The sequence below is a fragment of the Xenopus laevis genome, chromosome 9_10L (assembly GCF_017654675.1).
Source record: "Xenopus laevis strain J_2021 chromosome 9_10L, Xenopus_laevis_v10.1, whole genome shotgun sequence".
Classification (NCBI taxonomy): Eukaryota; Metazoa; Chordata; class Amphibia; order Anura; family Pipidae; genus Xenopus; species Xenopus laevis.
In genome coordinates, this window is record NC_054387.1 from 99,974,094 (window position 1) to 100,118,272 (window position 144,179).

The 144,179-nt window shown below is 37.1% G+C and overlaps 3 protein-coding genes across 4 annotated transcripts in view; 1 reads left to right on the plus strand and 2 right to left on the minus strand.

Annotated features, from left to right (window-relative positions):
* bfar.L (bifunctional apoptosis regulator L homeolog) overlaps positions 1–10,959 on the minus strand; it is a 17,729-nt gene extending 6,770 nt beyond the window's left edge. Inside the window, 4 exon segments of the mRNA NM_001094878.1 lie at positions 1,203–1,372; positions 3,979–4,180; positions 7,263–7,602; positions 10,842–10,959. Of these exon segments, the coding sequence (NP_001088347.1) occupies positions 1,203–1,372; positions 3,979–4,180; positions 7,263–7,516 (626 nt within the window). The 5' untranslated portion in view covers positions 7,517–7,602; positions 10,842–10,959.
* Positions 10,960–15,667: 4,708 nt separating this feature from the next.
* MGC68639 (uncharacterized protein) lies at positions 15,668–22,329 on the minus strand. 2 transcript variants are annotated; one of them, NM_001089707.1, is given in 6 exon segments: positions 15,668–17,661; positions 17,767–17,885; positions 17,963–18,076; positions 19,612–19,798; positions 21,441–21,508; positions 22,301–22,329. In NM_001089707.1, coding segments are annotated over 5 exon segments (1,320 nt in total). In that variant the 5' UTR covers positions 21,504–21,508; positions 22,301–22,329; the 3' UTR covers positions 15,668–16,824.
* A 1,569-nt stretch (positions 22,330–23,898) lies between these two features.
* Positions 23,899–99,167, plus strand: parn.L (poly(A)-specific ribonuclease L homeolog). The gene is given in 24 exon segments (NM_001087674.1): positions 23,899–23,928; positions 25,642–25,719; positions 27,420–27,499; positions 27,750–27,817; positions 27,900–27,981; positions 29,690–29,750; positions 31,529–31,694; positions 33,308–33,370; positions 34,485–34,523; positions 35,009–35,051; positions 35,362–35,442; positions 35,915–35,971; positions 36,256–36,333; positions 37,562–37,605; positions 38,510–38,552; positions 39,611–39,686; positions 42,167–42,277; positions 42,360–42,429; positions 48,773–48,828; positions 49,526–49,612; positions 58,837–58,911; positions 90,099–90,288; positions 95,819–95,994; positions 97,463–99,167. Coding segments are annotated over 24 exon segments (1,896 nt in total). The 5' UTR covers positions 23,899–23,909; the 3' UTR covers positions 97,516–99,167.
* Positions 99,168–144,179: the final 45,012 nt, after the last annotated feature.

Consider the following 144,179-nt stretch of genomic DNA (forward strand, 5'->3'; position numbering starts at 1 on the left):
AGTTATAAAAAGCTAAATAAGTGAGATGATGTGTATGTCATATTTAGCCCTGTAGTACAGACCATGTACAAATTATATATCCTAATAATTTCTTTCCTTTTTATCGTATTAATTCTATCATCCTCTCTGAGGGTATCTTATCATTTGGAACTTTATCCGATCTGTAATCAGTTATGTAGTAGAAGAAGCTTTGCCCATACCAGAGCACCTCTGCTCAATTAGACAGGCACCTATAATCATTTAAAGGGCACATCAACCCCAAATTAAAAATGTGCCTAATGAAAGAAAACATTATGCTAAGCAACTGTGCAATATACACTCATTACACATTTTTAATGGTTTTTAAGTTTATACATGCATTGCTATTGAAAGCAGGGTTTGTCCCTTTCTATTCTCTGCCCTGATGGTTCAGACTGCTGATACAATGTAAGATACAATGTAAGACAAGAGAGCTTATTAACATACCTGTTACTTGTCTTTGCTGGGGAACTAAGACTTTTGCAACATTGTTTAAAAAGTAACAAGCATGGGTTAAGCCAATGCTGATTTCAACAGCAACTGTGTTTACAAATAACTTTAAAAGCACTGAAAATGTATAATGAATGTATATTGGAAAGTTGCTTATAATTATTCTTTTATTAGGCATAGAAGACTGCATATGGAATTTACCTATATTTCATTTATCTAGATTTTTGTCAGTGTTTATTGTACAAGTAGTTTACTTTATTCCCAAAGTGTCTAATATTTTTATTTCTTTAAAGAGTTTCCAATTTCCAGGTATTTTGGTACAAGGACTGCAATGTAAAGCAGCTAATATGGTTTGTGTTTTATTTGGATAGGTGATGCACTGTCTTTGAGTTGATGACTGAGTAACACTACATACACATTTTTACAGCAAATTGTTGGGTTATACATGCACTGAACAATTTTTCTGTTGTCTGTTTTTTGTATTTGTTGATTGGTTTAAGCATATTTGAGTTGTCCCTTGTTAGCTATATTATATTTCCTATATATTTAATTGTAACTAGGCAGGATTTATGAAAGCGGATTCAAGTCCAAAAATTATTTTGTGCTTGTGACCACAATAAGGCACCTTTTTACCTTGCAGCTGGAGCATTTGTGAATACACCCATACTAGACTGCAACTGGAAATAAAAATTACAGTAATCTGTCTGCTAGGATTATAATGAATTCTTGCTCACCTTCCATTAACATTTCCAGATAAAAAATGTTCTTTGTAATGAGAGGCCCAGGGACCCAGTTGCTCCAACCAAAGGACTACTTCTTCTGCTGTCCATTTTGCAACTGGCTTATGTACCAAAAGGTCCTGTTCAGAATCCCTACTGCTCCAATGATATACAAGCAGGACCACCTGTAAGCAGGAGACAAATACTTCACGATAGGGATAACCTGTTCAAACCATGAATTTGATATTCATAGTGTCACAATCACTAGTAGGCAAAACAATCATTACTGGCATAACACGATCTGTATGAATACACAAAATGGAGCTAGACAGGAACCTATTAATAAAATAATAAATACTGAAGCTGAAAAGACATTTATAGAAAAGTGAAAGCCTAAAAAAAGAATATGACTAGAATTTCAGTATTTTATAGACTTGAGTAGATCATTTATATATACCCCACCAGAGGCTGTCTGAATCAACCCCCTCGCTCACCTTGCTAGTGAAGGTGATGCATTCTGGGAATCAAAGTTCCTTCTGCTTTTCTAAGGGGACTATGCACCACCACCTTCGCAAAGTTAATATTCAGTCTGACACTTTAAGATAAGAGCTGCTGGTGCCTTGCAGTCAATGAAGGGAAAGGGGTGGTGGGCATAGAGATTTGGTCTGTTCAAGACAGGTGCAGGCTATTTCTTACCTTACAGGTTTTCCTTTCAAACAGTGGAATAAATTATGTGTGTATTAAAAAAAAATGTATTCCTGGCAGTTTAGACATAAAGGATAAGAATGGTCAAAAACACCAGGGGTTTGTTAAAGGAGAAGTAAAGGCTTCATCAGAAAGGTCTATATACAGTGGTGTGAAAAACTATTTGCCCCCTTCCTGATTTCTTATTCTTTTGCATGTTTGTCACACAAAATGTTTCTGATCATCAAACACATTTAACTATTAATCAAAGATTAGTCAAAGATAACACAAGTAAACACAAATTGCAGTTTTTAAATGAGGGTTTTTATTATTTAGGGAGAAAAGAAATCCAAACCTGTGTGAAAAAGTAATTGCCCCCTGAACCTAATAACTGGTTGGGCCACCATTAGCAGCAATAACTGCAATCAAGCGTTTGCGATAACTTGCAGCGAGTCTTTTACAGCGCTCTGGAGGAATTTTGGCCCACTCATCTTTGCAGAATTGTTGTAATTCAGCTTTATTTGAGGGTTTTCTAGCATGAACCGCCTTTTTAAGGTCATGCCACAACATCTCAATAGGATTCAGGTCAGGACTTTGACTAGGCCACTCCAAAGTCTTCATTTTGTTTTTCTTCAGCCATTCAGAGGTGGATTTTCCCAAAAGTCTTGGCAATCATTGAGATGGTTTTTAGCAAAATTGAGACGAGCCTTAATGTTCTTTTTGCTTAAAAGTGGTTTGCGCCTTGGAAATCTGCCATGCAGGCTGTTTTTGCCCAGTCTCTTTCTTATGGTGGAGTCATGAACACTGACCTTAATTGAGGCAAGTGAGGCCTGCAGTTCTTTAGATGTTGTCCTGGGGTCTTTTGTGGCCTCTCGGATGAGTTTTCTCTGCGCTCTTGGGGTAATTTTGGTCGGCCGGCCACTCCTGGGAAGGTTCACCACTGTTCCATGTTTTTTGCCATTTGTGGATAATGGCTCTCACTGTGGTTCGCTGGAGTCCCAAAGCTTTAGAAATGGCTTTATAACCTTTGAAATTGAACTCAGGTGTGATAAACCACAGTTAAGTTATTTTTTAACAAGGGGGGGCAATCACTTTTTCACACAGGCCCATGTAGATTTGGAGTTTTTTTTCTCCCTTAATAACGTAAACCTTCATTTAAAAACTGCATTTTGTGTTCAATTATGTTATCTTTGACTAATAGTTAACGGTTTTTGATGAGCAGAAACATTTAAGTGTGACAAACATGCAAAAGAATAAGAAATCAGGAAGGGGGCAAATAGTTTTTCACACCACTGTAAATATGCCAGTAAACCCTCAAAGTAATGCTGTCCTCTGTCAAAAGAAACACAGAATTTCTTTCCTTCTATTGTGTATGGCAGCTGTACCCTAAACAAACAGAGAGAGCTGTTTACGCAGGTATGGTAAAGCACTCTACAGAATATAGTGTTATAGCAGGATTTGGTCGAATCCTTCTGCCCAGCCAAACCAAATCCAAATTTGCATATGCAAATTAGGGACAGGAGGGAAATCACATTACTTTTGTCACAAAACAAGTAAAAAATGTTTTCCCCTTCCCACCCATAATTTGCATATGCAAATTATGATTCCGTTTGGCATTCGTCCAAATCTTTCGAGAAGGATTCGGGGGTTCGGCCGAATCCAAAATAGTGGATTCGGTGCAACCCTAGTTCTTACCATAGATTTTTTTCCCCCCAAACATTCTACTCAATCCTAATACAGGTATTGGTCCTGTTATCCAGAAAGAGCGGGACCTAGGGTTTTCCGGATAACAGATCTTTCTGTAATTTGGATCTAAATACCTTAAGTCTATTAGAAAATCACGTTAACATGAAATAAAACCAATAGGCTGGTTTTGCTTCAAATAAGGATTAATTGTTAGATGGGATTAAGTACAAGCTACGGTTTTATTATTACAGAGAAAAAGGAAATGCATTTTAAAATTTGGATTATTTTGATAAAATGGAGTCTATGGGAGACTGTCTTTCTGTAATTCGGAGCTTTCTGGATAATGGGTTTCTGGATAATGGATCCCATACCTATAATATGATATCCAAAAAAACTACTGATAAAAGACATATGTACTCACTGCCACACTGGTTAAAGCTGTCAGAACACCTGAAAAGAAACCTCCTCCCCTTGGCTGGTTTCCTTGTGTGCCAGCTGAAGCCTGGTTCTGGTCACTACCGTATTTATTAAACGCCTGTAAAGCGTGTATGATTTCATGACTTCCCTCAACATCCTTATATTTCTGTTGGATTGCATCAGGGAAGAGTTTTTCTATGATGTCCCTAAAGGGAAAAATGATTAGTGTAAGGGAATAGATATTATCAAAAATCAATGAAAATACAATGATTGTTATTGCCCCAGAGGCTTAGAATATATTTTGCTTAAAGGGGAACTCCACAAAAACATAAGCTTTTTGAAAAGTAAACATAATTTCAAGCAACTTTGCTATATACAACAATTAGACGTTTCATGGTTTTTAACGGTTTCTGACAGTTCCCTAAGCTTAGCCCCCTGCTGATCTGTCCGACTACTTTGCTGAGCTGGCTGACTACTGTTACTTTGTATCAACAGCCATCTGTCCTTAGCCTGCAACCTCCAAACCCCACAATTCCCTGCACACATGATTTCAATAAGGAACGGAACATCACAATGCAGCACAATGCATTGTGGGTTATGTAGTTCCTGCATGCTGTCTGTAAGCTGTGGAGAAGTTGTCACAATTTGTAACATCAGGGTTTTAGTCCTTCCTTCTCTACCAGGATTTTAAATGATGCAGAAGGAGAAGAACTGTTAAACAGCTGGATTGCAGCATAGAAAATAGCATTTACTTTTGAAGAAACAGGTAACTGTGATGGGTATATTAGGGGTTTTTGTGTTATGCGGGCTTCTCTATCAAATTTTGGTTTGGAAGCCAGCGTTCCCTTAAATTATACCCCCAAGCATTGTGGGTCTCTTTAAAAAATATTGCATAAAAACAGCTCATATGTGAAACCCTGCTTCATACAAATAAACCATTTTCATACTTTTTTTTTTTAATAGTATGTGCCATTGGCTATTCTTAAAGGGGTCGTTCACCTTTGAGGTAACCTTTAGTATAATGTAGAGAGTGATATTCTGAGACAATCTGCACCTGATATTTTTATTTTATAATTATTTATGGTTTTTGAATTATTTAGGTTTTAATACAGCAGCTCTCCAGTTTGAAATTTCAGCAATCTTGTTGCTAGGGTCCAAATTACCCTAACAACCATGCACTGATTTGAATGAGAGACTGGAATATGAAAAGGAGAGGACCTGAATAGAAAGACGAGTAATAAAATGTAGCAATAACAAAAAATTTGTAGCCTTACAGAGCATTTGTTTTTACATGGGGTCAGTGACCTCCATTTGAAAGCTGGAAAGTGAATAATTAAAAAACAATAAAAAATAATCAATGGCAAAGTTGCTAGGAACAGAACATTCTATAACATACTAAAAGTGAACTTAAAGGTGAACCACCCTTTTAAATAGAAAACCGCCATTTTAAGTACTAAGGGCCGCCCCGGGATCATCTGATTTATATTGCACACAAACAAACCAAGGGCACACATAAATGTAAGGTCATATGAGCCAACTAATGGACAAAGATCTGTCTTTTACTCCAAAACTTCTTCCTATTACAGTTAGAGCTGCATTACTTCTGGTCAGGTGATCTCTGAGGCAGCACACAGGCCATTATAAAATGATGGTTTAAGGCAAAAGACGTAAGGGCAATATTTAATGGTATATATACACATGTTTTTGTATTAAAGAACTAAGTATTCCTGATCCTTTTCTTTACAGAGGGGAACAATTGCTGAAGAATGATTTAGGCCTAAGGTACATGGGGAATTCAGGAGTTTTTAGTTAACCCTCATTGCTGTCAAAGGCAATAGCAGGAATCTTTTTCCATGAATCTCAGGCATAGTCTATTTAACAGTGGGCTTCTCCCAAAAGAATTTAAAATGACAGACTACAGGTGTCTAAAGGATTACATTTGTATTCATTTTTACATTGATTCCACAGAAGAAGCTTAACCAGGACATGTTTAAGGCAATTTTTTATTATATCATAGAAAAAGAATCCAAACAAGTTTAACAATTTTTCAGAAATGTATTTCTTTGAAATTGGCACTTGTGAATTATAACATTGCCCTGCCAATCATGTACTTCCTGACAATATCAGTAATAACTCAAAGGACATCCAGCAAGTTTTATATCCTTTTTCCATTATAAACAATTATGATCATCATTAAAACTGGAACAAACATTATGAGACACTTGAAAATATAACTGAAATCTAAATACCTGCATACACCGTCTCTATAAATGTAATGAACCGTATTATCTTTAAAGGTTTTAATTCTAAATTACACTGTTAATATTGCAAATAATTCACTACTATTTTTTTTTACTATTCATTTTTATTCTTGAACCAACAAATATATGTTTTTTTAAGCTGTAATATTGATGTGGAGGCAGCTATTTCAGTGCATTGTGCCTGATCCTAAACTTTGAGAAAGAGCCAGAACTTCAGGATTGAACTGCTTTGAGACAGCTATTGTTTCTCCCCTTCCCATTGTTTTATACCAGCGCTATTAATTGGTGCGTTTTGAAAAAAAATGTTTTCCCACGACAGTATCCCTTTAAAGTGGAACTATGGTGAAAATGAATATTTAATATAAGCTTCAACATACTGAAAAAAGAAACTTTTGAAAATACAATCAATTAAATATTTTCAATTGTTTCTGAAATAATCAAGTTTATATTCACTATTCCTCTCTCAGCATCTTTCTCTTCATTCTGTTTTCATGCAGGAGTTGGGTGTCAGATATTCATTGACAGTTAGATCCATTATATCTAATAGGGGTTGCTTCCTTACCTAGCAGATGTATTAGAGCTTATTTAAATAACTGATTCCAGGCCAAACAAAATAACTGCCTTTTGCACAAATTCTGCATGTAGAGAGACATGATGTCTGGTGGTTTTAATAGAGAATGAAGAGAAACAGATGCTGAGGGAGGGATAGTGAATATAAACTGGATTATTTCAGAAACAGTACAGAATATTTTAATGATTGTATTTAAAAAGTTTCTAACTTCGGTATGCTGAAACTTATATAAAATTTTCATTTTCACGATAGTTCCCCTGCAAGCACAAATATTAAATGTAGATAAAGTTAAATGTTTAGTAAAACATTGCATAGGTTGGGTTAGTACCCAAGGGCAAATTAACCACTCAAAAAAAAAAAAAAAAAAAAAAAGAAATAGAAAGAATAGGGTTGCTTGACAGGACTTTTTAACTGAATGCCGTGAAAAAGATAAGGTAAATAAAACTTGCTGCTCACCTAAGTAGAATGTTAACCTTGGGGAATCCCTCCCATGTGTTTCTGCACTCAGGACATTCTGTTTTTTTCGAAGACACCCACCAGAGAGCCAGGCAATGCCTACAGAAGCTGTGGCCGCAATTCAGCGTAGTTGGATTTACTAGGATATCATAACAGCAGTGACAGGAGAATTCACTGACAGAAATCTTGCGATCTAATTTTGCTGTTGCAATACGTGTGCCTTCATTGCCATCTAACTTTACATCCTCCTCCATCACTGTAGCGCACAAGACATCTGCTCGAGTCAAATAGCCAGACTTCAGGGAGATGCTTGAAATCCTTAAGGGAATAATTAACCCAGCTGCAAAAACAGTAGAGATCATATTATGACTTATTCATAGCTTTTATAAGAAGATGCAATTACAAGATTTAATTCCCAAGACAAAGCAGATCATTTTATCAGTTTTATCACATTAAGCCTTATCTTTATTTAATATATAAAGACATTAGGTGGCGTGTTTATAAAGGTGTGTAAAATTGACACTGCAATATCCCCAAACATCTCCTTTTAATGCAGTGCAGTGCAATGTGAATTAATGCATTTTAATAAAGCGGTGTAATGATTTTATGCAAATGTGTAGTCCTGTGTACAATTCTAGTGTAAAAGTAGGTTTTAGCTGGAAAAATAAACTGACTGATTGCCACTGCTTTTTCAGAACGTTTTATTCACATCAATAATTCTTTGCTGCCTGAATTTCTCTTTAATTGTGTTACACCAGGTGTGGGGTCATGATTACCCTAGCAACCATACATTGATCTGAATAAGAGACTGGAATATGAATGGTAGAGAGCCCAGATGAGTAATCAAAAGTAGCAATAAAAATAAATTTGTAGCTTTAGGGTCTAGCCACACGGGCAGATTTGGGGGGAGATTAGTCGCCAGACGACAAATCTACTCTTCTTCGCAGCGACTAATCTCCCCGATCTGCCTTCCGCCGGCTAAAATGAAAATCGCCTGGTGGCAGGCACTCGGAGCGCTTCATTTTCCAAAGTCGCCCGAAGTTTCCCCGTGAGGCAATTACAGGCAACTTCGGAACACAAAGCGCTCCGAGTGCCTGCCACCAGGCGATTTTCATTTGAGCCGGTGGAAGGCAGATCGGGGAGATTAGTTGCGGCGAAGAAGAGGAGAATTGTCGTCTGGCGACTAATCTCCCTGAATCTGCCCGTGTGGCCAGACCCTTACAAAGCACTCGTTTCTTAGATGAGATCAGTGACCCCCATTTGAAAACTGGAAAGAATCAGCAGAAAAGGGCAACTAATTCAGAAACTATAAAATAATAAATAATGAAAGACCAGTTGAAAAGTTGCTTAGAATCGACTGAAAGTTGACTCAAAGGTGAACACCCCCTTTAAAGTAAAGGACGGATTACAACACCAAACCCTTAAACTAACATTGACTGTCACTCCATGCCAAGTCAGCAGCATATTGGTCTATGTGAATAGACTGACCAAGATCTGGACGGGATTGTCCAGATCTGTATCAGCCATGTTTAAAAAACCTGTTGGGCATCAGCAGCCCTAAACATGTGCAGCACTACAGATATGAATGGGTATGCTGAAGCCTCAGGAAGCAGCTAGAAAGGAGAGGAAAGGAAAGTATGTTCAAGACAAAACCCTTTGGTTTGGTAATGCAGACAAAAAGGATCCGTACAGATATTATTGATTTTGGATATTAATAGCTAAATCATTTCCTTTAGTTAAGAAACATTTTTGGCCATGTCTTCTTATGCTTTACAGTCTGCATAAGAAAAGACAATTCTTAAAGGGAACCTGTCATCCAGACATAAAACACTGTATAATAAAAGTCCTTTTTAAATACACATAACACAATTAAAAAAAAAAAAAATTATGGCTGCTAAGGTAATTTGGACCCTAGCAACCAGATTGCTGAAATTGCAAACTGCAAAAAGTAAATTGTCTCAGAATATCACTCTCTACATCATACTAAAAGTTAACTCAAAGGTGAACTTTAAGGTCTCTCCAAGGTGAAGTGCAGTAAACCATGGAAATCCTGTCTCCAACAGAAATGTGTGCGTCTCGGAGTCTAAAAGTTACTAATTTTATAGAGGAAGAAAGCAGATAATCTCATGATTACCAAAAATCCACATTGAAGCAGACCACGAGGGATTAAAGTTATTTTTCCAGCACCGCTTTATTTATCATCATACTCCAGTTGCAAATGCTGCTGTATAGAGGTATACAGATCACACAGTGTGCCATACAATCTGAACTGGAAGGTGCTTTGTCTTATTAGAGGAGGATAAAAGAGTAACACACATCTTTTTTGCCACAGTCCTCAGTAGGATGTACTAAAACGCTGAGACTTTTTTTTTTGCTTTCAACATATTCTTTAAGTTGTACCTTAACAATATCTTTCTGTTCATTTAAGTCATACTTTGGACACCATATCGGATACCTTTCTCTGCTTCTCCTTAGTTTGAAAGCAAGTACGGCGTAGGTGGGAAATGTTTAGGGAACATATAGGGTCAGAAACAAGGTGCTTTTATACCATGTGACCTGCCCATCAGTGCTTACTTAGGAGAAAGACAGAACTGAAGGAGTATGCACAAGTTAAAGCTAACATTCCATCTACAGCTGCTCAAAGGCAGGCGTTTGTTTATACTGAGCTCATTATGTTTCAAACATGTTTGATTTTTTAGAAGAATGGAATAAAACAATCAATTCATGCTTTATAACAGAAAAAGTAATATTTTTTACATAAGCATATTGCCAAAATACATTGTTCTATTTGCTATTTTTAAAAATTGCCTCTTTATTGGAGCTCCCTATAGATGTTCACTGGTCCCTGTCTGTGTTTTAAATGAGGGGTGGGCGTGTTCCTAACAGTACCTGCCAGAAGCACAGTAGGAGGGGGACAGCCAATCACAGCCCTGCAGTCACACAGACAGGTTTCAGTTCCCTATCAGGTCCTGCTAGCTGCTGATTGGTTCCTGTCCTACAGTGCAGTGAGCTGAGAGCCACCTGCTCCCCTGCACAGCCTGGGAATTCTGGGAGCAGGAAGTGGAAGAGAAGGGAGGGATTATTAGGGTTTTTGCAGAAATATTCAATAAATCAGCCTGAAACACTACTTTTTTTTTTAAGCACAATTCTTCTATATCTAAATGAGTATAATGCACTTGTTTTATACACAAAATGTCTCATTTAAATGTGTATATGGTACATACTGCCTTTTCAGTGGTCTGTGTTTTATCACACTAATAACTCCACTATACACAACTATGAAATGTAGCAGTTCACACAGAGAATAAACAGCCATGTGTACAAAGTGTAGCTGGAAATAGAAATACATTTACACAAGCCAACCCTCTACAGACAGGACTGGAAGGAGCCAAGGAATTTTACAACACACACATGCAGCTGTAATGGTTACACATATACAACACCCTCATTACAGGTAACGACCCTTAGACTGTGAGCTCTGCTATGGGTTTGTATTGCTCTGACTGACCAATGGTCACTTTAAAGCACCTGAGCATGATTCTACAGTCTACAGTGGTTTGGCCACACAATATTACTTACCATTCAATACTCCCGCTTTTCGCGGGACAATTCCGGTTTACATAACACAGGCCGCAGTCCGGAATCGTTGCTTAATTGTCCCGTAACGCCGTTTTCAAATGCTCAGCCCTTCCAGGCCAACTATTCCAAGAGCCATCAAAGCCACGCGAGACGAGACTATGACGTCGCGATTAATAAGCCTATAAGAGCGATGGACCGGACGCAGCAGCCTGGAGAGTGACGCATTGTGATAAAGCGTATAATTGTTGTACATGCGTAGTCCGCTGTCACTAGAGCTTCAGCTCCCAATGTTTGACTAAAACATAGAACAAAGGGGCTAACTAAATGGAATAGATTATAGTATGTAAACAATAGAGACTAGAAGAATAGAGGTTGAGTGAGGAGAAGAATAACAATAGTACTGAGAGTGGGCCCCTGGGCTATGGTTCTTTGGTGGGCCCCTGATGTCCCAGTCTGACAGGCAAGGTAAACCATGTTTTCCCTTGCGGTTGCCAAATATACCTGTTATAAACGCGTAAAAATCGTAGATCCAAAATAAAGAGAAAAAAGAAAATTATAAAATGGTCCCTCACCTGGACAACCCCTAGTTCAAGGGTTGCCAATCATTTTTTTCAATATACAGGATTCAAAATGGGGTAATACCCATTACTACTGCTTTACTAGTAATGGGTCTCATCCCATTTTGATTCCTGCATATTGAAAACATACCTGTTGTCACCAGAATGTCAGCACCCAATATTTGACCAAAAAGTACAATTCATTTTCTGCCAGGGAACAAAAAAAGCTGCCGAAACTATCAGTTACCCAGAGCCCCTCTGCTTTAAATGTGCTTCAAATTTGACCAAAGATGGACAGATTTTTAAAAATTATGGGATGATTTATAAACTTTATGAGGTTTTTTTTTCACCAAGGGATTGGAAGGTCTCAGTGTTTATGTCCAAACAAGAGCCAGATATTTCACAGTTCAGGTGTAGGGAGGGTTAATTTATACAAAAACAATAGGCTAAACTTAACCAAACACAATCTTGAGCTTTATTTATTTTTTTAATTTGGCATCATTTAGGGACAGAAAATGGGTAATTTAGAAGACAATGGGTGAAATTGTAAAAGTAATAATTTTTAGGGTCTTTATAATAGTATTGGAGGGTCCCAGTGTATTTTGTGTAAACGTAGGCTACATTTTTCACAAGACAGAGCAGATCAGAGTGTCTTGGCCTTTTCTCCACATGTGGAGAAAACATGTGAAACGTGTGACATAGCTCTTAGTGTACCAATATGCAGGTCTGGACCGGGAGTCAAAATAGGCCCTGGCATTCCAAGTACAAAGAGGTGCAAACAGGTCCCAGCAGCCCACTAAATAGTGACTTTCTATGGCACCTGATAGCAGCCCCTCTGACATTTGCCAGAACCCACAGATTGCCAATCCGGGCCTGCCAATATATCACCACAAGAAGTGCTTCCAAGTGGAACTTGGATGAACGCAAAAGCAACCTATTTACTATTTTTAAAAAAAAATTGTATTTGTGTAAAACAGTGAAAAGTGCATTTGATGAAATATTATTAATCATACGGCACATGGAATTATAGTTTGGCGATTTCTAGCCAGTTCCGGTACACAACCTCTGCTTGTTTTTATATATCACTCTAAGCAAACAACAGGCTGTACACGAGAGTTTGGAGATTTTTTAAAAAAAAAAAAAAAAACATTTACTAGGCATATGCACTTAAGCCATGAGCCTGGAGCGGTGTCTTGAACTGCTATTGTGGAAGTCATATTATTTAGAGGATATTTTAGCTATGTTGTTGTTAGGGTAAATTTTATGTCCGACTGTGGGTTCCTTGTACTTTAAAGCACTCTTGTTTAAAGTGATATCAAAAGGGTCCACAGCACTGACCAAAGAAATTGCATTTTATCTTCAATAAAGTATGCTAACTTTCAGAAAGTCCCTTTAGCAGGAAATAGAACAGTTTAGAAATTAAAAGACACAGTCCCACATTATCAGTTGTAGGCACCATAGAGCTCATCAATCATAAGGGTAGGGACACACTGGGCGATTTGGGGAGATTTAGTCGCCTGGCGACTAATCGCAGCGACTTTTCTCCCCGAATGCCTCCCCTCACTCTGCGCCTGGATCAAATGAAAAGTCGCCGGCGCTAATCACACAAGGCGATTTGTTTTCCGAAATCGCCCGAAGTTGCCTCACGAGGAAACTTCGGGCGACTTCTGAAAACAAATCGCCGCGTGTGATTAGCGCAGGCGATTTTTCATTTTATCCAGGCGCAGAGTGAGGGGAGGCATTCGGGGAAGATTGGTCGTGGAAAGTCGCGGCGATTAGTCGCCAGGCGACAAAATCTCCCCAAATCGCCCAGTGTGTCCCTACCCTAAGAAGGGTAGGCCATACCACTAGCAGCTACATCACTTTGACTTTGGATGTTCTTACTGATAAAATGTCCTCTCCAGCAACTCTGGCTTCCATGATATACTAGAACCTCCTTGTACAACCCTCTCTGTAGCAGTTTAATTAATTCAAAATCAAAACTATGAATTTGCCAGGATTGAAGCTAATCAAAAGAAGCATACAAAAATGAAAATATATTTAATATTATATATGAATATGAAAGACCAGCACTCTCTTTTAATGAAATGTGTGTCATTATTTCACATGAACACATATTTCACTAAAAGAGCGTGCTGATCTGTCATATACAACAATACTTTGATCGTGTTTCTAAGTTTTTACATTTTGGTTTTTCATAAATAAGCAAACATTCCAGTTGTGAGTTTATTCAAACTCACAAATGCGACCTTTGATAAATAACCTCATAATTGTTTCAGAGATCTTTATATATAGATCAGCTATGTGCAGGATGCCTGTACAAACACGTGTGTATTTTAATCAAACATGGGTTGAAATTGCTAACAGAACCATATCCTAGTAGCCTGTACATAAAAAGAACAAGTGGGCCCAATTAACAAATAGTTTTAGGAGAGATGCTGATGAGGTGTGGAATTAGAGAGCAGTATGGAAGCAAAGAAAAAAAAAAAAAAACCATGAATCAAACAATTAAATAAATGATTGCATTAAGGAAGAAAAATTCAAAGCAATTCTCCAATATAAATTATAATGTAGACACAATTGGGACAGCTGCTTGGCCATAGCTCTGACTGGGCTTTATGTTGTCTCCCTCAAGCCCTAGAGATATTTCAGCGTGGATGTCCTTCCCTCAATACTTCTGAGAAGGCCTAGCTGACTGTGGAAAAGTATTACGTGTAGCAGTGCTCTATCTTAGAGTAGCTGAAAAGCACAGACTATAATGAAACATGAGATATATACATTTTAGCACTATGAGTGCACACAAGTAGAGCTTGCATAAAAATATAAACTCAATAGCTACAGTACATTCACATTCAGAAGAAAAATACCTGGGTGCACAAATAATTAAACTAATACAAGTTTACATAAAGCAAGGCACTTAAGCGTCTTTCTAAAGTTAAAATAAGCGTCGCTTTATTTCTGAACCAACATTTTGGTCTTTTCTGAAACCTTTGTCAAGGTTATAATCACAAACTTTATACCCAGGTGTCCCCCAGAAAAAAAAAGCGGACATTAACAATTTTAAAGTTTGTTAAGTTGCTGCTTAACCCTAATTAGGTGTTCACTATGATAAACATGAGGAGGGCATCATTTGAAAATGACTAAATGGCTGATCTAATAGCACCAATGCCTGTGACACAACAATTGAAACTGTCTTTCAACACTGGTGCAGGTGGGTTTTGTGGTAAAAATGCAGCTATGAGCATTTTGAGCTCCAAAAGCTAATGTTGTATATTACCTATGAATTCACTTTTGGTGCAATGTAGTACATTATATTTAAAACAGGTATTAGTATAGTTTTTAAATTATTTAGCATCATTCCAGCTGGGAATCTGAACAGCTACCTGGTTACATGGCATGCTTGTAGCTAATTTTACTAGATCAGTCACACTTCCAGTGCCCCCCCCCCCACCTTTTAAAGCTGGACAAAAAGAGAAAAGAAATAAGACACACAATTTAAAAACTATACAAAATGAAGACCAATTAAAAGGTAGCCAAGAACAAAGCATTCTATACATTACATTCTCTAGAAAAGATGACAACTGTGGACTTCAAGAACCCAAAACCTTCAGATCGCAAAAGGCACCTGATTATTTCAGACACACTCAAGTGTTTAAGCAGAGAGGCACAATTGTTACAGGTTGTGGTTACAGTGGAGTGAATATAAATTTAGCACATTCCAGTGAATTTAGCAAAAGTATAAGCTGAAACTAAAGTGTTTTTGATTCCTGAGAACGTAATATTACAACCTAAGGCTGTATGATGGTCTTTTGGAGGTGCTGCTGGTCAGCTCACAAGGAGCTGAAATTTTAGAAGGTGTCACAAAGATACGGTAGTGTATTACACAGGAATTCATGACAGCTAAAAAGATGTGCTAAATATGTCCATGGAATAATAAGGGGGGGGGGGATTGTTTCTACAGTTATTCAGTATATCCAGTATCAGTTTTTGTACTTAAATAAGTATTTTTGATGTACACATCAAGCTATTGTACAGTGTTGAGGAACAACAACAATCTGCCTGATATGGAGAAACAGATTGTCGAGAGGTACGTACCGAGTTATAGATACAGTGTGTGCGTATATATAAATAAAATATACATACACACACACATCTGCATAATCAAAACATTGCAACCCTGTACATATAGTGGATAAATTGATGTGTAGAACAAACTTGAGACAATGAGGGAAAGTCCAAATTAAAATACAAACATACACCAACCACATCTAAGTTACCAAATGTAAGAGCTTTAATGGCACCAAACAAATGTTAGAACACAGATCGTGTTTAGTCAGCTAGCCCAGATACATAATGTGCAATACAGAATAATTAATGTTGGAACGAATACAATTAGCAATATCAGTTCTAAAAATTCATCACATGACTGCATTTTTGGACAATATGTTGTGTGGGAGCCACATTAATCTATCTAGACATTCTGTAATGGTTCCACTAAGGTATCAGACGATAAAGTGCTCCTTGTCAGAAAAATAAACAAAATGTAGCCAATATAAATACATGCACAATATAACAATTAAAACCTTCCCCCCACCCGAGATCCTGTAGTTTTTGGTTCTTAGGAATGGCTAAATGCAGCTGAGAGCCCACAAGATGATCACCCCAAATATAAAATCATAACTGTCTGTTAACAAGAAACTGTAAATGCATAACAGCTGGTATAAAACTTTGGAAGGAATAAAAGTTTTCAAACTTCAGGCTCTTTACTTTTTTTTTTACAGTACATATTTATATTTTGAAGTTTACCCTAGTCCAGAAAACCCATATCAACCCATTACATGTACATTTGAATTATTCTCACAGCAGGACACTGGTGAAAATAATTAGTTAGTTGCTATTGGGTACTAATCCAGGTCAGAATGTGTTACTCTTTATAACCTAAATTACATTACAGTGTAGGCACTTGTGAAATAAGCCAAATGTTGCAAATCTACTGTGATAAGTCTTGTTAAAATGTGCTCCTGAAATAGCTCAGCACTGGCTCATTTTCAGGAATATTTTAGTGCCATTGACTGGCCTGCTGGAGACACAGAAATGGATTCTGTTTTCAATATGTGAATGAACAAAGTCAAACAGTGCAAATACTAAAAGACCTTAGACGCAATTTCAGGATTTGCTCACCAGTTTCCTGTGTAGACACATAAAAACTTGCGACATTTGTACCATGGTGAGCAGCACTGAAGATATGCGAAAAGCTAAGCAGAGGTAGCTCATTTGCTTACGGGTACATTTTCTACGTACCCATAGTTGTTGACATGCAAAGTAAGTCTTGCATAGAAAATGAATTCAGTAGGGCTTCATACCTTATAGAATTTCTATTTGATGCATACAAATAATACATTTCAAAATATTTAGGAAGGTTTCAATCACGCAAAAAAATATTTGCTGTTATGTCTTGTTTTTCTAGTGCCATCATCATGTTGTCTGTGCTTCTGAATACTTGACAAAGCAGCCGTTTTCTCCAGGTCCAGTTCAGCATAGAACTCAGACTGCTGGCCAGTAGTAAATGATATAGCCATATCAGGGCTTTGTGGAGTCTGAGGATTTTCAGAATCACAGCCACTTTCCAGCTCGACCTGGATGTAGTTAAGTTTCTCTGTATTTTGCGATATTTGCTTCACATCAAAGTTAAAATATGTTGGGATACGGTCACTAAGATTTAATGATTCTTGCCCAAAAGAGCACCTCTTAAACAGGGTTTGTCTTGATGGGTTACATTCATATGAAAGCAATGGATTGTTCTGTTCTAAACTATACTTTTCCTCAAAGACTGATGGAGACGAGGGCTGGCTCTCATATCCACCTTCTGCTAATTTTATTGGAACACAGTTGGTATTGTGAGAATCTGAGCTGCTCACAGACGGCAGCAAGCTTCTAGATCTGAAACACTCCTTGGGAAGAGCAACAATATTCTCATACTCCCTTCTCTTAAAATAGCATCTCTCTTTGCGCTCATCACTGTCATAGCCTGTATCCCAGTTGGCATAGATGAAATCTCCATTAGTGTTAAGCATCTCCATAGCATCATTTTTAAACTGGCTTTTCAACAAGACAGATGCTTTTTGATAACGATTCCACTCCTCCACTTCAATGTTACTGTACCGAGAGGAAGCTTGGCTGTTTCCACCCTCTGAATTTTTTCTTTCCACAGATAAACATCTCTGCTGCATTCTGTTTTCCTTATACACAGATGTCATGTAGGACTAGGAGGAAAAACAGAATACATTTATGAAACGAGAGGATAAAGGTAAGACATTTAAATGGACAAAGAGTTACTAAGGAGAAAGAAGAAAATCTTGACTGCTCACTTGATCCAGAGAGGGGGTAACCGACAACCTCACAAAGTCTCCAAAAATGGGTTCAGGCCTCTGAGATGATGTAAAAACTGCTGAATAAGTCTCATATCGATAAGGCACATTATATGCACCTGTATTTTAAGACAAGGATGAGATATCAAAAGCAAACAGATATAGAAAAAGCTATTTTCACAAAACATCTGCTTACATGTAGGAAATTCAGAATCTGTATCAGAGATGATGCTTATTCTATTATTCTGCATGTTATTCTGGAGCATGTTAAACAAGTCTTCAGCACGCATGCACCTGAAGCCAAATATACCTAAAAATAAAAAAAATAAAAAGTACTAAATACAAAAAATGTTGTAGGTAAACACTTCAAAAGTCTGCAGCATTCTGACTTAGGATAGTTGTTCAGAGTTCCCCATCAAACTATTCAGATGCCACTTTCATAAAGAAAAAAGAAAACACACACAGCCCTGTGTTACACATAGTTAATTTCAGCTGAAATATAATACTAATGCAGCCAAATAACACAGATACTTAAATTGTGACAATTTCAATTCATTAACATCATGGGAGAAACCTTGAGAAAGATCTTAAGCCCCACAAATAACTCAGGATATTTAAGCCTTTACTTGGTGCTGCAGAGAGACTTGTGTTTCTCTGCAGACCAAGACCTGCCTTGTCTGCCCCTACCCTTAGGCCAAGTGCACATGGGGTCTGTTTGCATGCAGTCATTTGGAGCGGTGTGGAGGTTGGCCTGAAAATGTCTGCTTTCATGTATTTGGGGCGACTTCCGCTCTGCTGCATGTGACTGCAAGCAATAGGTTCCCAGGCAGAAGCGTATCAGATGAACAGAGCTGAGTCACGGAGCAGATCCATTTCTGTCAGCCTGAAAAAAAAAATTTAAAAAAAGCCTGAGAGCAGTGAAGGTAACACTCCATGTGCCCTGGGCCTTAGGTTTTAGTAAATAGCAATTTAATGAAAGCAGCCATACAGTACAACTGCATATACTGTAAGAACGGATGCCCCACAAAAATTTATTTACTTTTATAAATCTACTTTTTAGGCACCCCTTTTTTCTAGGCTACCCCCAATCGTAAAAATATAGGGTGCTTCTCCTGATTACTAATCACAAACTTGCAACAAACTAGGGTGAAATGTATCTAGACACATTTCCTAATGTTGTTACCAGCAAACCAGATCAGATAATGATTGTTACAAGTTTGCTAAAACTTAACCTATAAATTAAAGTTGCAATAAAACATGTTGCCCATAAACAGAGTCTTTGGGCGGCATAGGTGGACGGTGGCGAGCGTAGCTCCCACTGGTTCCCCACGTAGATAGGCAGGTTTGGCACATGTGGGAACATTGGAAGGGATTGAACGGGCATTGTGTGTTACTGACTTCAATGTGACTAGCAATCGTGTACTGACACTTAATATATATTACTATCCAAAAGAGTTTCCACCGATCCACATTATGCATTTTTTAATTATATGTATTTATAAGGACAGGGTCCTGCACTGCTCTGAATTTAAAGAGCAGCGAGTCTCTGTCTTTATGGGCAACATGTTTTATTGAAACTTTAATGAAAGGTTACGTTTTAGCAACATTGTAACAATCGTTATCTGAACTAGTTTGCTGGTAACAACATTAGGAAATGTGTCTAGATACATTTCACCCTAGTTTGTTGCAAGTTTGTGATTATCAGTTTGTATAGCTTTGGCTTACTTGCGGATATATGCATTATGACACTTATAGAATTTGCATTGGCTTACAGTTACACTATAAAAAGACTTGCGATTAGGACATCCCCCTTGAGTATCATTTGTATTATTTTCAATGCATTACCTTCTCCAGTTGCACATCTTCTGCCACAGACAAATGAAAACAAATTGGAATCATATCCATACTTCACCAGGCTGATGTAAGGCCACCTCACAAGCCCTCCTTTTTTAGGATAGAACATTAAACAGGTTTCTGTAAGCTCCATAATTCCTGGACATATCTTTTTTCCATCATCATTCACATTTATCACCTTGAATTAAAAAAAAAAAAAAGTATATACAGACAGAACATGTTTGGGACATTATCTGTTGTTGGAAAGTAACACTTTTGTGTATTATTTTGCATGTGCTATTACATACAGTGTCACATGTTACATCATAGCTCTGCAAAGCAAACAAGTATGGTGTAGCATACAGAACCCACTATCCCATATACCTTGACAAAGCCTTATAAAAGAACAATTGTACACTGCATGGAGCAGAGACTTTGGGAAATATTAACCAAGTTGTGAAATTTCATGAACATTTATTAGTATAACACATTTTTGACTTGTTAACTTTACACTTCTGAACATGTTTCTGTTCACCAGTTATTATTATGCCACTACAAAACATGTAAAGACCGTCAAATTCTGTTTCACCAACATTTTCTACCAAAAGTAAATTTGCCAGGACTAGGGTGGTAAGCGACCATTAAAAAAGGTGCAGCAGCCACATTAGCATTTTATTATCCATCATATCCTCCATGCTAATATCCCACTTATGTCACTAATTTATGGCATTATTCACCAACATTACCATCTATTACAACTGTACCAGCTTTGTGCAATATGTTGTCGTGCTATAAACACAATTGTGAGTGAGTACATGCTACCATTGCCAAATTGAAATTTATTGCTCACTGTATGATACAGAAGCGTTTTCTTTTCTCTGTAAATATTTTAATCATTTGAACATTGCTCTGACATGATTCCGTGATGTGTTTTAACCAGTGTGTGATTATACTGACAATATGCCTGATGCATGGACGCAAACTTTAGTGGAGAAAAACAAGCTCGATTGTCACGTTAGTAAATATGCCCAGTAAGTAATAATGGAAGTTTGAGGACTCCCATTACATTTTTAAAGGCAATGTTAAATGCAACATGGTTTGGTTACATAAAAAAAGTAAACTCAGCAAAATACATTGAGTATAAAGAAATATCCAAAGAAACGTTTTTTTTCTTTTAAATACAGTTAACTGCCAGGTTAGGCAGTAAAGCATTAATGTTATAGTACAGGTAGGTATGGGATCTGTTATCCAGAAACCTATTATCCAGAAAGCTCTGAATTACAGAAAGGCCAGCTCCCATAGATTCCATTTTATCCAAATAATCCAAATTTTTGAAATGATTTCCTTTTTCCTCTGTAATAATAAAACAGTACCTTGTACTTGATCTATATTAAGATATAATTAATACTTATTGGAAGCAGAACCAGACTATTGGGTTTATTTAATGTTTACATTACTTTTGTAGTAGACTTAAGGGATGAAGGCTCAACTTATGGAAATATCAGTTATTCAGGTCCCAAGCATTCTGGATAACAGGTCCCATAACTGTATCTGCAATGCCTTTCTGCTGCCTGGAGAGGTCATTGTTTAATTTCACCATCAGATTAATAAAATTAATAAAAAATAATATTTTTGGCTATGGTAGAACAAACATATAAAATCTAGAGTGAAATAGGACAGAAAAAAAATACTAGCTGTAAAAATGAATATAATTATGTAAAAAGTATGTTTAAGCTTCCCATTGTAATGGATAATGCCATTATGTTTGCAACTTACCCACTATTCACATTATAAAATATACATACAATTCTATCAGCAGCACAGAGTTAATAAGTACTTACCCAAAATCTGTTCTCTGTCTCTTCAATGAAATGCTTGGTTTCACTACAAAGGCAAAGACCCATGTCTCCTACAAAAGAACACCTGACTAACAAATCTGCTTCTTAAGAGGGTTTAATATGTTACAATTTCAAAAGAATCATTAAGCTGCATTACATTTTACCACAAGATAATCATACACTAGTAACACATTTAAGAAACTGAGTAAGCGTTCAATACCAAAGTTCAGACAGAACCATACACAACTGAATGTTTATACAAACACTGACATTTAATAAACCCCTAATGCCTAATTTTTTTAAAAAAAATTAAGTTTAATAAAGTTAAATCTGATGCTAGATAAATCTAAGCAACTCCAAATCATGAACAATAATTCAAGGATAATAAAGGATCTCTCTTAAACAATTAGAGTTCATTAATAAACACATATCGAGTATTGATTCAGTAGCAAACAGATTGTAGATTAAATTAGGGTTATCCAATTCAGATGTGGATCTACAGCCCCTAACATCACTAGATGATGATCACTTGATTGGGGGATTTGCAGTAATAACATCCATATAGATCAGCAATTCTAATGCACTCTTAAAGGCAAAATAGAGGAGCTGTAACTTTAAAATAAATTTATAGATACTGGACTGAATATGGTTTACAATAAGCTACATCACACTTTATGCATATAAACAACCAAATTTCCTTGATTTAATTAAATGGACTGCTCATAAAGTGTTTAATATGTTCCTTGTATGGTATTCTTTAAGGCTACATATTTAAATAAATAAATATATATATTTATGTATCCTGTTTATAAAGCATTCATCAATTGCTTCTCTAAATAAACAAAATGCCATTCCAAACTTACAGACACCAGTTCAGCAGACCTTGCTTTCTCCCTAGAAGTTTTTAAGTAGTGAAAACCGACTCAGCTATTAAAAATAACTCATTAGCTCTCCAACCTATCACAACACAGAAAATACCATCTGCTGGCTCTATCATGTGAACTGTTCTTGAATAGCACCTGGCTACAAATGGGGAGGTATTATGGTGGGCCATACCTCCTGTTTAAATAGAGGCCACATTTGAAAAACAGAGAGTTGCAATTTCACCTCTATATAACCTGAAACCGTTATACAACTTACAATCTTATGCTCCATGCATGCACATATGAGAGATCTGGGGTATTCACCTATTACTCACATGCATGTGCCCCACCTAGGGTTGCCACCTTTTCTTGAAAAAAATACCGACGTTTTTTATTAATTTCCCCTATTAATAACATTGGAATCACCACCACCAGGCAGGTGGCAACCCTAGCCCCACCATGGGTGCTTGCACTGCAAGTTCTTTCTTGGTGTGGGGAAGTAGAGCACTCACAAGGGGTTATTCAGCAAAGAAATACTATTCTTTTCCTCATCTGGAGTGCAGGAAAACATTTTAGATGGTAGTCGCCCTTTAACTTTCTGTTGAAGCAGCTATCTGGTTGCTAGGCTTTGTTTTACCATAGCAACAAGGTTTGCAAATCAGACTGAAAGAACAATAAAAAATAGTATTGGTAGGGTAGCTGACAGAGCAATAGTTTTCTATTGTTAATAGCAATTTAAATAGCAAGCTGACATGATGCAGGAAGAAAATGTTTAAAAGAAATAAATACGAAGACCACTTGAAAAGCTTCTTATAGAGCAGTAACACCAAAAAATGAAAGTGTTTTAAAGTAATGAAAATATCATGAAGTGTTGGTAAAACTGTTCTGATTGCTTCAGAAACAATACTATAGTTCAAATAAACAAGCTGCTGAGTAGCAATGGCGGAAATTGAAAAAAGGCTATATGGCATAGGTTAAATAGTGGATAACAGATAACACCATTATGTTCTACTGAGCTTATCTGCTGTGTAATTTGAGCCTTTTCTCCTTTGAATGGCTGCCCCCATTGCTACACAGTATCTTATTTATATAAACAATAGTAGTGTTTCTGAAGTAAACACACCAGTTTTACTAGTACAGGGCAACACTATATTATATTTTTATTATTTTATTTTAAAACAATTACATTTTTTGATGTTACCGGTCTTTTAACTGCCCTTTCAAAAAGCTTTATTTTAGCGTTTATTTTTTAGAGAATACCATATACACAGTACAACTGACAATAACATATAGACAAGTTTTTATTCCGGGAAGTATTTAGGCGGCCAGCAAAAGCAGAAGCTTACGAGGAGAATCCATGCTTTTCCTCAGAAATATTTAGCAGAAAAGCGAAGCGCTACTGACTAGAGAAAACGTACATGAATCCTACCAATCATTGAAACCTAAAATAAAGCGGATTTGCTGTCAGAAGAAACGCCCCCTTTCCGCATGCGTTTCACGGTGGAACGGACAAGGTGTCAGTCTGAGAACCGGAAGTGATAACTCGAGGAGGAGTTAAAGGGCCGCCGGGTTCATTTCTCTTGGCAGCGCTGGTGCAAGGTTTGCAAAGATGGAAATCACCAGGAGCAGTGAGTGTGCCCACCCTTTAACCGCGTGTCAGTGGTACAACCTCACCCCTACCCCGCGAACTCAGACACACGCTTAGTCTTACACAAGCAGCGCGCAAGTTAAATGTTTGCTGCTCTGTTTTACTCATCTTCCGAAATGAGCGCTGAAGGGCATTTTATTCCATTGTTTTATTTCCGGGTTTAATTTATCCTTTCTTAATTGTACAGCCGGGTGTGCTGGTTCCATGAGGCTGATCCTACTAGTTGTAATAAATAGCCTGTAGTGAGGCAACTGCTAGAGGATTACAGCACTCGGTGTTCATTGATACTGAGTAAGGAGGGGTGCAGTATATTGGGGGAAACACTTAAATCCAGCGGTAACAACTGCTATATATATGTATTAAAATTACAACCCAAATCAGATCTGGCAAGTTGCTCTGTTTAACCCCTTCGCTGTGTTTGTGGAAGTTTTGTGGGGTATATTTGTGTTAAATGTAAAATCTTCTTAGGGATATGCTTCCCATAATAGTGTTGTGTTTTCCTAGTAACCCCACAAAGTAGCCAAACTAGGGAAAGGCTCCAAAACCACCAGGTAAAAGCAGGGTCTCGGCTGATTTACTTGCAAGTAAATGTTTTTGGACCATGATGCACAATGACTAGCTTTTCCATAGGAAACCTTGAAATCTAAATTTAGCTTTAAACAACCATAGGTAGGTATGGTTTATTGGCTGATAAGAGATCAATAACTAAAGTATAATCACTTAAAGCTAAATCAGTACCTTTAATCACTTATAAAATATATACACTGTAAAAACCGCTCCACTTGAGGTTTGCTAATCTCACAAGGCTGCAAAAATTAGAATCGCAAATGGCATGGCTTCATTTCTGTTTTTCCAGTCGTTTGCACGAAGCAGGCTGTGGCTTGTCTTCCCGTGCACTGGGCAACATCAGCTGATGACGTTTTCCATCCTGCCAATTCCTGAACCAACTTGTATCCATAGTACATGATATTATTCAGGTTTGATGGGTCACCATACATGTACAGATAAACCATTTTGTGTGTATGCTGTGTCGGAATGTGTTGCCAGAGGCCCACAAGGAAACTTTAGACTGTGGGCACACTTTCCAAACTATTATACCTCCTCACCTCTTTATTATCATAGTCTTTTATCTTTACTTACTATACTCCCATAATTAAACCTCTTTTTTTCCTATAATGAAATCGGGAATTACCATGAAATAGGCTAAATGGTTAGAAGTAAGAGGCTTGCTGACACCTGGGCCAACTGGGAATACCCCTGGTATCCCGGTGGGCTAGTCCGACACTGTGTGTTTGTAGCTATTTAATTCTAATCTTTTAACCCTAGATTAGAAAGCTGCAGTGGTTGCCACACACTGAGCAATATGGTCACAGTTTGCTTGGCAACCAAACAGTTACTAAGTTTATTGGCCCTTCTAGTGGTGACTAGGCACACATCTCCGCTCCTGCTGTCTTTCATGAGGTTCACTTGATTGACTTTTCATGCAGTGTTATGCTTTGGTATAAAAAAAATATAATTAACCAAACCTAGAGTGTTCATAAAAGACTGTATGTAGATCTTTCACAATATCTGATCTTGATCAATGACTGAGGATTAGTGTTAACATCTGTGCTAGATAAATGTTGTTTTTGTTCTAACTTGTATAACCAAAAAATCTGGACAAATGTTCTCATTTGTTTTTTGTTTTTGCCAGATTTTAAGGATACTTTGCCAAAAGTTTATAAAGCAATTGAAGAGGCAGACTTCTTGGCTATTGATGGTGAATTTTCAGGTTTGTATTTCCAAGGTCATTGTAATGTATGAAATGCCAGCATTTTTTTTTTTTGGAGGTTTAACTGTTCCTTTAAGTAAAAGGCAGATGACCAATCAAAGACTTATTTTTGCATAATGAAAGTCATTCTAATCAAATTTTGAATGTACAGTAAACATTTTCAACAATTTTAGTTATGTTTCTTAATTATCGCTTCCTCTCCTTTCCCTGAATACTCATATCATTGCATATTGTATTGGTTATATTGGTAGTCTGTTCTCGTCTAGCAATTCCCAAAATGCCTTGCATAATGTGAGAAGGAGCATGTAAGGCAGTCTGGGAACTGGAGACTTGAGGAGTGCGGATTTCTCTTTTGTAGTCTGGTAAACCTATAGGAAAGAACCGAAAACTGCTTTCAGTTGCAACATTTACAAATAACTCCTAAAATTAATAGAAAATGAGATTCTAAGCAAAAGACGTTCCAATACACAGGCTGGTAAACTGCCGACTTGGTCTGTATAGGGGGATAGTTGGGAAATTTTATTGGACTGTGTATGTCCAACTTTAGACGTAAGCATGAACTTCAAGGAACACGGGTATTTCTGAATCAACAGCTCCTACGAAATTAATGGTATGTTTTCCTGCTTTTGTCCGTTTGCTGTGCCTTGTCATTGACCGTTTTCAGCTTCAGTCGAAGAAAAAGCCCAGCTTTATTGACTCCCTTGACAAATTGTTAAGAGCATTTTAAAAATGTATCTTAAAAAGGCTTATTCACCTTCCAAACACTGTTTTTGTTCAGTTGTTTTCATATTGTTCACCAGAACTTGTTTCAATTGTTTATTTTTTACTGTTTCCTAATTTGAAGTTTAAGTTCTAATGCACCTGTCTGGTCTTTCAGTCTGGTAGCTCGGTAATTCAGGCGCAGACTCTGAACTGTTACAAATTTGCAACATTTATTTGATACATTTCTCAGTGACTCGGGGATTATTTAGGGCCAAAGATAAGAAATGTAAATTTATGTATCAATTTAGGACAGTTTACAGAGTCTGCGACCCCCCCAACCGGAGCTGATTCAGAAAGACATAATGTAAAAAAGCTAAACTTTAGACTTCAATATTACAAAACAGTCAATGGAAAATAAAAAGTAATTGACAAAAGTCTTTCTTATTTCTGGTGAACTGTTTGAAATCAATTGAACTGCAAAAAGGGTTGGCAGGTAAACTTTTTTTTTTTTTTTTTTGACAGCATTTGTTATGGAAACGTACACATGAGTAGGCACCTGCCATTTTTTTTTTATTTATTTTTTTTTTAATTGCAGAATGTTTTGTTTTACGTAAAGGGACATAAAATATTGTAATGTTGCAGTAGGGCCTCAATCCTCCATTTTGACAGATTTGCTCTTAACTTATTTGTAGGATTGCGCCAAATCGGAGCCTTTTCCAGCATAATTTGGATTCAGCCCCATCAGAGTCCCTGGCTAAACCTAATCAGAATTCTTAAAATAATGTGACTTTTGAACAAGGAAATCAAATTTTTTTGCTGTACCTGGATTTTGCAAAATTCCAGAATGGTGGATTTGTTGCATTCCTAACTGTTTGATTTGGACACCAATACATGTAATCTTTTAGATGTACTGAAAAGGCATACATGACTTTTACACTTCACAACCTAACACTATTAAGTCACATTTTATTTGCTTAGCTGCCTATTTTCTTCCCCAGGTATAAGTGATGGCCCATCTGTTAGCACTTTAACAAATGGCTTTGATACGCCAGAGGAAAGATATACAAAACTGAAAAAGGTCAGTTACATGTATTGTTGTATTCTGCCTATGGCCCTTGCATTCATCTAATCATTGCTGTAACATTTTGTAACTTTGCATGTGCTATGCCTTCTATGGAAAACAAGATTTTGTTGCAACTTTATAGCTAAGGAGCAGGGCCTTTTTTTTTTCTGTAATAGAAATATTTTCTAGTTTAAAATTCTTCATTTGAATACTTGCTAGAAATGTATATTGTTCTAATACTTGCATACTTTTTTGTTTTTGTTAGCACTCTATGGAGTTTTTACTTTTTCAGTTTGGCCTTTGCACTTTTAACTATGATAACACAGAAGCAAAGTAAGTAAGGTTTATATTCATTTTCTCAGCCATTTAATCACCTTTTGTGCTCTTAATTGTATGTTTTTTGTTTATTTTGCAGGTACTTAATGAAATCCTTTAACTTTTATATATTTCCAAAGCCGTTCAACAGAAATTCCCCAGACAAGAAGTTTGTTTGTCAGGTAGGCCCTACTGGCTACTCTCCTGCTGTCGTCATTTCTTATCTTTTCATGATGCAACTTCATATCTCAGAAGCATGTGATGTCAGATTGTGGTTAAAGGAACAGTAACAACAAAAAATGAAGTGTTTTAATTGAATGACAATATAATGTACTGTTGCCATGCCCTGGTAAAACAGGTGTATTTGTTTGATACTCTACAATAGTTTATTTAAACAAGCTGCTGCTTAGCCATTCAAAGCTGAAAAAGAAAAGACACAGGATACACCACAGATAAGCTCTGTAGTATACAATGACATTCTTCAGAATTTCTTTCTACTGTATCCTGTGCTTTAATGGCTCCCCATGGCTACACAGCAGTTTGTTTATATAAACTATAGTAGTTTTACTGAACAAACGCACTGTTTTCCTGCCCTTATAAAACAGGTGTATTATATTGTCATTCGATTAAAATACTTTAATTTTTTTTTTGGTTTTCCTTTGACCAACTAATAAAGTTTGTAGTGAGTAAATATAATAAATGCACGTTCTGATTTGCTCCTACCATGAATGCCTAATTACCATAAAAAAAATCTGATGTCTCATCGTAAAGTAGCCAGAAATACATAAATTCACTGGTGCTTTGTGTAGTTGCAGCATTGTTTTTACCCTGAAAATGAGCGATTCTATTTTGAGGGCTCTTGAGTGCGGTGCCTAACCGATAGATGCATGTTGTTTTTACCCTGTGGTTACGGAGTGCTGTTGTACCCACTTACCCCTTCCTTGTGCCAGTGTATGAGAAGACAGATCATCTGTCCAACTGACTGTTCCATCAGCCTTTAGCTTCATGCCAGTTAAATGGGGAATTTTAAAGGTTTAATATACACCCACATTCATCATGCACTCAATAAAACAAGCGCCAGTGTTGAAAATGCATTTTGCCTTTAATTAAATCAGTATATGGTTTTGTAACTTCTTGCACTGAACGCTATAAAACTGTAAATGCCCTATCATTTTACACATGATTGTGCCACCTTTGTTCTTCAGAGCAATTGCAGATGGATCATAACCTAGCTAATGAAATTATCACAATTAAACTCCTGGAACTCCTTACAGTCAAAAACCTGAGGCACAAGCAACAGTAATGGGAAGGATATGGTTTACATGTATACAGTTTCATTAGCTTTGCTTTGATTGGGTGTAGGTCAAAAGAATAAAAATAGGTTCAATCACTAGTTTGTAATAACAAATAAAGAAACTATCCATTTCTTTGTAAATGAAAGTTGACAATGACCTTTTTTTTAGTAAGATTTATTGATTTTTAACCTAAATGTATATTGCTTCTTTAAATCTAAAAGGATATTCTGCAATCCTCTCTAGCCCTTAATTCAAGAATGGATTTCTTGATCTTTGCCCAATCACACTATTTGACAAGAATCCTGAGGAACTTAAAATTAGTTTGAACTGAACCTTGTAGCTTGAAACAACTGTAATCCTCAAGGTTTGCCTATGAGTGGGTGACTTCTCTCCCCCGTTTACTTTCTCTTATGAAAACCCTGCTAATATAGGTAGTAACTCGACTTCTTGCTTATGGATAACCAATTGTAGTATGTCGGTCATTTAAGTTTGGCAGATTTTTCCTGTTGAGAAGATGCTCCATTCATTAGGAGAAATAAGGGTGTTTGCATAGCTATTTTTGCAATTTACAAGAAAAAAAATCTTTCTTTTTCAGAGCTCAAGTATAGACTTTCTGGCTAACCAGGGTTTTGATTTTAATAAAGTTTTTCGCAATGGTAAGTTACTTTGCAGGACTTTAACGTTTTGTATATATGTTTATACTGCATGTGTTCTACAAAGGGTGACTGCAAGAGCAAAAATGCATTTCAGTTCTGAGAAGAGAGGCTGCATTTTGTATACATGCTTAGAATTGCATCTTAAGCTTGTTATGCATGCCCCAATTTTTTGGCTGTATGGTATCATCAATGTGTAAGCCTTCTTACTTCAGTGATGCTTGATTCAGCTACATTGTAATCATATTGTATGGTCAGTCATTGGCGATAGTGTATGGTCCAGTTGTATACAGAATTACCAAAACAGAGAAAAAACAAACTATGGGTAAGTAATTCGCAATTGATGCCAACCAACATTTAATCAAAATGATATTTAATTTAAAATTATCATTTGTTTACATATAATTTACAGGTATAGGATCCATTATCTGGAACCTGTTTTCCAGAAAGCTCTGAATTACGGGAAGGCCTTCTGCCATACTCCGTTTTAATCCAATAATTAAAATATAATGAAACTGCACCTTGTACTTGGTCCTAATTAGATATAATCTTTATTGAAGCAAAACAAGCCTATTGAGTTCACCTTAAAAAACAAAAACAATTTGCAATTAATCTTAATTTCTTTATGGTTTTTGAACAATTTTAGCTTCTTGTTCAGCAACTTTTCCATTTTGGAATTGTAAATTGCATTCTGGTTGCTGGGTTATAATCTACCTTGTCAAACAGACTGGTTTGAAAGACACTGGAATATGAGTAGGAGAGGACCTGGCTAAGTAGAAAAAAAAAAAAAAGTAAGCCTTAATTTTTAGCCTCACATAGTTCTTTTCTTTCCTGCTTTTAAATGGGGTCGCTGACCCCCAGCAGCCAAACAATTGCTAATTCAAAATCTATTCAAATTAAGGTCAATTAAAACATTAATTGACTATTCTATAACATACTAAATATTAATGAAAAGGTTAACTTCCCCTTTAATATTTAAATGTAGTATATTTATGTTATGGAGATCAAAATTCTAGAAGGATCCCTTATCCCGAACCCCCAGGTCCTGAGAATTGTCTTGTATAAAAAGAAAAGCATAGCTAGCAAAAGAAAAATTCATAGAACCAAGTATTTTATATTTCAATAATTTTTATTGGAATTTTCGTATAAACATAGTCATTTAGTAACATGTTATCTCAGGGTAGATATATCATAAATGTAGATTTTAATATACAATAATATAACAATTGGACCTTTAGTGCAACATATTTCAAATAAAGAATAATTAACATAAATCCGATGTTTTCCTCTTTAATATGCATACGTTTATATCTTAGATAGTTTTCGGGAAGCAGATCTTTGTAGAATGAGGGCATAAACTAGCCTCCCTATTAGTCCACAGAAAGCGCTTCCCTGTGCTATCCTCATGATGTTAATTATATATGGTAACATTGTCACTCATAAGTATTAGAACTTCAAAAGAAAAAAAAAAAAAAACATAGAACCAGGTAAATGGCATATTGTACTCGTAATCTTGTTTCTGCTTTTAACATTTCTAGTTTACTTTTCAGGCTCTTTAAAGGGACAGAATACCTATTTTTTTCCAATATTTTTGCAAGCAATATAGGTTGTACAGAACATTTGGTGAATGTATTGTTTTACAAGGATATGAATTACTTTTCTATACTGTAAAATTGTGCATACATAATAAATATACAGATATTTAATGCCGTATGAGCAGTATCAATCATTATTTCTAATACAAACCTAACGAATGACAACTTCACAATACTCTTCTGTAGGCATTCCATATCTGAATCAGGAGGAGGAAAGGGTTTTGCGAGATCAGTATGAAGATAGGCGGTCTCAGTCAAATGGAGCAAGCACAATGTCCTACATATCTCCAAATTCCTCAAAGACTCCTGTGAGCATCCCAGATGAGCAGAAGGGTTTTATTGACAAAGTGGTGTAAGTTGCAGTCTGGCCCCAGTTATACAAAGCTTAGATACATGAGAAATTTCTGTAATGTGGGGCAAGCATTTTAAAGAGACTGAACCTTCCATGTTTTGTGTACAGTGATAATTGGTCACATAAGAAGAGCCTTATGGCATTCTTTCTATTGGAAGGTACACCATATATGACAAAAGTATCTAGATACCCTTTCTTAAATCACTTGTTTTAGCTGTTGCCGTCACTATAGCATTCCAAACTGTTTCTCGAGGTAAAACCTGGAGAATGCTACTTTCCTAGAGGAATTGTGCCAAACATGATATGACTTGGCAGGAGGTATAATGGTCTGGGGCTGAATTACCTGGTGTCCTGGTTCCAGCAAAACAAAAAACAAAACTTTAGTGCTACTTATTAATGCTTTTGTGGCAGAATAAAAGCATCAATGACCAATCGTGTTGCAAAATTGATTTGTCTTATTTCAGCTCTGGGTTCTGTCCTATGGGGGAATCATCTGTTTGTGAGGCTTTCTGGGTCTCTCTGCTGCTACTAAACTTGATGGAAGGAGGAACTCAATAGGGCATCAATTCCAGCAGCAGTTCACTTTGTCAGTGAATTCTGGCAGTGAGGAGAAAAGGACACTTAAAGGAAAACAGAACTATGGGAAGGTAACCAGATAGCAGCTCTCTAACACAAGATAACTGCTCCCTGGTAGATCTAAGAACCGCACTCAATAGTAAAATCCAGGTCCCACTGCAACACCTTCAGTTACATTGAGTAGGAGAAACAGCCTGTCAGAAAGCAGTTCCATAGTGCAGCACTGGCTTTCTGACGGCACATGACAAGGCAAAATGACCCAAGATGGCTGCCTACACACCAATATTACAACTGAAAAATATTTATTGGTTCAGGTATTGCATGGTTTATGGTGGAGTGAATTATTTGCAGTGTAATTAAGAAATAAAAACATCATGACCGAATCCTTTAAGATTTTAAAATGAACCCCTTCCATCAAGTTTAGTAGCAGCAGAGAGACTTCATCTGTGTTTGTGTCCAATACAATAAGTGTCTTGCGAGTACCAAAAATCCTTTTGAGCTTATCAAAGGCTTTCCTGTAGAGGGTAGTTAAACCTGAGCAGATTCTTGGATAACGAATCTCTACCTCTGGTGTTTTGACAGTCAAATCACCACTTGCGCCATAGTCCTTAACATATATTTCAGTCCATAAGAAATAAAAGATAAGACCATCACACAAGTAAAATGTTTTAAAGACAGAATGACACTAGAAAATATCACTCTTGAATCGTGGTTGAAAATAGTGATTGGTTATAATTAAGACACTTCAATTGTTATAAAACTGCATTAATTATGCATTCAGCAATTGACTGTAACTGGTGGTTCTATTGTGCAAAATACCTACCCTCTTGGCTTTAACATCCAGTAAAGATTTGACCTTTATTTTTATGAAGGCTCACTTAGATGTTGACTAAGGTCTTTTCACATTATAAGGAAAAAAGTGCTGATGTACTGACGTGCCATTATTTCGAACCTTTTTTTTTTTTTTATTTATTCATTTTTTTTTTACACCATTGCAACTGTTCACCATGTTTAATCTTGGACAAATTACCTTCTAGGGAACGGGTTGAGGATTTTTTAAAAAATGAACAGAAAAGCATGAATGTGGAGCCTTGCACTGGGTGAGTATAACTGCTGCAAGTGCTGCATGAAACATCTGTCTTGGTAAAGAATGGAAATACTTGCCTTGTATTATCATACTTTATTTTTGCATTTAATCTCCATTGTTTCCCATTAAGTTTTTTTTGTACACTAGAGCTGCTTTCTTGCTTTTGATGGCTTTTCTCTGGAAAAGTGGAAAACAAAATGCAGCATGTGCTACAGGTATAGGGTCTATAAACCAGAATGCTTAGAATCTGCTGTTTTGCAGATAAGGGATCTTTTCATATTTTGGGTCTGCTAAAAATATTCAAACATGATTGTTTTACCACCAATATGGATTCGTGCAGCTTAGTTACCATTAAGTACAAGGTACTTCTGGATTTACCTTAAAAGAGCACCTATCAGGGAAACATTGTTTCCCCCACCAGATGTGAGGGATAATAGTCTGAACATGTCCACCAGCACCAGGAGCTCCCTAGCAGGATAGCACTAGCAAAATTGATGGCTCTGTTAGCCCCCACCTCTTGTGGGTCAATCTATTTTTCAGTGATAGGTGACTTTTAACGCGGCCCTTTATTTTTATAAATTGCGAACAGGGGTATTTAACCCTTCCCAAGCTTACTTTTGACTGGAGCCTCAATATTTACTGGAGTTAGTGGTACAGTGAACTAGGTTTTAGGATGTGCAGGTAAATGTCCTTGAAGTTGACATTCCTTCTTTTTTACCACTGATCTCTTCATAGGATAGGTTTCCTCAGAACATCATGTTAATTACATATCATAGGCTATATTGTTTTCAATATGATCTGAATACACTTTTTCTAAGGAGAATATTTGAGGATTTTTCTTTGTTCTGTTTGAATGTGTCGCCTATATAAATAGTGAAAACTGACGAAGCCTTAACTAGGAGCAGCTGAATGTCTCATAGGATAATGCCAAGAGGACATCTCAAGTTACTTTACCTGTCATGGTTTATCACCCTAAAACATGGCATTTAAAATGCCTAGAATATTTTCGTTTCCAGTATGGAGAATTCACCTTGTCTAATGTTCAAGGTTAATTGTTGAGCAAAAAACCTTCTCTTTGTATGCCTGCTACTTTTCTGTACTGCTAATATAAACATTCTGCCTTTTAGGTATCAGAGAAAGCTAATTTACCAGACGTTGAACTGGAAGTAAGTTGTTACATGTTGGCTATTGAATGTCTTTTGAGCAGTTTAGTGTTACCCTATGTATGTGGATAATGTAATTACATTTATATGCAGTTAATGTACTACTCAAACTGCATGATTAGCAAATGTATTGTCACTTTAAAGGTATCCCATAAGTAATATTTCTACTTCATTTATTTTCTCAAAGGGATCAGGCCACTTCTGACATTAGACAGACTGAAAACCTTGCCTCAGGCAGCAATGTCAGTCTGGTTACCAGGGGTGGCAAAAAGAGCGAAATTCCAGTATATAAATCTATTCATGCAGCAATGCCCTCATTCCCCATTGTAATGCAAAAAAGTGATCGTGGGGGTTTGGGGGCAGCATCCGGTAGGCTGCCGTGGGTGCAAAATCATTTCTAGTAGGGATACAACATCTTATTTGGGTTTAAAATACATAAACTTAAATAGTACAAAGACACAAGCAGTTACATATTTTTGTTTGTACAGGTACCCACGAGGCATTCACGTGGAGACCGTGGAATCGGAAAAGGTGATTAAAATAGATTTTGCATGTCTAATGTAGTTGGGTGAGTAAGAATAGCTATATGCGTGTACACTGTGTGAAAAATAATTTTATAGAAGAAAATCCCTTGCTGCATTAGGAACGCAGTTCTCCCAATTTAGTTAGAAACACAATGTATTAGATGCTTTCACAATATTTAGATATTTAAAACAATACCTTGCACAACTTTAAAAGCTTTTATGTTCATATCAGTGTACTGGCGTATTGCGCTTGACATTTCAAGTTGTATTTTTATACTGTTGGAAGTAATTTTAAAGTAAGTTAATTCCTTTTGTAGAAGGAGCGGTACATTGTCATCAGTAAAGTTGATGAAGAAGAGCGAAAAAGAATGGAGCAGCAGAAACAAGCAAAAGAACGGGTATTCTGTTGCATTGTTTTTTTTTTTTTTGTTTTTTTTTTGGAGAAATGCTTAGCCCTTTTACTTGTAGTGTCTGCCACATTTCCTTTACTTTAGATATGTTCTATCAATATGCATTATTCATATGTCTTGCATGGCTATAAAACCAATGTATTTCTTGCAGTCCAGCACGAAACAAGTTAAACTTGCATAATGAATTATAATACTAAATGTCAATATGCTTATGAAAAATTGTAGATGCCCTTTAACACAATAAGATATATTTGGAATTTTTATAGATCCTTTAAAATGTCCCATGATTTTTTTATGCATTTAATTGTTTTCTAGGCAGATCACTTCTAGCACTTTATAATTAGCCATAGCAGTAAATGATTAAAATATTGTATTGCTTAATTCTGGATTTAAAAAGTTTGCAGGTAAAATGGCTGTACTCTATAGAAGCGATTACACTTTTGTGGTTTATTTGTTACAGGAGGAACTAGATGATGCAGTAGGCTTTTCCCGAATTATCCAAGCAATCTCATCCTCGGTAAATAACAGTTTGGCATTGCATTTTGAGAATTGTGGAATTCAATTATAACTGGTATTACTGGTACTTTATTGTGGAGCACACTAAAGCTTTCCATGCCTTGAACAGTTTTTTCTTTTGTGCTTAATTGACGAGAATGACCTTAATATCCTGTTATTTTAGCATAATTGGGTTTTTGGATACATGCTTGAATGAGGTATTGGGATTTCTGCAGAATTGCAGATTTATGTTTTGCCGTTTTTGCAACTGTCATAATTTAATTTTTTTCCCTCTTGTCTCCACAGGGTAAACTTGTAGTTGGCCACAACATGCTGTTGGATGTTATGCACACCATACATCAGTTTTTCTGCCAGCTGCCTGATGTAAGGGTTATGCTAGCCTCTTATATACTGCAACTATTTATTTATTGAAACTTTTGTGTGCTTTTGTACTTTTTTATTTAAATTTTAAATATAGCCATATTCAATATATTTTATGGTCACTTTAATTGCAGTCCATACAGAATTACATTCTTAACTCCAGTGGCATAACTAGATGTTACTGGGCCCCACGGCATATTATTTTTTAGGCCCACAAAATGACTAGCGGTAGACCTGTTTTACCAATTTTTATTGAAATTGAATATAAATTAGAGCTTCATGGGGCCCCTATACCTCATTGGCCCCCTGCAGCTGCAGGGTCTGCTTCCTCTGTAGTTACTCCTCTGCTTAACTCCATTATCCTGGCTGCACTATAGATTTTCTAGCACCTCATAGTTTTCTAGCCAAAGTGCTCTGCTTGTGAATATGATGCAGAGAGTTGCTATGGCCTATTTTGCCGCTATGACTAAACCTTACGTTCACCCGGTATGTCGATGTGGAGATATTAATGGGATACTATTGCTCTGTGCAGCTGCAATTGTTACTTTGAATGCTTACCTAACTTTTCAGGCTCCCTCCTGTCCTCATTTGCTTTCTCATTCAAACCACTGCCTGGTTACTAGAGTAAATTGGGTCTAACAACTAGATAGCTCCTGAAAACCCAAGCCTGACGGCTACTAAACAAAAAATAATAACAAAACAAACACTAATTTGAATTTCAGTTGCAAATTTAAATTTCAATATCATGGTCTACATCATACAAAATAAATTTAAGGGCAATCTACCTCTTTAAAGGGTCTCTATAGCAGACTATAGTGCGCAATTGTATTTGCTGCAGGGGAATTTCATAAGTAGTGTTTTTGAATCACTTCTATGTATGGCTTCTTGTAATGAGCTTATAATTTATTTATAATGAGTCTGATAGAAACTGATTGTGGTCAACTTGCTTTTTGTTTAATAAAACCCAATTTGAGCATAAAAAACCTGCCAGCTAAGATAGTAAATGCGTTTTTTTTTTTTTTTGGAAAAGTAAAGCAAAAAACAAACTCTGATCTTAATATTTTGTGGGAGAAATAAAAATGAATCCATAGCAGTGATTTCACTTTTTGTTCTGCTAGTATACCTTTTTCTCAAACGTTGTTTTAAAAGGTCCAAACAATGAAAATATATTGCTAATTAAAGATTTGTTTATTTTTTTTAAACACATGGATTTTTTTCCCTCCAATTTTAGGAGCTAAATGAGTTTAAGGAGGTGACGAATTGTGTGTTTCCAAGGTAAGGATTATTGCTTGTTCAATGTATTTTAACTTTAATACATTTGATATTGCACATATCTTGGCCAATAATATATAATGGGCTAAGAGCCTACAGAACAGAACCATATACACCGGTCTTCAGACTGATCGGAATAAATATGAATTTTGTTGAGAGAATGGTCTCAGCCTGTCAAAAGCAACTTGTTGAAATTAAATTTAAGTAAACACCACAAATAGCCTATTTAAAGAACATATAATTCTGTTCAAATTTAGTGATTTTAAAGGAGAACTGAGATATGTTGTACATTGTTTTCTATACCAGCCCAAGGCAACAACAGCTTTTTGGCAGTAAGGATTGGTGCTTCCAAAGATGGCCCTGTAGCTCCTCATCTTATTTTCTGATGATTCTCTGTACAAATTCGGTGCTGCTGTCACTTACTCAGCTTTAGGGATTGATGAACAAGATACTAGAAAAAGAAATATAAATAATGTTACAATGTAATGCTGAGCCTGATAACTATTTGTACATGGCAGCTCAGAAAACAACACAATTAGCATCAGAATTTAAATTTAATCGGCCATGTAGCATCAGCTTAAATGGCCGGAAACCTCATTCTCTGCTTGATTTATGACGACCCCTAAGCTTAGCTTCTGAACATCTGCTCAAAGTACACTGAGCATGTGTGACACTTCTAACAAAATGATGAGGAACTCCTGTAATAACTTTGAAGGACTGGATCATTACTAATACAGAGATGATCCTATAAACTATATCAAATGTGGCATTTCTAGCCTTATTTATTGTAGGGTTTACTTTTCCAAATTTGCAAGTGTGATTGCTATTGAAAGCAGTTTATTACCTCTCTTTACCTTATGTACCGTAATTATTCTATTTTTTCGTTACATTTTGTATTTATTTTTAGAGTCTTGGATACAAAACTTATGGCCAGCACAAATCCATTTAAGGTAGTGTACTCTGACTTTACCTTTGTGATATGCTTACTGTGCCATGTTGCATTACCTTTTTGGGGTGGTTTTATTTTTTTTGGCACGTCATAATTTTTAGCAGGAATTTAACTTGGTTAAATTGTACCCTCAAACAACTTGTAACTATATTGTAGAGGGAAAATGTTTTCCCTATTTGCTGCAATCTAAGGGAGGATCACCTTTTTAAACTCTTAAATTGTGTGCTAAATGTATTCACTAGACCTAAGTGACACTGTTGGTAAAACAAGGAAGAGAGGAGTTATGTTAAGCTACCAACTTAGGGGGAAACTGTAAAATACAAAACCAATAAATGTGTGAATTCAGTATCCTCAAATGTTTGCACTTAATTTGCAAATAATTCATTGCCCCATTATTTTAAAATTAATGTACTTACAAAGTCATGAAGTTATTCTTATCATTGGTATCTAGATGGTCCTGACGTACTACAGCTGAACGGAGGAATTATTTTCTTTATTAGCAATAATTAGGCTATTAAGTAATTGTCACAGAAAAGTACTAATCACATTTTCATTTTTTTTTGTTAAAATACTCCTCTTAAAGAAGTAGATGTGCATTTTGACTAAAGGTGACCATACACGATAAGATCCTCAATCACCAGAAAAATCAAACCTCCCTGAAATCTTGGCCAGATATTGATCAGGGAGCCCCCATACACTGGTAGATAAGATGCAGAATTGGTCTAAAGGATATCTGCAGCTTTAATCTGCCCCTTGTATGGCCACCTTTACTAATTTCGCTAAATGCAGCATATGTTTAATGTTTCACTACTGTCCTGTGCGTCCAAGCACCATTGGCAAGAAAGGCCACTGTTCACTTGTGCATTCCAATGCATTGGAGCCTATAAAACAGCCACTGCACAGGAACACAAGAATAAATGTGTAAAACTTTAAAGTCTGTTTTTTTTTTGTTAGTATCATGTCCAGTCACATGGTGGCAGCAGTAGACTTCATGTTTCGCTGTAACATTGAGCAGTATACATCTGGCATTAATTGTCTGGCCCACTTTTATGTTCATAGGAAATTATTTATAACACATCCCTTGCCGAACTGGAAAAGAGATTAAAAGAGGCTCCTTTCAAACCTCCTAAAGTTGGTAAGGATTCAAAAACCATTTGGCTTCCATCAACTATCTATTAAAATATGTAATTGGCTTTTGTAAAAACTGCCTCTTCAGTAACAGAGCTGATTGAGATTTCAGAATAGCATTAAGAAAATGTTTTATATGATGGGGTCTCTTGTTGTTAAGGATGTGCTTGAACACTGTACTCGCACAAATCTATTTCTGTGAAATGTATGGGGATAAAAGTACTCTTACTTTTTTTTTTTTTTGTCAGAATTGCAGTGGAAAATCTGTAGTTATGAACATTTAATAAAATTCATATATTACAAGGAGGGTGTGCATACATACTAAATGTTTACACTGTATGAAGATAAAGCAAAGTAAGAGCAATTCTGTTGTAATGGGGTTTCCTAGGTTTGTATGCACTTTTTCAACAAAACTGATGCATAACCATCACTATACATCAAAGCAGTATGGCATCTGCATGGATATTTATTCAAAGTCCAATATTTTGCATTGCATTATTTGTCAGAATTTTTACTCTATGCCCACAGCATCAAATTTTAGTTTTAGCTAGATTCATATGCAAAAGCAAAATGGTTAAATATTTGTTATATACTTAATAGTAATAATCTCCTTTTTTAGTGCATTTGCTCTAATACTGTGGTGTAGTTTTTGTCAAGACTTTGTAGCCTGAGCGAATCCATTAATACATTTTCTATTTAAACAATGTGGGCCTGAGGTAGGGAAAGGGCCTGAAACCAGCCCTTATGCTACCTGTTCACTGCCTTTGCTTTAAGATAGAATTTGCCTAGAAATTGAGCATGTTTAGGGTTAAGCTGGTGCTGTCAGGTGCTCTTTCAAGGGAAAGAGAAAAATAATTCTGTGCTCCTAAAGCCTAGAGGTTTGGAAAAGTGGTATACAGGTATGGTACCAGTTATCCTGAAAACCCAACGTCCCAAGCATTCTGGAGAAGGTGTCTTTGCAAAATTTGGGTCTCCATACCTCAAATCTACTAAGAATCATATAAATATTAAATTAACTCAATAGGGTCACATCAGATGCACATTTTTAAAATGGATTTCTTTTTCTCTAATTTAAATTATTTCAGGACTATGAAGTCTGTGGAAGATGACCTTCCATAATTCAGAGCTTTCTGGATAATTGGGTTCTGGGTAATTGATCCCACTCCTGTACTAATACTTTAAAGACAAACTTATTTTGGTCATGTAATTGCCTATAGTGTTCATACTACTTTCTTTCCATCAAAAGGTGTCTGTTTAGTGACAATTTATGGAAGGTCTGTTTTAGTTCTGGAGTGAGTATTTCTGGCTGGACAAAGTCATAGGAATGTGATAGAATCCTGAAAATTTTGGTCAAATAAATGAAAATGAACATGAATGCTTAGAGTACTTATCAGTTATTCAACATAGTATATGGGGGGATGTCTAAAAGAACAGTGTTTAAAGGAGAACTAAGCCTTATCTAAAGTAGCTAGAAATGTTGTTTTTTGTGCTTCTGTACCAGCCCAAGGCAACCAGTAAGCAGTAAAGATCTGTGTCTCCAAAGATGGCCTAGTAGCTCCCCATCTTTTTTTCTGCTGATTCACTGCACATGCTCTGTGTGCTGTCACTTACTGAGCTTGGGGACCCACTCACAATATACTGTACACATAGAATAGAAATTTCACAGTATAAATCTTATTCGTAATTAATACAGATAATTACTACATGGCAGCACAGAAACCATTGCAATTCACATCAGAACTGTAGCATCAGCTTTTATTACAGGCCAACCTCCTTTTCCGCTGGATAATTTGTGACGACCCCTAAGCATAACTTCTCAAAAGCTGCTCAGAGCCCACTGAGCATTTGAGTGTCACAGACACTTTCCAAGATGGCGACCCCTGTGACAAGTTTGAAGTCCAGGATCATTGCTGCTATTGAGAAGCTGAAACATTTTTAGCCATATTCATTGTAAGGTTTAGTTCTCCTTTAACAAGTTCCTAAAATAGCTGTAGGTGCCATTATTCCACTGCATCCAATACACTCACCGATTTTTTTTTTTTTTTTAATCAAGTGGGTCATTCAAGCATTCTTGAATGCTGTCCTGACCAACTGCATGGCTGAGTTGCCTAAATGTCAAAATTCTTGATATAAATTGTGGGATTTTCAGGTGCTAGCGTTCTAACATGGCTCCTTGTAATTCCGAAATTTAGAGACTATAGGGCCTATTTATCATGCAGTGTAAAACATTGGTTGCTATGGACATAATCACCAGTGATGTGGTACTTTTTCGACAATTAGATTGTCACCTACACGTTGTAAAACAAAAGCAAAGGTCTGATTGGTTGCTATGGGCAACATCAGTGTTTTTTCCCCACTGTTTTGCATGATTAATAGGCCCCTGTGTGTTCAATTAAAGGTTTTAAATATAGATATAAAAATGTGCTTCCCTTGCAATGTGTATTAATATGAGCTTATTCTATAGCTGACAGTTGTTCTTTCTCTCAGACAGTGCTGAGGGTTTTCAAAGTTATAACACTGCATCTGAACAGCTTCACGAAGCAGGATATGACGCCTACATCACAGGACTGTGCTTTATTTCTATGGCAAACTATCTAGGTAAGAAACTACACATTTTGCATGGCTGCTCTCAACCTGCTCTCTAACATCTGCTAATAATTTTAATACACTTAATTCCTAGGTTCGTTTCTTAGTCCACCAAAAGATTATGTATCATGTCGATCAAAAATCGTTCGACCATTTTTTAACAAGTAAGTGATTTTTATGATTGTAATGTGTTCTAGAATGGATATAATTTGATTTGTAAGTGTATGTGCTATTGCTTGTATGCAGTGAATACAAGGAAATTAGTCCATATAGGACAGGTATGGGATACTTTATCCAGAAACCCATTATCTGAAAGATCCCTGATCTAGAAAATCTCCGCTCCCAAGCATTCCGAATAATGGATCCTATACCTGTATTAATAACTGATGGCATAATTTTGTGCTAGTGTAAGTTCTTTGACTAGAAGGTTAACAACATATTTTTAATGTTTTTAAAGGTGACCATTGCTTTGGGATGCAATACTTTTTTTTTTCTTCTTAGAATCCCTTTATACATACTGTGAGACTTTGTGCCTGTGCAGAAACCCATGACTGCTAATCAAATTGTTACATTTATTGCATTACTTGCAGCTTACTGAGCAATGCTAATCAATAATTGGTTGCTATGAACACTGCTCATGTAAAAACTTGCCCAGTGTTGGTAAATGAGTCTTAACTGTGTCCTTGCCTTATAGGAAAACTATTGGGATGGGGCAAACACTACAAAGTAGAGACCTGCATTGGGTCGTATTCCAGGGAATACCTGCAAAGTGGTCGGGTTTGGGTAGGAAATACCAGATTCCATGACCATGCTTAATAACTGGTCTGGGTATGCGGTTAACGTGTGGAATGTTTGCCTCCACAACACCCCTGGCAAAATGGCTAATTTTTCCCTCTGTGTAATAGCAGGGTTTGTGTCAATGCCATGCAAAAGTATATATACGGTACTACTCAAAAACAAATCAAATGGAAAAAAGGTTGAATAAACCTGAGGTTTTACTTACAGTTCACCTCAGTCCCAAGGTGCAAGTCCAGAACAATATTTCAAAAGAGATGAGGACCTCCAATAGCAAGAAACAATCACTTAAAAAATTGAAAGTTTTTTATTAGGACATAAGACCTAACGCGTTTCGTGCCTGTTGGGGCACTTACTCATAGGCCTATGAGTAAGTAAGGTCTATATAGGCCTATGAGTAAGTGCCCCAACAGGCACGAAACGCATTGGGTCTTATCATGTCCTAATAACTTTTTTTTCAATTTTTTAACTGATCATTTCTTACTATTGGAGGTCCTCGCATCTCTCTCTTGAAATATTGTTCTAATTTTTCCCTCCTTAACCTATTGACTCTCAAAGAATCGACTGAAGCAGGACACACCAATATGTACAACATGCCTAAAAATGGAAGGTTACACAGACTTTAGTATGGATTATCACCCAACATTATTGGAAGGTGTGTGATAATAGCACTGTTATTAGTGTCTGAAGAAACACTTTAATGGTGCATACAATTTAGGCAAGTCATAAACTGTACTGCTTTTAGTTAACATAAAACCATGATCAGAAAATCTTTGCACAATTTAAGATGCCTTTGTGTTATAAAATGCGTGTGCATACTGTATTTGGTTAAAATAGAGCAAAGTAATATATTCACGTATCAGATCATTTAGCATAGTGTATGTTTACAGTGCCCTTGAACATTAAATGAACAACAAGATGGATAGCCATTGAAAATAAATTGTAAAAGCATATTTGCTTTGGCAGCTGTCCACAAACATAAGGTCTGCTACTGGTCTGTTGGCTTGATACTCACATTTGTGTTGTGGTAACCTTAGTTTGATTGAATGCAGCGGTTCATTTTGAATCAGGACTGTTATCTGTGTAAGCATGGGCCTTACTCCATTAACAATCATCTATTTCTTTGGCATTGATGGGGAATTATTCAGAACTCTGCATTATTCACTCTTCTGGGTTTAAATCAAAATGCATGTATTTTAATTAATCTCTTAGGCAATGTAGGGTAGTTTTTGCCCATTGTCTTTTTGTCCCACTAAGTAGCAAGTAGTTATTGTCGTGTGAGGAAGCTTAAGTGTGATGGGCTGATTGAACGATATCACCAGTTCAGTTACACACTGGTGCTGGCTTATACAATGCCAACGAACATGTTAACTCTGTATACATTTGGTTTTGTAAGTGCTTTATTGGAAAGGAAATTCACTTATTTTCCTGCTGACTAAATAATTCTTAACTCTACTTTATTGTAGAAATTGTATTTAATGAGCATATTAAAGAGTGATCTCAGGTTTTCCTCCCCCTTTAGTCCAGAATATTGCTGCATTTACCAGGAAGCAATTAAAGAAATGTTTGTAGTACAGTATGTTTGTAGATGGTATCGGAGTTTATAAGATCTACAATTCATATCATATTTCTGTTTAAGTACATTTTTAGCATTCCCTCTTTTAGGTAAAACAGAAGCACAAAACATCATTGTTAAATTGCCAACTTTCTTGTAGACCACACATCTATTTTCACAGAACTTGACTGCCTCTTTCCCCATGGGGCATAGGCCAGCCTCTTATCCTAATATTGCTGCTTTGGTAGCTGTTTTTACTTTGTTGGGTAATTGGGTGTACAGAAATGTGAGTTTGCCTGATTAATGTACTTTTTTTGCCTGAAGCATGGCCATGGCACTGAGTTATGCTCAAAGACTGGCTTTAAAACATCACTAAATATCTTGGCTCAAAAAACCTGCTTAAACTGTTTTTTTAAATTAGTACAACTTTCCTGAAAGCAAGTGTTGCAAATCTGCATAGTATAAAGGGTTACTGTGAGGTATCTATTGATTTTGGATCCAATTTGTGTTTATTAGATAATTTTAGCCATCTATCCTGAAAGGCAGCATATTGCCTTAATTTGGTGAACTTGAAATAACAGCAGGCTTAACGTGATAACAAATCTACATGCTAGAAAAAATTAATACCAGAATACTGATTTATTTGAAAGCTGGAAATTGTGCAGCATGGAGCATTACATTTTTCCTTAAACCACTCTTTAAATGTACTGTGTTTTACAAACTAAAATCAATATAAGAAGCCCAAGTTTTACAAACTAAAATCAATCTAAGAAGCCCAAATTTCTGTTTTAAAATAACACTTGGTAAACTGGTTAGGAGTGGATCCAAATCCAGTGCCCTTAAATAGACAAAGTAGTCTAAATAACCATCTAGTGGGTCTGAGCAGGGTGAGTCAATTTTAAAATTAAACTTGAAATCTATCTTTTTGCAGACCTGTAATAAACCTATTTAAAGTTCATATTGCCACCCCATCACCTGCATCACTTACTTCCTTTCCTTGTTGTCTGTAATCTTCTTTAGCCTGTTCTTGGGTGTGTACATCAGGTCCTCCTTTCTGGAGAATACACAAGGCTTACAGAAAATGCCTGATTAGAGCTCCCAAAAAATGGCATCTATTTGCTTGCTGTGTTCATGGATTACAAAAGAATCAAGGAAACCAAGCTGGACTAACTTGGTACACGCAAAGTTTTTGTTTTGCTCCGGTTAACGCTATATAAAAGAGAATTAGCCATTATTTCCTCCAATGAGAGGTCCCTTGTATGGCAACAACATACAATGATGCTATTGACAATGCCATGCTTCCAACTTTGTGGCAAGTGCATCTTGTTTCAGTCCAATAATGCTCCTCCCATCTCCACAATGTGCATACTCTGATGAGCGTGAAATAATCTGGCTACTACCAACTGAGCACCTGTGGAATAAATTGAAATGCTCATAGAGAAACAGGGTTGATCATGTAGCCTCCTTAATGGTCCCGAGGCTGAATGGAAGCAAATCTAACCACTAATGTTCCAAAAGGTATAAGTGTTCAAGCAACAAAGGTGGTATCCACTTTATATTATGCTTGGTTTAGAAATAAAATGTTGGACAGGCATGTGCTTAATACTTTTGCCATATGTCTGTTTCCTTTATACATGGTAACAAGGCAATGATTTGAATGACTGGAATGTGATTATGGAAGCACTTGAATGGTTAGAATTAATGGAAACATAATGGTAAAATCTAGCATCAGTATTAAAGGAAAACTATACCCCAAAATGAAGAATAATTAAGCATCAGATGGTTTATATCAAAGCGCCGTATCTTACCAAACTGGTATATATATTTAAGTAAATATTGCCCTTTTACGTATCTTGCCTTGAACCAACATTTTGTGATCTGTGTGCTGCTTTAGAGATCACCTGACCAGAAATACTACAAATTTAACTGTAACAGGAAGAAGTGTGGAATCAATATGACCCGTCGCCCAACAAAAATATTTAAAATCCTATTTTATCACATTAGTCAAGCAAAATTAGCTTTAATTACACTATATAAATTATTTGAATCTTCTTTCCTTCAGTCTGGGAATTCATAATTATTTTATGGACACTGTTTTTAAGGAAAGCCTTGCATCATCTCAATTATGTTTGTGCACCAGAATGGGGGACCCGATGTCTATTCCCATGCACTGGTTACACAATTAAATGGAAAAGGGAATGGGGGAATGTGTGGAGAGCAGTAACATCTAGAGTGCTGAATGGAAAGTGAGAGTAATTGTCTGCCTTGCCTCTATGCCCAGGGCAAGGAGGGGCAGACAATATTTGATTGACAGCTGAGATTTTTAAATGAGCTTACAACAGCTATGAATAAAAAATAGAAATTGGATTTCATGTTTCATTTGAAAAGGACTTTTATTATACAGATTTTTGTGTCTTGGTGACAGGTCCACTTTATGTATGGTTTGTTTGTGTGCACTGTGAATCCAAGGATCCCAAAGGGGTGGCCCTTAATTTTTAAATGACAATTTTCTATTTATGATTACCCAATGGCAAATACTACTAAGGTATATTATGAAAATGGTTTATTTACATGAAACGGGGTTTTACATATGGCCTGTTTTATTCTATTCTATGTTTTTCCTTGCTTCTGCCTTTTCTCCTAAGAGAAAGCTTTAAAGCGTGTATCCACTTCCTCATATGAAGGATAATACTTCCTGTAGGTGGCGAGTACTACTGCTTTCAGCCTCTTATTTTTTGCAGGAGTGGGTGTGAGATAAAAGCCTCCTCTTGCTGAGGAGGCTTTTTTCCCCACACTGCTCAGGTTTGTTTGTTTTTTCTGATGGTGCTCATTCCCTCTTCCTAGGTTATGTGTCTCTTTTTTTTTTTTTTCTGCACAAAGGATGTACTCCAGCTCTGGGAGGTTAATCTTGCAAGTAGTCCTTGCACAGATGTGTGTGCAGGGAAGGCAGACAGGCAAGGGCCACACATAATCAAGGCAGAATACGTTAAAAGCACCATTAAAAACAATGAGCAGCACAGAGTGGTGTGGTAGAGGAGTTTGCATTGTAGTGGAGGAGCAGAGGATTGTATGGTCACATATCTGTATACCCTGACCCTGTGTGGCTCACATAGTATGAAATACCATTTAACTCTGCTACCAGATTCTGTCAGTCAAGCATTTAACTTCCCGCCATGCAACCTCTGATTGACAAGCCCCAAGGGACCATAAGAAAATGTCGAAGTTCAGTCCGATTTACATGCAAAGAAGTCACATTGAGGAAAATTTTGATGAAGAATTTAATTATGCTAAAACTGGAGACGTGTCACTGCCTTTAACTAGAGAAAAGCAAATGCAAGATTCTAGACACCGGACTACCCTGTGGTGCAGTATTTTTGTTTTTTTCCTCTTAGGTCGCTTGTTTCTCTTGTACACCTGGTGTTTCCTTCATTGCCACTGCTATGATAGCATTTCCACTCTGTCCTGTGCCAACAAATACTCTCCAGACAGCAGTGCAAATACGGAATAGTCCTAAATCCATTTAGTAGCCAAAACCTGGCAACCTAACCACTTTCATAGGTGTGTCACAGCTTTGCATTCATTTCTTTGTGAGCAAAGGGTATTTGACAACTCGGATGTTCCTGCTCAAGTCTTTACAAATACAGAAGTGAGATCACTAGTGCCTAAAGGCTAGCTGTGAATCTGCCATCAGTAAAAGGGATCAGTCGCCCTAAGCAATCCACATCCTCTGCTATCAAATTAGTTGGGCGAAATAAACTTTTTTTTGTGTGGAGGTAACCCAGGTACCCAAGGGAAACTCAACCAAGCACCAGAATAAAATATGCACTCCTTGCAGATAATTGGATGTACCATAAATTGAGGAGTCTTGAGTTGAAGGATTTATATACAAACTCCACAGCCCTGTATATGTAGTTCAGTTGTGCTGCTGTAGTTGCTAAAACCCAACTTGGGGGGGAAAAACGGTGTAAAAACATATCTTGTACTTAACAGGGGCTTCTTGTCTCTTTAATAGATTTTATTTATTTTTTTAAATTGGCCTTTTGATATTTTGTTTTCATGGTATTTGAAATAATTATTTGCTGCTAATACCTTAAATGTTTTGAGCCTTTAGCCTTTTCAGCTAGTTCTCAAAAGAAAATGTAACATCTTTCTTTCAGGCTGTTTTTGATGAGAATTATGGACATACCTTATCTCAATTTAGAAGGACCAGACTGTAAGTATAAATATTTTGTGCTTAACCAACACTGTTGCCTAAAACTAGGGGAAACAACAATTTTTTGGGGCCTCCTGAAAGTAAGACCCACCCTTTATAAATGTGTCAAAATAGGAATAGCTGTATAAAGCAACAGGACATTTAGTCTGAGATTTTCCAAACCTTCCCCTTCCCAGTTACTTTATATTTCTAATAAAGTGCACAGATAACCCCAACCCGCACAATGGACTTCTACTTTTCTTGTCGCTGATAACAAAAATGCACATTATCCTGATCAAAATCATTTGGCATAAAGTATGTTCATCACAAGTCCTATTCACTCAATTCATGTTGAAAAAGATATATTTTCCCTTTAAACTCAAACCAGTTGCCCTATGATACTGTGACCTGTACTTCCCCAAAACTTCAGCTGCCCATTCCTATTCAGACTTAAATGTGCCATTCATGGGAAGACAATAGCTTCCGTCATTTATTGGTCTGTGTTGTAGCCACAAGTAGAGAGATGCAGGAGAAAAAAAATCAAAGGCTCAGATATTACGGAAATGTGTGATCTGCTGTTTGTTTCAGAAGTCTGTTGCCTGCAATATACTTTTAGTATGAAATTTCTGTTTACAGTATTGTTTTATTATGCCATGTTTTGGAGTACCTTGGAGTACCTTACAGGTTTGTAAAACATAACACTTTCCTGTTTTTTCAGTGCAGCCTAAAAGGGACAATGTACTTCATGTTACTTTTCCAAAAGAATGGAAGACCAGTGACCTCTACCAACTATTCAGTGCCTTTGGTATGTACTGCAAAATGTATACATCATGATCGCTGTTGTGCAGGAAATAGTTTGCTCAACTGTATGCTACCAGATGAAATCTAACTTAAATGTATTTAAAACTTGAAAAACCCATGTAAACCCATGTACTTTCCTATATAAGTGCACGGATCTGCAAGGACTTTTGTATGTTTTGCCCTCTTGTTGGGTTTCCATTGGGTAGTCTAGCTTCTTCATAAGTTGTCCAGGCTGGTGAATTTAATGATAAAGTGAATCTGTCCTTACAAGTACAAAGAATATGCTGCATGGTTACTCTTATTAACATGACCTATACTTTGCTTCTGTGTATTGACTTTTAGAACATACAATTTGATACAGGTAATAATTTTTTCTAGACTAGGTTAGGCCAAATGTTCAGAATCAAAGCTAGAACATAAGTGCTAAAGAAAGGGGGGAGAAAGTCCAGGGTCTGCTAAAGAAAGGGGGGAGAAAGTCCAGGGTCTGCATCAGTTCTCAGCTTTGTCCCCTTTAATGGGTGGTACTGTAATAAAATGTATCTGTAAATTCATCATGGTGTATACATTTTTTTTTCTTTGTTTTATTTGTTCAAACGGCAATTTTTAAAAAATTTTTTTTATACAATTGCTGATTTATGAAGCTTAGCGGAGAGCTAATAAAGATGAGTTAGGAAGGAATGGTGCAGAAAACAAAGGTGGAAAGAAGTTAACAAATTTCTCTTCAGTAGACGAGAATAGGCTGCAAAATCCCTGTACATCTATCCTAATTCTTACAATTTATTTTATGTTTGTGGACACCAAATGTAAATCTACTTTTAAGGATTGTCCTCTAACTGAGCAGGGTTTTTTTTTTTGAAAGCACATATTTAGTCTAGTGATTCACTGAACCATATAAAGGCCAGAGCCCATTTTTACAGCCAAAAGAATGTCTACAAGGTATGTTGCTTTGCTTGCCCAAGCTCTTAACAGCTAATAGTGCTTCTCAATTTGCAGATTGAGTTGGAATATTTTGGGTGAAAAGCTGTTTTAGATTAGCACTGTGAATGAAAGCTGGGCTGTTTCTGTAGCTAGTTCATTTACATGTGAAGTGTGTATTTAGCATGCCTTTCTGTTGCACTGCAATCAGATCAACCAGCCTCTGACAACTTGGGTGGAATTTCAGAAGATAATTAGTCTGTATAACTCAGGGCTAACCTTTTTCTGAAACAAATTCAATAATCTTTTTGCAATGTCCTTTTTGCCATGTTGATATAAAGGGATCTACAGTTTATCGGACTCTAAATTGTGATAGTCCAAGCTGCTGCTTTTACTTGGGGTATCTTGTAATTCTGGGTTTGTATATACTCATCATTGAGGAAATCCTTAGAACTAAGGTGCTGGGCCACCAATACCTATAACAGGATTAGGATCGTTGAAAACTTTTTTTTTAAAAAAAATAATGCAGTTTACAATCTGTAAAAGTTGACAGTTTAGCCCAGAGCTGCTGCTTCCCAGTATTGTAACATGAGATAAAAATCTGGTTTATAGAACATGTGCTAGCAATAAAGGCTCTGGCTATTGTCCATATGTCACTGGTATTTCGTAGAAAATCATCTCTAGACATTTTAGAGAAATATAATTCTCTAAATCTACCTAAATTTCCAACGTGAATACAAAGGTGTATTGTACTTTATTTTATAATTTCCAGAAGTCAGGTGTAACCAATATTTACTTGATTTTGATATGTGAAATAAGTTTATAGCTATTCTCTGCAAGTTATGCTCTCTTGCAGACCAGATTGCTATGCAAGTAGAAATAGTGACGTAACTACTCTTGGCACTTTTTGCTGAATCAAATGCAATTTGACGATGAGTGCCTGGTCTCTGCACACGGTTTTCCTGATGTTACCCCATGTAGAATCTTTGATGCAGTAGTTTGAGTGGAAATGAGCCCATAAGTGGCTACTTGCTGCTATCTGTGAATATAATTTCTGGGCACAATGAATTGCTATGCAAGCATCCATCTGATGTCTACATCAAATCTGAGGCTGAAGGAGTGATCAGTATTGTGCCAAGTAGTTCATGAATGCTCAGCAGAATTAAGGTATTGTTGTCTCAAGAGATTCTGGTTTGTATTTTGGGTTTTTAGATATCTGATGTAGAGGAATGTATTAATTCATATGAAATCAGGGGTACTAATAGTACTTTTTCCATCCATATATTTTGGAGCTAGTGTAAAAGCTGTAGTAATGTGGAGCTGCATTCAGAGATGCAAGAATGACTATTAAACCATGCTGTGACTTGTTAAAAGATTTAACAAGGGAAATATGTTCTTTGCTTAAAACTTTTTAATGTTTACTATCTTTCAGAGGGTTGCTATAAATTTTTACTTTAACTTTTTTACTTTAACGTAGGCATGGCTTATATGTATGTGTATGTAAATAGCTGAAGCAGTGTTGTAGATGGCAAATGCAAGCTTAATATCTGTTTAGATTTTCAAGTTTATTGTATGAAGGAACTTTGCTTGGAATTAAATATTCTTTTATTTGGCAACCTTATTTCTAACTTTATCTTCTATAGGAAATTTATGTTTAGAGGGCGCCTTGCAAAATTATTCAGTCAATCGTCTGATTCCTGAAAATGCTCCCTTGAAGTTTTTCTTAATTTCAGAAAATACTAGTTTTTAGGTCAGGAAAACAAATTCAGAAAAGCTACTGAAATGCTTCCCACCAAACTAGACTTTTTTTTTTTTTTTATATATATTATCCTTGACCTTTGACTGCTGCTGTTCAATTTTTGAGGCAACTGTGTATGTACAGACTGATAAAGAAGTAATGCAGTTTCTGTTGTGATAGTGTCAAAACAGTCCAGCTTTAACTCAAGGTAGATCAGTTATGCTGGGTGCTATATGAACTCAGAAGGGTTACCACCTTTTCTGGAAAAAAAACTGACCTTCCTTTATCTTTCTGCTCTAATATTTGGCACGAGGATTCCTTTTTTCTCGAACCTTCATAAATGCTAGAAAGTAGGGTTTAAATAATTTTAGATACTCGTATGATTCTGTTCTTGCATTTACTAAAAGTTTATTCAATGGTTAAGGGCTTGTAGTGTAGAAGTGGTATTGGATGGGTCACCATAAAATTATATAGCCTCCTTTCATTTGGCCCATTAGTTTTAACCTGGGTCCTAACTAGTAAATGACCTTGGTTAGCAGGTTTTTTTGAGATGTTCCCATGAATAGTATTGTGGATCTGGGATTTGTTTCCATATACGTTATTTAAATGACCTCAACCTTACTGGCTCAGGCTTTAGTTGACAAGCTGCAAAGATAAGTAGTAAAATATAAGACTGTCCAAAACTGATGCTCATTGTGCTCTCAGGTGTCTGTCGATACAAACCATTTGTTGCCGGTTGTCTGTCTGATTTATGAAAAACATATATAAAAGCATTTACTTCACTATCCTAATAAAAATAAGTTATAAAATAATCACTGGAACTTGCAATACATAATGTATTGGATTACAAAATATTCATTTTCTTGGCAGCAAGTTGGCTCTAATTTGAAACATGCTTACTTGGCATCCAATATACAAGCCAATTTGTTCAAATTGTATCCCACCTGTTTCCATAAACACGGAGTATCAGGCTTGGACAGTGTTTCCAATTTCATTCGTTTTTATCCTTTACAGTGAACCTTGAGAACATACCAAAGAAATTGGCTATATAATGTGGAGACTTGTCTAACATAAGGTGCATTTAAATAACCAGTTCTTGAAAATTGTTGGAGCCTTTTTAACGAACATTTGCTTTTAATTAAATAGCGGTTTTAACCTTATGGAAATACTGTAAGCTATATTCAGAAGCTCCAAATGGGAACTTCTGGGCTAAATGTACTATACCTTTTAGAGGGATACTCTTCCTGGGAAGTAAAATACATCCCCCTTTTCAATGAAAAGTTAGGATGCTGTGGCGTCTAAATATGAATACAATCAGAATTCAATGACTTGCTATTAATTTAAACCCAATATTTAACTGCAAATAGTACAGAAACTGAAACATTTCATTTACTATATTGTATGTACTTTTAATTTGATGCCAGCAGCGCCTTTCAAAACTTGGGTGAGGGCATGTTTCCCACTGTGCTGCATCAGCACATTTCTAAATATTCTGCAAAAGGTTAGGAGCTTATGGAAGCAGGAAAATTGTCTTTCCAGGTTAATATTGCCATTCACAGAATCGACAAACATATGTATGGCAAATACAGGATTAGGTCCTATTATCCGGAATGCTTGGGACTTTGAGTTCTCCATGTAAGGGGTGTTTACGTTATTTGGATTGCCATACCTCAAGTTTTCCAAAAATTATTTAAATGAACCCAGTAGGATTGTTTTGCCACCAATATAGATTCATTCCACTTTGTTAGGATCAAGTACACAATACTGTTTTATTACAGAAAAAAAATTTTTTAAACAAAATTAGCTGAAAATGGACTGTATGGGATATGGCCTATCTGTAATTCCTGTACCACAATATAAACTTTGTGAAGACACAGGTAAATTTAAATGATTGATTTCTGTATTTAAATGATACTTTTATAGCTTGTGTGGGAAATACTTGCACCCTTGTTTTGAACAGATGGATAAATCTAGTATAAGATGTATACACAAATATACCTTTGCTCAATAAAGTTAGTATAAGATGCATACACAAATATACCTTTGCTCAATAAAGTTATCTGCAATAAAAAGCGATGTCAGCCATAATGCCAGTTCTTGTAGGAACTCCTTTTACATTTTCCAACAGAGAAACAAGGTGGTGAATGAAGAGGGTTCAACTTTGGCATAAGCCAAGAATCCTCCTATGAGGCCACTATATAGCAGTTTGTTTTCTCAAACGTCCCTTGGCAGCACAGGTACCTAAGGGTTAATGTCCTCTTCCCTCTAGGAGGCAGGATGACAGGAAAAAAACTGCAGGGCTGCTCCTCCTCTTCCCGACATTAGCCCATCCCACTTTAGTTTTTTGTCATCCTGCTTCCAAGGAGGTAGGTAATATATTTTTTCCCTTTATTTTTCTAGAAATATCACTTGTATGGGGTATGCTATTGCGCTACCCTCACTATTTCTACACGTTTGGTTTTGTGTGCGAGTGTAGCAGGCTTTTACGCTGCGATACACTTGTGTGTCATGCCTCATTAAACTCAGGAGGGGGAGGCGAGCGCTCATAGACACAGCACACACCAGGGCAAGGTATGCGGGGGCGCTACCATATTCCCTATGGAGTGACACGGTCCTCTTTACAACGGCATGCTTCTTGCGCTGCTACAGTAAAAATCAAAGGAAGGCATGCTTTCGCGCTGTTATAGGCACAGGCAGTAAAGGCATGCTCTTGCGCTGCCACAGTCAAGCAAACGGTCGCATTGTTAGACCGACGGTTACAAGAGGAGGTCAGGGGGACGTGCGCACGCATTGCGTGATGACGTCACTGACGCGCCAAGCGGTTTCGCGCCTTTCCGTTGTCGCATAGCGCATTGCTGCACAACAGACAAAGAGGGCTCTGTTTTCAGCCATTGTAATAGCACCATATTGGCCCAGGAGGGCATGGTTTTCGGACTTGAAGAACATTTCCATAGTCGACCCCTGGAGACTACCACTGTGGCCGGACCTGTTGACCCAGGGTCCATACCGACACCACAATCTCGGCATGCTTGCCCTGACGGCTTGGCTATTGAAACAGCAATATGGTCACAAAAAGGTTTCTCTCACTCAGTAGTGCAGACTCTACTACAAGCCAGAAAGAAATCCACCAAACGGTCATATCACAGGATCTGGAAGATATTCCTAGATTGGTGCAGCCGCAATCAGTTAAATCATACATCTCTACCTATCTCGGATTTATTGGATTTTCTACAACAGGGCCTGGACAAGGGTCTTGCCACAAGTTCTCTCAAGGTCCAGGTATCTGCTCTCTCAATTTTGCTTCAACAACCTTTAGCTGAGCAAAAAGACAAAGACTTTTCTACAAGCCGCACAACATATACGTCCCCGTTGGCGTACACCTACATGGGACCTCACTCTGGTCTTAAACGCGCTACAAAAGCCGCCATTTGAACCCATGCATTCCATCAGTATAAAAATGTTGTCTCTCTAAAAGTGGTGTTCCTAGTAGCCATAGCATCCGCAAGGCGGGTCTCAGAACTGGCAGCTCTGTCTTGTCGAACGCCCTTATGTGTGATACACGAGGATAAAGTGGTACTTCGCACTCAACCAGAATTCATACCAAAGGTAGTATCTGACTACCACATAAATCAGGACATTGTCTTACCGTCGTTGTGCCCGAAGCCCAAAAATTCTAAAGAGAAGGCACTCCACACATTAGATGTTGTAAGGGCAATCAAGTACTACCTGCATCGAACCCAGGATTTCAGAAAATCCGAGGCTCTCTTTGTCCTATTTGGAGCACCTCAGCAAGGTAACAAAGCCAGTTCCGCTTCTCTCAGCAGATGGATCCGAGAGACAATTTTACTGGCTTACGCAGAAAGGGGAAAACCAGCTCCTTTCAGAGTGACTGCACACTCTACAAGAGCACTGAGTACATCCTGGGCTCAAGCAAATCAGGCCACCGCAGATCAGGTTTGTCGTGCGGCCACATGGTCCTCAGTACACACGTTCACAAAATTTTATAAATTCAATGTTTATGCCTCATCACAGGCAAGTTTTGTCCGCAAAGTTCTACAAGCGGCAGTTTTGTAAGAGTCTCCACCTACTATAATGGAAGGCTTTATATTCTGTTTTTCGAATTAATCATTTGCTTCTCTTTCCTAAAGTCTTTTCTTATTTTCACTGCCCACCCTTCTGCTTTGGGACATAACCCTTTGGTACCTGTGCTGCCAAGGGACGTTTGAGAAAACGAGATTTGTGTACTCACCGATAAATCCGTTTCTCTAAGTCCCGAACAGGCAGCACAGGATGTTCCCACCCTTTGCTATAGTAATTCCTTTTCATCTATGCTTGATAACAATAACTAAAGTGGGATGGGCTAATGTCGGGAAGAGGAGGAGCAGCCCTGCAGTTTTTTTCCTGTCATCCTGCCTCCTAGAGGGAAGAGGACATTAACCCTTTGGTACCTGTGCTGCCTGTTCAGGACTTAGAGAAACGGATTTATCGGTGAGTACACAAATCTCGTTTTTCAAGGCCAACTCTGAAAAAGCTGCAACTAGTATTTATACACCAATGGGCACAATTGAAGCCCATATTAATTTTACACTTTTTATAAATAGAAGTACTGTCTGGACATCTCTACTGGCCCTATCCTGTGACCAATTTCGGATTACAGGAGATACCCTCCCTGAAAACAATAAGTACACTGTTTAAACCCCCCCCCCCCCAGTATTGATGGATGAAAGGGGAATGTGTGTAATTGTTTGTTGCGTTCAAAGAAAATTATATGTTTTAAGCTACTGTTGAATGCAACTCCTTCTGCAGTTACTAGTCTACCAGGTGTATATGAACTAAAGCCAAACCCATGTTGGAAAACTGTAATCTTGGCAAAGTGCATTTAAAAAGGAATATGATCTTTTAATGAAGACCTGTGATATATGAAACAAAAGTAGCACTCGTTCCAACCCACGCAGTAGTTTTTGACCAGCTGCTAGAAATGCACTTGTGCCAGTGCTTGGGTTTACTTACATTTTGAAGTTGACCACCTGTTCGATAAAACATTATTTGTTCACAAAAAGGACAATGAGCTTGAAGTGCATCTGCTTTCCAAACTACACTCTGGCAACCAATCATCCATAACTTCAACATAGAGCTTGAAGTTGATAGAAGTTGAGTCTAGGAGATGAATTACTTTTAGGGGGGTAGGAAATATGGTACTTGTGAGTCAGAAGCAGACTACTATGGAATTCTAATAAAAGCAGCAAAGTTTGCTACAACTCTAGTTATCTGTAGCAACCAATAAGAAAGTAGCAATTATTGGTCCCCTAGTTTTAAAGCAAACTTCTTCATTATTATGGGTTACTGGGCAAATATTGTGCCTTTTAGTGCACATCTAGTTGTGTGTGGGGAAAAAAAAATCAACAGTATACAGGTACATATGGGACCTGTTATCCATAATGGTCTGGACTTGGGGTGTACCAGATACAGGGTCTTTCTATAGTTTGAAACTTTAACCTTAAGTGTGTCAAAAATCATTGAAACATTAAATAAATCCAATAGGATAGTTTTCCAACCAGTAAGGATTAACTATACCAAGTTAAGATACAAGGTACTCTTGTATTATAACAGGGAAAAAGAACAAAAACAAATGTTGAATTATTTACATAAAATGGGAGTCTATGGGAGATGTCCTTCATGTAAATTGGAGCTTTCTGGATTACAGATCCTGTATATCTTCATACTGAATTGTCCTATATAAATGTTCTGTTGCCCAATATATTTCAGTCTGGATTGTGGTTTTAGTCTAGGGTGAGGACAGAATGTAGGAAAGGGAGTTTGCAGCTGACATGACACAGCACTTAGTGATTCTGATCTTTAGTTTCAACTGCACAAGGAAAATAGTGTCTTGTCAGCTTGTTGACATGACCCTGTACACACCATGCCAGAGGGCTGACAAATCTTTGTTTATACTACAGGGAACCAGGCATACAAAAAGCAGACTGGATTCACATTTGAGCTTCAGTTTTGCTGCTCAGATGAAGTGCCAACAGCACTGGAAAGCACAGGCCTTGCTGAAGATTTATGTCGCAAAGTAAAACCATGAAAACTACTAGTAAATAGCACAGGTTCTCAGGAGAGAATAGTGAATATAAAGACATATCTTATGTCCCACGTTTCTTGGATTTATCCTGCTAGTTTAGTTTAGTTGATGAGAAAAAAAGCAATTGAATTTAATTGAATAAACTTTATGGATATTGTAGCTTACATTTTGACTCTATTAGTAATTTGATGTGTAAGAAGACTGAGACATTTGGCAAAAGGCAAAGACCAACACTGTGCGTCTTGGAGAGCAGCTTCTGCACCCAACCTCGATCACCCCCCACAATCAAAACCTCTTTATAGCCCCCCACCCATGCTGTATGCTACAACGTTAAGATTCAGCTCTGCCCATGTTAAATTAAGAAGTATTAAATTAAATCGAATCTGCTTTATTGCCTTAGAACAGTGTGGTACCAAAATGTATTCTATTTTAAATGTTTTTGATTTTCACAAATGTTTGAAGACCTTATGCATTTTAATATTTTTCTCTTTAGGTAATATTCAGGTGTCCTGGATAGATGATACATCTGCATTTGTGTCACTAAGCCAACCCGAACAGGTCCAAATAGGTAAGTGCATTCTCTTACTAGATGGGAAAATGAGCACCACATACAGTGGGGAAGTAAAAGCTTCACACGGGTTCTAAAGTTGTCTTTCAATCCCATTGGGGCTTAGTCTGTCTACTGCACAGACCTGGCTATGCAAATTAAAATAATCTGTTCTATATGGCTGTGTGCAGAGGGAATAATCCAACTATATTCAGGCGCTTTCCTCTCAATATTTAGACATTCATTTATCTCCTCTGGTTAAAGTTTAGCAGGGCAACAGACCTTAGTTTACAAAGCAAGCATTTTTTTGTTTTTGCACTATTGAATTAAGCTTTGGCAACATGCAAGTGAATCGCATCTATTGCAAATCCACTGTCTCCAAACGTAATCTGTATTTACTATACTGTGAAAAGCAAATTAAGCACAATCCTCCATATGTAATAAAAGGCACTAGTTTGACCTGGAGCAGTAACCCATAGCAACCAATCAGAAAGTAGCATTTACTGGTCATCTGTTTAAAAGCAAACATTGGTTGCTATAGGTTACTGCCCCTGGGCAAACATTTGTGCCTTTTATTACATATGGGGGCTTCTGTCTCATAAATCCGAGCTGATTACAATTTTGAATGCCATTTGCCTTTACCTAATCTTGAATGTGATCATTATAATAAACCATAAAATAACATTCCTATGACAAATTTCAAATTAACAGTCCTGTAATTGAATTCATAATAATTTCAGGTTATAGTATCCCATGTTCTCCAATTTATAGCAAAGATACATGCACAGAGTTACCAGTATTTTGTTTCATGGGAATAAGGTACAATAACCAAACCAGACCCCTCACTCTGAATGCTAAATTCCTAGGTGAAAATGTACATCTTTTCAAGTGGTTGGTTCACTTTTTCGCTATAGAAAACAGTTGCCTTATTGTCACTTGACAGTGTTTATTAGCCCCATTTCCAGCTCACAATCATGCAGGTGTGGGACACTCCCAGAAATTCTCTGCTGATGGAAACTCCTAGGCCATATCACCACTACAGCATGTCTGACTTTAGCTTTAAAGGAATAGTTCAGTGTGAAAATAAAATCTGGGTAAATAGAAAGGCTGTGCAAAATAAAAAATGTTCTAATATAGTTAGTTAGCCAAAAATTTAATATATAAAGGCTGGAGTGAACAGATGTCTGTTCAGAATCCAACTTCCTGCTTTTCAGCTCTATAACTGAGTCAGCGACTTGAAGGGGGGCCACATGATACCGTTCTGTTCAGTGAGTTTGCAATTGATCCTCAGCATTCAGCTCAGATTCAAAAGCAACAGATATGACCAATGTGGCCCCCTTCAAGTCTGTATGACATGTTATACATCAAATCACTCCAGTCTTTATATATTACATTTTTGGCTAACTATATTAGGCTGTGCAAAATAAAAAATGTCTTTACCCAGTTTTTATTTTCACACTGAACAATTCCTTTAAGTATAATAGTATTTGTTTATCTGCAATGCTCACCAATAAAGGGGAATGCTGATCACATTTTACATAAGACTATATGGAGGGGAGTTACAGTTGTGACATTGTCTAATATGTCCCAACAGATATGGTGTTTTTGCAATTTTGTTAGGTCCCCCCCCCCTGTTATATTTACAAGTTGTTTTGATGTAACATCTAAACAGATTTGATCCATCAGCTCACCATGTGACTGGCATGTGATGGTCATTGCTCTCTCATAAGCTAGAAGCTCTTATGATCATTCCCAATATGACAGATAAACAAGAAGCAGACACAAGTTAATAAAGGGATGTGTTGTTAACCACCTGGCAAATCATAAGCTTCCCTAAAATATTTTCTTCGAATATGAAACCAGCTGTTTCACATGGGTAATGCTGATGCATATTTAGCTTTATTTTTAAAGGGTAAACAATGTAATAGTTACCGATAACATACTCATGGTCCAACTTCATAGTGATTGCATGAATTCTTAAACATTTGCATTGCTGTTGTATTTAAACGGATGAGTATGCCAAAAGGGCTTTTATTTGCACAATGTGAATGTGCAACGCTTAATCATAACTGCTTCTGAATCCATTTCTGGGCCATAGATCTGGCCCCAAACAAAAGTTAACATTGCTTTTCGTTCTTAGTTCTTTAGTAATGATTGATTAATTTTCACATAAGGGTTTTATTTTTTATTTTATAACTTTATTAGTTTAGTGTCCAAATGAATAGCTTGACTGTGTTTCCTCTACCTAAAAATGTTATTACTGCTGCTATTTGTACTGCGGTTATTCCAGCCAGGAATGATTCTTAAGCTGGCCATAGATGCAAAGATCCGATCCGATCGGACTTCCCCCATCTCCGACCTGCCACTAACCTTTCAGATCGAATAAAGTAGAAAAAGAACAGATCAGCCGATGTTCTGCCCCTACAGCAATCGTATGAAAGTTATGTCCGACAAAAGCTAGTGACAGTCTCTCACTGAAGGTAGTCAGATCGGCAATACACGCAGATAAATTATCGGCAGCCAGTCCGATCGACTGAACGACCGATCGCCATGGCACGACAGATGTCGGGACACTCCACACATGATCTGAAATTCGTACAAATCAGGATCTTTGCGTCTGTCCAGCTATACCACTCTGCTATCACAAGGAGCCTTTTGGGCTAACAACCCCACCACCACCACGCTCACCTTTCCATCGCAGGGGGGGAGCGTTCTTTGCACTAGAAGAGGCAAATTTCTAGTTTGATTAATGGAAATTTGGCTCTTAAAGTTACCAGCAGAGGCTTTATACCACCTGAGGTGACTTTCTCCACTCATCTCATTGGCACAGTTCCCCCTGATTGCAGAAAATTGCTCACTTACACTGGAAGCACCCTGTAACAGTAGTGTCTGCAACTCATAGCATGATTATTAACAATAAACGAGAAATATAATAAAGTATATTTTGTAAACTTGTTTAAGTCACTGCAGTTTGGTAGATTTTATTTATTTTTTAACGGAGAATGAAAGGTTAAAACTATGTAAGTCTAATCAGAAAGGTCCACCTATATATACCAGTAAAACCTCAAAGTAGTGTTGCTCTGAGTCCTCTGTCAAAAGAAACACCACATTTCTTTCCTTCTATTGTGTACACATGGGCTTCTGTATCAGACTTCCTGCCTTCAGCTTAAACCTCCTTGCCCCGGGCATGAGCATGCTTGGTTTGCCCCTCCTTCCCCCTCCCATCTCTACTGTAATCTGAGCCCAAAGCTTTGAGTGAGCAGGGAGAGACTCATGCAGGAAGTGTTGTCATACCAAGCTAATACTGCAGCTGCTTTCCTAAACAAACAGCTTCTAGAGCTTTTTACTCTGGTATGGTAAAACATTTTACAGAATAAATATAGCATTCTAGCTTTCACTGTTGCAGCTAATCGATTGGCAATAAAATGCCTCTGTAGCTTTCCTTTTCCTTTAAAGTGTCCTTTTTTGTATAGTACTTTCTGTAGGGCTTGGCCTTCATTTCAGTCCCTGCCCCAGTGGAACTTCAAAGCTAGATCTTCACACATACATGGTCTATATGATCATTTTTATCACAAGACCATTAAATCCGACAGTTATGTTGCGTTGGACGAATGCTGCAACACCATCCAACGTTCCTGTTGCTTGCCTTGTTTTCAGTCGCATCCGACTTGACGCCTGCATTTTGGTTCAGCAAGTCGGATCCAGCACAAACGCACATGTAGTATCGTCCGTGTAGTTGTACCCTTATAGTAGTATGTATTCTTAGCAGCCTCTCGGTTGGCCTTCATTTTTTATTTTGTCCTCTTTCAAATGGGGGTCTCCACAATTTTTAGTGCTTCCAAAAGAATAGTCCTTTATATCTCTGCTGTGTAAAAAGTAATTTCATGGCAACCATCTAATATTGAAGTTATTACTTTACTGCAAATACAGAATATGTGGCTAGAGATGGATAAACTGTTCTCTTGTTTTTATGACCTTTCTTATTGGAATGGTTGTTTGTTCTTGTGAAAGCACAAAGAAAAAGGCAGTTTAAAAGGTTACTAACAAAGCTTTCCTCTTGGAGAGAATAAGGTGTTTTTAAAGAGGCTTTATCACCAACAAATGGTTTGGCTGGAAAGTACTTTTAACCTTTAGTTCATTGGCCTATGTTTTTTTGCCCCTTGCCTTGAGCCTTTAGAACTATATTTGCATGCAGTCAAGATATGAGAAATCTCACAAGCAAATGGGTCCCCTGCCTCCCTTTCTATACTTAAAATACAGGAATCTTTGTAGGGTGGACCAAACATATTCTATAAATTGTGATGTGATGGATTAGCAATATTCAGTAATGTGTTGGGCTTATGGCTACAATTCTGATGTTTAACTGTATGAAAACACCCTTCTTTTCTGGCAGCCCCTTCTGATTTGATAAATAAGAAATTAAGTTCCCTGCCATTAAGGGTATAGCTCTGTAGGGAAAAGGCTACCAGCGTAGAAGTGATTTTTTATCACCACTGTCCTCAATGAGGTGAGCAAAAATGCTCCATGTGCTTTAACTCTAAATACCACCAAAGTATGAGACTGATGTTACATTATATAAATATAGCCTATGCTAACACCCATACCTCAAATGTAATGTGTGTATGCATATGGCCATAAACATGATAGTTGTGTTTTTCTGGCAATTAATATTATGTTAATCAAAAATAAACCACTTGCTGTATGCTCTCACATGCACATACATTGAAAGACAAGGAAATGCTTTATCACTGGGGAAGGGTACCAATATCTTAGGGACCTGCAAGCCAATATCGTTCATACTATTGTAAAACGTACTATTGCAGGGTGCACCACTACATTTTGTTTCCAGACCCTGCAATCCTTACTGCTGCCTTAGGCTGTGTGCTCATATTAGAGCAAATCAGGGTTTGAAGTTTATAAGATAACAAATTAGCACTATACATGGGACTTATTTTTGGACTAGCAATTGTTGTACTAGCTTCTTTGCAAACTTGACAAAACCAGGAATTGCTAACCTAAATGGTTTTCATTAAACTTTTCTGAACACCTTAACAGCACTATATATCTTGCCAATATTACACTGCAATTAAACTTGATGATCAATTTGCACAATAATCTCTGATAAAGTGATATGATTCAGATTAGAAAAGCCTTGTGCATTTTTAAATATGAAATGCATACTTTAGAGAGCTAGTTGGCTCGAGTTGGTTCTATGAAAACGTATACATTGCCTTTATGGAGTCCCTCGGCATAATGCTGTTTACTGCAGAACTAGCGGTTTATGAAAACTGAACTTCATTTGCAAATTAGCTGCCTTATCGCTAATAACCCTAAGAACTAGGTTTCTGCTCTGTGTTTTTTGGAATTTGAAACACACTTTAGATTTCCTCTTTAACGTGTAGATTTAGAGTTTTGGTCACTAGAGGCCCCCAGAGATGCATATATATTAGTCTGGTGAAATCTGCTGATCTTTAATTCCTCTGACTGTACTCAATTAAAGCAAACATTTGGATTCCTTTAAAAATCTGAAATGTTTAGAATGTTTTCTGCAGTTCTAAGGATTTCCAGGGCAAGCTTTCTACTAGCTGTGCACAAAACGGTATTTAAGGGACATGGGTGCATCTGATTTATTAGAGATTTCACGAGGCTACATTCCCAACTAAAGTATATATTCAGATGTGAGTGTAAAAAGTCTCCTGGGAAAGTCTCTTTTCTGCATATGGTAGTTTTGGTGGGCCACTTTCTTCTATTCTTTGGATATTGTTAGCTGACTTATCTTAATACGAAGACCTGCCCAACTAACTCCCTTGATTTCTGTATTTTAGTAGCCTAATCCTCTGTTCTCTTAATATTTGAAATTGGAATAGACCGTAAAAATGAACACTGACTTGTCTGGTGGTTTATTTTTTTAATCTATTAATGTTTAGCATTTTGGGGTTGATTACTGGTTTCATTGTATGTTGCTGGTATAATGTATTTACATATTAAACTGGAGGAGTAACTGCATTAGTACTTGCAACTGTAAAACGGCTCAAGCTGTAAATCTAGTCAGACTGAAAAATATATAAAATATTTGCATTATAAAGCCAAAGTTACTTGCAGGTGTCAAATTGTAGTTAATTTTATCCAATATAAACTATACATAAATGATTTGTTTTGCTTGTCAAATACACCTTGCCCCTCGGTTTCGCCATTTATTAAGGCATCTTTTAGGAGCCTTGAAATAATTAGCTTATTTTGGCAAACAATGGCCTTTTTACAAGATCCTAGAATTTCAGTTGTCATGCTTCATATTACAGAATGTAAGAGAAAGCCGTCGATCGAAGAAGAATGAGATTAAAGCAGATGATTAAGCATTAGACTGTATAGAAAGATGAATTGTCTACTTGAAGGTTCCCATATATTTTTCTGCCTTCAAGGTACTTGGGTAGGCAAATCTGATTTTTCTGACTAATACATTATTTTTAATATGGCAGCTTCTTTTCCTCTTGGAACAAATGTTAGCACCTTCTTTGCTTTTGATCTTAGTGTTTTAGCTGTGGGGTGTCTGGCCCTCCTCACTCATAACAAGCTGTGGGGCATCAAAAACCTGTTTTTATTCTTGAAAATTCAGACATCATTGGATGCCTAAAATTTTATTGACTTATCTATTATAATAGTCATCTGTATGCAGTCTTTATTCAGGAAGAAAGAAATATGTACATGTGTTAGCAGGCTACCGCTTTAGTATACTTTAGACTCTACCCATAGTGTTACATAATAGTAGCCTCTTTGATAACATTTGACATAATGAAAAGAGAATTTAAGAATTAAGAATATTGTGAATATTTTCTTTTAGATAATTTGTGCTGAACTGTAAACCTTTTTAAGCCCTAGCTAGGTTTCAGAAACCTTTCAACTCCTACTTGTGCTTTTACACGCTGATTCATTGATTGCACCTTTACAGATACTTGTCATTCCAGCTGTTTCTGAGAAAACATCACATTAAGAGCTTTGGCAAACATAATGCAGATAACTTGGTTAGTAACAACCACCCCCCTCTGTCCAGTTTAAATATAGGACGTTGAAGGCACGGATCTGCTGCTTTTCCTTTGCGGCCTGGCTTGCAATTTAACAGGTAACCCTTTGACTATTAGAGCCTCGTTCAATAATATAAAGAAGGGTGTTTAATTGTCAGAATATTTCAGATTCTAAAAACGTAAATGCTGTAGCTTGAAAAGGTTCTGTGGACTACATTAGGTTAAAAGACTAGTCTGAAATATGATCATCCTGCATTTAAAATTTTGATCTGTCACTTTGCCAAAGTAAACAATCGCTGGTGTTGTGCAAGCTGCGCAGGAGAAACAAGCATTTCTTTCAGTGCTGACGTACAAAAAGAGTTCAGTGGGCAAAATATGTGAAAACAAGGCAGTTGGTCACTGTGGCCAATGAATGGCATCTCTGGGAAAAAAAATCCGCTTCCTTCAGCTTATTAGAGACACTTAGATTCATATTTCTGTTTATTGGCCTAAATTAAGGGCACCCTTTATAGTTGGAAACTGACCTGCAAAGTAAAAGGAAAGTGTCTTTAAAGTATTGAGCAATTTTGTCTACAGCTTGTTAGGAAGGAACACTGGAATGATGAGGCAGATAAGTGCCTAATGAGTCAATTTTATTGTAAGGCTCGAACATGCAGGAAGCTGGTAATTATTACAATGTATATGGCAGGAAAACTGTATGATTAAGGGTTCGGTTCTCACCATTGTGATACAGATGTTTGGCACTGTGTAATGGTGACTGATTGTCTTGCTGACTTGTCCCTTAGACCTTTCAGTTCTTCAGGTAGTATGGAAACTCTCCGATGCACGTGGGGGTGTTAACTGGGGAAGCAACATATCTGGAATAATCTGTTGCAAATGTCCAGAGGAGGTAAACCTTGGTAAGAAAACATTACAAAGCTGACTTGACTGGGTTGCCAACTTGTGTGCAAATCAGACACTGTGCACAATTTCCTATGTTTTCAGAACTCAGACTGACTGCTGAGTCAGCAACTCTGGTATAAAGGCAGCCAGTAAGATCTTAATATTTAAAAAAAAAAAAAGTTGCTTAAGGATTAGTTCTGTGTATGTATGAACAATCTTTTTTTTTTTTTTTAAAGCCAATGCAACATTTAAATGTTTACATTTCAAGCCTGAAAGTGGTAGAACACTTTATAAAAGACCAATTGCAATAACATCATACTAATTTAACTTTAGGGTAAACCATCGCTATAGAATGGTAAATTAGTGTAATGTTGCACAGTAACAACTACTTGTGCTCCAAGTTTTGTCTGCACCATACGTTTGTCCAACTGGTAGTAAACTGTACAGTAGGGAGGGGTTAGTTGGTTACTGTATTCAAAGACGGATGAAGTAAAAATTTATAAAGCGCACACTTCAGATCCTCATCTTTATCATAAATTAATATAGACATAATATTGTAATGAATATATTGATGCTCTCTCCCGTTTTGGCATTTAAATGTCGTCCTGCTTGGTAAAGATACTTACCTTAAGCATTTGCTTGAATTACTGAAAGGTGAATAATCCTTATTCTCAAAGTAAGGTATCAGTTTTCCCACAAGTCTCTGAATTACGGAAAGGCCATCTCCCATAGACTCCATTTTATCCAAATCCAAAGTTTTGCATGTCAATTTTCTCTGACATTATAAAAGCAGTACCTTGCAATAAGCTAAAATATAATTAACCCTTATTCAGGGCAAAAAATCCTATTGGGTGTAATTAATGTTCAACAATTACTGGGTGAAATACAAAATGAGAATCCTGTATTATGACCTCCCTATGTGTAGGAAGACGCCTGCTTTGATATTAAGGCTACACCACCTCACATTTTGCAGGCAGAAGAGAGGTTGTGGTGAAAAGCTTCCTTCCTTTGCCCGAACGTCTCTTTACTATTACATGCAAATAAAATTAACTTTTCATATGGACAAAAATGTAATGTTTTGTGGTGTTACAGTGGATTCCATAATAGTATATTCATGTCTATCTAAACAGATATAGAGATATAGGCTTCCTCGCTAATCCGTTTTATTTGGAAAGAAAATGTGACTAATTGTCATCTTGTAAGGGTGAACTTCACAGCAAGTTTGGCCATGTTAGAATCGTTGCAAGTTTTTGGATGTATTGATAACCATTAATTGAAGGTTTGCACAGTACCAGTGCATCTGCCCTACTTCGCTCTGTTGAACTGACCAGCAGAGTGCCTATTGATGCTGGGAAACCCTGGAGCAACTACCATTTTGAATATGAACATGTGCCACTGTCCTGCAAATGCTGACCGCCAGCAATATTGCCATTATTATTTTAACTGCAACTTGCTCCAATTGTTAAAATGCAGGCACCATTGCAGTTGTTTCAAACCAAGTACAATTGCTTGAAAAATGTATTGTGCGTAAAAACATTGGGGTTAGCATCTAGAATTGTACAGTGCACTTACATAAATGATCCTTGAGTGGTTCTATACCAGTGTTTTCTCTGGTATCAAGTCTGAACCGAGTTTTGCTTGGTAGTATTCACTCATACGATCACTGGGAATAGTCCTCTTGCTTGAATAGTTACTCTTCTGAACAGTGCCCTCTGAAAAAAGTTTAAGCCTTCCCTTCTGAATGCCACTGAAACAGTATAGCTTAGATGCATAGTAAAACTGTGTGCAAGACTAAAGTTCTGCTTGGATTGTCCATCCAAGTGGTGCCAATTTATTCACCAAATTATATTAATATGCTAGCCAGAGCTCATAACTGATGAGCACTTTGATATCTGATTAAGCTTCTATAACCTGTCCATCAGTTTGCCTCAAGAATTGTTATATTGCCATATTGACTTCTGTATGCTCATCTAAAGACTGAGGGGCTGATTTATTAAACGTCAAAGAAGAAAAAAAGTTTCCAGGTCGAAGGTAAATTATTCTTTCTCCCCAAATGTGATCAGGGCCGTAACTACAGGGGGAGCAGGGGGTGCAACTGGGCCAGCGCCCGCACCCCGCAGGGCCCCCCCAGGCAGATTGCGCGGGCTGTAGCCGCATTGAAAAATCACACGGACGAGGGTGGGGGCGGGCCCGGCTGCACGGCCCGCCCCTACCTAGTTCCGTTACTGAATGTAATTTACATCTGGTAGCAGAGCTAAGCAATATCTTTTAATAGATCCGAATGCAGTTGCCTTGTTAAAGTCAAATACTCTGATAAAATAGCCACTCTGTGCCACATTAGTCAAGCAAAATGAACTTTTAATTACACTGTATAAATTATTTGAATCTTGTTACCTTCAGTCTGGGAATTCAAAATAACAGGCAGGCAGCAGCCATTTTGTGGACACTGTTTTTAAGGAAAGTCTTGTATCATCTCAGAATCATGCTTGTGCACCAGAATGGGGGACCCGATAACCATTTAATTGTGTAGCCAGGTCATGGGAATGGACAAGAGAACGGGGGAATGTGTGGAGAGCCGTGACATCTAGTAAGTGCTGAATGGAAAGTGAAAGTAATTGTCTGCCCCATAAACTGTTAATTCGTTTTTTCGGGTTTCGCACTCGCAGAATCTTTTTTTTTTTTTACATTCTATTTTATTTATTTACTTTTTTTTTTTTTTAAATAGGATTGACCTTTGATACCCCTCCTAGATGTCTGTTTAGAATAATACCCTTTCAGTTTCAGTGAATTCCATTCTCCATTCCTTTTTTTTTTTTTTTATATTGCTTGGTCAACAAGTCAGAAAATTTTAAATGAATTCCTCGTCGGACATTTGCTTGTACTAAAATGTTTGCAAAATGTGCCGTTCCATATTGCATTTAAAACTATTATACCTGAATGTAACAAGTAGCTTGCGCTTCCAAGTCGTTTTTCTGTGCAGCCATGTGGTGTGTCATGAATGAAATGAAACCTTTGCACAGGTGCCTCTGTCAGTAGGGGCTGCAGTGGAATCTTACCAGCCAGCGCAAGCAGCACATTTTTTCTTTTCCAAGCACTTTGCAGACATTCCTTTAAGAGCTCATGAGGCTGGACTTTGGATGGTCTTAAGTTTTGTGACAGCCACCTAAAGCTGACAAAAAAGGAAAATAAACAAAGTGCTCAGAAAACATTTGCTCAAGGCACTGCTTTGCCAATAAAAACAGCATTATTAGATGGTTATATAACTTCTTTGCTAACATGAAGTTAAAAAGCCAATGTTTTCTCGTGGTTTGGGAGCAAATTTAAAGCAGCTGGCTCAGCTTTCGTCTGCAGAGCAGCAATGCCTAACTAACGTTGCTGGGGTCTTAGAAAATAATAATGGCTCCTTGTGGATTTTATTCATTTTCATATGATCTTTCTTGAGAGATAAAACAGTGTTGCTTTACAGTTGTTATAAAGTCAGACAAATCATTTGGGCTAAGAGATGGGCTTGCAGTTTAGTTAACCCTGTTCTTACCATGTTCCAATGTGATCTTGCCTATTGGGGTTTTCACCTTGTGGCACCAAAATTTAGAAGTCCAATTGATGTAAAACACAAACTTGATCATCCGAATATCCGTTTTAAGTTGAGGTAGCTGTTCCAAGCTTGTACCATCAACACCATGTGGAGATGGCATTTCTTACAAGCAATATGCTTTTAGTTAAGCAAAATGTACATCTTCCCCCCCCCCCCAGATTTTGTGCATGTTTGTTTTATCTAAATATTTGCACCAATTTAAAAGTAGGGTTTTGGGAATATAGCATGCACTCAGGCTATAGAGTACTGAAGAGGATCTTGCAAGTCTGCATGCTATTCAGAGGTATTTATTACAATGCTGCATGAAAGGATCATCATGTTTACTAATGTTGGTACATGCTCCCTGTCATGGGTTTGTGCAGTATTACACGTTGCACCTGCCAAGTCTGACTTGTCTCTTAAGAAAAGCTAATGCCTCCCAACAATTGCTTTGTGTTTTTTTTTTTTTTAATGTTTTAAAAGTGGTACGTGCTCTTTAGCAATTCTGCAATGCAACTGTTTGCTGTGTTTATTCCATCATGTTGGATGTGCCATACCTGCCTGCGTGTGGAATTACATGTTCCGTATTAGAGCAGTGCTTACCGGTCTGGTTGTCTTGCTTTAGCCAAACTGTAACTTAAAACTGTCCTACATATAACTATCCAACATAAGCGATACTGGAAATTTATTTTTCAAACAAGTGTGCAGCACTTAACAAGCTAGTGATATATTGCTAGGTATTCAAGCACACTAAAGAACATATAATCCAAACACAACCATGCTTCTAGCCCTGGGATGCTACAAAATGCATTTATTATCCTTGTATTTTTTAGGAAATTTATTAGTAAAAAGCATAATGTATAGAAAGATATATATCGTCCCTTATAATCCATAAGGCACCTCAGAGCTGGATTATGATGTTCCTTTATATGACCACCAAAGGCTGAGGTAACATCTAATATCCCTGTACAGTGGGGAATAGACATAAGGTAATAAACAGTTTGCAGCAGCTCTTGCAATCCATAGCAACCTGTTAAATATTTGTATACAAAAGATACTTCTAATCTGTTTCTATGGGTTACACGACATAGTGCAAATGTTTTTTACAGGTATGAGACCTGTTATCCAGAATGCTCTGCGTTTTCCGGATAAGGGTTCTTTCTGTAATTTGGATCTCAAAGGGGACCGGTCACCCAGACACAAAGCTGTATAGTAAAAATCCTTTTCAAATTAAAACCCATATCAAAACACCCATACCTTTATGAAAAGAGTCTAAAAGTATCTGCTGTCAATCATACATTGCCTGCCCCTCATCTATGCCTTAGGCATAGGGGCAGGGCTGGCAATTTTTTTCTTTCCATTCTGCACTTCTTATCACTGCACTCCCCACATTCCCCATCTTCCATCTAATTGCGTAGCCAATGCATTGGCATCAGGTGCCCCATTCTGGCAAATTAGATTTTGTGAAGATGCAAAGCTGGTACCTGCTTGATATGATTGTGAACTATAAAAAAAATGTAAAATTATTATAGTGAAGTTTTTGTTTGATTAACATCATAAAAATAGGATTTGGTTTCCTTTAAATGTAAAAAATCAGATAACTCTGCCTCCAAATAGGATGATTTATTTATTCTTTGGTATTGAGTACAAGATACTGTTTCTTTAGAGTAAAAAGGGAATAATTAAAAAATATTTTTTTTAATATGGAGTCAATGGCCATCTGTAATTCGAAACCGTTCTGGATAACTGGTTTCTAGATAACTGTTCCCATACCTGTAACATCTTCACGATAATCTAATTTCAAACAGCCTCTAATAGAATAGTTGACCAGTTTCTTTGTTTTATACATAAAAAAAAAATTATATATATATTTTTTTTTTTTTTTTTTTTTTTTTTTAGAATACGAAGTTTAGCCAACTTAAAGGCTGAGACATTTGCTCTGCATAAACAGAGTTTTTGCTTGCAGTGAGCCAGCAAAGACTGTCCTTGTAGATTTGAATAGTCTGTATTGAGCTTTTACAGCAACTGCATTCTTGTACAGGTAGCGAAAAGCACTCTAAAAGAGTTAAATACTCTTAAAGCTGCTTGAGTTGTGTTTGCCAAGTGTTAATTCAGCTTCAAGGAAAATTTTGGGTTATATACTGTACTTAACAAGTTTAGATTTGTCAGCAGACAAAGCTTGGCAATGCGTTTTTTTTTGTTTTTAATATTCCCACCGGTCGTCTTTTAGTGAGAGAAGTGTGAACATTAAATTAAGAGTAGACCAGAATCGGGTATGAGGTCAGGTTTGGTTATTTCCTTACCAACAGCCTATAAAGTGAAATGTTTTCTGCCTTTGGAAACAAACGCAGATGCAGCATGTTTGCTTGTATGCAGGGAATCCAATTAATTGAGACTGTTTTAAAACAGATCTGATTGAATTGAGCAAATTGAGTGTCCTATCTTCTGTTCGGTATGCAGCACACAGATGTACTAGAGGTAATGCTCCATAAACTTGCAGCCATTTCCTGGGATATTTTTCACAAGTGCAAGTCGATGGATCAGCTCCATCATATTTATCTTGGATGGAAAGTTGAATATGCTGCCACTTGACTTCCTGCTATGCATCTGATTTAGGTGCACCAGATGGAGAGCAACTGTCCTTTTTATTGGCAGTGAATATAGTTGAACTGTTCCATGTGTCAGCACCCGGATATATAAAGCTGCTCAGGGTTTACTGCACATCATATGCTTTCCACAGGAACCTGAGTGGACCAGCACACTTATCCCGAAAATTGTTCTAAGATTTAAACATACAGCAGCTGCTCCAGCTCAGGTTTTGTGCGCATTTACAAATCCACTGGTGCAAAGCAAGCTGATTTGTACATTTGCTACTTGCTTTATTATTTTTTTAATTCAATGACCACTCATTCAGTGACCAAAAACAATGCATACACTTCCTAAAATTACTAAAAAAAATTCCTAAAAGAGACTGGGATTTTTTTTTTTAATGGAAAGTGCCTCTGCAGGAATAGGTACAGGTATGGGACCTGTTATCCAGAATGCTCGGGACCTGGGGTTTTCTGGGTAGCTGATATTTTCATTGTTTGGCTCTTCATGCATTAAGTCTACTAGAAAATCATTTAGACATTAAATAAACCAACCAGGCTTTTGCCTTCAATAAGGATTATCTGTAAAAATTTAGGCTGTAAAAAACTATGCATAAATGTAAATTTATCGGAGTTGCTAATGCACAGACTGAGTATCTGAATTTGTGAAGTATCTGAAGTGCTATTTTCATAATCAAGGTATAGGATCTATTAACTAGAATGATCAGTACTTTGGGGTATTCCACAGGTCTTAATATCTGCTAAATATCTGCTAAAATAAACAAACATGGAATATACAGTACCTGACCTTGTTTTGCCCAATACGGAAAATGGAAATCCCTTTTTAAAAATGTGAATTATTTGATTTAAAATGGAGTTTATGGGAAAAGGCCTTCCTGTAATTCAGAGCTTTCTGGATAAGGAATCCCATAACGCTGCTCAAATATCAGTTAGGCAATCCTTATCTTTATGTGCCTCTTCCATGACGAGACTTTATCATGTTGTGCATTTTCTCCTGTTCACCCGGTTTTTGTAATGGGCTTGAGGGTAGATTAGAGAATTTTATGAGTCGTGTCTGCTAAATACCAAAAATTTGAGTTGTGGTGCAGCTATTTTATAAATAAGTGCACTTATTGGTTTTTACGATGGGACTGATGTTGACTCCATAGATACCTAGCTGAGACGTTATGCTGTTGACTGCAACAAAAATACTAATAAAAAAAAATGTAAGTTTTTCTAGCCATGGCTCAGCAGTTTATCCTTATTTATCGGTCAGTGGAATCTTGGCATAAAATAGTATAACCTAATTAAGTACTTCAGTCCTTTATTAGTTCCAAAACAGCTGTATTGTTCAGTTAATGAGTCTCTATTGGTTTGCTTGCTAGCACTGCATGACTTGTGAAGAGGAAATTGTGGCCCTCCAGTTGCTGTTCAATTGAAAATACCTTTGAGAACATGATGGGAGTTGAAATTCGGCAACAGCTGGAGTTCTGTAGACTCTCTGCTGCTATCCGTGCCACCTGCCCTCTTCGGTCTGCATGCTCAGCATAAGTACCCAGACTCATGTACTTCCTATGCTGACTGAACCATTTGTCATGCATCTACTGTTTAGAGTACTTTGCCAAGCCAACCCAGGATACCCTTTGCTGGCAGTCTTATTAAAACTATATTTTAAGCACTTTGTATAGTTCTACATATAGGTATTGACATACATTGCCCTGTTTAAAAATGTGTGCTAGAAACCGTAGGTACGTTTTATTATAGCTGTCCTTTTGTGTAACTGCATAGCCATTTCATATGCTGATTCGTTTATTTTCAATGTTTCCTATACATATAAAGAAACTATGGGGCAAATTCACTAAGGCGCGTTTTTTCGCTAGCGTTCGGCATTTTCGCTACTGCGCAAATTCACTAACTAACGCTGGCGTAGTGTTACTACGCAACCTTACGCAACCTCGCTAGTGTTACTTCGCAACCTTACGCCAGGCGAATTTTCGCTAGCGCCGAAACTACGCAAATTCACTAACTTGCGCAGTGTAGCGAACGCTACCTTTTACGCTAGACTTCCTTCGCCACCTCAGACCTGGCGAAGCGCAATAGAGTAGATAGGGATTGTTTAAAAAAAAAAGTCAAAATTTTTTCTAAGTCCCAAAAAACACTGGCGTGTTTTCTACATGACGGGTGATAGGCTGAAAAAGATCGAAAAAGATCGAAAATTTTTTGGGGCTCCCCTTCCTCCCCCCTACATTTCCTGACTCATGGCAACTTACCTAGACAGTGGGCACATGTGTAGGGCAAAATAAAATTTTTATTGGCTGATTTGAAGGTTTTCTAGGCATTTGTAGTGCAGATACGTGTTCCTCCATTGAAATTTGAATTTCGCGCCGTATGCAAATTAGCCTTCGCTAGCGCAACTTCGCTTTATATAGCGAAACAACGCTAGCGCAACTTCGCAAACTTACGCTACCCCTGTGCGCAACTTCGCATTTTAGTGAATTTGCGGAGCGCTGGCGAAAATTCGCCTGGCGAAGTGGCGCCTGGCGCAACTTTGATTCTTAGTGAATTTGCCCCTATAAGTCTGTTTTTGTGACCAGAAGGCAAACTCTGCAATAGCAGGAAAGTGCAATAATACATAGCATCCAATCAAACAATCTCCAAGCTTTAATGAATCTTTCTGCAGTGTGTGCATGCCTTTTTAGGTGTCTCTCGCATGGAAATTGTCACTCCATTAAGCAATATTACAACTGTCTCTAACCTCCGATCGGCTTTGCCAATTTTATTTGGTGCTGGTTATTTTGAGGTTGGTATATAATTTTTAATGCGTTTTAAGTCTTGTTGTCAGAAAAGTGGTATAGAAGTCCATTGGAATGTGTACAGTATAAGGATGGCCTTACAACAGTCCTATAATTAGTGCTGGTGAAGAGAGGAGTGTCTCAGAAACTTAATGTATTGCACATCTGTTTTAAATACAATTAGGAGAGCATAAACTAGCTTCCTGAGCAGCGATCTTTCTCTTATCATAAGGTATTCAAGTGAGTCACGTAAGTACATAATTATGTAATCATGCTTTCAGGAGCTGCCATTTAAATCCACTTTTTATTTCATGGGTTCATGTTGTTTTTTTGTTTTTTGATGGTGTAGTTTTTGGTGCCTACCCAGAGTGGGCTTCTAGGAACTTTTAATGTAACTGGCTTTGGATGTGTTCCTTTGCTAAATGTTTTTTACCTTTAAAGCCTAATGTCTGTTCCAATGGTGGTAAAATAGTTGTAGTACAGGGATGGGATCCATTATACAGAAGTCCTTTATCCAGAAAGCTCCAAATTACAGAAAGGCAGTCTCCCATAGACTCCAATTTTATCAAATATTTAACATTTTTAAAAAGGATTTCCTTTTTCTCATAGAAAAACAGTACCTTGTACATGATCCAAACTAATATAAAATGAATCCTTGTTTGTAGCACTGCAGTCATATTGGGTTAAATTTAATGTATAACATTTTTTTAGTAGACTTAAAGGGGTTCATCTTTGAGTTAACTTTTAGTATGATGTAGCATTATTTAGCAGCTCTCATGTTTGCAATGGCCACATTCTGGTTGCTAGGGTCCAGATTACCCTAGCAACCATGTATTGATTTGAATATGAGACCGAAATATGAATATAAGAACCTGAATAAAAAGGAGTAATAAGTATCAATAACAAAACATTTTGTAGCCTTTCAGAGCATTAGTTTTTAGAGGTCAGGGACCCCCTTTTGAAAGAGTCCAAAAAAAGGCAAATTATTAAAAAAACTTAAAAAATTATATAATGAAGACCAATTGAAAAATTACTTAGAATTTGCCATTCTATAACATGCTTAAAGGTGAACCACCCTTTTAAAGTATGCAGATCCAAATGACAGAAAAAAACCCTTATCATGAAAACCCCAGATCCCAAGCATTCTGCATAACAGGCCCCCATAAAGATGCTTTAAACACACAACCCTACAAATAGTTGCATTTCTTTTTTTCAATTCTTATTTCATTTAAATCATGCGACTCTAAACCATTCTCACCTGTAACAAACTTTTGCAGGAGTTTTCTTTTGTGTGTGGGAATGTGTTTTATTTCTCCCCCAGGAATATTCTTTAATTATATTGTATTAAAGAAGATGTTTTTGTAGTTGAACCATACCTGCGAGCATTGTATTTATAGCTCATTTTACTGCTGCGAGACATTCTGCTTGTGGTCCTGTCATTCTGGCAAGCTGTGTGGCATTATGAGGCCGCAGCTACAGTTCTCTTGGACAATAGGTGGTTTGTTATAACATTTTTTGCTGCTCATTCCACATTTTTCCTCTTCATTGTTTCCGATCACACATATTTCTATCATACCACAATGTCAAGGGGGCGCATAGCTTGGATTCCCCCAAAAACCTTTGGAATAGTTTCCTGTAATAAATCTAGCCCTGGTTGTGTTGGTCCTCCATTTTAGTAGTGTCCCATTAAATGTTTAAAAGCAGAACAGGGAGACTTCACCATAGAACAGAGGGAAGATTTTGCATTTCGGCCCTGGGTTGTCATCTCTTCCAATGATCATATAATACCTTTTGTTAACTTCAAATGCCTTTTAAAGCTATAGATCTGATTCGTATTCTTTTGTTATGACCAACACCAGCATATATTTTTATTCCCTATAGCAGAGCTTTTCAGGGCAGTAATGAAATAATAAATGTGCTTGTGGCAATTGCAGACTCCCACAGCGAGTGCAGTAAAGTCATTCTCTGCAACTTAAGCCTGATGACCTTTATTGCTACATAAAGTTTGATGCTTATGAAAGAAATATGTTCTTCTGTCGCAGCAAATGATTCTCAGACCTGCATTTAACATTAGGAATGTTTGTCTTGCCTGAGATTCGATTTGTCTTCAGTCTCTCATAAAACAGAACTTTTTTTTTTTTTTTTTTTTCAATGATTTTTAGGGTGGGGGTGGTCTAAAGATAAAAACCAAAGCCTAAATACTTTTCAGCTATTTTTGTTTCTTGAAATAGAGCAGGTGTAAGATTGGTAAAAACAAAGTCCCACTAAACTCATTGAGCAGAGGAGGCGTGTACTACCCCAATCTGACCTGCATCCAACCCTAACTTGCAATGGTTGGACAAATTTCAACCCTACTGGTGGTCGAGCTGCAGGTCATTGTGGGTTTCCGATCAACCCGCACATCACTTAATACACATGGTTTTGCTATCTCTCCAGTAACTGTAAATGTGTCCATCTTGCAGATCAACATGTAAAGCAATTAATTAATTATTTTTTTTTTTTTTTAAAAAAACAAAACCTTTGCTACCTCCTTTAGTGATCATGTTAGATCACCAGGAGGCACCACAAGAACAGGGAGTCTTGGCGTCCTGAGAACTGTGCATTTTGTGGCCTCCTTTATATTCCTTTTTAGGAGCTTGTTAATTAACAAGAACTGCTTTATAAGGATTTCTGGAACATTACTAAATCATTCTCCAACTTTTTGAAGTGTCAAATATTAGACAATATGCTGGTGGGTTTTAAGTTGAGGAGGAAGGTACATAATTTTGCTCTGTCCATTTGTTTTGGGTTTTTTTTTTTTTCTGAGATGCAGGTTACAGACAATGTTTGACTTAAACCGAGGGAGAATTTCAGATCAAGTTACATTCTAGTTTCCATTGCATGTCATGATTGAATTGTAGCCCTTGCAATGCACAGCCTATTCATTTATTCTTGGTAATGTATGGATACATTTATTTGGAGGATGTGGAATGCAGTCATAGGCGCCTACACTAGCAGACAGCCATAATATGAATATACTTTGCAGCTTAAATTAATGTTTAAAACAATTACAAATCTCATGGAACATATGTTGCTTTTGGATGTTCCCCATCTAAGATTTGTACATTTATAAATGAGATCTGTAGCATGGATATCAAATTTTGGTTATCCAGCTGTATTTTTTTGGCTCTGGGAGTTGTAGTTCACAGCAACTGATGGGACAGCAGCTGATGGGCTATGGGTTAAATTCCTAGCTAACAAATTCATGGACTTTTTAAAAATAATTTTACAGTGCTGTTGGCGGATTCCCCTTGTGCAGCAGCTCTGTCCAGCTTTTTATCCTAACCCTCCCAAATGGTTATTAGAAATTAAAGTCCCAAACCAAGTGTAATCTCCAGTTCAGCAGCAACAAAGGTTCTCTCCAACCTCCAAAAGTAACTCAAAAATTCCAAAGAGTGCTGCCGATCTCACCTCAGAAATAAGGAAATGTGAAGAAAAAAAAAGAGAATATATAGTGTAGTGTTCTGAATACGATTATGCCTCAAAGTGAAGGAATTCTCACACGATCAGTGTATTTAACTCAACCTAGAATTAGTGCAGGTCTTGTTATTCTCATACACACTTAAAACACAATCAGATTAAAGTGCGATTATGCCAATACGTGAAGAAAGTTCTCTTGTGTTTTTCTTTTTTTTCCCTTATTTCTGAGGTGAGATCGGCAGCACTCTTTGGAATTTTGTAACCCTCCCCAATACCTCTTGGATCTTGGCCCCTCGCACTACTCCCTTCTGGTCACTACTCTGCATAGGAAGTTTGTTACATTAATAGAAAGTTTGAGATCACTGTTGTAAATGCTGAATATCGGCCTGCATGAGTGGGAAATTTTAGGTGATGTTGCCAATGCACATGGGTGGAGATCGCCATCACTGATGCTACATAGGTTTTTCTAACTTGCATGCAAGATTTTTTTTTTTTTTGCAGCCTATCGTTCACTTTTCTTATGTCTGCCCACCGTTTATTTTGAATCACTGCTACTGCCTTTACAATCAAATGCTCTCCCTCCCCCCACCCCTTTGCTGAAACACGTGTGCTATCCATAGAGTTTCAGGAGTGCTCCTGGTGCTATCCCTGATCTAAGGTGATTAGCATAGTAAAGCACAGTTATTTAAAATTCCTTAATTGGTTGAATATAAAGAGAGAAAAAAAGTAAAGGTGGACATACATGGCCAGCTACTGTTTCAGTCTTTCCAACTGAATTTTTTTTTTTATGCAATGGGGCCCAGGCCCTTGAAGTTATAAGCAGGAGAAGAAGGGCAGGGGCATATTTCTTTTATCTATTATTTTGAAAATACCCACAGCAATACAGGTATGGGACCGGTTATCCAGAATGCTTGGAACCTGGGTTTTTCGAAAATTGGTGTTTTTTCTGTAATTTGAGTCTCCATACCTTAAATCTGGGGAAAAAAAAAAAAGCATTAAGCATTTATCAAACCCAATAGGATTGTTTTGCCTCAAACCAGAATATATTGTACTTTATCATAACCAAGATATATAGTACAGTTTCTTTATAGAAAAAAGGATTTATAAAAACTTGAATTACTGGATTGAAATGGAGTCTAAGGGAGATTGCCTTGCCGTAATTCAGTGCTTTCTGAATACCATATATGGCTATTGTAATGCTTTGACTTTGTTACATTACAGATCATGTACAGGTATGGGACCTGTTATCCAGAATGCTCGGGACCCGGGGCTTTTTCGGATAAACAGATCTTTTCATAATTTGTATCTTCATACCTTAAGTCTACTAGAAAGTAATGTAAACATTACATAAATCCAATAGGCCGATTTTAGCCTTAATAAGGATTTATTATATCTTAGTTTGGATCAAGTACAAGGTACTTTTATTAGACATAAAGGAAATACATTTTTAATAAGGATTATTTGGATAAAATTGAGTCTATGGGAGACTACCTTTCCCTAATTCGGGATTTCTGGATAATGTGATTAGATAATGGATCCCTTTATCTGTATAAGATAAGGTCATAGCTGGTATATTTTTGAGCTGGAGGGAAGTACCATGACCTAAATTGAGTTTTTTTTAAAGATTTAAGGGTTTAGGTTTCTTAGAGGCATGTTTATTATGTTGTGTAAAACAAAATATGATGTAAAAAGCTGTGTAAAATAAATGGGGAATTTATCAGTGTGTAAATTTTACGCCATGCGAACGCCAGATTTGCCAGTTATTGTACACTGCTTCCGACGGAAGTCATCCTAATAAGTTTTTTTTTTTTTTTTTTAATTTTTTTTTTTTAAATGGTGAGGCCTGATGTGTGGTGTATTGTCCCGCTGTTTTTTTTACACAGCATGATAAATATGCCCATAGACATTCTAAAATTGGTTTTCCTGTTCCAATGGTAGTAAACCATACCTATAAACACTTCAATTGGCAACAGCTTAATTATCTGGATAAACCATAAAGCAGACAAATGTTCAGATTCTATAAAAGCATATTTATTGAGTAAACTTGTATTACCTGTAGAGTTAATTGGGAGTGCCTGCTGCATCTTTTTAACATTTCCTTCAAAAAAGTGTTTTGTTTTTTTTTACACTCTATATTGAAAAAAATATATTTATAAACCATTTGCAGCTTGTGAGCAGTGTGACAAATGGCGCTGAACATTTGTTACATTATTTGTTTGGGGAAAAAAATCTTTGCACTTTCTATCAGCCTTTATTGTTATGTGGTGGTGTAAAATTCTTTTGTCGTGTGGGCTTTATGGGCCGATCACAATTTCTTGTGTGGGATAGTGCTGCAGCTTGATGTGTGCGCACGTGCACATAGCTTGAATGGTACTTTCCCTTGTTTCCTATCAATAGATATGGAGCAAACTATATCCAAAGGTTATTGTAATGCTTTGTTCAACTTGTCGGCAATTGGTATGTAGTTTCTATACTCCAGAGTATTATGTTTACAGGTCTTTTAAAAATGAAAATGTGTTTGAGATTGTTTTTTTTATTTTTTTTTATTTTGGGGGTTTCGTGTGCAACGCAGTTGCAATCTACATTCTGCCTTCTTAGAATCCATGGGTGAGAACTGACATTTAAGAGTTGTCATACCTGCAGTTATATGACCTAGCACAATTATGCAAATAAACATCCATGTGTAGAATGGCTTGTGACACTCTAATATAGAAATTAGACTCTCAACGAAGAAAACTGGACTAGTCTTTACCTTTTAATGCTTGTACACTGGCCAATTTGTAATGCTGTAATAACCAAAATACACCACACCATCTGATCATCTGGCATCATGTAAAAAAAAAAACTATTATTAAAGACAACACCTCTTGGCGTTCTGCCATTTTCCATCTTTGTGTGTCTTGCACAGTTATTTTCCTGTTTCTGCTCCAACCTATTCTATAGTGCTCAGCAGAGTTTATACAGGATACCCAAGTGAAATTGCAATGTACATTAAAATCTACCTATAGGTCATGTTTGTGTTTAGCTGAAAGAACTACTTCTATAACTGTTGCTTAAAGTTCCTAAACCTTGACTGTGTCTACCTGACAGTCCCTTGTCAACCAGTCAGTATTTCTAATACAAATGCACTAGTGCAGCTCAAATATGGCAGCCCCCTCAAAGAAAAACATGGTGGATAGGTAATGTAAAAGAATTTAGAATAATTGTATGGGAAAATTTAAACGGTTATGTTTTAAAAAAACAAACTAACAAAAAAAGGCTTAACTGCAGCTGCAGGTGTCGGGGTCTCTTTAAGGTTACAGTCTAAGGTATCCATCAAATTCACACACTGGTTTTTTAGTTTTATCAGGAGATAATTCACTTTTTGGAGAGTGGAGGGAAATGTACATTGAGGAAACTGGAGTGCTGGAGCTATAATACCCTGGTTGAAATGGACACCAGCATTGCAGGACCGTGCTGCCCACATTTAATCATTATCTTTACTACTCCATATTATTTCACTGATGAAGGGAGCTGCATCTCGAAGCATTCACTATATTAAAAATCTGCCAATATTACTGAAAAAAATTGTAATTAAAAAGTTTGGACAATATGAACTTAAGACCTTTTGTCTTTGTTTTGTGGTTACAGAGGTTGAGGCAATAAGTGGTTATTCACCAAATGTTGCACAGGGGACAACATTAACATTATATACCTGTATTATATAGCTCAAGGCTTTATGAAATTAAGCTAATGGAGCAGAGGAGCATTTTACACACGCTTACTGTGCATGTATGTTCTACTTGAATACAGACCACATGACCCTGTAATTATTTTTGGTCTATCTGTACTCCCAAATGCTTGTTCACTCTAGGAAGTCATATGCCCCTTTAATCAGTCTCGGCTGGTAAAGCTATTGAATGCATATAAAGAATGTATGCTCCTAAAAATAGACTTTGTATCCGATGAGTGACTCTTGGGAGTGTACATTTAAAGTTGTAGGCCTTCCTTAACAGAAATCATTATGTTGATGATCTGCCAAGCATGCTTTTGCCACATATACAAGTCCTCCTCAATTCTCATTCATGTGGCTATGGGTATTCAGTATTCCTTAAAGTGCAGGCAATAATCCATCTTTTTCATGTATCCATGAATTGTCTGAACAATATCAAATTTTATCTCTTAACGAAGTCCAGAACTTGTAAAGGTTTAAACCATGCACCCATATTGTCAATCTATGTACTCCAAAGCATTTGCGTTTTCTTGAAACGAGTTAACAGGGAAGAGTGCATACAGGGAGCACAGACGCCTCTCCTAGGAACAGATGAGTCACTTGGTTACTGGGTGCACAGGTTTGATAATACAGCCACAATCTCATTAACTGACATGTCTCTGGCATTGTGCCTTTATTACTCTCCCTCTGGCCATGGTTTTGCTGGGAACCAAGCAATCATAGAGTAACTGGTGGATACTTTCAGCTGAGGCTGCATCAAGTTTTGAATTTCACTTCTTGCTCTTACATTTTCCTTTTTAAGCTTCATTTATTTATTTGTTGTAAGGAAAAGTGGTGCCCAAATATGGGTTTTATATTTTTCTGGTCTTAAATTGTTTGTGTTGTATGTTTTAAGGAAGTGCCAAATCCCAACGGTTTTGTAGGCTATAGATAGCAGACTCTATAGCACACAGTCTGAATCTAATCCTTACCTTGGATATTTAAAGGTAACCATTTCTTTTCACATAATGAGATTTTTCTTGTATTTCTTCTGATATGTTAATATGGCCGAACAGCATTTGTTGCATGATCCAAGTGTGGATCAACACAACTTTTGAAGAGTACAGTACCACTCAAGATCAGATTCTTCACCTTTAGTGAAAATGTTGCTTCTCACAAATTCTCCATGCCCGCGTATATTATGGGAGTTACATGGGAGACTGGGTTGTGAGCATAGCTGAATACCAAGCCGACAAAAGGGTTAAAGATATTAGAAGGGAAACTTCTGGGCTCGTCTAAAAACAGGACAGAATGGCACATGAGTTCATATATTTTTCTTGCTGGGAATTTTGGTGCTTAGTCACACCAGGATATAAATGGCAGATGTTTATAAAAGGGAGATAATTAGAAAATTAAAGAACAAACTGCCTAGGACCATAAGTTGCCAAACACCCTAATGGGCATGCAGGCTGTGCCCCAGGGGCAACTATGGTAAGTGTAAATGCTCTTGGATCCCAGGAGTTCAGAATACTCCTTAAACAACTGTTGTAATAAAGTTGCTTTATTTGTAACCTCCTGTGAGCTATGGTTATATGATGGGCTCAAAGAGGGGCTTTAATACAGTATTAAAACTGTGAATTAATGAGGTGCATTATGGAATGCAGCCCACTTGCTTTTTCAACCTCAGGAATTGTGTGGAGTCTTTTTTTTTATTTTATTTTTTTTTTTTTTTTTGGGTCCTGGCATTTGAGTTGCATGTTTAAAGTTGTATAAAGTTCTGGGAGGTTTAGTGTTAATGGCTTCTGCTATGTAATGCACGTTCTATTAGGGATTTTGCTTTGCACATGGTTACCCAGCTGTTTTGTTTTTAACTTGATGGGACTCTTCTATGTTGCATGAATGGTGTGACTTTATTTTTATTTCTTAGACATTGGTTACATTGTTGGCATAATGGGTTTTCCCTAACTTCAATACAAAATTGAAATGTCCAATTACAAATGGGATCTATTGCGAAATACGGATGCTCAAGACCAGGGGGTTCCTGGGTAAGCAATCTTTTCATAATTTGAATTACTGTACCTAATTTAAATTAATATAATTACTTTGCCACTAAGTTGATTGATATGTTAGTTGTAATCCGTACAATGTACCGTTTCATTACAGAAAAAACGATTTAAGATTTGAATTATTTGCTAAAAAACTTAACTCTGATTTGCTTAAAATTGAGTCTGTGGTAGATGGCCTTTCCGTATTTGAACTTTCTGGATATCTGGTTTCCATAGATCCCCCATACCTGTAATTATATTTAATCAGTGCTATGTATCCTAATTAAAAAAACGTACACATTGATTTAATTCCTCTGGTCTGTTACATAGAAATGACTGAAATTCCTAAAGCATAAACTGTCCTTGGAGAAATTACAGAACTGTGACCCAATACTCTTTCAAAATTCTTTCAATATTTTTTTTTTTTTTTGCACACTTAGGGGGGTTATTTACTAAACTCAGAATGCAAAAATCTCATAAGTGATTTCTTTTTTTTCTTTTTTTTAAATAAACAATCTCGGAATTTTTCGTAATGTATTAAACCTAGAGGATGAAAAAGTCTGAATCAGATAGTCCAGTATCTCAGACCTGTCGAGGTTGCATATAAGATAAAATAAAATCTGAAGAAAAATACAAAAAAAGTGAATCAGATTTTCGGGAATATGTAATAAGCATAAAAAACCAGATCGGATTTGATCGTAGTTTGTAGCAGAAAATATTGAGATAAATTTGGATTTTGCTAAATGACCCCCTTAATTTGTTAAGCAAAAAAGGGGATTGGTCAATGCAAATGAGCATATCATGGCAATGAGCTGTGGCCACATTTAAAGTACCACAATCATTCAAAGAGCGTATTCATCAATACACATTAAGGGAAGAAAATACTTATTGAAATATGCTTTTTGTACAAGGTTGATCCAGGAACCATTATCTTGATGCCAGGGACTGGTAGTTCTCTTAATTTTGATGGGGTTGTTTTTTCAACCATATCTACTATGATACTGTGGAATTGTATACAGTTTGAAAAATGGGGGTTTTCAATTGTTTGTCATTGCCATGCCACTTGCGGAAACTTTCCTATTAAGAAAATGTAGCCCAATAAAATACAGACCGATATGGCATCCGTTATCCAGAAACCATAATCCAGAAAGTTCCAGATTACAGGAAAGCCATCTCCAACAGACTAGACTTGATTAATCATAAAATCCAAAATTTTAAAACCTATTTTCTGTCTCTCATACCAGTATGTGATCCTAAAAATGTATTAATCCTTATTGGAGGCAAAGCAACCTTATTGGGTTTATTTAAATTCTTTTAATATTTTATTTTTAGTAGACTTTATAGTATAGAGATCCAAATAACAAAGACCCTTTATCTGGAAAACCCTGTACAGGTATGAGAATTGTTATTCAGAAAGCTCCGAATTATGGAAAGGCTGACTCCATTTTATCCAAATAATCAACTTTTTTTTTTTTACATTTTCTTTTTAATAAAACAGTAGCTTGTACTTGATCAAAACTAGAATATAATTAATCCTTATTGGAAGCAAAACCATTGGGTTTATATGTTTCCAGGACTTTCTAGTAAACTTAAGCTATGAAGATCCAAATTACAAAAAGATTGTTCTCCGGAAAACCCCAGGTCCTGAGCATTCTGGACAAGTGGCAGGTGTAGTAACCCATCTAAAATGTTTAATATTCTGGTGTATTGCAGTAGGGGAGTGTATACTGTGTGTATAAATTTGGCATAATGCGTTGGCTACACATGTACAGTTTTATTAACTGAAACTCCAGAACTGTATGGTTTATTTGCTTCTCTTTGTAAAGAGCACCCATGATATGGATGTCTGATTATTGGCATGTGACTCAAGTGGTAAATAGGCCACTTATACTGCTGACAAATGAGGTTTTATGCAGAAGATAGTTTTCTAAAGCTGCTTTAGGCTTCGCGAAATAAGTAAATAGAGATCAGCAGACAAGACATGGAACACTGCCAGCGACCAAGATAACTTGCTCCTGCAAGCACCATGTACGCTTGCAGAAACTCACAAATGCACATACAGAAACTCACAAACGAGCAAAGAAATCTTCAGGATTTGTGCCCGAACTGCAGTTCCTGTATTTTTGTATAGGCACACTTCATTAAGTGCTTGGGAGAGTTGTGCTCCCTGCTTTTAATTCTATATATCCCAGACAGTTAAGCTGGAAACTGCAGAGGACACTAGTTGACAGCCAATTTATTTTGCCGAGTCATCCATTCTGCAGATGGCTGTAGGCCAAAGCTTGGCTTGTAGATTAAAGGAAGAAAGCTGCAAAGCTGCTGGGACCTGAAGGAATGTTGGTAAATTGTTGCTCTATGTAGGCAGGCAATAAAAAGTGAATTTTTTTTTTTTTCTCTTTAGTTTCTGCTTTTGTTAAAGATTTTTTTTTTTAAAGTTTCCTATGTAGGAATACTTCTTTGGCAATGCAAGAGTAACTAATACAACTGCAATAAATAATCCATGGCCTGTTTAAATCTAAAATTCCAAGATTAAAAACTAGCATTCTCTTAATGCACATTGAATTGGCGCTGGGCAGTCAGCTGGTAATAAATATATACACTATTCATAAAACTGGATTTTATGACAATGTCTTAGTCTCAAAATCCAGCATGAAACACACTGCTGCTTTGTGAGAAAGGAAGGAAATGTAACCATTTGATTCCACACATTCCAGCACATTTTCTGTAACTAAAAAGTATTGAATGTTTTTACATAGATTTTTTTTTTTTTTTGTGAACCATAACTTGAAAAATGATGGCCTAATTGTGTGGATTTCCTCCCCTCCTTTAAATTTTTTTTTTTTTTTTAACCCCTCTGCCTGAGTCCTTTCAGCGGTCAGGACATTCTGGTATGGGACCCAGGACTAATCAAGGGCTCTGTTTTGATCATGTGCTTTGGAATAAGTGTTATTTGACGACCTATGCAGAAAAAGATGAGACAGAATTTGGTGCCACTTACCTACAGTACTAGCTCAATGTTTGCACAAAACATGTTTTTGTAATGCACATGCACCAAACCACCAGTGGAGCATTGGCTGTTCATAGCACAATTTGTATATACTGTGTACAGGCCCGGACTGGCAATCTGAGTTCTGGCAAATGCCAGAGGGGCTGCTGTAAGGTGCCATAGAAAGTGACTAAGTGGGCTGGTGTAGGCTGTTTGGGCCTCTGTGTACTAGGAATGGCAGGGCCTATTTTGAAGTCCAGTCCTGACTGTGTATAAAAAGGTGGACCTTGCTTGCGACTGCTTTTATACTTTTTTTGATTGCAAATTACCCGTTAGTAGAGTGACTTAACTTAAGCTGGCCGATTGTATGAATCCTCGATTCGTACGATTTCCGGATCGTGTGGAGAGTCCTGACATTTTTCATCCCACGGAGATCGGTCATTAGGTCGATCGGACAGGTTAAAAGATTTCGGTCGGCTGACGATATCTCTGCGTGTATTGCCGATCGGACAATTTTCAGTAGGAGACGGTCACCAGCTTTTGTCGGACATAACTATCGTATGATTGCTGTCAGAAGCAGAACATCGGCTGATCTGTTCTTTTACTACTTTATTTGATCTGAATGGTTAGTTGCAGTTCGGGAGATGGGGAAGTCCAATCGTTCGAGGGTTCGAGCGATCGGATTTTTGCATCTATGGCCAGTTTAATACGGAAGCCTCCCATGATCTAGATCAGCTCTTGCTATAACCAAATAAAGGAAGCTGTCCAATATAAAATAAGCTGTTCTAGTGCAGCTTTTGCCTGTCTCTGCCCAATCTACCCCTTGTGTGGAATGATTTTAGTGTCTGTGTAGTATGGCTTACAGTCTTCATTCCATGACTGCTTTGCTTGATCATACTAATGAAAACTGCTGCTGATTTCTATTAAATGTGCACTAGCCACAACGATGCCTTTGCTTTTCATATATAGCATACCATCCCAGTTCTGCCAGGCTAATGTTTGCTGGCACAACTGCAAAGTAAACCTCCTGGTTTATGTAATGAGACTTAAAAGAAAATATTCAGCATGACTGTTTACATCAGTGAGCAATCTGGAAGGTATGTAGTGAATTGATGGCTTTTTTATTAAAGGGAAACTTTTCTGACAAACCTGAAGCAAAGGAATAGAGCTGCTTAATAGTTTTCCTGCATTTAGTACCCTAAAGATCACATTGGAGTGCATTCAGCAAAAGTCAGCATCTTTTAGCCGTTCTAGATTGTAATGGGACAGAACAAAGGCTTGTTTGGGTACCCTTCCTTTAAATCCATCGGCAGATGTCCTAGAGTTTATTGGCCCAAGAGTTACAGCATTAGTCTGATGCACATTCTTGGTACTTGTACCTGTTTATAAACATTTCTAGATCAGCTAAAGTACATATTACAAATGTATTTATTGATGTAGGCATTCAGTAGTATGATGCATATGGAAACCATTATATATTTGTGATGCAAGATGTCTGGATTTGTAAATTTTTAAGTATTATGACGTATATGGACTGGCTATCAACCTAATGTCTTTAAAAAAACCTAGTTTAGTATTTAAAAGGGTAGTTTGTTGCCACCCTTGGACATCATATCTCATTCCTTCCTAAAACATTACAACTCCAAAATTAAAAATGTACCTAATAAAAGAAAAAATCTAAGCAACTTTCCAATATACATTTAATTTTTTGAGGTTATATGTAAAAATCAATTTCAATTAAAGCAGAATTTACCAAAGTCCTGGCTATAACTTTTTAAAAATGTTGCAAAATTCTTTGGGGGATGGAGAATGTAATAAAAATAGCAAGAGGCTTGTAAAATTGCATTTTTGCAAATTTATAGCACTGCTTGCAATGTAAAATCATTAGCCGGGGTTTATTACATTGCTCATTCGTAAGATTTTTTACTAAACTCCAGAGCACGCGTTGTCGCTATCGGTTGTTGTCCCTCTGCAGGTTTGTCCAGTGTTGATACATGAGCCCCAATATCTGTTTGCTGAGCAAATTGAAAAAGCAGTGGTGATTTCTTAGTTCATTCAAAAATCTTTGCAGATATCCATCCATAATTAGGTTTAGCCTTTTTTTATTTTATTTTTTTTTTATTGAAATTCTACCTGTTCAAGATTTAAGAACTTTTTTTTTTTCTTTTGCAGCTGTGAACACCAGCAAGTACGCAGAAAGCTATCGTATCCAGACCTATGCAGAATATATTGAAAAAAAAAATGATGAAAGCCAAACAAAAAGAAAATGGGCAGAAGATGGATGGAAAGACTTGGAGAGGAAGAGACTGAAAACCCAATACAATTCTTACATTCCGCAGAATCCAGTGTTTTACGGTAACTGGTACGTACTGAAATAGAATGTAAATTACTGTTGATGTTGTTTTGGGGTACATAGTGCTTTAAGGGCAGTTCAACAGATATTTAGTCAGCCCCTATGAAAAGCCAGACATCTATTTGGGAGGCCAAGAAACGTTTACCCATATGTGTAAAATTTTGGTTTTAGTCGGGGCATCTTTTTCATGCTAGGTTAACCTGATTTTTGACCCACATGACTAGTTCTGAACTTTTCTGGACCTTGACTTTTTTCTTTTTTTAAATACAGAATTACTTTTATCAACTTATGTAATTTTTAAAATCTATTTAGCGGACTTGAAATAAAAGAAACTTGTTCCTATATGATCTGACAGCGCCTGCTTGTATGTAGGGCTTTTTTTAATTTATTTATTTTTTGATTCACGATGAATCTGTCTTTAGAATGATTTATAAAATCAACATTTTCAGTGCAATCGCAAACCAAAATACTCAAAGAACATTTTGAGACCCGAAGGGGCAGGGCTTGTGAGTTTGGCGTTTGGATTGTGGGTGAGATTTTAGCCTAATGGGATGTGGGTGTGGTGTATCGGGCATGTGGGCAAGCATGTGCAGACCATAGTTTTTGGTTTTTTTCATTGGGGCATCATTCTGCTTCTTTTCATGGTTCTCCAGTCTGGAGCCCTGTTGACTGATGGAGAGTAATTGGGCCCCCTTGCAGAAGGGTCCTGCTAACTTAGTATGTTGCTCCATGATTCCTGTTAACTGCCCTGCCAAGACTTTTTGCTTGCACGTTATCCAAGTAATTGGGTCACTGCAATGAAAAGCAGATGTCCCAGTGTGCTTAGCCATGATTGTCAAATAAAGCTCTGTGCTTACAAAATCAGAAAGAATATAGTGCATTCTTCAGCTTATTCAGACTCTCCCACATCAACATTTTTCCCTGTCTAATGGCAATGTTGTTTTTTTTTATTTGTATTTATTCTTGCAATATGTTTCTTTAGATCCAACCACAAATGTAAAAAACAATAACTCTATTTAATTTGATAAAGAGCAGGAATTAATAATCTTGGAGGACAAGCCAAATCTCCAACATTTAGTGAGATCATTAATCAGGTCTTTCCCTTTTAGGCAATACCTTGATGTACGGACAATCTGTACAGGGAGTAACATTTATCCGGTAGAACTGGGCAGTATATCTTTTAATGCAACATCTGGATTGCAGATGTATAAACTTTGCATTTGGGTTTATTAAGTAGTTATGAAAGATAAGACACTGAATCTCATGGAATTTTTTTCCTTTTGGAGTTATGTCTGATCAATTCTGTACTATGCTAAGGACATATGCATGTATCCGTAATGCTTGTTCTGGGGGTTTGGTAGCATTTAAAAATTATTAGAAGCCCCTAAGGTGTTTAATCATTTGCTGGGGGTGCTGTGTTTTCCACTGGGGAGCAAGTGGCATATGGATTTAAGGGTACGTATGTCTTAATATGACTCAACCTTTTTTGCGTATACCCTATGCTCCCTGTGTGTGCCATACTGTGCCTGACCTATGCTCCTTGGATGTGCATATTCTGACTGACCTGTGGTCCTTGTGTGTGCCAAACTCTGCCTGTGTGCCCTGCTCTGCCTGGGGAACATACGCCTGCCCTGCTCTGCCTGGGGAACATACGCCTGGTATTTGTTCTGGGGGTCTGGTAGCATTTAAAAATTGTTAGGGGCCCCTAAGGTGTTTAATCATGTGCTGTGATATCCACAAGGGGGGAGGAGGCACATGGATTTAAAGGTATGTCTTAATATGACTTAACCGTTTTCACATAAAAAAAAAGCCAGGGTCATAGCTACCCTTGTGGTAACCCAATCCACCCAACTCTAGTTGGTCTTTGACTATTGCTGGCAAGTCATTAGTTCCGTGAAATATCAATGATCATACTTTGTTTCTTATACACCGATTGAATTAAATATAGTTTACTTGATTTGGTTTTTGAGTCAGTTTGGCATCTGCCTCCAAGCATTTTCTATGTACGGTGTCCATTTTATATGATCGCTAATGCAAATGTTTCTTTTTACATTGCTCGAATTTTCCGTTTTATATTTAATTTCCTTCCTACACAATTTACTGTATGCTCGCCCAGCTGTACAGTCAGAATGGTCTCACCAAATGCACAATGGATATTTGTGAGCTTTTGTGAACACCCCATCCTGCTGGCTCTCCTAAAAGACGAAGAGTTAATAAACAGGTCCTTTCTGTTGGACGAGAATCAAGTTTGTTTTATGTCTTGTCTACATATGGAAAGAATAAACGGCTGCAGTGGCGATAGTGTTCATATTGTATCTGCTTACCGTTTGCTTGATGCCAAAACTTTAGGTCTGTAAATGACTGCATTCCAGCCACTGTTATTACAACGAATGCCTTGTGAATTAGCAGTGGTGAAGCTTTTAAAGTGTCACTGTCTATTCCTACCTGCTTGCTAACATAATCCAAGCGGTGTGCTGAGACATTTTTTGATTAAGCAATACTAGAGTTAGAGACTTGCAACTCAGCACTTTTTATTTCATGTCCATGGGTTGGTTGTAAATCTCATCCCTAGTGTATTGTGAAAAAATAACCTATTTTTAGCCATATTTAAATTTGGTTTGACAAGGCTTAACAATAAATGTGTGGGTTTTTTTTATTTGAACGTTTGCATTTTCAGTAAACGACTGTAGTTTACTACGCTAAAGCTTGCTTACATTTTGGCCTGAGAACTTTACCCATGAATGTTTGTTTTACATTGACTGATCCATGTTTCCTTTTGTCAAAATGCAATTAATTGTTCATAATGTATAGGAAAATTGTGCAATATGTCTAATTTTAGACACACACCTATGGTAACTTTGTATACAATAAAGTGGGAAACGGGTATGCATGCTCAATAACTGCTCAGTACTGTAGACTGTTCTTGGGGCTGTTAATTTCTGTACAATAATATTAATTGTTTGGTGATAAGAGCTTTATCGTGACTGATCACAAATGCATGCTTAAAACCCATGGCTAGGAGCAGGTGCAAATTGTTTAAATATGAAATCAAACCTTAGCAGGGCAAGAAATGTCTTCTCAAAGAAACATAAATATATAGTGCAGATAATATTCAACTCACAGTTTAGAAGTTCCTTTCTGAAGTGTTTTAATTTGGTGGCTTGTTGCCATTAATCCTGTGTAACAATGATGGCTCCTAAAACTCGCTGAACAGTTTGGTGAGCTGTCTGCATAACTCAAGCATAATTTATCTGCTTTTTCATTTAAACATAAAGCTTGTTAAAATGTTCCTCAACTTAAAACAATTGGCTTTTTTAATTACAGTGTGGCAATGTCATGCAATTACTTGTGTGTTGCTGGGCACTTTAAATTTACAGCAGATGTACAGTAAACTACTGCTGCGTGCCCTGTTCAATTTGTACAACTGAGCATGCAGTTTAAATATAATAAAAAAAAAGTGGATATAAATGTATACGCACATGTACAGTCATATGAAAAGTTTGGGAGCTCCTCTTAATTGTTTGGAGTTTTGTTTGTTTATCATTGGCTGAGCTTTCAAAGTAGCAACTTCCTTTTAATATATATCATGCCTTATGGAAACGGTAGTATTTCAGCAGTGACATAAAGTTTATTGGATTAACAGAAAATATGCAATATGTATCATAACAAAATTACAGGGCACCCCAACAGAGAGATTTCATAAATACTTAGTTGAGCCTCCTTTTGCAAATGTACAGCCTCTAGACGCCTCCTATAGCCCTTGATGAGTGTCTGGATGGCAGTATTTTGACCATTCAAATAATCCCATAGATTTTCGATGATATTCAAGTCGGGGGACTGTGACAGCCATTCCAGAATATTTTACTTCTCCCTCTGCATAAATGCCTTTGTAGATTTCCAAGTGTGTTTAGGGTCATTGTCTTGTTGGAATATCCAACCCCTGTGTAACTTCAACTTTGTGACTGATGCTTGAACATTATCCTGAAGAATCTGTTGATATTGGGTTGAATTCATCTGACCCTCAACTTTAACAAGGGCCCCATTCCCTGAACTAGATACACAGCCCCACAGCTTGATGGAACCTCCACCAAATCTGACAGTAGGTAGCAGGTGTTTTTCTTGGAATACGGTGTTCTTCTGCTGCCATGCAAATCGATTTATATAACCAAATAACCAAATAACTAAATTTTTGTCTCATCAGTCCAAAGCACTTTTTTCCAAAATGACTGTGGCTTGTCTAAATGAGCTTTTGCATACAACAAGCAACTGTTTTGAGTGCAGAAAGGGCTTCTTTCTCATCACCCTGCCATACAGATTCTTTGTGCAAATTGCACTGACTTGTGGAACGATGTATAGATACACCATCTGCAGCAAGATGTTCTTTCAGGTCTTTGGAGGTGATCTTTGGGTTGTCTGTAACCGTTCTCACAATCCTCTGCATATGCCACTCCTGTATTTTTCTTGGCCTGCCAGACCTGGGTTTTACAGCAACTGTGCCTGTGGCCTTCCATTTCCTGATTATATTCCTTATAGTTGAAACAGACAACCTTTGAGATGACCTTTTGTAGCCTTCCCCTAAACCATGATACTAAACAATCTTTGTTTTCAGATCTTTTGTGAGTTGCTTGGAGGATCTCATGCTGTCACTCTTCAGAAGCACAACTTGCAATTGGCCACCTTAAATAACTGTACCTTTCCTCATGATTGCACACACCTGCCTATGAAGTTAAAGGAATACGGAGCTAATCCAAACAATTGGTTTTTTTCTTGTTGCCAGTAATCAGTATTGAACAGTTACATGCATTCAAAATTACAAGGGTACCCACATTTTTGCACAGCCAGTTTTTCACATTAGATTTAATTTCCTACAACTGAATACAGTTTCACTAAAAATATTTGTTCAGAAAACACCCCAATACTCTGATGTTCTGATATTGTTTTTTTTTTTTTTTTTTTTTTTTTTGAAAGTGAAGTAAATTATTATGCAGGCTGAGAGGGGTTCCCAAACTAAACCTTTAAGCTGCCCATATGCAGCCTGATGGGCCAACAATCAGATGATACAAGGTGCCTATGCAGGCTTATTATGAGACAACATTTATGTGCTGATTTGGGCCTACCCAATAAATATCTGGAGGGGCTGAATCTGCAGTTTAAATCGGTTTGCTGAGAAGAAATATATTGGCATTACCTATTCTATACGTAAAATTCACAGAGGGTGTACTGTTTTTATAGGTTTCCTGCCACTGCAAAATGCTTCACTTCTCATCTGTATTTGTTGTTGATAAACAGGGTGATCGGGCTCTTTGTCCTCACTAGAGTTTTTGAAAAGGGTTTCTTGTAGTTCTCTGTGCTGTCTTTTTGTTAAAATGTTAATGAGCCCAAATGTTAATGTAAATGAACACATTCCTTTTTATTTCAAACTAAAAAATTACACGAGGTGAAAATGTACAAAATGCTGATTTTTATCCCACTTCTACAATGCACAATATATACTTTGGCTTAAAGATATTAATTGTGTAATTCTTGTTACATTTCTCAGTTTTGCTCCAAGTTTTGCTGTGAAAAGAAGCATGAGCCCCATCCAAGAGGAAGCAGCCTCTGATGATACTGAAGAAGTTCATACCCATGAAAATGATCCTTCCAACCCTGGTGCTACAGAGCAGGGGAAGAAACCCAAGAACCACAAGAGACAAAAAATAGACTCTGCTCCACCAGGTATTGCTTGACTTTATGTTGAGTAATCAGATTTGTAATGTTGTTTAGATTTGTAATGTTTAGTTATAATATTTAGTGGGCCAGGTAGGAAGATAAAACAAAATATAGCTTTAATGTGATCCATCACATGGACAACTGCTGCACAAATGTGGCAGCCCCCTTATAGAGGAACATGGGGGTAAGAAAGGTAATGTAAAAGCATCAGGCAAATACTTTTTATGGCAAAATTATTAAGGGGCACATGTAGGGTGAAAATTAAAAAACAAACAAAACTACTGTTACCCCCAACTGGAGTCCGGACTCTATATTAGCCTGCACCTTTGGTTGGGTAAAATATTTTCACTGACAGGAGCCCTTTAAAGGAAAACTATACCCCCAAAATGAATACTTAAGCAACAGTTTTATCAAATTGAATGACATATTAAAGAATCTTACCAAACTGGAATATATATTTACATAAATATTGCCCTTTTACATCTCTTGCCTTGAGCCACCATTTCGTGACTCTATCTCTGCTGCCTCAGAGATCACCTGACCAGAAATAGTAAAACACTAACTAACAGAAAGACGTGAGGAAGCAAAAGGCAGAACTCTGTCTGTTAATTGGCTCATGTGACCTTACATGTGGTTTGTATGTGTGCACAGTGAATCGTACGATCTCAGGGGGTGGCCCTTATTTTTTAAAATGGCAATTTTCTATTTATGATTACCCAATGGCACATACTACTAAAAAAGTATATTATTATGATAATGGTTCATTTACATGAAGCAGGGTTTTACACATGAGCTGTTTTACTCAGTATCTTAAGATACCTACATTTTTTGGGGGGTATAGTTTTCCGTTAACCGTTGCATCTACATTGAATATATAACACGACAGGTGCTGGAGCGACTCTTCCCAAGTTATGTAACCAATGCCAAATTTGATCTGGAAATACAGCAACATGCCATTGCATATGATGGGAAGGTTAAAGGAGACATATAACAACTGTAAATTCCCTCCAGTCTTGTAATAAATAATTAATATATGGTGCTGGTTTTACTTTGGGCTACAAATTGATATATTTAATAATTGGCCCTTTATTCAAAACCCCTATAGATTAATGTTCCTTGTTTGTGTTTTAAATGATGGCAGGGCATGTTCTAACGTTCCCCATAGGATGGGGTAGCCAATCACAACCCTACATTCAGCTTTTGATCAGGTCAGCCTAGCTGCCGATTGGTTCCTATCCTACAGTGCTGAATGCTGGCTTCCCTGCACAGCCTGGTAAAGGAGGCCGCAGGAAGTGCAACAGACTAGGTTTTTTTTTTTTTTTCAGAAAGTTTCAATAAATCGACCTATAATGCACAATTGTTCCCTTTAAAAACAATTCCAGACTGCTCACTGCTAGAAATTTAGAAAAGAAAACATTCACATAAATGGCATTTTTCTGTTTAATACTAAAAATTCCCCTGTTTGATTTTTCAGAAACCAGTGACGGTGGCTCTTCTGTCCTTTTTGAAGTTCCAGATACTTGGTAGCACTGATGACAACTAGAAGCCTGCACGGTTTGGGGAGCCATAGATCTTTCTTTAGCTTAGATGTGGATGATGCTATGCAGCTTGTGCATTGGTTGCTTCTCAGCTACTCTTGACTTACAAGAAGCACAACTAGTGGACTGTGGTGAAGTCTACCTGTAATTGAAACCCCTTGTATTTATGGAGACATATTTCATAACTTTTGGGGTTCAGTAGATTTCTGTATGGTTTGCAGGGTAACTGCAAATTGTGGCCAGTTTTGTAAATTATAATCAGCCAGTAATTAATCAGCCCAGATGGTCTTTAACCTTCAGCAATGCAGCTGTTCATTTTGTTCTCACATGAGCCCAATCTGATTAGTTTTTGAGTAAAGCCACACTTGATACTTATGACCTATGTTCAATATTTGTTTAAAACCTCAAGCAGCCAGTGCTGTGGAGAGCTTGAATTCATTCTTTGTGTATACCTCCATAACCTTGACATATAATTGATTTGACATTCTGATCATAAGTTCTCATAATTTATTTCTTGCTGCGCTGTTGCTCAGTTTACATATTAATCACCCTTAAGAACCATTGTACAGATCTCCACTATGTAAGTCTTATCTCCTTGTGAAGCATAGCACATGCTGGACTGCATGCTTGAAAGATCTTAATGTGAAATATTTTACTGGTCAGTAATTCTGAATACTTGTAACTCGAGTGTTTCTTCTCTGTCAAATTGGTGCTTTAAGTATTATTGTGCCAGGGGGGTTCACTAAGTGTCTGTGAAGAACTGAAAAACCATCTCAAGCCACAAAATTCTCAAATCTGCTAAAATTCAATAGACCACTAGTCTTCAATGCTTTCGGACCACTTTGGTTTCCATGATCTGGGGATGCTTGGTGCCAGCATTTGTTGCAAAATGAAGGATCTTTGAATAAAATTGGAAAGCTGAATTATCCTTATATATCCAATTCATATATTGCCTATACAGATTTCCTGGGAAAATATTTTAACTGTATATGTAAAATTGTCACTTTGTTTTACGGTCATTTATATATGTATTCAATGGTTTATGGTTGTTTGCAATGTGTTAAAAATATATAAATATATGTTTTGACTTTTGTCTATACATTTGCAAATTGTTTGGCCACCTGATATCACATTTTTTCTACACTTAGACCTCACTTTTTCCATCAAGTTAAATTTAAGGCAATTGTCACTCCTGTTAGAGATTGGCAACAAATGTGTTTGCCGTGTGGCAAGTCTCACTAAAATTTTTGATATTACTTGTGAGTTTGTCACTTTCTTTTTAATACATTATTTTTGTGTGGTTTTTTTTTTTTTTTTTTTTTCCCTCCATTTTTAGAAACTCCATTTCAGTGTGTCTGGCTGTGAGGTGTAGAACTAATGGGACAAAGAAGGTTAAAGATGAACACCTATATTGTAAAGTGTGTTTTGTTTTGTAAAACCAACTGTTGGCCTGTATAGTATAATTTAAAAGAAGGAAAAAAAAAAATTACAAATTAAATTGCAACGGCACCAGCCATTTATTTCTTTAAAAGAGATCTACAATGGTATTCTCTATTTAACTTTTTTTGTATCATGGAAATAATGAAAAGACCTCCAAATGTATTTCCATAAAGTGAACATTAAAGAAATCTTTTGTAGAAACTATTTGTGCGGTCTCTCTTATTTTGCTTAGTGAAACAGCCAAGAAAAATTTAGACTAGGTTTCTTCCATTTTCTATACTTTGCATTAATGAAATAAAAAGTGATAGTTTCCATAATCAAATTTTATATCAGTGTTGAATGAACATGAATTTGTTTCCATTCGCTAGCTAGTTTAATCCCACATGTCATTTTTATAGAGAAAGGGATATGGGTTTTGGTAGAAAACAAGGTAAATAAAACTGCTGAAATAATCTGTATTGTTGGTGAAAGCTACTTGTTGTGTACCCTTTATCTCTCAAGATTGGCAAAAGTTAATCATATTATAATTTTACTGCTATACTGGCAAATTTAGAAAGATTTGTATCGCTAACATGCTGTGGCTAGAACCCATGGTAAGAAGTAGAAGTTGGTAAAAATTGGTGGCCCACTTCAAGTGTTCTGCAAAGTTGTCCAATAAGCGGGTAATGTCCATAAAGTAGATTTACTAAGAATTCTAAACACAGAACCCTCAACCTTCCCAATTTATAGATCCAGGAGCCACTACCATTAGCTTGAAAAATAACAAGGGCATCATATATTTTCTTTTTCTACTAAATGCTTTGTGTACCACTACTACATCATCCATCCTTGCTTCCCTATGTTTTCTCTCATTCTCTGTTGCCATTTTACATGTCCTTCATGTGACATTGCAGTCATCTCTTTAACAAATTAGTGGCAGCCTCAAGAGGGACTAATCTCAATAGATTAAAAACAAAAAAACAGGAATTTAAAATCTACAATTAAGGTACTCAAGAGCTAGCGCTGTAGATTCAGTGGCACTTTCTCTGAAAATTGTATAAAAAGTTGATTTAATTGTGCCCCACCCGGGAAACATTTCGGTTTTCCCAACCCTTTGTTAAGCCTAAATACTATGGGGCTGATTCATCAATATTAAAATTTTTACCACAGCTATTTTTTTGCACTACAGCTCACCAAGTCAAATTTTCCAAAACTTGAATAATCTGTTTTTATTATGCTCAGAAATGTAAAAAAAAAAACCCTGAATGTACCTTTGAATCTAAAAGCTTGCGAGTTCATGTAGAAGTCTGTTTGTGTTGCCCTAGGTAAAATTTAAGATCCTTTTTGCATTTTTTTTGAAGTCTGTAGACTCAGTAAAAATGAAACTAACAATTGAATTTCAAATTCAAAATAAAAAAATACATCTTGCTTACAAATTAATTTTGATATATGCCTTTCCATGTAACAATTGATAGATAAATCTATCAGAAGACTCCACCTCCTAATTTAAAGCATACAATTCCCATAATTCATGGTAAAACCATATAAATGGGAAGAATGTAAAAATCAATTCTCTTTAAAGTGTATAGGTGTCATACCATAATTTTCATCTAAAAAAAACCTTTGTGTGAAAACTTGGGTATCCAAATAAAACACTTTTTAAAAACAAAATCCACTGAATGAACATCTTGTCCCCTTGTCTTAAAATATTCATACAGTAATTTGGTGTAAGTCTGTACGTGCAGTTCTTGAGTCTGAATTTCCATAAAGAATAACATCAGTACTAACCAGTGAAGGGGCCAATAAATGATGCCAAGACAATTGTTCTATAAATGAAGGGATGGGGAACATAATGTTGTTTAAACTTTACACAGAAAAAGCACAAATATTACATAAAATTGGTCATAAAAAGTGATGCTGCAGGAGTAATTTATTATCATGGTCATGGATTCACCTCATTTCCAGTTTTTTTTCAAATGATATACACGATTTCTCCCTCATTTCAGTGGATTGACACGGTCTATCAACTCTATGGTAAGCAAAAATAAAAAGCTGGTAGAGGTAAATGTTTTTACCTACATGTATAGATCTATTTTGTCCTAAATGTGGGCCTTTGCTATATTGCTCCATTGTATCCATATTATTTTCCCTAATAGTAAAAACTGTACCTTGTACTCAATCCAAACCTATGAATCCCTATTTGGAAGCAAAATTAGCCTATTGGGTCTTATTTAATGTTTACATGATTTTGTAGTAGGTATGAAGATCCTAATTACTGAAAGATCTAGGGGCAGATTCACTAAGCGCCGAATTTGCGCTAGCGTCTGCTTTCTCACATCGCAACACTTCGGCAGGCGTAGATTCGCCAGGACAATGCTAATTCACTTAAACCCGAAGTTGTGTCTGGGGCGCCGAACGCTGGCGCAGCTGCGCTTGATTTACTGTGGCAAGCGAAGCGAAGTTGCACTAGCGTTGCCTAATTTGCATACGCCGGGAAGTTAAAGTTGAATGGACGTATATGTTGCAGCCAATACATTACACAAGCCTGGGAAGTCTTACTAAAATAAGAGTTATATTGCCCTACACATGATCCCAGTGTATAGTTTAGGTGCCATGTTAGGAAATGTAGGGGGGAAATCAATTACCCCCCCCGCCAGAAAAAAATTACGATCTTTTGCAGCCTATCACCCTGAAAAATGGAAGTCGCCAGCGTTTTTCAACTATTTTTGAGTAACTCCTATCTACTCTATTGCACTTCGCATGGTCTGAATAGGCGAAGGCAAGTCTGGCGCAAGAGGTAACGTTCAGTAAAATCCGCATCTTAGAGAATTTGCGGTAGTTCCGTCCCTTCGCCAGAGCGCAACTTCGCCAGGCATAAGGGAGCAAATTACTGCTGGAGTCGATCTCCTTCGCTAGCGCCTGTTAGTAAAATTGTGAAGTAACGAAATGACGTGACACTGGCGAATTTTTGCTAACGTCACTTCGCCCTTTAGTAAATCTGCCCCCTATTATCCAGAACTCCCGGGTCCCCAACATTCTGGATAACAGATTCCACACCTGTATCCCTTTGAATCAAGTTTAACAAATGCTGACTTGTGTCAATGAAATAAATGTTTTGTAGGCACTTCAGGAGTCTCACATTTCCCATATGCCAAATTGTTATATGGTAGTATTAACTGCTGGAACTGCTGATCATAGCCAGTACTTGTATGTAAGCAAAACAGAAGCTCTGGTTTATTCCAACCAGTCTTCCTATGTAAGGGCAAATTCACTAAGCAGCGAAAATGCGTTAGCGACGCCTTCGCCGCACTTCGCCAGGGCGCTGCTAATTCACTAAAATCCAAATTTGCACTCAGGGAGGCGAACGGTAGCGAATTTGCGCTAGCGTTAATTTGTCAAGCAAAGCGAAGTTACTCTAGCGATGCCTAATTTGCATACGGCGCCAAGTTAAAGTTGAATGGACGTACAGTATATAGCAGCAAATACATTACACTACACAAGCCTGGGAAACCTTCATAAAATAAAATAGAGTTGTTATTTTGCCCTATACATGTGCCCATTGTATAGTTTAGTTGCCATATGTTAGGAAATGTAGGGGGGAAGGAGGGTACCCCAAAAAAATGTACGATCTTTTTCAGCCTATCACCCTTAAAAAAAGGAAGACGCCAGCGTTTTTTGGGACTTAGAAAAAATGTCAACTTTTTTTGAAGCAATCCCCATCTACTCTATTGCACTTCGACTGGTCTCAGTTGGCGAAGCAAGTATGGCGCAAGGTTAACGTTCATGAAAATCCGCAAGTTAGTGAATTAGCGTAGTTACGTCCCTTCGCCATAGCAAAACTTAGTGGCGTAAGGGTGCGAAGTAGCGCTAGAGTAGGTCCACTTCGCTAGCGAATTTACACCAGTGCCCGTTAGTAAATCGGCGAAGTAACAAAATGATGTCACGCTGGCGAATTTGCTCCAGCGTTAGTCACTTCGCCCTTTAGTGAATCTGCCCGTAGAATCTCCTAGACTGGAATCTCCCAAGATGTCTTGCTTTACTTGACAGATATTAATTTTAATTAATCATGGGTAACTTCCCACTTTATTAATCATGGGTAACTTCCCACTTTATCAGGAGTTATACTGTAACTTTATATATATATATATATATATTGCATTTTTTATGCACAGGAAATATCATTACAACCATTTATCTTGAAGTGCTTGAGACTTAAATAATTTAATGTCATCGTTGAAAGCTCCTACCTTATTATCTTTATTTTTAATGTTTTATGATGTTACATCATTGCATGTTTCTATCCCATCAAAAAACTATTTGTCATACTCCAGTAGTTACATCTAATTAGCTAACATGGGCTTTGAAGGACTGGCTTAAAAGCAGACATATTCTAATCTATTATATCAAGTAATTAATGTATTTTTCAGGCTCGGTGATCAGCCTAAAAAATACATCATTTGTTTCTATAATTAAGGCTGTCTGTTCTTGCAATGGGATATTGCCCACAAGCAAGAAATAAATCACTTAAGCCACCTTTTCCCTTGATATAAATGCTCATGGTTCTGTGGCAGTGATTTAAGGAGAAAAAATGTCTACAAATACTGTATTTTATATACTAAACTTATTGTATCAACTTAAAGGTTCAGCATCTCTCTACTAATAATAAAAGGCCTTCAAAATTGTGCACAGGAGCTGCCTACCTTGGATTTTGTTTTGTGTGTCAGTGACGCTGCACTTGCTCGGTGTGCTCTGGGCAGCTTTTGAGAAGCTACTTTTAGGGATTGTTGCAAATCATCAAGCAGAAAATGGGGTGCTGTGTCATCCACAGGGGAGGGTGAGGCAAATTAAAGGACCAGTAACATCCAAAAAATTTTTTAAAAAATTCGTTAGAAAACAACGAAAAAAAACACCAAGACAAATTAAAATTCAAAATTGCAAAGCCTTTATTAAGAAATAACTTACTGAAACTCCACTTCCTGTCCTCTTCTGAAACGGCGATATGGCGACCATCCATAGTGCGGTGCTGGATTTGTCCTCCCTGGCTAGCTCCCATAGGCTTCTGACAGCAGGAAGACGGTGCTGGAAAGCAGACGGCTGGATGAAGAGCTGAAGTTTCCAGTGTGTTCCCGGAACATCCTTGTGCAGAGCAGCGCGCCTCTGGGGAGATCTTGCACGGACTCAGCCTCCTACTAATCCAGCCCTGCAGCAGCAGGCGATTCTTAGCGAGTGCCCCATGCGGGTGGCAGGGCACACAGACATCGCAGACATCCCCTCTGGGACGCATCTATCAGCAAAGGAGCGTTACATCGCAGGAGCGTTACAAGCGGTGTGCGGCTGGTGCCGGCCGGTGTCTGTGTGAGGCGCAAGAGTAAGCGCACACTGACAGCCTCTATCGCTCCGACTTGGAACCGGTACAATGCCAGCAGCCTCTCTCCAGAGCGGGACTAAGGAGGCTTCCGAGCAGCGGCGCGATGCAATCCGTGCATGAGAATGGGCGAGTGCTGCTGCTGCCTGTCAAAAAAGTGTGCGGCTGTCAGTGTGCGCTCACTCTTGCGCCTCACACAGACACCGGCCCGGCACTAGCCGCACACCGCTTGTAACGCTCCTGCGATGTAACGCTCCTTTGCTGATAGATGCGTCCCAGAGGGGATGTCTGCGTGCCCTGCCACCCGCATGGGGCACTCGCTAAGAATCGCCTGCTGCTGCAGGGCTGGATTAGTAGGAGGCTGAGTCCGTGCAAGATCTCCCCAGAGGCGCGCTGCTCTGCACAAGGATGTTCCGGGAACACACCGGGCACTTCAGCTCTTCATCCAGCCGTCTGCTTTCCAGCACCGTCTTCCTGCTGTCAGAAGCCTATGGGAGCTAGCCAGGGAGGACAAATCCAGCACCGCACTATGGATGGTCGCCATATCGCCGTTTCAGAAGAGGACAGGAAGTGGAGTTTCAGTAAGTTATTTCTTAATAAAGGCTTTGCAATTTTGAAATTTTAATTTGTCTTGGTGTTTTTTTCGTTGTTTTCTAACGAATTTTTTTAAAAATGTTTTTGATGTTACTGGTCCTTTAATTCAAGTGTTTGTCTTAGTATGACTTAAAGGGCATGTAAAGGCAAAAAAATAAAATCCCATTTTTACTTTCTTTAATGAAAAACCAATCTCCAATATACTGTAATTTAAAAATATGTACCATTTTTATAAGTGAAATTCTACTGCAAATCCGCTGTCTCCAAACGTAATCTGTATTTACTGCACGGTGAAAAGCAAATTAAGCACAATCCCCCATGTAATAAAAGGCACTAAGTTTGACCTGGAGCAGTAACCCCATAGCAACCAATCAGCAAGTAGCATTTACTGGTCACCTGTTTAAAAACAAACATCTTATTGGTTGCTATAGGTTACTGCCCCCAGGCAAATTTAGTGCCTTTTATTACATATGGGGGCTTCTGTCTCATAAATCCGAGCTGATTACTATTTTGAATGCCATTTGCCTTTACCGAATCTTGAATATGATCGTTATAAGAAACCATACAATATCGTTCCTATGACAATTTTCAAATTTACAGGCCTGTAATTGGCAGGTTGAATTCATAATCATTTATTAGGTTATAGTATCACATGCTCCAATTTATAGAAAAGATACATGCACAGAGTTACCAGTATTTTGTTTGATGGGATTAAAGCGCATGTAAAGGCAAAAATAAAATCCCATTTTTACTTTCTTTAATGAAAATGAAACCTATCTCCAATATACTTTAATTAAAAAAATGTGTACTGTTTTTATAAGAAACCTGACTGTATGCGGTGAAATTCTCCCTTCATTTACTGCTGTGGATAGGAATTGTCAGACGGCCCCAACTGCTGAGCAGGGAAACAATCATACTTATGAACAGCAGGGGGAGCCCCCCGCCTTACTTGCCAGCCATGCGGAACTAAAGCAGCTTTGTTTATGACGATCCCTAAGTAGCCCAGACCACACTGAGCATGTGCACAGTCTTAGTCTTGCAAAGATATTAAGATGGTGACCCCCTTTAGCCAACTTTGAAAGCATAAATTATTTGTTTGATTAGGCTTGTGGTGCATTAAGTTCATGTTTATATTTAGTATACAAAATACAGCATTTCTAGCCTTATTCTATTTTAGACTTTACATGCCCTTTAACTTTTTTCACATATGAGTGATATCCCTGCAGTGAGCACCAACCATTTGTTTTTGTTGTGTGCTACCACCATTAATGTGGACATGGCCTTGTGGTTTAAAAACAGAGAGTGGTCAACACTGGCTTCCATGATCCACCCTCCGCCATGTAGGCCAGAAAAAGTTCAGCCCCCATTACCACTGAAGTTGGACAATACTGCTGTAAGCCACAAACATGAAAAGAAGGAAAAGTGTAAAACTGTTTTTGTTTTGTTTTTTTTTTTTTGTTTTTTTTTGCATTGAGCTTGTGGTGTGCATGTTGTCTTCTAACACTGAGTCCTGCATGTAAGGACTTCAATCCAAATCATTCTTTGCTTACAGACTGTTTCTAGTTCAGAGATATTGCTCTTATGGTACAGTAAATGTTGGTAAGAAGAATTTCACCGGCACGCAGGAGTTGCAGTAGCAGGGCAAGCCCTTGCAATTTTATTTTGCACTACTGCATAATAAAATTGCAAGGGCTTGCCTCTCCTGTGTGCCGGTGAAATTCTTCTTACCCTTGTTGTGAGGCGGCCAATTCCTCTATCACTGGGCACCAGGATAAGAACGTTTGGGAGTGTGTGGTGTGCGGCTTCTCCAAAGTTTACTTGGACAGTAAATGTTGGTGCTAGTGTGCACACAGACACCGAATACAGAGGGAATGGATTTTCTACATGGTGAGATGCTCCTCCTGGGCTTCTCTCTTGCCAGGTCTCTACAGTTGTCAGGGGGGTCGGTCTGTCTGAAAAGCATCTGAATTCATAAACATTACTGGCAAATCCAGAACCATTATCACACTTCTCTGCAGGAGCTTTTGCGGCACAGTGAGAGAGGACAGGCCAGAAAGCAGCAGAGATCTATCTATCTATACAACCCCTAAAAAGTTACAAAGCTTTAAAGGGCAACTATCGCAAACATGAAAGCTTCATCATACGGAAATAAGAAACTTTCTACATACAATCAATTAAATATTCTGCAATAGTTCTGAAATGATCAAGTTTATCTTCACTATCCCCCTCTCAGCATTTGTTTCTCTTCATTCTGTCTTCTTACAGTAGTTTGGTGTCAGATATTCATTGCAAACAAAATAACTGCACATAAATAAATTCACAATCAAACAAAATAACTGCCTTTTGCACAAATTCTGAATGTAGAGAGATTTCTGGTGATTTTAATAGTGACAAAAGGAGCCCTCCTATAAGATATATTGGATCTAACTGTCAATGAATATCTGACACCCAACTGCTACATGAAGAGAGAATGAAGAGAAACAAATGCTGAGAGAGGAATAGTGAAGATCAACTTGATTATTTCAGAAACTGTACAGAATATTTAATTGATTGCATTTAGAAAGTTTCTTATTTCATTGTGCGGAAGCTTATGTTAAATTTTCATTTTCGAGATAATTCCCCTTTAAGCACAAATTTTAGGCATTCTCTTCTGAATCTGGGGCAGACTGGACTCCTGTGGTAGGAAGCTCCCATATCACTATAGTGGGTGATAGAGTGCTAGAGAGCTAGACATCCTAGCTGTATAAAATAAGTATAGACAAATCACAAGGTTTCTGTTTCTGTCTTATACTGTTTTTTAGGCATCATAAATTGTCAATCTTAAATGTGCTTATAACTTACCGGCTACAGCTAAAATGAGAACAGATCCTTAAAAAGCCATAACCCAACACCTTTGCTGACAGGTTCCATTAAGCCACAGGCTGGATGTTGATCAGTGAACTCAATGTAAAGTGATGTAGAATATTGGTGCTGTAAAGTAAAGCATAATAAATAATATACAATTTATATAAATAAGGGCAAGTTGGTGTGATTCCAATATTTAAACATATTACAGTATCAACTCGGCAATTATAGGACTTTTATGTTCAACATTGGTAGTGGGCGAGTTTGTGAAATGATGACATTCAAGGTTATTATATTGCAGAATAGAATTATAAACTGCAGCCTTGTTTTCTAAATGAAAGCTGTTTGTACGAGGATAGAAAACTTGAATAGTGTATAGCGGGTGGTTATCAATGGTACATTCTTTACTTGGAGTAGGGTTTTTATGGTGGGACAGAGTTCTGTACTGGGTCAACTTTCATTGAAATATGTTGTTAATAAACATAAGTTCATACATTTTTCATAATTATTGATTGATGATGTACGATACCCAAATACAATTGGGTATAGTGCATCCTCACTCTGACAGCCCAGGGTATCTTAAACCACATCTTGATAAAAAATTATATTAAGGGTATTTTCTCTCCAGACATAATCAGTGAAGAGTACCCCACATTATCTTTTGATTTGTCTGCTATACCCTAATTGTACACCCCAGTGACACTGGCACAGTATATACAGACTCAACATTGCCCATGTGATTTCTGCCTCAGTGGCTGAGATAAATACCTTGCCATGAGCCACCAGACTGTATTGCGTGATGTCTAGTTCTTTCAAGTCGTATTGACATTAATGTCTGACTCACATGAATCAATGCTTAGGTTCACAAAGCCACATGTACATTTCCCCTGACCATTACAAAAAGGCTATCAGTAATTAAAGCAATACTAATCATTCTTGGAAACAGTATTCTCTTAGATTTCTAGTGGGTGGCTGGCTGCCTTTCATATAATGGTACTGAGTGTTTGTCCGGACAAGAGTGAGTCACAAGTAGTCTCTTAACCCCTTCATGGCTAGAAGGGCCCAATTAGCTCTTTGTAGATTCTGGGTAAGAAATATCTGTCTGTATATAACATTTAGCATCTGTTTTCTATTCTAGTTTTCCTTGTGCAAAATCATTCCTAACTACAACATACTTTCTCCGCTGGTTATAGTACTGACTTTGAAACCTGTTTAATTTTTGGGCTATGATAAAGCTACTCTGGGAGAGGCAGTAAAAGGTGTTAGCACAAAGAAAGGTCAATGCAAAAATGCAGCAAAATCAGCAGTAACAACATTGGCATCACTATTAAAGGAAAACTAAACCCTAAACATGAATGGCTAGAAATTGCATTTTTATAAACGGAACCTTTTAAACCAGCCTAAAGTGTCAGCTTCTCAACAGTAGTATTGATTCAGACCTTTGAAGTTGTCACAGAAGTTTCCCATTCTGTTAGGAATGTCGGTGACATGCACATGCTCAGTGGGCTCTGAGAAGCTGTTGAGAAGCTAAGGTTAAGGGTCGTAGCAAATTATCAAGCAGAAAATGAGGTCATATAAGCTGATGCTTAAAGTATGATGCTAACCACACTGGTTTCTGAGCTGCTATGTAGCAATAATCAGAATTAATTACTTAGGCTAATAATTTGACATTTATTTTATGTATAATCAGTATATTGTACGTCAGTCCCTAAGCTCAGTAAATGAATAATGGAGTAGATGCAGTGAATCAAGAATATGGGGAGCTACTAGGGGCATATTTGGAGGCACAGATCTTCCCTGCTAAAGGGATGTGGTTGCCTTGGGCTAGTATAGCAGCCCAAAACATAATGTAAAACCTTTATGCCCTAGTTAAGCTTTAGTTCTCCTTTAATACGAGTGCTACTAACTAATAACACTGCTAACTAGTAACATAATATAAGCATATTTCCCTGAATAAATTCACAAAAACAATACTATAATGCAATGAGCATGAATTTAAGAGCATTTATAATCTCAGCTAAAATATATGTCATTCGTGAATCAGGTGCTACACAGTACTATCAGAGAGTGGGCGCATGTAGCCGCTGCCAGTGATCTGCCAGTTGTTCAATTTTACTGCAATAAGTCTGACCAGGCCTGGACTGGTAACATGCATGTTCTGGCATGCCAGAGGGGCTGCTGTATGCTTCCATAAACCTTTGCTTTATTTGTCCCTTGTGAGGGACTGTTTGGCATTCATTGTACCTGAAATTCTATTTTGAATCCTACGTTTGTATTTAAAAGAAACATGGTTAGCCAGAAGTGGGTGAGGCTTGGTGAAGATCTGGTTGAAAACTGGTCATGGGTGGATCAGAGGTGAGACCATTAGATGAACCACCAATACCTGCATCTAAATAAATAGCAGAGCTTGGCATCAGGAACAGGTAATGTCACTGCTCTGCATCTGCACAAGTGCCCCCTCTGGTTGTAATGTTCATTATACTGCCTCTCTGTGGTATTTTCTGCATAGTGTAATGCATTTGAGCGCAACCAACTCATGGAATTGGAAGCTAATTTAAAGTGGAAATTGACCTTAAGATCAACTTTAATTATCTGCATGATACAACAAGTTAGCATAGGGACAAACATCCTGCAAAGAACATGCCCACCAGTATCAATGCTGCATAGACAGAGCTGGAATTTACTTGGCATGGTTGAGCTAGAGTAGTACATGAAGTTAGATCTTACTGGTGGATTAGAGTCCCATTGTTACAGATATGTGAGGTGGCTCTCCCAGGAGAACTGGGTGGAGTTCTTATAATTATGGGATATCCTTCAGTGGTATGTCTATCCAGCAACTGGTGCTGTGAAGGCCTCAGAGTAAAAGGGGCCACTTGGTCTATTTTTAACATGTATTTATAAAATGTCATCATATTTTGCAGCATTTTACAATAAATGGGTAAATTAAACAAGGAAACATACAAAACCACCACACAAAATTACCAATTAGGTAGAAAGGAAGAAAGTAGTAGTAGTAGTAGTAGTAGTAGTAGTAGTAGTAGTAGTAGTAGTAGTAGTAGTAGTAGTAGTAGTAGTAGTAGTAGAAAGATCTTCAGACATTTGGTTCTGCAGAAGAGCTCCTACAAGCAAAACAGACTGTGTCAGTAATGTTACTTCAACAAAAGAAAATTGAGACCCATATGAACCTATTGGCCTTGCACCCTATTCATTATAAATGAGGCATGCTACATAACTTGCCCCTAGTAGGGGCAAAAAAAACTGTTTTTTAAACAGTCTGTTTTTTAAACAGTCTGTTTTTTTAAACAGTCTGTTTTTTAAACAGTCTGTTTTTTAAACAGACTATTTAGACTGCCTTCAGAAATTCAATCATAGCTACATTATGTTATGAATTATGGTAGTTTGCTAATAATAGGTCATTATGGAAAAGCTGAGGTAAGCCTCAAGAAAAAAATCTATTAAAAAACAGAGTTGCTTAGGCAGTCACAAAACCATGAGTTAATTACTTCACTTGCAATGACTAAGGGGAATAAGGGGAGCATTCTGACAAGCGTTCCCACTGATAAAAAGGTTCCGTCATGATGTCACCTTTACAGATACCACAAACTCTATCCATGTTGAGGTGATAAGGTTAGAACGTTCTGCTATTGTTGGGTGATTAATCACTCTACTGTGAATAAAAACAGGCACACAGTTGTTAAAGTGTAAAAACATAAGGGCTAATTTACAATGCATTAATATATGCTGTACTGGAACAAATAAAAAAAGAAGGCTCAAGGCAAAGTAATAAAACTGATGTTAAGGGAAGGATTTGTGCAAACGTTGCATACTGGAGCAAGTAGATGAGACCTAAAGCAGATAAACCAGTGAAAAAGAAAAGTAGGTCTCACATCCAATATACAACATCCAGAACCCTCAGTCTCCCACATCTATGTCTGGTGGTGGTCCTTCTGACCCTTCTTTGGCAGATATACTATTCTTGATTTCACAGGTAGCAGCACAAGGACAATTCAACAAGCCTCAGAAACTTCAGGGATCATGGATACTGGTAGAGAGGAACAAGACTCAAATATGAAGGTCTCAGAAAAGAAGTCTGAATTATCTTTTTATATGAAGTTAATCCCTGCTCTTATCAGAGCAGTTAAGCAAACTTTATTACTTCAGGATGAAGAACAGTCCTTGACTTCTGTCTTTATTTCTAAAATAGACAGACATTTTCTGTACAAAATGAGCTATGTATGTATGTATAACTTTATTTGTAAAACGCTGTTAAGGAGCCACAGAACTGTACAATGCATAAAAGTACAATATATATATAAAAGTATACATGGGACAGACAAATCATATAAATATATACAGAATCATATCAGGACAAAGAGCTTAAGTGGTAAGAGACATAGTGGAAAGGAGGTCCTTGCCCCATAGAGCTTACAGTCTAAGTGGATGGGAGGCTAACATACAGGCACAAATTGGAGATGAAAAAGTGCAATATAAGGCATAGTCAGAAGGGACAGGACTAGGCTAATGTTCTAATGCTCCAAAAGGTAGGCTCTTAGTTTTTTCTTGAAGAGATTGAGTGAGGTTTCCTTATGGAGGAATTCAGGGATGGAATTCCAGAGGTAAGGAGCAGCAAGATAGAAGGGTTTGAGATGAGAGGTGCCAGTGGATGTGGATGGTGTGAAGAGAAGGTGGCTCTGAGAAGAGCGGAGAAGACGACCAGGAAGTATAGCGAGACAAGAGAAGAAATGTAGTGACCTTCTGACTTCTGAGTGGCAGTCCAAGAGCCCAAGAACTGAAAATGGATCTATTGCTTTTAAGTGTACAGAATTAACATATACAACTGCTGATGCTCCAGTTGCCCATCTATCTATAAAAAGCCCCCTATAGATGATTTGTCAGCCCTCAGACAACTGATAGAAAATAGAATGGAAAGAGAGCTTATGAAAGCCTATATGTTGGTGGGTGCTATGAGCAGACCTGCAGTGGCCTTGATTTCAACTAAAGAACATTAGGAATGAATAATATGAATGGTAAATAATATGGTACTTTATATGAAAAAAAAAAATTAAAAGTGGCCATACATGGGGAGATCTGCTCATTTGGCAAGGTTGCCAAATGAGTGGATTCCTTCCTGGTTTGGCCACACGCTGGGGCAAATCAGATTGATGATCAGATGATATAAAAGTCCATTAGTAATCAGTTCGATACGGACCCTATGAATGCCCCTAGGGCAGGCCTTTGTTTTATAAATCTTTGATCATTAGGGGCCATTTACATTACCCCAGGACGCATGACCTAGAGTGCTAAGAGATGAAAGAGTGCATCCCCTAGTGCTCACTTTGCAGGAACTCATGCCCCAGGGTAAGACATGTTCTGCTCTGACTCCTCCTTTATTTAAAATATAATGATTTATTACTAACAATAAAAATGTGATATTGGTGGTAGTACAGACTGCACTGTTCTCCACTTGCTGGTCAAAGATTACAGTAAAGGACTAACAGCACATGAAGTAACCAGTATATTAGTAGCAGACAGAGATTCTGGTGGAACTGCAAGCAGCGAGAGGAGGGTAATAATCATGATAGAGGCTAAGTAAGGCAACTAAAAAAAAGTAAAAAATGTAATTATGTTTTTTATTACATCATTTTCTATACTTTTAACCATGTTGAGCGCTCCACCTTTATCAGTAATCATGAAATAAATTTTAATTATAGGTTTGATATGATGTGTTATACCACTTTGTGTCCCACATGCCTGAAATTAACTTTAGGAAGCACCAGTCATGTTACATTTCTTGAATGCCTGGTCTTTAGAAGTGAAATCAACAACATGTGTCTACTGTTCCTATAGGCCAATTCTCCCCCCCCCCTCTTTCATTGTATGTCTACAATTTGCAATTATATTTAGGTGTGAAAATATGGTTATATAGAAAACTTATTGTGCAAATACTTTGCTCTTTATCCATATGCATTTTAAGTGCTTTCATTTATTTAGAGTCATATGAAAAAGTATGGGAACCCCTCTCAGCCTGCATAATAATGACTCCACTTTCACCAAAAAAGATAACAGTGGTATGTCTTTCATTTCCCAGGAACATCTGAGCACTGAGCACTGGGGTGTTTTCTGAACAACAGTTTTTAGTGAAACAGTATTCAGTTGTATGAAATGAAATCAAATGTGAAAATCTGGCTGTGCACAAATTTGGGTACCTTGTAATTTTGCTAATTTGAATGAATGTAACTGATACGGCAACACCAAATTGGTTGGATTAGCTCTTTTAGCCTTGAACTTCATAGGCAGGTGTATCCAATCATGAGAAAGGGTATGGCCAATTGCAAGTTGTGCTTCTGTTTGACTGAGTGACAGCATGGGATCCTCAAACCAACTCTCAAAAGATCAGAAAACAAAGATTGTTCAGTATTTTGGGAAGGCTACAAAAAGCTATCTCAGAGGTTTAAACTGTCAGTTTCAACTGTAAGGAATGTAATCAGGAAATGGAAGGCCACAGGCACAGTTGCTGTAAAACCCAGGTCTGGCAGGCCAAGAAAAATACAGGAGCAGCATATGCAGAGGATTGTGAGAATGGTTACAGACAACCCAAAGATCACTTCCAATGACCTGCAAGAACATCTTGCTGCAGATGGTGAATCTGTACATCGTTCTACAATTTAGTGCAATTTGCACAAAGAACATCTGTATGGCAGGGTGATGAGAAAGAAGCTCTTTCTGCACTCACGCCACAAACAGAGTCGCTTGTTGTATGCAAAAGCTCATTTAGACAAACCACAGTCATTTTAGAACAAAGAGCTTTGGATCAATGAAACAAAAAATTAGTTATTTGGTCATAACAAAAAGCGATTTGCATGGCGGAAGAAGAACAACGCATTCCAAGAAAAACACCTGCTACCTACTGTCAGATTTGATGGGGTTCCATCATGCTGTGGGGCTGTGTGGCTAGTTCAGGGACTGGGGCCCTTGTTTAAGTCGAGGGTCAGATGAATTCAACCCAATATCAACTAATTCTTCAGGATAATGTTCAAGCATCAGTCACAAAGTTGAAGTTACACAGGGGTTGGATATTCCAACAAGACAATGACCCTAAACACATTTGGAATAACATTGAATATCATTGAAATATCATTGAAAATCTACGGGATGATTTGAAGCAGGCTGTCCATACTCGGCAGCCATCAAATTTAACTGAACTGGAGAGATTTTTTATGGGCGAATGGTCAAAAATACCGCCATCCAGAATCCAGACACTCATCAAAGGCTATAGGAGGCATCTAGAGGCTGTTATATTTGCAAAAGGAGGTTCAACTAAGTATTGATGTAATATCTCTGTTGGGTGCCCAAATGTATGCACCTGTCTAATTTTGTTTTGATACATATTGCATATTTTCTGTTAATCCAATAAACTTTATGTCACTGCTAAAATACTACTGTTTCCATAAGGCATGATATATATTAAAAAGAAGTTGCTACTTTGAAAGCTCAGCCAATGATAAACAAAACTCCAAAGAATTAGGAGGGGTTCCCAAACTTTTTCATATGAACGTAGGTGCTTTATTCTAAAATGTATGATTGGATACATACATGACCAATGGTCATACAGTTCTTTTGGGAATTACTAAATAAATTAAAACACTTAATTCCACCCTTAAATGAACTTTTTATAATGTAGAAGAAGAAGAGTAACAGGTTGACTTTTGAGTAGTCTCTGGTAGAGCACTGCTTCCTTTGTATCTCTTATATGAACAAAAAATATGATCAAATAATATGATCAAATAATAAAGAACAGTATACCACTCCTATAAGACAGAAGGGAAATTTTACCAACTAGGCCCTAGCAAGCCTATTGAGAAATTCTATGTTAACACAACTAACAAAAATCTGTTGGTTAACTGCATATGCTTGAAAAACAGGGGGTTGTAATGTTTACTTAGTTGAAACTATGAAGTCATTCAGCTTGCATGCTTTACTGGGTAAAATATAAGACATTTAGTTAATCAAATTTCAAAGGCAACAGGACATCATTAAAGAGAAGGAGACCACTCAAGCTGAAAAAGACAAAGACCATAAATCAGATGACAAGTAGACACATTATGAAACATTCATTTATATCTTTTCACAGATTTTTGTTTTTATACAAATAAACCTGACTCTCCCATTATCTTATTACAAGCTCAGTAGGAATGTCCTTTAAAGGGGTTATTTATTAAATCGAAATGTATTAGACGAGCACACCGAATCCATCCATAAGGTTAAAAAGCAAACTTTATATTAAACAAGTTTCGTATCTGCCGATACATAGTTTAAACAATATTGGTGGACCCAAGCGAGAGACCCGGGGTTTATTCACACCCATGGCACCTTCACTTTCGGGTGAGCTGGTTTAAAGTAATACGGATATATTGGCCGCCAATTTATAAAAGGCACTACAAAAAAGTTTCTCTTTATATGTAATTTTGGTGCCTCAAATAGCGGCGTTCACTTTCTAAACATTGAGTGAACAGATCCAAATTTTAGCAAACACCTCTTCATTGTTTGTTGTCTGAATGCCAAAACCTCGAAAAACGTGAGGCTTTTTATTACTATCAAATCCGAATTTTAAGTGGAAAAAAAAACTTGAATTCTTCGAGATTTATTATACTTAGAGGAGGCAAAAAGTCAGAATCTGAAAATACTCCATCTCAGACCTGCAGAGGTAGTATATAAGTCAATGGGAGATGTCCCTATATTATTTGGAAGTTCCTGTGGTCTGTGCTGGAATTAACCTGAAAATCCAAATATTTTGGGTTTTTCATGCAAAAATCCAAAAAATTCTGACTTTTTAGGAAAAAGCCAGAAATAAACAAGCGATCTGAGTTTTCACTCGATTTTATCAAGTTTTCCCCCGATCCGATTAAATCTGTCTTTTTTAATAACAAATAAGGTCAAATCGTGGATTATAGTTTGGTCAGACTTTTTTAATTTTTAACAATCAGAAAAATTTGGATTTTGATAAGTAACCCCCTAAATGTTGGTTAGATATGAAAAAGATATATATAGTGTCTGGCATCCGACTGTACTTATAGCAATAATGTTTATGAGAATTTCTGAGCCTAGAAAAATTATGTGGCAAATGGAAATAAATGTTGCTAGCATATTTGCTAGTCAGGGAAAAAACTCAATCACAAAAAAACAAAATTTGCATTGGTCCATTTATTTTTACAAATTCAAAATAGCTTGAATGTTGAAAATACAAACCTAGGGGCACATTTATCAAGGGTCGGATATCGAGGGTTAATAAACCCTCGAATTCGACCCTTGAATTTAAATTCTTCGAATATCGAATTCGAAGGATTTAGCGCAAATCCTTCAATCGATCTAACGATTATCTTCCATATGTACAGGTATTGGACCTATTATCCGGAATCATCGGAACCTGGGGCTTTCCGGATAACGGGTCTTTCCGTAATTTGGATCTTCACACATTAAGACTACTAGAAAATCATGTAAACATTAAATAAACCCAATAGGCTGGTTTTACTTCAATAATGGATTAATTATATCTTAGTTGGGATAAAGTACAAGCAACTGTTTTCTTACTACAGAGAAAAAGGAAATCATTTTTAGAATTTTGGATTATTTGATTATAATGGTGTCTATGGGAGATGGCCTTTCCGTAATTCAGAACTTTCTGGATAATGGGTTTCCGGATAACGGATCCCATACCTGTACTCTGTACTCGTAGCACCTGCACCAACAAAAAATGTCATATAGCACCATCTGACTGACTGCTTCTGTTCTGCTACAGAAAGTACTTCATCAAAAAATGAAAAAGAAAGATATTAGGTTGCAAGAAACAGTATGAAGCCAGTGTTAGTCAAATAATTGACTCCTGTTGCAAATACAAAGTATTCTTCGTCATTATTGCATCTTAAAAGAAAATGTTTATCTGTACATTTCATTCTTTTAAAAGCGGCGCTCACACTAGGAGGCCTATTCAAAGTTGTGATTTTTAGAGTTTTTCAAAATTAGAAAAAACTCAAAATTGTACCATAGTTTGCTTATTAATTTATCTAAAAATTTGTATCAAAAATTAGATTGAATAAAACCTATACATATAGATCTCAAATGCATCATATACTACTCATCATTTTCAATGGTTCTACAAAATTCTGAAAAAAATCACAAAAGTTTTGCCTAGCATGGGTCCCATTGACTTCCAAATGAATTCACAATCTTTTAGATGCCGAAGTTTTACATTGGAGATTTTTATTATTTTTTTTCAACTTTTTTGCACCTATTAAATATTGCACATTCAAATCCCTAATTTGAATTCAAGCTTTTTAGCACAAAAAAAATAATCGAATTTGAACGTTGATAGATCTGCCCCTCAGTAATCCAGGTGCAGATTCTGTTACAATTTGTTACATTTAGGGATGGGCGAAGTTTTTTGCCTTTTTATGCCTCGGAAATGATGCCCATAGACTTGTATGGCATTGCGCATAAAAAAAATGACACGCGTCAAAAAAAAAACATTTCGCCAGCAGTGAATTTTTGGCAAAACGAAACGGGTTAAATTTGCCCATCCCTAGTTACATTAGTTAATACATTTCCCAGTAGCATCTCTGGAGTATTATGGGGACCTTCCCCATAGGCTAACATTGGTGCTTGGTAGGTTTTAGGTGGCGAAGTAAGTGGTCGAAATTTTTTTTAACAAGACGGTAATACGACTATCAAATGGTCAAATAGTTGAACGATTTTTAGTTTGAATAGTTCGATTCGAAGTCAAAGTCATAGTCGAAGGTCGAAGTAGCCAATTCGATGGTTGAAGTAGCCAAAAAAATACTTCAAAATTCAAAGTATTTTTCATTCTAATCCTTCACTCAAGCTAAGTAAATGTGCATTAAAAATGTGCATTAAACATTTTCTTTAACCTATAGGATTAAATGTTTGGACTCTAGGATTAGACTGCCACTGAACAGACAAAGGCTGACACCAAATAGTCTTCCCCTTAGCTGTGTGCAGCAGGTAACATAACAGTGCACATCATAATTGGGAATTCAAGAGGAACATCCCCTATAGCTAAAACCAACTTACTTTATTACTGATATTTAAAATACCAGTGAACTTAAAAGTTTGATTCTGCTCAGCTTATTGTTTGTTCCTTTATTAAAAAGCAGAATAAAAACAAAAATGGATCTGCTGTAAGGAGTCAGGCTGTCCCTTTATCCCATTCCCAGCCAGTATCTCCCAGAGTATATTTTTCTACCACCATTCAAAGACATAAACATCACCATGTTGGACACTTACTTGACATCACTGAGCACTGCAAAGCAGAATTTATATGATGAGAATATCTTGCCCAAAAATGATAAGCTTCAGAAATGTATTAAGACTGATGAATATTGTAGAGTCTGTTTAGGGTTTTTCAAAAAGAATTACCACATTTATTTATAAGTGCCTTAACTTTATACGGTGTCATGTAACAATGACTTCTTTTTAGCAATATCTCACTGCATACATTGAACCGACAAGACTTCTATTTGTAATCATGCAGACTTGCATCGGAATGATCATGTGATGATCAACATACATATATGATCATCGATCAAATTAATTCATGGGTTCACCCTCCGAATTTACTTGTTTGGGCAGCTTTAGGAAGATCGGACCAGAGTAATTATTGGTCAGTTTAGTTACAATAATTTAAACATTTATTCCTATCTTTATCTATGTTATTCTTATAAGAGTCAGTCTTCAGGTGTCCCCTTCATCAGATCCTGGATACCTTGCAAGTGAACAACAGGAAAGTATGTATCAGTTTTTACATTATATGTTTGTAAAAATTGTTATGGGTCAATCAGTTGATCATCATTGATTCCTTCATGAAAGGTAAAATGAACTTACATGAACTGCATTGCAGTAGGGTTTTACTGGACAATGGCATACAGAGATTTCAACTGTTTTACTGGCTGTACAACTCTCTATTGTTTTTTTTTTTCAATCTAAAAGTGGGGTCAAAATCACCCTCCATTGCCATTATGTGAATGCCTTAAAAGCACAGGCACTATCACTTTTTTGGGGATTCTTGTCTGTAATATTTTTAACGTAAATACCAACCTCTGAGGTTGGTAAAGCATGCCCTGCTCTTTGCGAGGTTGACTTTTATAGGAACCAATGGACGCTAGTCTTGATTTTTGGCTATAAGAAACATTGGGCAAAATATCCAAAAATCCAATGTGTCATTCCTCTTAGAGTCATGTTTGCTTTGTTGTTTGCACCGACTGAATAATGATAGACCTTTTCATTATATCAACCAATTCTTAACTGCTTAACTGAGACTGCTTATGTAGGTCCTTTATAAGACACAGAAATAATATTTCCCATGAGCTGATGTGTCAGGAGAAAAAAACACTGATATCACAAACAAAAAAAGAGAAAACTGTGGTCTTAAAGAAAAGGGCACATGTACTTTAAAAGGGCTCTCTACTATGCAAAACTCAAGGCATTCAACAAACAAAATAAATATTATTACACAATTTCACATCTAGACATAGGTCAGAAGAACCCTTCATCAGTATTAAATAAATAGAATGAAAAGCACGTAGTGCAAAGTAAAGGTGTGAATCTTCAGCTTTCATCCCCAAGTTATGTATGTACAATTATGTGTTTCCCCAAGATCAGCTCAGACTATAATTAGGGAGACTTAACAAACTAAATGAATTGAGCGTATATATTAACTAAACTCAATTTATTTTGTTGTGATTCTCATTTAATATGGTTTAGGACCATTGTGATTGTGTTGCATGATTCAGGAGTTGATGAATTACTCTTAAGAATTAAATATTAGCCATGCCATTGCAGGACTGAAAGGCTTTCTTTCTTTAATAGTTGTTTCTAAAGTGTCAAATAATTATAAAGCTATGTGCCTTCCTTGTAACTTGATTAAAAATGCTGAAAGAGCCGGTTCACTATTTAATCCCTTGCTGACGTGCCAACACACTCACTGCTCTGTGTCCTGATGGCAGTTCCCTCTCATATCTTCAGCTATCTCCCACTTAACACAGAGGAAAAGTATTTCATGTCAATACAGCAATTTGTTGATGCAATAACTATGGACTTCCTCAAGTACTTCATGAATACCTTCTCTTTAGCACTGAACTCTGTGCTCATGTTGTTGAGCAGAAAATGTTACACTATGTAAAACAGGCCTTTCCTTGTGGTTACATTTTTTTAAATGGTATTAATACTAAGGTAGAAGTAAAATGCTGTGTTTTAGAATATAAGAAAAACGTATCTGTTTTAAGTAGACTGGTTAAGGCAATTCCCTTGTGCTCTTCACTCCCTAACTGGATGACAGTGAACGCCTGTGGAAGAACTGGTTTAGTATTTAGAACAGCAGCAGCAGGAGATGGCAAAACTCAACACACTGATCTGTAGAATAAGAACCAATCAGCAGCCAGGTGGAAATAAAAGGGAACTGAAGCCTGTCTTTGATTTTGTGACTGCAGGGCTGTGATTGGCTATACCCCTCCTACTGTGCTTCTGGCAGAAACAGTTAGGACATGGCCACTTCTCATTTGAAACACAGACAGGGAGCTCCAATAAAGGGGCCATTTTTAAAGATAATATTGATTTTTAGCCAAAAGTAAAACAAGCACCAGATAATATTGGTTGGTTGGGGAGGGGATTCTGTAATGCTATTAGGGATGCACCGAATCCAGGATTTGGTTTGGTATTTGGCTGAATCTTTGTTGAAGGATTTGGGGGATCAGTCGAATCCAAAATAGTGGATTCGGTGCATCCCTAAATGCTATCTATCTCCTTTAAGTGGAGTCCTACGCAACACTTTACAGGGGGTGTTTTCTTTCAATGTCATTTCATGTGCCTAATGCATCGGATTCAGTGGGTGCTTTTTCTCATGTTTTTTCTAGCGCCAAAAGCATCAGAGACAGTGGGTGTTTTTCCTGCCAAATGCATTGGCGTTATTCCAAATCCTTAAAATACCAATCAGGATTGCAAATGGCTTCATGTTGCATCCCACATTCAGAACTGCATGTCAAGTGTATGATCAGAGTGAGGATCAGGAAAGAGTGATCAGAAAGATGCTGGGGACCCAGGAAAGCAAGTCAGCAAGTACCTTGAAGACATTTGGGCTCTTGGAAAGGTTCGTTTGTAGACACTTGGATAGAGGCATATAAACACTAATGTGGTCACAATGTACATGTTTGATGCAGTTTCATGCATTTTGCAATATTTCACAATCCCAATATTTATTAGAATGTGTCAAATTCAAAAGTAACGTGCATGTTCTGTTTAGCACAAATCTTACAAACATGTAATGATAACACTTTAATAAATAATAGAACATAAATGTAATACATTGGTCTTGCCCATTTTCTATGAATTTACAATGTATCAAACCAACAATACCATGCATCTCAAACACAAGAATGCCAGTTACATACTATTCTTGACATGGGCAGATATGCATCTGGATCATCCTAACAGCTCCTTGTGCCACTTAGGGGACTGAAGGTTTGCCCAGCTGAGCAATCCATTCATACCTCCATTGCCAGCCATACCACAACTATTTGTTCATTTGCATTGAACACCATACCATGGGGTTTGTCTTCCTGCCAGTACATCAGTCTGGTACCTTTCTATTCCCTTTAATATCCTTTTAGGCCAAAATCCTAATTCTTTCCTGTACTGACATGTGATTCATATAATTATCTCTGACAAAATCTCTTGCTTTAAGTAATTTATTTCCAGATGGTGCCCTGTAATTTTATTTAGCCATTTTGTAAATTCCCCGTCACAATCCTAAGAAATTATGAGTGTAAAACAGTTTACATTCAGTTTGATTTAAAACAAATCTCTGCAATTACCAGTTAAACCCCATCAAAACCATAACTGAATCCTAAATGTCCTGCTATTTGAGCCAATGCATTTTTCTTCATTTGTAGCGTCTGAATTCTCAGAAAGTGAGTCTGTGCATGGTAACGTTTTTACTAAATACATATGGTTAGAATCTTGCGTTTGTATGGGGAAAATAAATAAACCAATTTGTCAGCCCCTGCTTGCCTATATACTTTTTTTGGAAGAAGTAAATGGCAGCCAGCAGTTTCTGTATATAATGTGGCCCAGTAATTGCTCTTGTTTGTTTGTACTGTGTGTATTTATGGAATTAGTTGTCTGTGTTGTAGAAACAAAATTCTGAAATGTCTAATTAGTCACTTATACTTTGGAGTTTGCATTTTATGTAAATATAGAAACTAACAATCTGTTATAATTAGTGATGGGCAAATTTTTTCACCTGCCATGGATTTGCGGTGAAATTTGCGGAAGAACAATTCGCCGTAACATAAAGCTCTCATTGACTTTAATGCATTTGGACAAAAAAGTCGCCATAGGAATCGGTTGACTTTAATGCATTTGGAATTAGAAAAATTGTTGCGTGAGTAAAAATTGCCACTCGAAACACAAGTCAATGGACGTCAACATTTTTTTTACCAGACAGATTTGTAATAATATATCTTGTTTTTATTCATTGAAATTATCAATTGTATACATCAATGAAATGTATGATAGAAAATAAAAATAACACTATTAAAGGAAAACTATACCCCCAAATAATGTAGGGATCTATCAAAAGATATTGCATAAAACAGCCCATATTTAAAACCTTGCTTCATCTAAATAGACCATTTTCGTAAAAATGTACATTTTTTAGTAGTATGTGCAATTGGTAATCCTTAATAAAAAAACTGCCATTTTACAAACTAAAGGCCGGCCCCTGGGATCTTATGATTCATGGTGCACACAAACAATCCAGCGCACATAAATGTTAGGTCACATGAGCCAATAAATGAACAAATTTCTGTAATTTACTCCTGCATTTCTTCCTGTTAGAGCTGCGCTGTATTTCTGGTCAGGTGATCTCTGAAAGAGCGTCACAAAATGGTGACTCAAGATCTTAAAGGCCTGATAGCTATTACGTGAAATCATGTGGACATCTGGGTGACCAAAATGAGTGTGGAAACATATTTCATATTGGCTAAGGGTATCACATGCCATAATATCAAGTGGTCCAAACCCCCAAAAATGAAAAAGGGTGTGTGATTTGAAATAAGACACATCTGGATTTTGTTAGGACACCCATTAGTATTTAGGCGCCCCTAACATTTCTTCCTCAACTAGAGCTCTTAGTGCAGTCCCAGTCTGTCTTTTGGAGCAGCGTTATCACAAGTATTATTTGTTGGGGATTCCATGGACGAGTGAGCACACATAAGTGCAACATCACCATACATTGACTAGAGTGGTGTAAAGGTATTTTCCCATCTGTAAAGTTGCTGGAGGAAAAATAATGGTATAGGGCTCTTTTTAGGGTTTGGACTGGGACCCCAGTGCCATTACAGACAATTCCGTACAATGGGAAGACCTTTGCCGTTTGCTACCATGCACAGAACAAGGTCCATATGAAATTGCTGGGAGTAAAAGAACCTGACTGGCACTGACCATAACGGAGCTGCATGCCTGTGGAATGAATTGGAAATCGAACTGGGAGGTAGGTCTGATCAGCCAATATCAGTGCCCAATGTAACTAATGATCTTGTAGCTGAATGGAAGCAAATCCTACCAATAAGGTTCCACATAGTGAAAAACCTTTCCAAAGAGGCTGTTATAGAAGCAAAGGGAGCACCAATTTTCATATTAAAACCCTTGTTTTCAGAAATACATACTGGCCAGGCAGGTGTCTAGATCCTTGTAACATAGCATACTATTTCTGCAGGCTATTTTGATAATTATTTTACTGCATATGATATTTATTGGCTTATTTAATTAATATGTAAGACTCAGTCTGCACAGTAGTCACTCACATTAATAATGAATGGCAGCAAGTTTGTATTCTCATTCTTATCATGTAGTTTTGCCTGGATTACTTATGATCTGCTTTGGAGCTTGACCCCAAAGTTTATTTGGAATTAGCATATCGGTCTAAACACTGGCGATGTAGTCAAGTGTCTGTTCAACAGGCTTGCTGCAGGATGATTGGCAAATGTATTCATTTATTGTGAAGCAACTATTGTGGAGAGGAAAGGTACATGATTCATATAGCTTGAGCAATGAAGCAAGGTCAAATCCGTTGCAGTCGTACAGTACATACTGTAGAAACATACTGTCTGGTGTATTGCGGGATTCATTCATAGCAGATGGGAAAAAAATTAAAATTGTTGTTAAAGCATTGATACTGTTTTGAAAAGAAAAATAGATTTAATTAATTAATTGAAAAGTAAATTTTTTTTACATTGTATATTAAAAATGTATAAATATGTAATTTATTTGGTTTATTTTATGACTATCGAACATTCCTGTGGAAATGTATGTAGCTATAAACGTAGAAAACACAAAGGGGCAGTATATGCCTTTTTCCACATGAGGGCAAAAAAGCCATATTTTTTGCCTTTTGTTTTAATCACAAAAAAATGCTGTTTTTTTCTAGCTGAACTGGGCAAACAAGGAGATTGAAGCTGCTCCATGTATGGTCCTTGCAAGGTTGCTAATTAGATCAATTGTTAATTGATCTGGTAATCAGATCACCAGTGAATAGATTTTCCTCCTGCATAATACACTTCTGCTATCAAAGCAGTCACAACAAAGGGTGAAGGGAGGGGATTGTATATTGTAATATAATTATCTACTGCACAGGGACTAAACATGGAGTACCTGTAATGTAAAGGGATATACTGCCACTTTAAAGGAGAACCTAACCCCCCATGGTGATAAATCCCCACTGGCCCCCCTCCGCTGACCTCCCCCTGCTAAGTGTTAGCCCAGAATTGTGTCCCCTGTGGGATTACTGACCGTACATGCAGAGTGAGCACAGCGGAGCTCATGATCGACATCTTCAGCCCTTCGGGATCCTCGTAAAGTGAACGGCGTATCATCGCATGCGCAGTTGGAGCAGTTCTCCGGTTCGTTACAACTGCCCATGCACCGGAAGTAAAGGAAATTGCAGAAGCGCCGAAGATGAAATGAATGGAGAGAGGCAGTATTTCACTCTAGCAGACTGTAGTTATCTCTAACCTCACTCTTTGTTAAATATACCCCATAAACTGGGTGAGTGTCCAACAAGTGACTTGTAAGCAACACACCCACCACTCTCAGTGGCTTCAAACCAGGTGAATGTTTTTGAATTCCTGGCATGGAGGCAGGGCCGTATTTATATTAAGGCCCCAGAGTGCCTTTGCCTAGGGCGGCATGGTTTTGGGGTGAATATTTTTTTTAGTTTTTTTTAAAACCCCCCACCCTCCGCCACGAAATGCGGTGACGGAGCTGAGGGGGTGAGGGGTAAGGGGGCAGAGGAAGCACGCGGAAGTGATGTCACATGCACTGCGCTCTGACGTCACTTCCACTGAATACGTTGTGTGACGTCAGCGTGCATGGCACTGATTCTTTTATCCCAAACAGCAGTTTAAATAAGATGACTATGGAGATTTTCATTCATCCAGGTCATGTTATATCTAGTATAGGTAATTCTAAAACAACTGGACTTGCTGAGTCCAGGTGTTGCTGAGTTTAAATAACTGATGCCAACCTGTAATGCACTAGCAGCATAAAATACAGAAAGCATAAACAAAAATGAAAATGTAGAATACAAAACTAAAAAAAATGCTCCTGATATAATCAATTACAATTATACTGGAAATCATTCCTTGGAAGTAGAGTGATATACAGTATTTGTACTGCTAAACCTATAGTTAATGGAGGACATTTCCAAGGAAACGTATTTCCATGACCATGGAAGTAACAATAAAGTTTAACTAAAGAAGTAGGCTAAAAGTGTTGTACATTTTGTTTTGGGCTTGTGTATTACTTCAAGGCAACCACAGCCCTTTAGCAGTAAAGATGTGTCTCCAAAGATGCCTCAGTAGCTCCCCATCTTCTTTTCTGCTGATTCGCTGCAAATGCTCTAGTCTGTGTTGCTGTCACTTACTGAGCTTAGGGACCCACTCACAATATACAGTACACATAGAATATAAATGTTACAATATAAGGCTGATTATTAACTAATACAGATAATTACTACATGGCAGCACAGAAACCAGTGCAATTAGCATCAGAATTTAATAATCAGCCCTGTAGCATCAGCTTATATTACAGGCCAACCTCAATTTCTGCTGGATAATTTGCGACGACCCCGAAAGCTTAGCTTCTCAACAGCTGCTCAGCCCACTGAGCATGTGAGTGTCAGACACTTTCCAAGATGGTGACCCCCTGTGACAAGGTTGAAGTCCTGGATCATTGCTGCTATTGAGAAGCTGAAACTTTAGGCTGGTGCAATAAGTTCAGTATATAAAATTATATATATATATATATATATATATATATATATATATATATATATATATATATATATATACCATTTTTAGCCATATTAATTTTTAGGGTTTAGTTCTCCTTTAAGGAACAAAAGAGGCCTAAAACAATAAGACATCAAAAAATTGCATTTATTCCACTAGCTGATGGGGACACTATGGGGCATATTTATCAAGGCTTGAATTTCCAATTGAAAAAACTTGGAAATTCGAATTCAAATAGACCAACCGTTTTCAATCGAATAGGTCCGTATTCGGCAGAATTCGAATCATACGAATCGAAGTAATATCGCATTCGATCAAATTCGATTCAAAGTTTTTCCTAAAAAAAACTGTGATTTTTCAAAGTCCACCAATTAACTCCAAATGGGTTCTAGGAGGTCCCCCATAGGCTAAAACAGCTATTCGGCAGCGTTTAGATGGCAAATGGTTGAAGTCGAATTTTTAAAGAGACAGTACATGATAAATTTCGTACACAAAAAATAGCTCGAAATTTGAATTTTTTTCATTCTAAAATTCACCTTGACCTTTGATAAATCTGCCCCTAAATATTTTTGCATGTTTGCACAAAAAAAAGTTGTTTGGATGGTGTATATTTTCAGACAATTGAGGCCCATTTATAAACACTAGACAAATTTGTACCTGGGCATTAACCCATGGCAACCAATGAAATGTTTGTTTTCTTAGTTCCATCTGCAGCTGGCTGAAAAAAAGCCAGTCACTAATTGGTTGCTTTGGGTAACTGCCCATGGATAAATCTGAACAGTCTTTATAAATGAGCCCCCATGGCTTTTGTTAAATACCTTCAACTTTTCCTCCATCTCATGCCATTGATTTCTTCTTTGTGACCCATCTCTTTTGCTTTAGCCCCTGTGGCACAACATGCTGGGGCTCTTTTTTTACTTGGGACTCAGCGTGTGTGTTTTATTCTGTAAGTCTTGAAATGAAAAGTCATTTTGTTCTGAAAATAGCAAATGTCTGAACTGAGATTCTCTTGAGTCAATCTTGAACATATTATGAAAAATGTTTACAAATTTAATTAGTTTGAACTTTGCAACAGAAGAGTTAAGTTAATTTGAGAGTTTGGTAAAGACATGATTAAACCAGAATGGAGGTTATAGTAATAAGGAGTGGAGGGACAGAAGGAAGCTTTATGGAAGATGAAGATTTAAAATAAACAGAAATCAAACAATCAACAGTGGAGCTAAAATACAGAATGGGAAATGGAATGGGTAAGAGAACTGGGAAATGACATGAAATAGAAAAGTAAGCAAAACATGTGGGGTTTTTAATGGAAAAGGAAAAGGAAACGAGGACAAGATTACTTGAAACATTGACATAAAGATAACATTGCTCGATCTTGTAATTAACCTCCTACAATGAGAAACAAACCCTCCCCTGATTCCCAGTCCCCTTATTGGCTACCTTCACGCTACCACTACCTCCATACCACATGAAGGAGCATGCCCAGTTGCAGCCCATCTCGACCCATCAGCTCCAGCTGGCATGCTCTCACAAGCTCTGACAGAAGAGAATACCAAGTGGTGCAAATTGTTCCTGTTGACCCCTCTGTGCAACCTTGAATTTTTAGAGCAGGGACAAAGATAGGGAAACTTTTGACAGTAATTGGGACCAATGGAAGGGGCTTAGATTGGGAGGTGGTTGTTCTCTGTTTACATTTATTTCACTTATTTGTGTAGCTGGGATGCAATAAACTCAATGCTGCCCTGCACATTGTTTTTACTATATTTGTCTTGATTCTCTTTGTTGTATTGGTAGTTTCCTCTCTTTCTGGCAGTAGCAAAAGTACAGATTCTTACATAGATCAAAACTTTAAGTGGTAAGTACATTTGCATTCTACTTACTTGTTCATATGAGCACAGTCAAAACAATTCACCAGCTGAGAACCTCCCTAGATACACAAACCATCCCCTGCTGCAGCCTGTTAGGCTTTATGATAAGGATCTGTTCTTTATACAGAGGGTGTCTCAGTAGACTGGTAATTGGTTTGACAATTTCAAATTTTAGGCTTTAAGGGCCAATTTAGTAATGTTCGTAATTTGTTTTCATGATTTGAACTTTTAATGCTAAAAACCTTGCATATAAAGACTTGTTTTAAAACATGATATTTTTGCTATTTATTAAGCATAAAAACCATGAAAATCTCTAATGTAAAAGTATGCCATCTAAAATGCCATCTAAAAGCTGTCAACGTCATGTAGAAGTTAATTGGAGCTGTCCTTAGCAAGGACAAATGAAAAAATTGCAGTAAACGAGGATTACAAAGTTATTCATATTCTTATTCAGATTCGTTCCTGCTTTTTAAAATGTGATCTTTTAATAAATAAGGAGACATTCATACTTCCTTATAATGGAAATTTAGTCGTGGTTGAAAAAACCTCTAAAACGACACAAATTTGAATTTATCAGGTTGGATTTTAGGGGTTTTTGAAACCACGACCAAACTCACTTTCTCTAAAACTATGAACGTTGGGACATATATTAAAATATTTGAATTAAAAAGTATGAATGAAAAATAACACTGAACGATTCACTAAAAAATACACATACCTCTAAAACCTCTAAAGTGTTTTGGACAATTCCTAGTGAAAAAAAAATCCAAAAAGTCCAAATTGATTTAAAAGGTCCATTACGGTCAGCGCAGCTCCCATTGACTTCTACAGGACCTCGACAACTTTTACCCAGCGAAGTTTTGTATTAGTGGTTTTTGTGGTTTTTACACTTAATATATCTCGAATTTTCAGAGCTTTTAAAAAAATGGAAAAACCAAAAATTATTAGAGATTTGTGGAAAAAATTGAAATTCGATTTGGGCCCCCGTAGTGTCAGTAATAACAAAAACTCATACAAATTTCCAAAAAGAATTACTGGAATATAAGTTCAGCACAAGGCCTGTTTATTGAATTCATTTTTTTAAAGGGGTTATACTGCCCCTTAAAAGGAGAAAGCCATCAACTATGGTGCGATTTGCACCATACTACTACAGATAAATAATTATAACATAGCAACTAAAGGTACTTTCTTATGCCCTTTAATTTATACTTCGTATTGAATATATATATATATATATATCAGTGGCCCAATGTGCACCCTGGGGGTAGATGGTAAGCTCTGTGGCTCCTCCTGTGTCTCTTAACACATGGCACTTACCTATGGCGTAATTGATATATATATCTATATATATATAAAAAAAAACAGCTCTATATAATAAAATACTAATTTTCCATGGCCAATAACTTAAATTAGCCCTGGTGGCTTATTTAAAAAACAGTTTAAATTCACTGCTTTAACTTTCCAGCTGGAAATATAATGATGCATGAGCCCTGGAATTTGCACATGAGTGGCAATCTATAAAGAAACTGAGCCTATAGCATAGTAAGTCAAGCAACTTTATAGCAATTTAGACATTTTGGCTTGGCTATATCCCTTAAGAAGCAAACTTGTATATTACTGGTATGCAATTACAGTGAGTGTTAGATTCCATCTGACATTTCCAGCAAAATACTTATGTTTCATGTTCCCTTATCTCTCACTTGATGAATTGCCCCATATGTCTAATTCCTTCAATAGTGGCAGCACATAACATCTTTTTTCCTTTCTAGCACAAGGAGAACAGGCTTTTTATTTTTGAACCAGAGAATATAAAACCTATGCCACTACCTTGGAAAGATAAGTCTGCTGTTCTTATGAGGGTGATTAATAGGCAGGTCATAAATCACTGGTGAAATTCACCTACACACACAGTGACAGATCCTGCGTCTCTCAATATGAAATGAGCTCAGCTTGTGTATGGAGAATAATCCTGGTACATTTTTTTTTTTACAGTCAACTGGTGTAATATTCCTAAATGTTTTTCAATGTCAGGGTTAAGTCCTCATGCCTGAAACAGAATATGTGCTTAATTAACATTGGATTCTGAATGCCAAACAGAGGTTGGTCCACACATCTAAATCTTTTCTGTATTCCTCGCTAAAAGGAAATATTTATAGTTATTATTAAGGAATCACAAAGTGGCTTTAGCTTTCTATTATGACTAGGACATGTTTACAACTAATAACATTTTAACAAATTTGCTGTACTGTCGAAATTAATTAGTTTCATTTGTTCCCATAGAGTTTAATCAAATAATTCAAATGTTTAAAAATGATTTTCTTTTTTTCTCTGTAATAATAAAACAGTATCTTGTACAAACTACAGTAAGCTGCACAAATCCATATTGGTGGCAAAACAATCCTGTTGAGTTTATTTAGGGGGTTATTTATCAATAGACAAATTTATCAGATTTTTTAAAATAAAAAAAGTCTGGCCAAACTAGAATCCACAATTTGACCTTATTTATTATCAAAAAAGCACGATTTAATCAGATCGGAGGAAAACTCAATAAAATCGAGCGAAAACCCGAATCATACATTTTTTCTATGGTTTTTCCCAAATCACTTGAATTTTTTTTGGTCTTCATCACGAAAAATCTAGGATCTTTGACCGAAAGTCTAGAAATAGTCGGATTTTTGGACTAATTCCAGAACAGACCACAGAAACTTCCAAATAGGACAGGGACTTCCAGATTATTTACAACCTCAGCAGGTCTGAGATGGTGGATCTTCAGATTCTGTCTTTTTGTAGCCTCTGGGTATAATAAATCTCGAAAAATTTGAGTTTTTTTTCCGGTAATGATTCGGATTTTATCATGAAAAAAAACTCAAATTTAATTCAGACTTTAATAGATAACCCCCAAAGTGTTTAATTAAGGTATGGTGACCCATATTATGGAAAAATCCCTTGTCCAGAAAACCTCAGGTCCCAAACATTCTGTTTAATAATCTTATACTTGTACCTGTATTACAAGATATGAGGAAATAACATTTGCTTCTGTTAAAGGGGATTTACTTATTTTGCAAAGATGTAATTGAATATATTAATATGGATGAGTTCAGATTAGTGAGGATTTCTTTTGTTCTTTGCATGAATTATGTGGTTACACCTTCACTGCTTATTTAAATTCTCATTTAAAACTTTGTGGTGAAACACTGCATGATAAACAATGTATGCGTCGTAGCTGAGCCATATGTTAATGTTGCAATTTAATGTGGGCCCCATCATGAGATTCCCTTTAGTATGAGAATGCAATTCTAACCCTGCTTGTCTGACATTGTATACGAAACCATTATCTTTAGAATCTTGCCATTTTTTCTGGATTTCTATAAAGAAGACCAAATTCTATTTTTTACACATGGGCTTCTGTATCAGACTTTCTGCTTTCAGCTTAAACCTCCTTGTCCTGGGCGTGAGCATGCTCAGTTTGCTCCTCTTCCTTTTCTGCTGTAATCTGAGCCCAGAGCTATAAGTGAGCCGGGAGAGACTCAGGCAGGAAGTGATGTCACACCAAGCTAATACTGGAGCTGCTATCCTAAACAAACAGTGAGTTCTAAAGCTTTTTACTCAGGTTTGGTAAAACATTAGACAGAATAAATATAGCATTCTAGAAGTTAGAAGTTACTTTGGAGCTCCATGACCTGTATAAAAACACTCCGCCTTTTTATATGGTCATGAAACTCCTCGATAACTTATAATATCCTTATAATTTACAAGAGGGAGTACTTTATTCACTATATATCCATAACCTGTATAATAGCACTTGGCCTGCAGTCTTGTCATTGTCACTCATTTGTAAAATGAAGGGTATAATATTCCCTTAAGAGCCTCAATTTTAAAAATCATCAAACACCATCATTTTTTATTTCTTATAGTTTTTAAATTATTTGCTGCCGTTTTTTTCTCTTTCCATCTTTTGACCTATCCACCCACCCTCCCTGAACTTCTTAATAAGCTATATGATCAGTTTAATATATATTTATGTTGCATAAATGCTGAAAGGTATATCGTCTACATAGAATGTGCAAACATATTCCACAGCTTTGTACACTAGATGAACAAGATACATTTTACAACTCAACATCCACCCTATATAATACTGAAGGACAGACAATGCTTCTTAGAAGAGAATAGGAACACACAGGGGAGAGTGCCACAATGTAAGGTGCCCCAGGCCACAGGCGATCAGGAGTTAGTCATCTGAAGATGTATAAGTCCCAGTACTGCTGGAGGGGTATAGTGCACTAAATAGGTAAGATGGTAAGACAGGCCTCATCTAGGGCTCATCTTGATCAAGATAGCAGCTTAAAAAATTTCTTATTGTGTGATCATTATTTAATTTTCAATGAAGAACAGATAAAGCAAATAGGCTTGTCCTATTTCAAAGGATAGCTGGCCTTTCTTGACTCTAAATTGTATCCTCTTTTTTCCTGAACATTGTTTAAATATGATTTATTGTGGATATATTATTTCAGTCTGTAAACCAAAGTATTTTTGATCAGATTTCTAAAACGACCATTTTGCTTTGTTTGCAAATGTTCCCACATGATTCATCAACCCATAATTCTACTAAGCTTACATGCTTGAAAATTTATATATTCACATAGCAGCTGACTCATCATTATTTTATGTGCATTTCTCCCCATACTTCCCATCTGCTTCAGCCTGGCAGAGTGACAATTGGGTAGCCAAGAAAATGTCCCAAATAAACACTTTTCCTGTTAATATGTGTGTAAATATGAGGATTATATCTAGAATGGCGTCCCTGAAAAGAAAATATACAATGCTGGCTTGTCACAGTCCAAGAGTGAGGTAATTTCATTGGCGGAAGCCATGCACAAGGACTTGAACCTCCCTATATGTCTTGTATTAATGAACAGGGCAGAACAGAATATTCCCAGGAATATAATATTCTGTATTGGTTTCCCTGTCTAGTACAGAGGCATTGAAGGCAGCACAATATATACTAAGGGGTAAATTTATCAGAATTCAATAGTCCTTCCCAATATATCTCAATGAAATGTCACAGAGCATTACTTTTCTAAGTTCCTTATAAACTTTGATGGTAAAGCAACAGGAGAATTCTTAAACTGAGGCAGTCTGGGCCAATCAGAACATTCTGTTGAAAAACTGTTCCTGGTAACTTCAAGAGACTAAATTCAAATGTTAAGAATTTTGGCTCATCTAGTGCCGAGAACAGAATTGCAGCCTGGTGCCAATCCTTGGAAAGGATCTATTGTTCCAAGTGTTCATGTAAAATGGAGCTGTAACTTTCTGATTAAATGTTCAAAGCTGCTTAATTAACAATCTGACCAATATCCATATTACTTGGCGGTCCACCATGTACGTACCAATAATATTATTGGTGTGTGTGGCCAATTTACATGTATAGAGTATATTTTATTTTTTTAGAAAATGATGGTGCTGATTGGTTTGAATGGAACTCATCAAGTAAGAGGTACTGAATTTTTTAGTTGGAAAACATTGGCCAGAAGTGGAAAGACAAATAGTAAAAAATTGATCTGCTGAGAATGAAAAAAAAGTCAGTTTAATCAGTTTAAGGGTCTGATTGTAGGCTCTATGCCAAATTACACAGGAGACGTCCTTGAATTTATAAGGGAACCAAACCCTCTTGCATTTGCTAGAACTGTCAGATTCCTGTCTAGGCCTGACTATGGTTTTTGCCTCATGCATAGATCTATTTTGTGATATATTCATGTACAAAGTGCCTGAAATATGATAAATAGAAAACCGACAGTTGCTATTGAATTCACATTTAGAACATGTACAAACTATGGACAGGCCAATATACTAAACTTTCTTCTCCATACATTCAAACGCCAAATGCACCTGGAAATATTTATCGTACAGTCCATGTAAGTCTGCAGAACCACAAGATGCAAGGCTTCTCTGCGGGAGCTGATATTCATTTTTAGCTCTGGTGTATAAACATGGGTTAGTCCTGGGTGTGTTTCTTTGAATAATTTTACCAGATGTCAGTATTTACTCCTGGGAAAATTCTCAACTTGAAATGGAAGAAATCTGCAGAGCCCTGCCAAGTTATTTCTCACAGTTGAAGCATGAAGGTTATATGCTTGCTTAGTTCTTGTGGCAACTTGTTTTATTTTGGTTCTCTTGCAAATGAAAATGAGTAACCATTAGCATGTGGAGATTTGACAATGTATTATTCCAAGAGTCATTAAGAAAACAAAGTGTATCTTGGGGGGTTTGATTAAAATATGCAGCACACACAGAACTGATTTTAGCCAAAACTGCATCCCAGACCAGACCTGTATAGCATCATGCATTACAGATGTCCACCACTACTGACTGGTTAACCTGCACACCCTGCACCACTGCAGATGTTTCTCGTGTGATATTTTTTATATATTCTGCTGCTTTTCACATTTATTGCAAAAGTGTTAAAAGGTAGAATTAATTTTAGTTGCCAAAAACAGTGCAGCTCAACTTGCACTTGGATTGTACAATTCCAATTCCTCTATGGGAGAAAGCTTTGGGGAATATACATAAACTATCAAGAGCGGTTAGTGTAAGAGAGATGAACTACAAACTACTTACCAGGTGGCATTATACACCGGTGAAACTTAAGAAAATGTTCTCGAATGGCTCTGATAAGTGTTGGAGATGTGAACAGAATAGAGGTACTCGTGCCCACATTTGGTATACATGTCCGAAGTTAAAGTCATATTGGGAAGAAGTTCAAGAAGATATATAGAAAGTGACAAAGACAACAATTAAAAAAAACGAATTTACCTCTAATTCTATTGAATATAATACCAGAGACCTAGGGGGTTATCAAAATTTGATTTTATATCGATATTTTCCGCTATAAACTCTTATCAAATCTGCTCAGGTTTTTTACACTTATTTATTATTACATTTTCCCGAAAATTTGCTTTGCGGTAAAAAAAAACATTCAGATTTTTTTCATCCGATTTTCACGAATTTGATGATATTTTTTGGAATTTCCACCCGAAAACTCGGAAAACTTCGGGGTATTGCACGAAACCCAGTGCACATCAAAAAAATCATTGGAACTTCTCCCATTGACTTATATGCAACCTCGACAGGTCTGAGATGCCAGATTTTCAGATTCTGACTTTTCCATCCTCGAGGTTTAACAAATTCCAAAAAATTGGTGATTTTTTAAAAGTCCGATTTTATTAAAAAAAAACCCTAATAGTATGTTATCAGATTCACTTATCTTGCAACAGCTTAATGCAGCAAAAATGACAATACAGAGGAACTGGAAAAAAACATACCTCCATCAAGCAGCGAGAGGAAAACCTACAATGATGGGTAGGGGTGGGGCTGTTGGAGGGTCTCATCTTGACTTCTGGCCTTCCCTACACCTAATAATGCTGTTCTCACGTGAAAACCAATGTTATACAACTCAAAATGTTTAGAATTTGACACCTACTGTTGTTACAACTTGTATGATCCCTTGGAGTAATAGTTTATTTTCCGTTATTCAATCCTCTTTCTTTTAGCGGTACAAAGCTTTTGTGACACAACTGTACTGTAAATCATGTATCAAGTAGTAAGTTCTCTTCTTCATGCCATGTGGTGTTGTCACCTTTGCATGGAAAATGAAGCAATGCCATCAAGAGACTGAAATACTGAACCATACCAAACAAAGCAAAAATAAACTTATAAATAAACTACATGGGAGATTTTGATCAGATTTTGTGGGTCAGATTTTATCTGACCCACAAAATCTTGTCATGCAACAGCACAAGATCCTACAAAATCTGATCCCAACAATAAAGTTGGATGGTGTGTTTTGTTCATGCATCTACATCAATAACAAATCAAACATATGAAGGGCACTTGTGTTAATTTGTGTTGTCATACATTGTACTAACTGCACTTTATATAGTGGGTGACAGGGCAACCTGCAGCATGGTTTTAGGGTTATTTTAGTCTTCATGGGCATATAGTAAACATGCTTTTCTTTTAAAGCTATGATGCCAATTGAAGTATTACTTATTTGGGTTGATTCAAAAGATGATTAAGTCTCCTGTGTTTGGGTTCTGTTCAAGATGTTTGTTTACCCGCTTAGCATTCTAGGAATGACACTGTATTAAACAAAGATTAATGATGAATTATTGATGACATGCTGCAAGCGATAATGAAAGGTAATGGAGCATAACAGGCTATCACAAGACCACAGCAGTTCTCTTTTCTTAACCATGTAAATTTAACAATGATGGCATTTCCATTGTATTTGGACAAGGCATTCCCAAAGCACCACACTCGATAATTAGCCCTCATTTATATTCAGATGTAATAATAATTATTTAAAAATTGATATTATTATAGTTTATTGTCCAGATGATTTTTTTTTTAAAATGTTCTATTTCTTAATAAAAATGTTATGTGTTTAGAAGCCATTATGTAATGGAGTTTGGTTTTCATGTCTCTGAGTCTCAAAGTTCCCAGGCTGACAAAGTCTACTGTAGGGCTTGCTTCCACTGGCCATCGCCTCTCATGCACTCTGCTATTCATTTCTATCAGCACTTGTTAAAGTGTTGCAATTCACAGAATTCCAGATAAAAAATTCTTCTTCTTCTTGCCCTGTAGGCTCTGTGATAAAACAAGTTTCAAAACTTAGTTAGAATGCATGACTAGACTGGTCAGAAGAGGAAGGACCCATAATGAATAAATATGTGCAGAATGTATTCAAATATACTGTAATTACTGCAAATGTTCTCAATATAAACATTTATAAATGTACATTTTAGACATGCTTTAGGTTGGACTCTCAGACAAGGGCTAGTGCCGCTAGACTTCTACAGATACACAATGGGCGGCCTGGGGGAATAGGGCACTTGATGCACTAAGCCAAATAACATTAGTTTATAGAGAGCCAAGTTTCTTGGGGGTGGGGAGTGTTTGGAAATGCAAACTGATCTCTGAGGTTTAGATAAACTGCTGACTGCAACTCCTACTGTCAACCTATTTACAAAAAAATGTGGGATTTAGAAGAGTTTGCCAAGCAAATTGAAACAAGCGTCTGCTATGTCTGGGAGATGCTTCTTTCAAATGAAATGCTGATAAAATAACTTGTTTCGCTTTTTCATTAGTATCTGTGTCTGGCCAATTTTCTTTTTTCATAGGGCGGCAACAAAACTGTGCCAAATTGCATTCTGTGCTACAGAAATATTATGATATGAAATTAAAATATCTAAATTAATTGTCTACTCGAAATTGCAGATCTCAGGAGGAAGAGCTGCTAGAAATACCCTTGATGCTGAAGATTTTGGTTAAGGTGATAAACAGTATACGGTATAACATTGCTCTCTTACCCCTTAAATATGCCATCTCTATGTCTCTTATTCTGAATTCATTTCTCAAAAAAATATACGGCAAAGGTAAGAATAGCTCTGATGATAAGTTTTCCCTGATATACACAATATACACAATACAACAGGTGCTGATGGGCCTCGTGACAGCCTCTTAGCTTCCCGCTAATGCCTTCAGTCTTGAAACCAGAAAGTTTTGTCAGAAGGAATTAAGGGTCCTTATGGAGTGAAAATCTGAGCATGCATCCGTTTGCATTCCTGCTGTCAGTGTTAGTCTTGTCAGGTTAGCCCGTGAAAGCCTTCTCCAACTATGTCAAGTCCTAATGCATTTTAGCCTGGCTGGAAGAAGAAAAATGCTGAGATGCAGAGTTTGGGATGACTGGTGCCAATTAATCAAAGTGCAAAGCTAACTAATAGGTGTTGGGTTTTTTTCCCTTCATCTAATCAACAAAGCTGTCCGCAAATGTTTATGGGTATTGATGTCTCTCAGAGAAGCTAATTTACTCTGTTCCCTCCAGTGAAACTCCATCTCTCTTTGGAAATATGGTTTATCCAATGTTTACTGAGAAAAGGGCAATTGCTGTCTTTGAACCTATATTCATAATTAATTACTTTAAATAGATCTTTGAAATGCTGCAAGGTTTCTGCATCCAGAGTATCTAATTAAATTATGTGAGTCTAACATGACATTACCAAGAAGCAGCAGAGTGTCAATGCCCTGATGGCGCTTATTTGTGGAATTGTAATGAGGAGAAAACATGTGCTGCCTAAACAAAAATAGACTCCTAAACCTTTCAGGAAACTAAGAAGGCAATGCCAAATACCAGGGGAGGAGATGGGTTGTAATACTGGGGGGTTACCTGATGTTAACGGGTGCTAGAAAACTTTGCTGCTTAACAGGCGGCTTAGTATTAATTCTTGAAACTATGGTACAAGGCGCAACTCCAGATTTGTGTCTAGGGGTCTATTTATTAGAAGAACTCTTAGCTATGAGTTGTGCTTTTTACACAGTCAAAGCTAACATTATTATTTTGTTATTGTTTACAAAATCTTTCTAAAGCTTATTCTTCTGCTTTCTTACATTGCCTTTTCCTACTAAAAATCCTTTCTAAAAAATAAAAATCTACATTTGTGTTTTCAGTAAGAGGTTATTTACTAAAACCCGAATTTATCTAACTTTTTTATTAAACAAATCTCGATCAAACTCCCATCCACGATTTTACCTTATAAATCAATATTCTTGAAACAGGTTAAGCAAGAAAAATCAAGTGAAATCGCTCTATTTTTTGGGTTATTGTCTGAAAACCCAATTTTTTTCGGATTTATGAGGCTAAACCCAGTGCAGACCATTATATCTTCAAATTGGGATAGGGACATCTGGTGGTGGATTTTTGGATTCTGACTTTTTGCAGCTTCGAGGTATAATAAATCTTGAAGAATTCTTTTTTTTATCTAAAAAATTCGAGTTTTTTACCAAAAAACCTCGATCAGATAAAAAAATCAAGTTTAATCAATAACCCCTTAGTCTTGATAAGTATTTTGGCATTTTTCACAGAGTGAAGCTAAACTAATAGTGTTTTGTATCTTTATAGAGCTATGGAATCCTGGCTACGATTTGTTACGATATTATAGCAACTATTTGCTCTAGGATTAGTTGCCAGTTGCAAACTACAAGTAATCACAGGAGGAGTTTGTAAAGAAGATGGCCTTGCGTTTATGGCACATACACACAATTTTACATATTTTGGCCATCAAATGTTCATGTAAAATGTTATTATGTTTTGGTTAAATGATTTGTAGTTATAATTGAAATCTTTCACCAGGTATGGATTTGTAGCAAAGTTATGCATTTCACAATCTCCTAAAATTTTTGCAAAACCACGTAAAAAATAACGTGGCCTTTAACCCCAATGTCTTTTTCATTAAAAAAAAAAACATTCAATGTATTTTGCACAAAAACGTTCTGCAAAAAATGTCCATTGACAGCAATGTATTATACATAAAAGAGTTGCTGTAAAAAATGCCCATTGTCTTCAATGTGTTTTGTGAAATTTCCTTCAGTTTTGCAAACTTTTTTCTCCAAAGCAAAACAGGACAGATTCGCTCATTACTAATGATTTGTACATGACTCTCTTTGCTAACAAATGGTGGGTAGAAAGGGCATTATCGGAATACTTCAGATACATTTCTGCAGCTTTTTGCATGGGGAAAATCTGTTTATAGAAATAAAATTTTGTGAATCACCAGAATTAAGAGGTTCATCTGTATTTTAACCCTTATTATTTTAAAGACTGATGGAATGCATTAACTGTTTTAAAATATAATGGATATTTAGCCCTAATTCTTTTTCACAAATAGGTTCAAAAGTTAAGAGAAAAAAATGAGGCAAAAAGACGCAAAAATTAATTAGCAAAGTTAACGGATACAGAGACATCTTTTAAGTGATGTACTACAAACAGTGTCAGTCACCACTCAACTGCTGATATTTGTATTATACCCAGGGAAATGTTGTTTTTGTGAGAAGTGGAAGCTTTGTTTTAACTTTCTGTCCCCGTCTATCTGCCCTACAAACACTTTCCTGTTGATTCTAATTTGGGACAGTGCTGAACACCACCTGTGACCTTTTAGACTGTAGTGCAAGAGTGCAAGTGTATAGAAATACAAGAGAGTCAGAGTTACAGGAACTACTGTAACTAGCAATGGTACGCATGGCTCAGCTCAAGCAAGTTGTCAGTGACTAGTACAGGATAGGGTCCTTAAAGGGATACTGTCATGGGAAAAAATTTTTTTTTCAAAATGAATCAGTTAATAGTGCTGCTCCAGCAGAATTCTGCACTGAAATCCATTTCTCAAAAGAGCAAACAGATTTTTTTATATTCAATTTTGAAATCTGACATGGGGCTAGACATTTTGTCAATTTCCCAGCTGCCCCATGTCATGTGACTTGTGCTCTGATAAACTTCAATCACTCTTTACTGCTGTACTGCAAGTTGGAGTGATTATCACCCCCTCCCTTTTCCCCCCAGCAGCCAAACAAAAGAACAATGGGAAGGTAACCAGATAACAGCTCCCTAACACAAGATAACAGCTGCCTGGTAGATCTAAGAACAACACTCAATCGTAAAAACCCATGTCCCACTGAGACTCCTTCAGTTACATTGAGAAGGAGAAACAGCAGCCTGCCAAAAAGCATTACTCTCCTGAAGTGCAGGCACAAGTCACATGACATGGGGCAGCTGGGAAATTGACAAAATGTCTAGCCCCGTGTCAGATTTCAAAATTGAATATAAAAAAATCTGTTTGCTCTTTTGAGAAATGGATTTCAGTGCAGAATTCTGCTGGAGCAGCACTATTAACTGATTCATTTTGAAAAAAAAAATTTTTCCCATGACAGTATCCCTTTAATGTTTAAGCAAAATTAACTTGAAGAAGGCATCAGGGGTCTGGAATACTCTCTTGAATACATAGGGGAAGATTTATTAACCTGCGAAAATTCGCCAGTGTCCGCTTTGCACCCATCACAACACTTCGCCAGGCGAAAATTCACTCCGACAACGCTAATTTACTAAAACGTAGAGTTTCATCCTGGGCGCCAGACACTGACAAATTTTCGCTAGCGTTACTTCACCAATGTGAGCAATTCAAAGTCAATATAGGCAAGGCTAGAGGTCTTGCGCTCAGGTTAATTTACATATTAGCAAATAAGCCCACTGTATAATTAATGTTCCAAATGTTAGAAAATGTATGGGGAACCCTGGTTACCCAAAAAAGACTTTTGCAGGCTAAGACGCCAGTGTTTTTTGAACTTTGATGCTTTTTCCATTCACAGAAAATGATGTAAGTAACAGAAGATTAAGATCTATGTACTCCAGTGCACTTTGCCTGTTCTAAGCAGGCGAAGGCAAGTCTGGCGAAAGTGGTAACGTTCAGTAAAATCCACATTTTAGTGAATTTGTGGAGTAGCGTCAGCGCTAGAGTGCAAATGACCGCTAGCGCCAGTCTCTTTCCCTAGCGAATTAGCACCTGCGCCCATTTGTAAATTGGCGATGTCCCTGAGGGTGGCAACGCTGGGGAAACGTTGCTCGCGTTTGCCACTTCGCCCTTTAATAAATCTAACCCATAGAGAGCTTAGTTCAATTTTAGCCAAACCACTTTTTTTTTTTTTCTTTTCTCAGACTTCATTTATTTGCTTTGGTACCAATGAATAGAAGGACATCTGATGTAATTCAAATAGTTAAAAAGGGATTACAGTTCTCAACCTGGTAATTATAGGCATGTAAGATTAACATCCGTCGTGGGTAATTTATTTAAAGGTTTGTTACGGGATCATATTCAAGAGTATATTCAGCAGCATGGCATTATAGGTAGTAATCAGAATGGCTTTATGAAGGACAGAACATGACAGACAGGTTTAATTCCTTTTAATGATGAAGCAGGAACATGTTCAGTGGGGTTAAAGTAGTGATATCAGCTGTTCTGCTGTTCTTGGTAATGCAGGCCGTACAAGGATAGAATACTGGCTGAAGAATCATGAACAGGAAGTAGTTGTCACTCCTACTTGGAGTAGGGTTTATTGTGGGGTACCACAGGGTTCTGAATTGCATTCACTTTTATACAATGTATTAATTAATGACTTTGGGAGGGCAATGTAACTGGTGTATCTGTGTTTGCAATATGCAGGGCAAGTCATTCTATCCAGGATGTGGAATTCTTACAAAAGGATCTGGATAAACTGGCAATCTGTCACATTCAGTGTTGATTAATGTAAGGTTATGTATGCATTTGGGATTTAAAAATATATAACCCACTTATACGCTTTGTACTTTTGTAAAACAAAAGCAGAAACTCTGAGCTGTGTCCTAATTATATTGATAAAACTAAGACATAAATAAAACAGAAAATAAAAATAAAAGGAATATCCAAATGTATGAACAACGGAAAGTTGAAATACTTGTAACAGTGCATCGTATAAAAATATGCTCATAATAAAATCAAAGTAAATACCAAACAGAATATGCTGGAAAAAATGAGCAAGTAGTGCAAAATGGATAATAGCTACTGTATGAGTGTTCAAAAAGGAAATGTATACAACAGTGTATATGGTATAAATTTCTACCAAAAACTGGTACAGTATAAAAACAATGGTATGAATCAGAGTTGATGAAAGTCTCATATATAAACCCAAATTCACGGTAGTAAAATTATCAGACAACCTCCTCCACTTGTTCCAAAAAGAAGCAGAAAATACATTGCTTGTTGATAAACATTTAAACCACTAAACTACTACACTAAAATAATGAAACGTAGCCACAGTGGGTAACATCCTTTCAGTCCAACCCAAACGCTTCGTCAACCACTTACAGGTGGGAAATATATTCCTAGTCCCCAACCTCAAAAAAGGAGAGATTACACATTACAATGCGTAGAAATTTAGATCCTAGATCCTTTTTATTCTATTCCTTCACTCGAGCTAAGTAAATGGGCCCCCAAGTATGATAATTTGCAACTGGTCTTCATTTTTTAATGGTTTTTCAGTTATTTAGCATTTTGTTCAGCAGCTCTCTATTTTGGCATTAGAGCAGCAATGTGGTTACTACTATTTACCCTAGCAAAAAGGCAGTGATTTGCATGGGGGACAGGAAAAAACAGGAGAGGGCTTGCATTGAAAAAGTAACAATAACATTAAAATTATAGCTTTGTAGCCTCACATTGCAATGGTTTTTGTTTGCAGGCTCAGTGACCCCTCCCCCCCACTTGAAATCAAAGCTGGAAAGTAAATAGATCAAATCAAAATCATTCAAAAATAAATAATGAAAACAACTGCAAAATTTCTAAGAATATCG

What these genes read in the sequence shown, in the direction of transcription:
- MGC68639 (XM_018234182.2), bottom strand. Translation starts at nt 21,503, where the DNA reads ATGGGTCTTTGCCTTTGTAGTGAAACCAAGCATTTCATTGAAGAGACA. An exon ending in AGACAGAGAACAGATTTTGG is followed by an intron (nt 19,799 to 21,440) that starts GTAAGTACTTAT and finishes TTTTAATTCAAG; the next exon opens with GTGATAAATGTGAATGATGA. An exon ending in AAGATGTGCAACTGGAGAAG is followed by an intron (nt 18,077 to 19,611) that starts GTAATGCATTGA and finishes TTTTATTTTTAG; the next exon opens with GTATATTTGGCTTCAGGTGC.